Raw genomic sequence first — 113,847 nt, 5'->3', positions numbered from 1 at the left:
AGGATGGATCATTTTTAGAGCAGAAGTAGAATGTTTGACCGCTAAAAATGCCCGAGTTGTAGTTTGACAGATGTGACACATTTCTTTCCTCCAACCTAAACACGCCCATTTAAATCCTGTCTGATCACAGTACAGTAGTTGGACACCCCTCACTAATTGGCTCGTTGCACGATGTGGCTACTCGACTTCCGCTAATTGGAAGATGTGTGAGGACCAGTACTTCCTGTTTGATTGAGAGCCATGGCGTTGTTTTACACCTGCTGCCTTCAGGTCCTCCCAAAAGTTACAGTCAGCTTGATTCGAGCTTTATCATCGGCTCCACGCTCCAAAAAAGAAAAAAAAGGTCTTCAAATTCTGTGTCGAATTACATTGACAGCTATGAAGGTAAGCACATCCTGTCACTGTTTTGCTAACTAGCTTTAGCTCATATCTACTTTACAACTAATGCGGTCTCGCTTTCTGCAGTTATATATAAAGAGGAAAGCAGTTTCTTTATTTCCTCATTTCCTACTAAATTAAACATAAAAACGGATAAAGAATCTATCATTATATAAAATTTAATTTAAGGCTCTAACATCTTACCTTTATGAACGATATTGCAAATACGTCAGCCTGCTGAATCCTACATTTCTACAGTATGTTAACACAGCTTAATTAGTTCACAAAAATGCAAACTTACCTGGTATAGAACCTAGGGATGGACAAAAATTCAATAACAATGTATATCGATAATAGAAAGTGTCAGTAAAAAGTTCAATAGAATACAAGTTTTCCTTCCTTATGCATTTTAGCCATGTAGGTTAATATTACATCCTCCCAACCAATCACAACCCCAGACCCAGGCTGTCACCAAGCTCCGCCCCCTTCAAAGAGTTCAGAGCAGACGTTCTTTTTTCTTTTTAAAAACTTGTAGTTTTGGTAAAAAGTTGGTTGAATAAAGATTTGAGTTTGAATTCAGTGTTTGTGTGTTCTGTATCTAAAAGTAGGTTGCTAAGCAACAGCATAAAATGGCCAGGGCTGCACTTAAAATATGTTTCGAATTTGTTGATAATTATATCGATCATTATGATTTCTTTTTTATCTATATGCTTTTTTCTATATTGACCAGCTCTAATGGAACCGGATTTCATCATCTGAGCCTGCAAAGCGCTCCAGACCAAAACCGGTCCACAGCTGCAGCCTCTCAACTTGGCTCCGCAGCACTTCGATTCTTTAGCGCTTGCCTCGTTTTCAGTGCGTAACAAGTTGGTCATTACCCCAGTTGGTGGTGAAACACAGTAGTCAGGAACAACAAACACCATCTCCGATTCTGAAGGGTCCGCATACGGATCTGCAGCGGCAGATTCCTCTCGAAGCCTAGGTTCCCACACACCGGGTCTTTTTCTTAGGCAACGAAAAGTGTGAACCCATTGAACACTGGAACTAGAATGAATAAAGACAGTTGTAGTGACGTAACCATAAATTGGTATTTTTACAAGGATCATTAAAACATTGAATTCATGTAAAATTAAAAGGAAAGGTAAGAAAAGGGTTTCTTTAAAAAGGGTTTCCTAGTTAAAATGTTTTGATCTGCGATCCACCTACTAAATCTTTCTGAGTGGTGATACTTGTGATTGATTAGTTATGCCTGTTTAGGACTGAAGGGGGAGCTGTTGGCCATGATGCCTCATTCCTGCTGCATTTGCCTGAAAGGAAGCATCGTATCTGAGCTTTGTGTTACCCCTTTTCAGGCCACAACAATAGCACCCTTTGTTAATCCCATCCCCCATTCCTGATCCCCAGGTGAAAAAAATGTCGGCTACATACCCGTGTGTCTCTACTGGGACACAAGTTTTTAGCTAGCCATTGCTGACGCACTACATTATCAGCGGGGACGCTATGAAAGCTTAACATTTGAATCATAGCGTGAAGAACACCAACATCGATCCGCCAACTCGCTGATAGCATAATCTCTTCCTCTGTACACTTGACAATCTCTTGTTCACATAGGACACGCATGCATCTCCGTGCACGGGTACAGCTGCCCCTCAGGGCTTACCCACTCCCTGCCCTTAAAATGCCACTGCCAGGCACAAAATGGTGGAGAATCAAGACGTTCTCTTGCTAACAGCGTTATAAAGTTATGAGTTATTTGTACTTCTTCACTAGAAATCTTCCTCTGAAAGGTGATGCTGTTCTGCTGTGGATTTATCTGTTGCAAATAGGCTCATGCGAGCCGGTGGGGGAAATGAGTTCTGGAGCAAGTTGGAGAGAGGCGTGGCTTGATACACGTCTTGTTTTGGTAAACAGACAATGCTCAAGCTCCACCTAGTGGTGAAATTTCACTTATTGTTCCTTTAAGGGCTTTTTAGCGAAAGGGGAAGTGCGCCAGCGGTCGCCATAAGCGCTGTCCGAATAGTGCCGTCAGTAAGGAAGGAGGTAGGAAACGGAGCCTGTATGCTTCTTCTCACGGCTAGTTTTGCCTAGGAACCTCACAGCATCCCTTACCGGTGCTAAGAAGCCTTACGGTATCCCACAATCCTTCGCGTGACATAACGTCCTTGTGCTTCCTTGTGCTCTGTTCTTTGCTTCCTCTGTCCTTCCTTCCATTCCTTGATTCCTTTCTTTTTTTCCTTCCTGCCTTCCTTATTCCCTTGTGCCCTTACTTTCCTTCAGTTATTATACTTGTGTCTTGTCTCTATTTTTCTCCTAATTTTCCTTTTGTCCTTCCTCCATGCCTATTTTGTATCTTTTTGTTGCTTGTTTCTTTTGCTTCCTTGTGTCCTTCTCTATGCCCTACTTTCTTTCCTTTCTTATTTATGTCCTACCTCCTTGCCATCCTTGTCTTTACATCCCAGTTCCATGTTTAAATCTTGTTTACTGTAGAAATAACAATATTAATAAATTACCCAGAAACTTTAAGTGAAGTTTCTGTTACAACAAAATACATTTTCCAAATTAAGAGCTCTGGAAATCAAATATTGAAAGGTGTCACATGTCTGCATGTAACTTGCAGTTCGTTAAAGTAAAAAAAAAAGAAAAGAAAAAGACACTAGGAATACCATCGAAAGCTATTTGATGCCAAACTTTTGGAGCGTAGGGATTAATTTTTCGCGACATTAAACTTCTTCCGTGGTATGAATCAACATCTGACTTTCATACCAAAAGGAAACAAGCATTCCTCGTGTTTATCTATGCCTTTATCTATTTTGAAATATTCTCTCAAAACATTTCCTTAACAGGAAAACCACTGGTGGTTTTTCTGGAAGCCTGTTTCTGTGATGGAGAAAAAAGTCATTATGAGGAGATAGTATCTCATCATTTTAAGGGACAATGTCATCCAAAGAGACAACGGTGTCAATATTGTTATACCATAATTTTGACTTTGAAATATTATCTCATAATGTTGAGATGATATTTCAGTTATGATTGCTGAGCCATATTTATGAGATGTTATCCTATGATTTTGAAATACTGTATCATCAGTTTTACAAAACCTTCTCAAAAGTATTAGATATGTATATATAATTGCTTAAAAATAAAACCTCTGATTTTATGCCAAATCCGATTAATCCATTTTTTTCTTCCTTTTCTTTTGGCAAAAAGAAATTAAAAACTATTTTTAAAAACTTGCTTTTACGTCAAGTATTTTGTCTGGGAGTTGACCTGAATTCAAACTCCAACTAATTACAAGTTGTGAAACTTATTTTGTAAAACAAGACGGCGGCCCTGCCGTGTTAAACAACGAAAAATACAACAAAGTGTTTGCGGCTAGTGGTTTTACACAATGAGCTAAAAACAGGCTTCCCTTCACTTATGTAACTTCAAGCTAAATAAAAAAAATAAGTAAACGAGTAAATTAAAGTGCCTCGTATTATGGTAAAAAAAAAAAGTTTCCTCTTTACAATATTTTCACAGTGTATTTTTCTAAACATATATTCAGCATTGCATGTACTCTCTTCATAGAAGCCAAATGAGTGCATCTGCAAAATAAAATCCAGATTTTCCAAAAGATTTATCTTGAATTGTAAATTCGAATTAATTGATTAAATCAGTTTACATTTGAGACCCTTTTAAACCTTTTTAATTGGATACTTTTTTTATTTCTATTGCTCGCATTCACAAGATTTCGGGTAAAAACGGGTCTGATTCAAATTCAGAACTGCATTGTCCAATTTAACCTTGTTTTATTTAGTTTTTTGTTCTACCTGGGAATATTAAACTTTTTTTTGTTTTACCTGGGAATATTAAAAAAAATGTGTTGCTTTTGGTGTTTTCTATGACCCACCAACAGGCTTTTTCTGCAACCACATCCCCTCATGCTTCAAATCACGACAAGCATTTGAACGCTGTATTTCGGTCCAGGTACATCTCATCTGACCTCCAACAATAGACGCGCCCTTCCCCACCAGTCATGGCAAAGACATGTGGTCACGAGATCCTCCGGGGCTGTATTAAGTGTGCCATTTGGGTGGATGAGAGGATGATTGAACTCGTGTTTGCCTGGATGTAGAGGAGGAAAAAACGGCACTTGCTGCAAATCCAAAAACGCTTCTTCAGCGGACGCACAGTGTAAGAGGTAAGAGTTGAATGTAACTTTGACCTCAGGGACAATTAAACAGAGATTAACTTAAAAGACAGCTTTTAGTATAGTTTTAAACATGAAAGAAATCTATCCTATCTGATATTTGTATGATGTGCTAAGTAACTTAACATGTGGTAGAAAGCCAGAAATAAGGATGGAGCTGGATCTGGTGCGGCTCTAAAAGGGATTTTCTTCATGCTTTTTGTCACGAGTGCCGCATATGCTCGTGAAGAAGGTGCTAAGCTCGCCCCAGAGACCGTCGTGTTGGTGGCATGCTTTGCGGGCTTTGACTTAATGCTGCTTAATGCTGAAAGCAGCACCAGCAACATTCCTGCCACCGTCAGTCGGTGTGCTGTTCCACCGTTTGAGCCAGACACCAACTGACCGCATCCATTAAACCAAAATGCACGCCCAAAACCCCGGCCGCGGGGCCTTTCAAACATTCCACTAGTTTTCCATACTCAGATTCATTTTTTTTTTTTTTCATACCTCACAGCTTTGGTCACTTTTTTTTTTCTTTAATCCTTTTGATTTCAGATTCTCTAATATGGCCATAACCACCAAAGGACCCTCACAAGTATAGTGTTTGACTTTGAGCAACAGAATGAAGAGAAACATTAATTAAGCCTAAAAAATGAATCCAAATTTGTTCCTACAGTGCATTTGGAGCTAATTCTAGCTTGAACATGGACCATTTGATGGCGTCAAATAGAAAAACTTGTTTCAAAGTCAAGATCATCTCCCCCCTCTGAGCTCTATTGTTGAAAAAAATGGCCCCCATATTGGCAGCTGGCTGTCAAACTAGCAGCGCCATAAATAGCCCGCTGAATGTTGGGCCCGGCCCTCTCTGGTTTACCGGAGCACAGACGAGGTGAGCCATTGTCTGGAGGAGCTGCTCCGCACCTGTTCCAGAGCTCGCCCTATTATTCTTAAAAATAGACCCTCGCTCTCCCCTTCACTCCGCAGCCATTCTGACATTGGCTTTTATGATCGTGTGATTTATAAGGCTGTGGAAAAAAAAAAAAAAAAAAAAAAACACCATAAAGGAAGTGTTGTGGGCAATCAAATTTTGACATCTAATCCAATGACAGTCCGCTCCCGCCGACCTTGATCTCAAGCATTCAGATGGCGCTGCTGTGCTTGGATCAATAGCTGAACCAAAGGAAAATAGGGAGGCCGCGTTTAAAATATGGAGTAGCCGTAGGTAGAGCAAGGTAGAAGTCTTAAAAGCACATTGATTTATAAAGTTCATTTTCTGCCTTTCAGGACTAGGTGACCTCTGATTATTGCTTTACGTTGATAGTGTTTTAAGTTTGTATTTGTAATGTCCATCATAACGTCCCTATGATTTAAAGTCCTTAAAATGAGATGCCAGTATTTTTTTCAGCTGGTACTAACTCCTGTTACCTGTTACTGCGCACTCCCCCGCCAACAAAAAACAGCTAAATACACTTTTCCCTTTCTTACAAGAAAGACAAATGTAGCTGTTTCACAACAGTAAGCTGTTGAGGACTTTAATGCCCCTCTTTTAGGCTGTCGAGCATTGGCCACTGTGACTGTAGAAGGGCTGTAAACTCCCCCGCTGTTTAACCAGTTAATGTGAGCTCGTTATACGTGTTGCTCTATAAAGAGTAGAATGAGAAAACTGGTATGATATCCTGGATTCTAAGCACACAAAAGAGTTAATGGAGGAAATATTTTACCTTTACAGCTAACGTTCAACATTGTAAACAGGAAATTTTTACAGATTTTTTTTCACTTTGAAGACAGAAACGCTATTTTTATATTAGACCTACAAACAGTTTTGCCTATTTGACTTGGAAGCCACGCTGATTTTTCAAATTTCTTTCCAAAAAAAAAACGATGTGCATTCAGCCCTGTTTACTCTGACACCCTTAAAGGAAAACCGGCATGACAAATTGCTTTCTGAAAAGTTACCTTATTTGTACATTTACCATTTGCCACCTTTTCATCTACATATAAAACAAAGTTTGGTGGAAAGTAGTGTTGCGCCGATGCCATTTTTTGGCCCCGATACCCGATACCTGGCTGTGCAGTATTGGCCGATACCGATACCATACTGATACCATCTGTTTGAAACTGATATGTGTGTGTATATATGAAGAACTGCATACTACTTAGGGTAGTAGAACTTTTTATTGCATACCTGGAATGGTTGACAATAATTGAATAAACTTTTGGCTCTCAAAGGCCAAAATAGTGCAACATTGGTGAAATTATAACATGTATAATAGTAGTGCAACAGTAAGACAGTAAAACTACATTAATAATTGAATAATCTCTTTTAAACCCTGAGTTTTGGCTCTCAAATGCCAAAATAATGCAACTTTCATGAACTTATATAACATGTATAATACTGGTCGGGAGAGAGAAGGCTGCGTTCAAGTGACATAAAACATCAAAATGGTATCGGTATCGGTGCAACTTTAGTGGAAAGCCATCTCTCCAAATGACCTTGAACAGATGCTTCCCAATGTGAAATATGGTGGCGGTATCATGCTGTGGGGATACTTCAGCGGGGAAAGGGACAATGGTCAGAGTTGATGGAAAGAGATAAATACAGGGCAATCCTAGAGATGTTTAAAAAACAAAAAAAAAAAAATATATATATACATTAGGCTGGGGTGGAAGTTCACCTTCCAGACAGACAAGGATTTGCGTGTTAAAATGGCCTAGTCAAAGTCCAAATCCAATGGAGAAAATGTGGTAACATGCTAAGTGTCATTCCCAAATGCTCTTCATCTAATCTGATGGAGCCTGAGCTGTTCGGCAAAGGAAAAAAGAGAAAATGTCCATCTCTGGGTCATGTACCTGGCTAAGCCTAATCAAGTATTCACCATGTGCAAAATCTATGTGCATTTTCTGCTTCTTGGTGTTATGAAGCACAAGCTGAAAACAAGTAAACACAAACAATTATCATTTACAATTAGCTGTGAGATGAAAGGGAAATGTGTTTAAGACATATTAGCGGTGAAGTTGAGCCTCTTCTAATCGCAGGTAGCGTCTGAGGTGAGTCAGGCAGTACAGACCGCGTCAAAGCCTTCTCTGGTACCTGACCCATTCCCCAGGTTACACATAAAAAAAAAAAAAAAAAAACAAGCGGCATGTCTTCAGGTCCATCAGCGATCCATTAGAAAAATCCATGCAGTCCCCAGCAATTTTCAGCGCCTCTCAGGCCTCCGTCAGCTGTCTGCAACCTTGATCAGCGCCAAGAGGAAATGACTGCGGATTTGGCGCGGAGCTGCTTGAAGCCCTGGGCCTCTGGCCGCAGAACCCGTGGAGGACTCGTTTGTGCCTCTACCGCCGTTAAAACCCCACAGCGCAGGGCCAGGATATCGCCTCCTTCCCTTTGTTTCTGTTTGTTCGCACAGATGATAAAAGGTTGTGAAAGGCTTGAGAGGAGCCCATCTGGCAAGGGCTTCTTGAAACAGAGCGACTGTGATTAAAAAGAGGGCATCAGGTAAACAATCACAGCGAAAAAACGTCTGAGAAACGCGTCGGGTACGACTGATCAGAGGCACAGGGATCCTAAAACCTTTAGAAAAGAGAGATAAATGTTAGCAATTACTTTGTCTCAAAACAACTGCCTGTTTTTCTTTTATTATTAAAGCAACCAGGTCAGGATGTCTGAGGAAGCTGTGGAGGAAGTTCTAGAGGAAGTTATAGAGGAAGAAGAAGTTGAAGAAGTCGTAGTGGAGGAGGTGGTGTAAGTAAAATAAATTTCTATCGCACCTTACAACAGTAAAAAAAAATAATAATAATAATCAGATTTTCTCTGATCATTCCAATTGTTTACCTAATTTCTTTTCAGGGAGGAAGGTAAGCGAGTGTTTTGTTGTTGTTGTTGCTTTTTTTTTTTTTAAAGAACTCGTCACTCCTAGCTTCCATTCTTAGACGCGGCTGACCTGATTATGTCAGCTCAGGCGGAAGACGAAGCAACGGGAAGGCGAACGCTCGTGCATGGCTTCACGTGTGCAGTCTCTCTGTTGCGGCTGCACGTCTGCCGTCAGCGAGGAGAAGCACGGGTAGCAGGACGTCTCATTTGTGGACGCCAACACGTCACAAATGTATTTCCGTCCTATTACTGCTGCATTTCTAGCAAGTGTCGCGGATAGTTGCATGTTTTCAAGCTACCAGATGTGTAAAAAGCCTTAAAATGCATTCATGTTATGTAGCAGTGGCTATACATTATATATATTTTTCTACAGGTTTGTTTTTTATGGTGCTAGTGTTTTGGTGAACCTTGTTATTTTTGTTGATGTGGCCACAGCTTATTATCCTGCTGACAGGCCCATCGACGACCTTTTACAAATTACATTTGCAATTTTGATTTAAAATTTGCTGCTACTTTATAAACCTTTACTGTACGTTTTATTTTTCTGAACCTTTGTAGTTTAGTGGAGTGCTTTTCGAACTAGTTAGGTGTGGGGATTTTTTTCAGCTACTTAAATCAAAGGTTTGATTTTTATTTTTTTATTTTTTTTTGCGCTTATATTAAGACAATGCTGCTGCTGCAAAAAAAAAAAAATCAATAAAATTTAAGGCTTTTGTTTTCCACATCTCTGCCAACAAATCTGCCTGTACTTTTGAATATAATCAGCCTGTCCTGCTGTTCGGTGACAGTACAAAGCTGCTTACCATCTAAGGCTTCAAGTATCTATCCGGCATGTTACAGACAGCTCAGCTGGTGAGCTAAGATCATCCCCCCTGTTTGTACCTCTGCTCACGATAAATATTCTAACGCTGCTTTTTTTTTTTGTTTCTTTTTTTATGCATCCCAAGAGACAGTGATGTGACAGTGAGCAAAGTGACCAAACCCCTGCTGGGAGCTGTTTGCCGAGTCCCATTGATCCACTAATCCATATTTGGTTCACTCAGTCATAAAGGCTGAAAGGGGGAAAAAAAAGGCTTTTTTTTTTTTTTGTCTTGTCTGTGAACACAGCCTTTTTATTCTGCTCTGTGCTTACCCCCTCGGGCCGTATAATCTTAGCACCGTGTGTTGCATCAAGTACTTTGTCATGTCGGCAATAACAGAGCTTGAATGTTTTTTTTTTTTTTGTCTGTTTTATCCTTGTTATCAGAAGAAGCTCCACCTGGAGTAGAAGGTAATTTTCTTCTTTTAAATACTTTATGTACTATTATGATTTTTTTTTTTTTTTTTACAAGCTGTAATAGTAATGTTTACGATCACAACGGCCTAATTTGACAATGTAATGGCCTCGTGAGCAGCATTACTCCTGCCTTTCTAAATAACACACGCGGAGCTGGTTTATTTTAATCGACGACACGCCGACGGAACAAAATCTGTAAAAAGCGGTCTCCACCTGCAGATTGCTGTAAATGATCTTATCTCTTCATAGCCGCTCATTCGTTTTAGTCCCATTAGCCGTCATCAGTAATCACCGCTTTGTTTGGCTGCTTAGCTGCCGCCTGCTCAGTTAGGATCAGATGAATGTACTTTAAATGAGAGATCCATTTGTAAGTTTAGCTAAATGCACTCCAGGGACATTTGCTGTCCGCACGCTGGAAAAACTTTGAGAACAGGTTCATTTATTTTTACGTTTAACATTCTATATTCTGAGCTGTTTTTTTTAAGAGTACTTACTATATAAAATATAAACTTCTTTTTTTTTGTTTGTTTTTTTTTTGTTCTCAGAGCCTCCGGTCTCCACTGCTGAAGGTAAACACTTTTCACTTAATTTCTACTGTGAACGACATACAAGTTGCTTAGAAACCTCCACACCAACAGGGGGCCCCCAAGAGCACTTGGGTTCTCACTCAGACCTTCAGCACTTCTGATTTGTAGTCAGGCGTATCAAGAAAGAGCAGATTTCTGAATTCACTTTGAGATTTTCTGGATTACAAATTTAAGATATGATTTAATAGATCTGACCAATTGTGATCAAAAAAAGGAAGTTCTTAATGTAGTTACATTTAATGCCCGAAGTAACTATTCTACAAACCTAGACAAGTCTATTCATTCATCAACTACCGCTTATACACAGTCGGAGCTCATTCTGGGGGGTCCCAAGTTGTTCCCATGCCAGAAGCGAGACAGTCTTCCCAGCGGGTTATCGGTCTTCCTCATGTGTTATGACTGATCCCATTCTGTCATACTGGGAATTTAAAGAAAACATTGTTAGCCTACTAGCTAGCTAAGCAATGCTCAACCAAAACAGCGTGTGGTCAACTCCGATGTAAAAGCGATGTTGGTGATGTTAGTGAAGCTGATGGAGCCCCAAAGTGAAATATACTCTGGGCGCCGTAAAACCTGGGGCCCACTTTAACTACAAATAAACAATTTTCTTTCAGAGGAAGTTTCATAATTTTTAACCTGAAACATCATTAAAACGTCTCATCTACCATGTCCTGAAATGTGTGTTAAGGTAAGAAAGAGAAGTCAATAAACCAACTCAAACTCTCACACTCCTCCTATATACGGGGAGAGGGATCAGCGATTGAATATTGTATATCTAGGCAAGAAATACATAAAAGTTTATTTGGATTTTCAGGAGCTATCCAGATCTGATGTTTCAAAAGGTAGAAATCAATTGAAGATCTCACAGTAAAAAGACTTAATTTGTCCTGTTTCTGTGAGAAACTTGAAATGCTAGTGCAATAATGGGACAGTTATTTTAATAGGAATGCTCATTACTGTTTATTACTAAATGACACTGTCTTTGTCCGTTCCCTCCCTCAGCCCCCCCCCCCAAAAAAGGCTTTATAAAAAAAAAAACAGAAATGGGCTACTATCTGAAGTCATCGCATGTCTACTTCAATCTTTAAAAAAATCAGCACCACATTACAATAAGGCTCCACTCATGGATGGCTAATAGATAGTATATAGATATGTTACTTAATCTGTAAACACTTTATAACTCATTCAAATGTGTGTATTATGAATTAATTAAGGGCGAGCAAGCAAATTTTTTGAGCAAGCTAATTTGGTAACTTAGTCAGAATTTTTTTAATATAAGCAACTCTAGATGAAATGTATAGATTAGGCTCACTATTTGGCAAGAAACTGGTCAGTTTGCTCTTGCCTGCCCTTAATTCGTGCATAATAAACACTAATTAATCCCATTCATAAACTCATTCATAACATATCAATAAACTATTTATTAGCCACTTTTGAAGGGAGCCTTTTGTAAAGTGGTACCAAAAAACCCTCTCAATCTCAGAATAACTAAATTATTCTTACTCTACTGGCTTTGAATATTCTGACGTTGACTTCAATACAGCTTTACTATGAAAGTCACTAAAAAGGAAATATTGATCTCACACCTTTTTAAAGTGGAAAAAACCGTGTATTTATTTATTTATTCCATGCTGGTCGGGCCTACAGCCTTTAATCAACTGCACCATCTGGACCGAGGGCGCAGGGTAACAATTCATCAATGCTGGGAAAGGTCAGGAAGATAAACAAGCAAACTTTCAAACATCTGAGAGCACAAAATCCCTACTCCCCAAACATATCCATAGTTTGTTAGAGCTCAATTTGTTATTCAGCTGTAAAATGTGGTGTGTGACTGACATACATATTTATAGTTTTGAAGCATAAAAAGATGCACCCATTTGTTTTGCATAGGGGTGGCAGTGTCATGATCTGGGCCTGTTTTACTGCATCTGAGCCAATCATTATTGGAAAGATTAAAACAGAATTAAAATATATGATCTAAATAATATCTAGATGATGATGAGTGTAAAAGTGACTACCGATGCACACTTTAAGAAAATACCGCTTTTCACATTAGCATATTATCTTAAATATTGCTTAACAAGTTAAACACCCATTTAGGGTGTATCCACTGATCTCTATTATACACTGGATTGCTGATTTGCCCGAAAAACGGTCACTGGACGCCATCTTGCTACTCCCTACTACGTTTCACAGGTAATTCTACAGTCAGTGGATGTACTAACAGTATAAACTACTAGGAAATTAGGTGCTGAATATGTTACATGTTATTAACGTAAAATGTTATTAAATATATATATGTATATGTATACATATATGTAAATATGTTTTTCTATATTGTTATTTATTGTTATTGTTATTTATTTATATATATATATATATATATATATATAATATGCTCATATATTCAGGACTATGACTATATCTCAGTACTATATATATTAGTACTATATATATAAAAAAGTATATGGCATTTGACATTTTAAAGTTTTAAGGCCCCCCTGAACATGAGAAAATCCTTGTTATTCGATGCTGTAGCGCACATATTCCCTAGTTACTGGAGGAAAATAGGGAGTACCAATATGGCGGCTGGTGGCTTAAAAGCGACTCATTCTAACAGCGGGTGATTAGCACTCCAGTGTAGATCAGTGGGTGTACCCTGCTTCTCGCCTATTGACAGCTGGAAATAGGCACCAGCACACCTCACGACCCCAATTGGGATAAGTGTGTTGGAAAATGGATGGATGGATGGAGTTAAACACCATATTAAAGTTTGAAAGACTTGTCCTCATTGAATTTTGCATGGTGCTAGTGGAACAGGATTTGGGCCTGTTCAGCTCCACCTGTACCATATTGGTTTACCATCAGAATTGAACCAATAAATTACAGAGCTTTTTTTTTTTTTTTTAGAAACATAATGTCAAAATTATACCACTTTTCAATTTCCACAAGCCAAAAAAAAAAATCTGTTTTTTGAATAGAATGAGTTCTAGGTTAAAAGACGTACACCACTGCATTAGACTATAAAAGCCCAAAGCCATTTATTTAGTATGGCAGTGGTGGTGTCATGATTTATGTCTGGGCTCTGATGGCTTTCTGTATCCTCATATGAAACTTGAATTTGATATCTTGACACACTCTTGTTACACATGCCTGTTTTGTTGAACGTCAACGTGGTAGAAGTCGCTCTGCGGGCTGACTGACTGAAGATATTGCCTCGTGAGCTGCGTTTATTGATGATGTGTTTTCTATTTCATGCTGTCTCCTCGGATTATCTCACAAAGAGCCTGCAGAAGAAGGTATTCCTAAAATGTTTTTAGCAGACTTGCAATGTTTTCCTGTTATTTGGCTTGGAAAAGAAGACATTAGAGCTTACATGTTTGTTGTTATCACAAATACTTATTTCCAATCTTCTTTATTTTGTGTTATGGGGGGGGGGGGGATTTACTTGTAATGCAAATAGCTTGTTATTTTCCCCTCCTGGCCTTAGATTTATTCTGATAACACACTTTAATAAAAGAGCTGCCTCCTTCATCTGAAAAATACGATTTTGTGCCTTGAAACCCTGGCGTGACATGGCATACAGAATGAGTTCAGGCTTTCTCTTTCACCCTCTGACATGCAAGAAAGGTTTTCACATCAGAATATATAAAGTAAATATCAGACCTCAGTAATGTAGGGGTTGGACGTAATAAAAGGAAATCCATTTGTATTCTGCCTGTTGATGCTCTAACATTTCCCTCTGTCCTTTCTCGCAGAGGCTCCAGCTGCAGATGAAGGTATGGTTATAACATTTAATAAAAGTGTTTAATATTATTGTAGGTCATCTCGTGTTACCCAATTTAAAAAATGATGGCGCGCGCTTAAAAACACCGTCACGTCAATTTGTTTTCAGTAAAAGCTTTTAAACGACGGTTCTGTGGGATTTACTGTTTAACTTCATATATGCTTTATGTGCGATAAGATCATATTTGCTACCATGGATCACTTGATGGTACATTACATACAGTTGGAGCTTTAAACTTTATGCAGTAAGTAGATTTTGATAATTAAGTAGTTTTGATAATTAAAAGAAACCTGGATTGGAGTATAAATTCACTCATACCCATGGTAGTATCACGGTTTCAGCCAATAAAATCATCCATTATCACAGGAGCAGGCTCTAAATCTGTTGTACAACTAAAGATAATGTCATATGCGTGACTTATCCAAGTATAAAAGTGATTTTAACAAGTTTAAATACGAATATATGTAATATGCATCATAAATATGTAAATATGGTAAAACTAAATAGAAAGGCTAACGTTAGTGAAGCACTATTGCATTACTGAATACTTCATACACATTGTTCTGCATGGTGATATAATCATGGTTTTGGTCATGATTGGGTCTCATTGTTTGAGGCTTTTAAAGAAATATAAGAATTATATTTTCTGGTAAAAAGTGCAAAAGTATTTCAAGGAAAGTATCCTTTTAGAAAAATAGCACTACATCATTAGCATAAATGTTAATGTAAAGGGCCTGAGAGCCATTCTATGTATGTTTACTTAATTCTGCCATTATATAAACATGAACAAGCAAAATGTTTGAATATTTTTTAATCTAGCCAATTGTTTTGATAGTTTAAGTAATATTTACTGCACACGAGTATAAAAACTGTATACCCGTTTGTTTCCATAAGCGGTGGTAGTATCATGATTAGGGCCTGAGAGCTACATCTAAGCTATGACGGCTTATCGTTATAAATAGAACTATAAATTCACAAACTGTGAGGAATATTTGAAGAAAATGTTAAAAAATGTATTTCTATGTACGGATGAATACGGATGTATGGATGACGTCTCCAAGGATAAGTGGCACTTTGGTATTTTTTTTGTGTGTAAAAACGTACTAAGACGTAGGTAGTGAAAGGTTTGGAGGTGATAGAAGAAAATCTCTTTGCATTCTGCCTTTTGATACAATAAAATTTTCCTCTGTCCTTTCCTTTAGAGGCTCCAGCTGCAGATGAAGGTAGGGTTATAACATTTAATAAAAATGTTTAATATTATTGTAGGTCATCTCGAATTACCCAATTTAAAAACTGATGGCGCACGCTTAAAAACACCGTCACGTCAATTTGTTTTCAGTAAAAGCTTTTAAACGACGGTTCTGTGGGATTTACTGTTTAACTTCATATATGCTTTATGTGCAAAAAGGATCATATTTGTTACCATGGATCACCGATGGTACAATACATACAGTTTGAGCTTTAAATTTTATGCAGGGAACTGGTATGTGTAGTTTAGAAAAGAAACCTGGATTGGAGTATAAATTCACTCATACCCATGGTAGTATCACGGTTTCAGCCAATAAAATCATCCATCATTAGAGGAGCAAGTTCTAAATCTGTTGTACAACTAAAGATAATGTCATATGGGTGACTTCTCCAAGTATAAAAGTGATTCTAACAAGATAAATACGTATATATGTAATACGTATCATAAATACGTACGTATGGTAAAAACTAAATAGAAAAGCTAACATTAGTGAAGCACTATTGCATTATTGAATACTTCATACAAATTGTTGTGCATGCTGATATAATAATTTTGGTCACAATGTTCATTGTTTGAGGCTTTTAAAGAAATATAAGAATTATGTTTTCTGGTAAAAAGTGCAAAAGTATTTCAAGGATAGTATCCTTTTAGAAAAAATAGCACTGCATTATTAGCATAAAATGTTAATGTAAAGGGCCTGCGAGCCGTTCTATGTGTGTTTACATAATTCTGCCGTTATATAAACATGAACAAGCAAAATGTTTGCGTATTTTTTAATCTAGCCAATTTTTTGATAGTTTAATATTTACTGCACAAGAGTATAAAAACTGTATACCCGTTTGTTTCCATAAGTGATGGTAGTATCATGATTAGGGCCTGAGAGCTACATCTAAGCTATGACGGCTTATCGTTATAAATAGAACTATAAATTCACAAACTGTGAGAAATAATTGAAGAAAATGTTAAAAATGTATTTCTATGTACGGATGAATAAAAACATATGGATGACGTCTCCAAGGATAACGTAGGTAGTAAAAGGTTTGGAGGTGATGGAAGAAAATCTCTTTGCATTCTGCCTTTTGGTAAAATAACATTTTTCTCTGTCCTTTCCTTTAGAGGCACCAGCTGCAGATGAAGGTACGCATTAAAATATCGGGTTTTATGAACGCCTTTAGTTGCCCGTTGCATAACTGCAAGTACACGACGTTAAAATCAGACAAATTAATTTCTTCCCCAATAATAGTTTTTAGGAGATGGGCAATTCCCTCATTGTGATTGGTACATAATAGACCTTTGATGCTGTTAAACATGGTGTTCTGCCCTTTATAAAGTTAATTTATTCAAAATAGTACATTAAGGGCTAGATTGAGTTATTGTAGCAAAAGAGATTTTTCATGAGCACATTTTTTTTTTTTTTACATATGAGCAAATGAGGCAAGAAATTGGAAAGGAAGAGGCAGAAATTATGGTTCAGCCTTTACATAATATAACCATTTATAATATGTATAAAGGATTTTATTTGAGTATAAAACCATGGATCCATTTGTTTTGCATGGTGGTGGTATTGTGATCTGGGCCTGTAGTCCTTGCTATGATTGGATCTCTAAATAAAGAATGAGTTGGGATGGAATGATCTCTCATAGTATAAAGATTAGTACTATGATTATAAATAAAAAAAAAACACCTTCATCCATCAGCATATATATGTAAATACATAGCATTTATTGAGCCGTAAACTGGATTAAAGATAAGACGAGTTAATTTCAAAAAAGAGTAAATTTGCTTCTTTATTATAACAGATGAATCCCGGCCCAAACCAAAGTAAGTTATTGCCGTCGTTCTAATTATATTCGGTTCGCACCGACTATTATTCTAACACAGAGGTGTTATTTCGCAGGGCTTTTGCTCCAACGATAGCCGTGCCAAAGATACCAGAGGGAGAAAAGGTTGACTTCGACGTGAGTGAAGGGTTTTTGTTTTTTCCCCTTAAAAACTTGAAACTTGTTGTTTTTATCCAGAAAATACAGCACTTACATAATGACTCCTATTAATACTAAAAAACAGAACTTTTGCACTAATATTTTATTTTTGCATTAATATTTTATTGACTGTCCATGTACAATTTTAAAACCAACATTTTTAAAACCAAAACATTTAAAATTTAATATTTTATTGACTGTCCATGTACAATTTTAAAACCAACATTTTTAAAACCAAAACTTTTAAAATTTAATATTTTATTGACTGTCCATGTACAATTTTAAAACCAAAATTTTTAAAACCAAAACTTTTAAAATTTTATATTTTATTAACTGTCCATGTACAATTTTAAAACCAAAATTTTTAAAACCAAAACTTTTAAAATTTAATATTTTTTTTTGACTGTCCATGTACAATTTTAAAACCAAAATTTTTAAAACCAAATCTTTTAAAATTTAATATTTTATTAACTGTCCATGTACAATTTTCAAACCAACATTTTTAAAACCAAAACATTTAAAATTTAATATTTTATTGACTGTCCATGTACAATTTTAAAACCAAAATTTTTAAAACCAAAACTTTTAAAATTTAATATTTTATTGACTGTCCATGTACAATTTTAAAACCAAAATTTTTAAAACCAAAACTTTTAAAATTTAATATTTTTTTTTGACTGTCCATGTACAATTTTAAAACCAAAATTTTTAAAACCAAAACTTTTAAAATTTAATATTTTATTAACTGTCCATGTACAATTTTAAAACCAACATTTTTAAAACCAAAACATTTAAAATTTAATATTTTATTGACTGTCCATGTACAATTTTAAAACCAACATTTTTAAAACCAAAACTTTTAAAATTTAATATTTTATTGACTGTCCATGTACAATTTTAAAACCAAAATTTTTAAAACCAAAACTTTTAAAATTTAATATTTTATTGACTGTCCATGTACAATTTTAAAACCAAAATTTTTAAAACCAAAACTTTTAAAATTTAATATTTTATTGACTGTCCATGTACAATTTTAAAACCAAATTTTGCTGCTTTTTATTTATTTCTTCACTGCATGTGCCCTCTTATTTACTTTTATCTGAATGTTATGTTGTCTGTGTACTTAGTCTGGTAAATATGTCTTGTCTTCACCGTGGGACAGTGAGAAACGTAATTTCGATCTCTTTGTATGTCTGGAGCATATTAAGAAATTGACAAAAAAGTTGATTGATTGATTGATTAAGAGTTGAAGAAGCGATAATTTTACCACCCAGCATATGAACGCTACTGACTTTTAGAGCCTAACCTTTAAGGTTTCACATTAAGCAAGCTACCCAGAGTGTTGATGAAGGGGCGCAGGGGCGGCCGTTCTGAGTGGACGCGCTCACACGTGCGTCTGTGACCTCCTTGTAGGACATCCACAGGAAGCGTCAGGAGAAGGACCTGACTGAGCTGCAATCCCTGATCGAGGCCCACTTCATTCAGAGGAAGAAGGACGAGGAGGAGCTCATCGCTCTTGTTAACAGGATTGTAAGTCTTCCATGAAAGCGCGCACTACTGCCAAAGTGATGTACCACCCAGCAAACAATTACGTTGTCTGTCTCTCTGCTCTGCTGCGTGTGTGTTGTGTGTGTGTGTGTGTGTGTGTGTGTGTGTGGGGATGATTAGGAGAAGCGTCGTGCTGAGAGGGCTGAACAGCAGAGGATCCGCACTGAGCAGGAGAAGGAGAGGCAGGCTCGTCTTGTTGTGAGTGCCTTTGAAGCTTCCGCTAAACAAAGTGATTTTGTAAACCGGAGAGGAATTTCAGATTGATCGCAGCTAATAAAATCGCCCCGGCACCAAATAGAGGACTTCTGTACAGACACCAAAGGAAAACTAGTGATTTTAACCAGTTTATACCGTCCTTGGCAGATTTCATCTGTAAGAGAAGAGACTGAGTAATCAGATGGCTTTTAGAAGATCAGTTCTCCCTCTTTCATTTAAAGTCTCCTTAAAAATTATGAAACCACAGGTTTAGTTATACTGTAAAATGGAAACTAGCTGTGGTTGGGAAAAATTAACCTTGATTTCTTTTTAAAGCTTTCACTTTAGGAGGAAGAATTCGGCTTTACCCACGATTCTAGCACTCGATAGCTGTGAGGCCAAAAAAGACCGGATTTACAGCGCCTTCCAAAAGTATTCCTACCCCTTAAACTTTGCCACCAGTGGCACTACAACCACAACTTCTATGCCTTTTTACTGGGATTTAATGTGATAGACCAACACAAAGTAGAAGGAAAATTTCATGGTTCTAATTTTTTTTTTAATTTAGCTTCATTATCAACTTTTCAAATGCAGAACCAGTGTGTAAACATTAGCATTACAAACAAGTTTAAGTTGACATTCAGGGGGAAAAAAATAGAACAAACCTAACAGTAACAAGCAAAATGGATAAAGGAAACTTGAAGACAAATAACAAAGCGCACATTTTTCACAGTTATTTTCATCACCAAATAGTGTTACATGACGTGTGTAATCCTTGAACCTACTCGTATATAAGGTACTCGTGGGAATATACAGGTATTAGCCATTATGATGATCACTTTCCAATCATTTCTAAATAACCGTCCATATCTTCAAGAAGAGATTCTGAACTATTATTAATATTGTTGTTCAAAAGAAACTATGTTGGTTAATTTGTCTCTCCATTCCTTCACAAACGAAGATCTGAAAAGTTTGCTGTTTATTTTCAGCTTCTATAGGTCAAAACTTTGTAGAACCGCCTTTTTGCTGCGATTTAAGCTGCACGTCTTTAAAAGTTTTTCTATCTCTAGACCTCTTTCTAGCTCTGACTGCAGGTTTCCAGTAAATTACTGGGTACGATTGTAAGTGAGAAAGGGGCTTCGGCCTCTTGGTGCCTCTAAGAGGTTTTCTTCCAGGATGTGCCTGTATTTAACTCTGTCCATCCATCCCATTAACTCTGTCCAGCTTCCTTGTCCCCACAGCAGGACATTGCCACCACCATGGTGAGCTCAGGGTGATGTGCAGTGTTTGCTCTGTGCCCCACATACAGTATGTACACCCCGAAAGTTAAAATATGGTCTGATCTGAGCAGAACATCTTCTTTTACGTGTTTGGTGTGTCCACCAAGCAAACTGAAAACGATACTTGTTATGATTTCTTGACTATCTGTGGAGTCCATGGATAATATTTGTCCTGTTGAAAGGACAAATTTCACACCTGAGCTGAGCCTAAACTTACTAGGGGCCACTAGGATGTTCTGATTAATTCTTCTCTTACCAAACCTTTCAGTTCAGGTAGATGGTTTTGGTATATTTACAGTTGTGTCATACTCAATACTTTTATTTTCAGACTGAATGGCCCTGAGTAAGAGGTTCAAATATTGCAATATTGTGCTTTCTCTTAACTAAAAACCCTCCTTCAAACATCAGCACAACTGCTTTTTTGTGTGTTATTTCACAAATTTCTCTAGCAAACCTCTGAATGCAATTTGGGGACCCTGAATTTTGGGTTAGGTGTCAGATTAAAGACAACTGTTTGTTTCAGGCTTAAAAAAAAAAAGAAAGATAATGGCATTTCCTTCCATTTATCCATTTAATCAAATCCCAATGAAATGCTTTGAAGTCTGTACTTTGAACATGACAAAAGTTGGAACAGTTCAAGAAGTATAAATGAGTATTAGCCTGGATTTCAATGTGTCATTAATAGGTAAAATAAATAGGACTTTCCAAAGAAACAACACTGAGCTTGTGGACATTCTTTATTTATTTAAAATTCTTTCATGTTTAGGGGGATTTTTCTCTCTCTGTGAACAAAGTTCACCTCTTGTTGTTTCTTGTCTGAAATGCTCCCTTCTGGCTACTGTCTCTTTAAGGCCAGGCTTGTCCTCTGATTGGTCAGCTGTGCAGGAACGCAGGTGATTCCTATTCCCACAGCTGCTGCTTTTTCACGTTGAGAGAAAAGGAAAAACTGTGAAAAGGCACACTTGTAGGATTTATGAAAAAAAGAAAAGAAAAGCAGTTTTTGTTACAGTCACCCCTAAAGGGTTGAAAAGATTATCAATTGATTTAATTTATTTAAAAGATAGGAGGTGGAAAGATGCTGGAAAGACTGTGTTTTTGCTTCACAGGAAGAAAAAGAGAGGAAAGAACAGGAGGAAGCTCGTAAGAAGCATGATGAGGACACCAAGAAGAAAAAGGCCCTGACTAATATGACCCAACAATACGGCGGTCAGCAAAGGGTCAGTTATCAGTGATTTGGGTTTTTTTCTGTTTTTGTTTCTGTAATTGCTTAGTAAAACCCACCAACAATACCTTGCATGTTTTTGATTTTGCAGCAAGACGGAAAGAAGGGAGCGAAGAAGCAGACGGAGAGAGAAAAGAAGAGAAAGATCCTGGCAGAGAGGAAGAAGCCGCTCACCATTGACCATCTCAATGAGGAAAAGCTGAAGTAAGCCTGAAAAAAGAAAGAATGCCTGAGGCAGGAGACTAGACCCTGGATCAAAATCCATCTGTTGTAGTGAGTTTATAGCAGGTTTTGAATTTTCAGCCTCTGATCGTCTGCTTTATTTTTTTTTTTTCAAAGGGAGAAGGCCAGTGAACTGTGGCAGTGGCTGATGATGCTGGAGGCTGAAAAGTTTGACTACACTGAGACGCTAAAGAGACAGAAGTATGATGTGAGTATTTGGCCTCATTCAACTATGTAATAAGTTGTTAAAGGAACTTCTACACATTTATCTGACCTGAAAAACAAAACTATTGAACAAAATAACATCACGTCTTTTAAAATATATGGAACATGTTCTAAATATACCAGCGCACTTCTTTGGTAAAGATTATTGAATAAACAGAATTAGAAGCAATGCAGCAGAAAGATGTTCCTTTATTATGGGGCAGCCCTGTTAAAGGAAATGGTGAAAATACATTAAACGTTTTTTTATATTTTGGGGAGAAATTGTAACGTTTTCTGTAGAAAAAGTGTTATGGGAGCCGCTGGAGCTGAGCAATACTATTTTTTTTATTTATTTTTTTTACTTTATATCAATAAAAGCAAAATGGGGACAAAGTCAACGTCACACCACAGATTTCAGCAGATAGGCCATCATGCCAATACTTGTCCTTTCAGTTCAGTCGAGAATGATTGTATATTTTTTAACAAATTTGCTTGGAGCTACAGTTTTGAGTAAAATATCCTTCATACAAACTAGACTTTCTGGTTTGTATAAAGCATAAAGTTAGCATTAATAGTCATTGCTAGCATCAGTTGTGCCATAATTAGCACTATTAATGTTAGCATGAAGGTTTTTTAGCAAAGTATTTATATTGTTGAGTAACATAAAAGCATTGATGTTTATATTTTAATGTTGTTCAACGTTACCTTTTGATTGAATCTAGAAATAAAAAAACATGCTAACTCCGTTGTGTTGTTAACCAGAGTTAGCATTTGTGCTAATAACAATAATGCTAACAATAATGCTAACAAAAATGTTAGAAATTTGTTAGCATTAATTAACAATGCCAATGTTGCCAGTTTTAATATTGCTAATGTAATTAATATTAGCATTATTGCTAGTGATATTGGCAAAGCTATCATTATTATAGTTAAACGTAATTTTTTTGCTTTTCAGTCATTTGTTTTTCCCCAGGAAATTATTTAGGCAAATTTAAGAAACCTTTACTGATAAAAGCATCCCCGCACAAATAACTTGTTTTTTTTTTAATAAATTTCCGGATTTTCGCTCTTTGTTTCATTGTAAAGGAAGTGGTTTTGATATGAGTGGATGTCACTAGCATTAAATGACAGGTTGATACTGATATAATCTCCAAGTGGCTACTGTATGGTGATGTTGGAACTATAAGGCCTTTACTTATCACTTTTAACAGTGAAGCTGTTGCCTTTGGCTTCTTATACCCTGTAAAAGCAGTAGCACAATAACAACTTGAGTAAAGAATGGAGGCTGCTCTAAATGGATTATGTTCTTAAAAATATTTCTACAAGTATTTGATGGATTTTTAGTATATCTTGAAATCATCACATCATTCTTTCTTGCATATTTTGACAAATCCGATTGGAGCTGAAGCCACATTTTATTGTCAGAGCAGCGCCTGATTCCTCAGCTGTAGCGGCGTTTTGACAGCTCCTGATGATAAACATTTCATTTCTGAGATCGTGTTGCGTTTATTCTGTGATTTAGCCTGAAGATGAGCTCAGTGGAGAATTATTCAGACGTCCATCAGTGCAACAAACAGCATCTTTGTAGTTCCTCTTCAGGACCACCAGACTCCCTCTGTCGCTCTGGTTCTCTAACCCGTCCATATGTCCTCTCCCACAGATCAATCTGCTCCAGAATCGAGTTCAGGCCTCCCAGAGGTAAGTCGTTTTTTACATGTAAACTCACCTCTGCTGACTGTAGCAGGATAAAAGCAATTTATAGCACTTGGATGTTTGTTAGTAAACCAGTCATTTTTAAGCCCAAGCTGATAGATTTTGCATCTCCATCAGTTTTATTGGCTTTAAAAAAAAGAAACAAAAGCAGAGTCCTCTGTCTGGGCCACAGTCATGGTCTGCTAGCTTTATTAATTGCATGAAGCTTCGATATTTGCTCTTTCCTTCTGTGATCTGAAATCAAAGCTCTAAATGTAAGGTTTATATTTGAAAACATGAATCCAATCTGCATACCAAAGAACCTGTCTAAATCCATTATTCAGTTATAAAATGCTATATTTGAATCATTTAGGGAAAAAGTCTAAACCTACCTGGCACTAGGTTGAATGTCACCAGCAACACCCAGGGCTGATTGCTATTAAATTAGAACATTACATTTAATTAAGCAGGATTAAGCTGTAGTTGTTAGGAATTGGATCTGGTGTATAATTAGTGAGTTCTGGTTAATTGTACTGAACTAAATAGAAATGTGTGTAGAGTTCAAGTTGTTCCCCTTAGCCTGATGTGATGGCTAAATTAACCATTTTCTGGCAACAGTCTTCAGATAAACTCTGCCCCTTTCCCCCAAAAAAGACGAAGCCTCCCTTAGAACAGGTTGCCAGTAAAGCTTAAGAGTCTGAATGTTTTATCCTTTAAATAGTTGACTGTTTTTTTTTAACAAGTTACCCTATAATGAAATCAACTGAGTTAATTCCTGTATGTCAACGCTAGCAGCATCAGTGTCCTCTTTAGTTTGTATCTAGTTTACTGTTATGTTCATGATGACTGTATGAATGGAGGCGCTAATCATGTGTCTAACTTTGCAGCGCCAAAGGAAGAGGCAAGGCCAAAGGCAGGGTGAGATAGATGGGCTCAACCCCCCCAGATCTCAGAAGAGACGCCTGAACACGAGCAAGCAGCGTCCTTCAAGAGACCGAACTAAAGAGACTTTTATGCCGTGTGTGGTTGTGATGCATTTTCATTCAAATCAAGCAAATGGCAATAAAATACCTCTTTATTCTTTTAGGAGCCATACACACATTGCACATCTAGTAGCCAATGTAAACCTGAATAACAATAAATAAAGCTGATGGCAACAGTGACCTGCTGTACAACATGACCGTGGCTACAGTGCTTCCTGACAAGTGCTACTTCTAAAGGAAAAACCTCTGCAAATCATTATTTTCCAGCCTTCAGACAGATGTCCAATTGCATTCTGGGCAACCTCAGATTTAACTGTTCCTTTACAAGTCTAACCGACTCAGTGCAAGCTTAAATAAATTAATTTACACGTTTTTAAGTGCTTGTTCGCTAACATGATACATACTGTACATTTGATCAAGGGTCTGACTGGTAGCAGATCCAAATGTTCAAGTTTCAAACATGGAGAGGAACGGCTGTCCTCTAGCCAAAACACTTTGTTTTGTTCACCAAAGATGCGTTTCCCTGATCTCGGCAATCACCTGACTGGCCCGCTGTAACGCCTGTTGGGGGGGAAAAAAATTAAGTCAGCACTAAAAACAAACGGGACACACTGCAAACACAGAACTAAAAATAAGTAAAATTCCTAAAATTTGTGTATCTGTCCTTGATTTGAGCAGGTAAATAAGATGATCTGCCAATAGAATAAGATTTTTGCACTTAAAATAGGAACATTGCATCTCCATCTTATTTCAAGTGCAGGATGTCTAATTATCTTAATTTAGGGGTCAAAATACTCATTCCATTGGCAGATGATCTTTATTTACCTGCTCAAATCAAGGATAAAAACACTGTTTAAGAACATTTTGCTTATTTTTAGATCCGTTTTTGCAGCGCAGAACGACGTTCCTACCACTGAGGGGAGGAGGTTACCTGCAGCATGTCGGCGGCCTCCTTGCGCCGCTGGGCCATGTCCTCAGACTCTGTCAGCAGTTCATTGAGCAGGCCCGATTTGTACAGCTGTCCGACGAGCTCGCTCTGGAGGCTGTCCTTCACGTGGTTCACCAGGAAGTGCATCACCGCCTTCGGGACGCTGGAGAGACGGAGGAGACGGAGCGAGAAGAGGGAACCAACATGTTACAGAGAGGCTCTTAAAAGATTGAAACTACGATCCACATCTATAAATCAGATTATTTAGAAATGTTCAGTCTGGCACTATGACACATGAGGCTGGTCTGAGTCAATATCAAGAGAAGTTAAGGCCCTGCAGCAAGAAGTGGCATCTCTGTTGGGGGGATTAACTAGAACTGCATTCTGGTCGGGTAGGAGATCTGATGCTGTGGGAACCATTTTTTATTTGCATGACACCATTAAGATGCATTCGATAATCAGGTCATCTCAGCCAGAAAACATCCAAATCAATGTAAAGGTAGACTTCTTTCATATTAAAACTGGGAGTTTTTTTTTTTTAATTAAAGTAGGATTATGTTGCTCCGGTAAAAGATTTATTAATTTCCAGGCTTTTTCTCCCATCATCAGACAGCAAAAGTCTAAGGTTAAAAGAAAAGGCCCAACAATTTGATGAACCAGACGGGTAAGTGAGTTTTTGAGCAGATCTTCCTCAAAGCAAATACACAACCGGTTGGGTAATGTTTTTCAGGTGCTGGTCCATTTCTTTTGGTGAGAACAAGCTTTCAGAGATCTTTTCTGTTTTAAAGTCCCCTGTCAGCTAAATGTGTGGATGACTGATGAACAAACCTACACCAGGTCCTTTGACATAAACGTATTGTCTTCTTGAACCCGTGGGCCTACCTGTCCTGGATGTTCTTCCGGACGATGAGGAAGTACGACTTGATGAGGCGCTCGATGACCTCGCAGTCCCTCTGCTCCCGTGACGACAGCTTCCTGGCAACCGGGACAGGCTGGGTGAAAATAAAAGAAAAAACATTTAAAGCGGTTCATTTAAAAAAAAAAAACAATTTAATCTCTGACATTTGGTGCTGGAAGGGTGAGGTTTGGTTACCACGTCAAGCAAGTTGACAACTCCTCTGAGGGGACTTCCTGGTCCTGAGCCTGCCGCTTCCTCTCCCTTCTTCAGCATCCCCCTCCAGTTGCCGGTGCCGTCCTGATCCCCCTGAGGCCCCGCAGCCGGCGCCTAAAACAGAGAGCACACCTATCACAACAGCTTCCCTTTGTTTGATACAAGGGTTAAAAGCAGGGTTAGGACAGCAGCGGTGGTTGGTTGTACTTGAACAAGCAGATACAAAAATATCAATCAAGATGTCCAGGTTTGCATCTTGTGACGTCCTTCACAGCTTTGTTAGTATGATCAACCATTTATTCCTCTGTGGTGTAACCGCAAACCTCGTTATGAAGCGATCTGAGACACCTGCTTGGCGTCCTGCTATTACTTTATCGTTGTGTAGTTATTTTATCATGTCATTGTTAGATTGGGCCTCCTCACAAAGTCGTAATGCACAGCGGCAAAACATCATCCAGGAAGATTTAGCGCCCATGAAAATGAACCCAGGCAGATTAAATGGTGGGAAGCAAGGCAGTAGCAGGATCATGATGTGGGAGATTTATTTGACATGTGCCAGAGATTAAAATGTCCTTTAAAACGAGAATGAAACTAGACAGACTTCTAAGCCAAAAGAATTAAACAAGTTCAGCCTTAGATCATGACTTAGGGGCACCTTACTTTAGGTTGCTGGGAGTTCCACATCCTGTTTGGCTATCTGACATGTTTTGTCTTAAAGCCTTTTTTTTTTAAGTTGAAAAGTTAATCATTTATTCATGCAGGGCCCCTTCTGAGACAAGAAACATACGTTTAAAAAAATCTGAGACACAGAAGGTAGCATGAATGCCACAATTTGGTTTCCATGGTGCATTTGAACAACCTGTTCTGATTGAGCTGATCAACAATCTTTGGCTCCCACTGCCATGAAAAACTATTTGCCGCCTTACAGATGCCATTTGCTTTGTGTGACAGATTAACACAAATGTTTTTATCCCATAATCTGTGTAAGTATAAAAAGCCATCCAAACCAGCCTTGGGTTATGGGAATATAACTGCCCCCTTGATAAAGCATCACATCACTGAGATTCCCCTGTGATTTCTTTTTTTTTTGCTCTGTTTCACCCAGGCCTGTAAAATCAGGCGAATAAAGAAAGCTACTGTCCTAACGGATTAAAAAAAAACAAGCACCACACAAAACTCTGGCTGTGGGACTCTAAAAACCCAGATTCAGAACTTATCCACATAATTAAAAACACTGATGAACCTTCCCAGGAGTGGCCAATCAACCTCACCTCTTCTAAGAACTCATCCAAGAGATCCCAAAACAACCCAGAGCAACCTCTGGCCAGCAGCCTGGTCCATTTTCTCAATTCAGGTCAGTGTTAAACAAGAAAAGACGGAGCAAAACCCACCGCTGACCAAAAAGGCTCTCTGGTGTCGGCCAAATAACGACGAGACATAATGGGAACTTTCTGTAACGTGTGCGTACTGTTACCTATAACCCAAAACGCAACATTTTAGACAACATAGAAACAGTCAAACATGGTGGTGGTAGCAGGATGGTCGGGGCCTGTTGGACCTCAGCGCCTTGCAGTAAACGATAGAACCATGAATTCAGCTCACTAGCAGAAAAACCAGGAGAGCATCCAGTCCTCAGGTACTGGATGCACACCAGCAACAACAAAACATAAACTAAGGTTTTGGAGTGGCCTAATCAAAGTCGGATTCTAAACCAGATAAAATGCTAGAACAAAAACACACAGAATTCCTCCTCAGTAAGGAAAAAGAGTGTCGGTGAGCTCGCTGGCTGTTGCTGTAAAGCGTTTAGGGAGTAATTACCTCTGCACCGAGGGGCCAGCTCCATTTGGATGACTTTTTCTCCCCTAATAAATAAAATCAGGATTCTGTTATGTTGTTTTAACTCTTCTGAATATTAAAGTGTGATGAAAAAGAGACGAAATCTTTAAAAGGGGCCAACCCCTTTTCACTAGATTAGGTATCAGAACACGATTGTTGAAAATAGTCCGACACATATCTTTGCAGCGTTGATGTCGGGGGCCATTAAACAGCTAAACGTTAGCCTGGGCTTTGATGTGCTTGGGTTCCTCCTCCATCTTGAACTTTATTAATTTGAAATAAAGCGCAGTCTTTGCGACACGAGTAACGGTGGTAGCTAAACACACCCTCAGCATGATTCTGCCACGGCAAAAAAAAAAAAAAAAAAAAAAAAGTCCTCAAACTAGTTGAGATTTGCTTGTTCAATACTCATTAAATGACGTCAAAGGGCCCAAACGTCATCTAACAATCTGTGTCCATGGTGGTGTCAGGTATATAACCTCACAAGATCGTCCAAACGGCATGGCAGAAATAAAGAAGCTGCGTTAAAACGTGTTGGGGTTGTTGGAAAAAAGGGAAGAGAGGCAGATGAAGGCTTTTCCTCTGGGACAAGCGTGGGCCAGGGGGATAAAAAAAAAAAAAACAAAAAAACACACAGCTGTTAGAGCGAGTTCGGTCAGGCTGACGGACAGCAAAACATCAGCAGACAAAGATCACAGTGCATGCCAGCAGCTCATGCACATCCAACCATCTCAGCATCCGTCCATCCATCCATCCAGCCGTGCGCCGCCGTCAGACCGCAGCCGGCCCGGGAGCCGGGCCAGCGGGCTGCGGGTCTGTGCCCACCTTGGCACCGTCCGGGTCTGCTCCAGACGCAGAGGGCTCGCCAGAAACCGCAGCTGGGCCCGCCGGGCCTTTGCCAACAGACTAGCAGGAATATGAGAGCATAAATGTTGGAAGAGGGGAGGAGGGGAGAAAGAAAAAAAAAGAAAAAAAAAAAGGAGGAAAAAAAAAAACGGCACCGAGAAGACAGAATAAAAGAGGCTGCTGGCGGTGGAAAGTTAAGACTGAGAGAACGAGTCTGGAGATTTAAGATTAAATTCCTGGACGGAAACTATCCGAAGCGTTTTGTGTCGCAGGTCGCCGTGCTGCGGCGCTGTGAGAAGACGCTGCAGACTGGGACCCCGTATTAGAACAAATGAGCTGCCTTTCTAATATTTTATAAAGCTCTTACCTTGTCCCTCGGCACGGCAGCAGGCAGCTCCCTCATCCGGTTTCTCCTCTGCTCCTAGGAAATAAAAACAGAGCCGCCTATAATTTGGAGTTTCTGATGAACAAACAAACCCAACAACCTTACTCGCTGAAGTATTCACACAGCTTCAACTTGTCCACACTTTGTGGCGCAACGATGAAAAACTCCAAAAGAGGGTTTTTCATCGCCCAGTGTTATTCAAAATAACCTAAAGTCAGTCACCCTGGACGGGAAGCATCTTTGCAGCCAAACATTCTCAACTGGAATTAAATCCGGGCTTTGACTAGACCAGTTTATCACACAAATAAACCTTCAGAGATGTGTCCCTCTCCAACCCCAGCTGAATCAGCCACATCAGCAGGCGAGTCAGGCGTGTTAAACCAGGTATAGATCTAAAACGTGTAGAGTAGCTCCTCAACACTGGAGCTGGTCCCCTCTGATCGGGCCCATTCCATTTATTTCTCTCAGGATTGCCCTGAAATTAACTCCACGCAGCCTGAACCCACAGCATGATGCTGCCGCCACCGTGTTCCACTGTGAGCAGCATGCTTCACATGCACTATTGTGTCCTAATTAGTGATGGTCTGTCACATAATATGGACTTTAAATTTTAGTCATGATATATTGTGATGATAATGATAAAAGACTATTTACAGCTTCTTGCAGCCTTTTTTAGATAACTGTGTGGCTGGGACTTCATGTCAATTATAGCCTTCCTTAAAAAGCATATTTAATAATGTGACATATATTGAAACAAAGTGCATAGTTGCAGAAGTGTGATTTCTATCACTAAATGGCACAAAGTACCTGTGTGTCATTATATTTTTGAATTAATTGATACTTAGAGGCTCTAAAGAGTCAAACGGTGGAGAAAACAGCAAAAATAACAATCCTGAACATACTGGCACCTTTGAAAGTGTCAGATGCCACTAAGGGGAGTTTATCGTCATCAAGATAAACTCAAATTCCTGTCACGATAACCATAAAGACCCTAAGCCCACCTGAACCCACAGAACTTTGTGGCAATGTTCAAGATGTTAAATACTTCTGCAGGAACTCTTAAGCGCGGCTGAGAATGGGATTCTACAGCGAGCACACACCTCTATGTTGTTATTCAGGACTCCGCAGGCGTCTGCAAAGTCTGGATGCTTGGTGTTGATGTAGGCGAGCTCGATCGCAACCAGGTTGTGAACCTGCAACAAGAAGAAGACCTCACCCTGCGCTCTGCAGCCTAAAAGACGAGAGCATGCATGCGAGCAAAGGTCTGTACCATCTCGTTGGTGATGGGCAGCCTCTTCCTCAGGAGCGAGGTGACCACCTCCACAATGGCCTCGTGCAGCTTGGGGAACCTCTGCAGCTCCTGTCAGACAGAGCAGCGTGAATCTGAGCGCGCGCGCCTGGAGGAGACGAGGACACCCGAGCTGGGCCGCCGTCTACCTGCGTGCTGTAGTTGCTGCAGTGCTGGATGATCCTCTGCATCTCCTCGTGGACGAGCTCCACGCAGCGCAGGCTGGGCTCCTCCAAGCGCTTCACCTGCTTCTTCACCAGCAGCTCGAAGGAGATCTCGGGCACGAACAGGGACGGGCGCGGGCCCTGGAGGAGGAAGGCAGCGGGGGCTTTAACCTCGTCGTTTATCGACTTAACAGCGGCAAAGCTGTGGCGACGGCGCGGGGGCTCACCGTTGCGTTCCGGATGGCTGTTAGGATGTCGATGGTGCTGAGGCCTCCCAGAGGATCCACTGACTCCAGCGTTCGGCCGAACGTCTCGTGGAATATGTAGCAGATTCTGGCTCCGCCGCACCTGAAACGCAGCGGCCGGACATAAGAGACGGATGAGGTCTGCGGGCTCCGCCGAGCGTGCTTCAACTCACAACTTCTGTCACATTAAATGATGAAAGCCATGCAGCTGAGCAGCTGCTCTCTCTCTGTATGCTGGCCCAACAGCGCCACCGTGTGGCGGAGCCGCTACTTACAGCTCTGCCGTCTCGATGTATTTGGCCGTGCCCTCGATGGTGTTGCAGTACTCTGTGGCGAACTTGGTGATGAGCTGCAGCAAGGTGGCGCTCTGGTCCTCCACAGGCTCGCCGTAGCTGCTGAGCAGGGACTGGTACTGGGCTGCCAGGACGTTGATCCGTGTCTTCAGCTCTGGGAGGCAGTCTCGGATGTGATGCATCAGTAGCCTGACATTAGGGGGGGGGAAAGGGCAGAGCGCTTTGCTTTAGATGCCAAACATTAGCAGCTTTCAGATGGCTCAGGTTAGCTTCTTTAGGCCTGGTGTTACGTCAGGTTCTCTGATAGCAGGAAAGGGAAATGTGGGAGTTTAAAACTTTAAATGTCACTCACTGCCAGCGTTTCGCTTGTTATAAAAAAAAAAAAATCAAGTATTACTTGAGCAACAAAGTAAAAAACAAGCTCCTTAACGTCAGCAAAAATATACACAGCGGCTTAAAACACAATAATATCCTTCTAACCTTTCCATGACACATCCACAAACTTCTATGTACTTCACTGGCATTCTGTGACAGACCAACACAAAGCGTTGCATAATTCTAATGTAAAGGGAGACCCATGCAAAACCCTTTGTGGAGTGTGCCTGATGCAGTGTGACCAGCTGCGTTCACAGGTCCCCTGATAGGATCAGTCTATGAGTAACTTCATCTCCTCATGACATGTAGGGGATGTATGAGGCCTACGCACACTTGAAGACATTAAAATAACTGATTTCATATAATATTTATCTTAAGAAATAAGGAAGGTTTCCTCCTCAGGAGACACGATGGAAGTTTCCCTCGTAGGAAAACTAACCATGCACACAGAAACATATTGACTGGGTTAGAGTGGCCTAGTCAAAGTCACAGAGAATCCTAATAAAACAACAATGGGATCAAATGTGGGAAACTTTAGTGGCTCTGAAGACTTTTGCAACGTGCTGCAACCCACCACTACACAGGGACACATTAGCTGAAAAAGCAGCAGAAGAATCACCTGTAGCTGGAGTTAAAGATCTTCATTCGACTCCTTTGGTTGAATGAAATGTGTATTTATCTATTCAATCATGTTTTAAAAACAGAGGTGGAGGCACAGTGGCTAAAAGATTCAAAAGTTTGCTTTGTTCACCTTTTAAACTGTCAGAAAATGCTACAATGTCTGTCTAAACCTCTGCACCCAAACATTTGAGCTTATTTATTTGTAATATAGACATCTTGATCCTACTACTACGATACGGAAGCCGATTGTTTTCTTTTCTGAACGGTTCACCTGCTCCAGTCCTCCAGAGGAGGCTTTACCTGTTCAGGGTCCGGGCCAGGTACTTGGTGCCGTTTCTGTTGGCCATGGACGGGTACTTCTTCTGCAGGAAGGCGTGCTCGTCGCGGATGGCGTCGGCCACCAACTTCTTGTTGTTGATGTCCAGCTGACTCCTGCGGGTTCAGAGAAGAAACGGCGGCGGTTAGAGAAGGACGTCTCCACCTCACCACGATGCTTTGCTCTTAGGTTCAGAGCAGCGAGGCGTAACTGAGAATAGGGGCGGGTGCTGTGACTATATCTGACTAGAATCAGTCCCAGAACAGACTCAGGCTCGTCTTTAGGGCACTTCTATACGGTCGCTGAGACAAATGCGTTACGTGTCGTTCCTTCAGCTTCATGAATTCTTAACCTTTATGTTGCAGGAATTAAATGGTTTCTGGATTTAATGATAACCTTGATCAAATTTAGCTGGTATTAAAGTTTTATGGTGATTAAAATTAGCATTCATGCTGAAGTTCAACTAACTAAGAAATTTGATTATAATAATCATGATATGAAGCAAAAATCCACTTCAGCTAGCTGGTGATGGGCTTTATTTTTTTTTATTTAAAAACAGATTCCTTTGACTTATATAAATCTGTCTAGAAAGAGTACACTTAACTCCTGGCCTAATAGCTCAGTTGAGGTTTTTTTAACAGATTTTATATGACGAAATTACAATAAAACTATGACTTTACCCTAAAAGAAACCCTAAAATTTTCACATGAAATCTCTGCCACACTAACTGTGAGTAACTACTCTGACTGCTTTATTTCTATCTTTACTGATTCTGAACCGCCCTCAGGTTTGTGTCGGGTGCTAAATGCGGGTGAGACCTGTTCACGACTCCTATTATGCCCAGTTTGACGGGGATGACTCTGCCCATCAGGACGTCCATAGCGTCGGTGCCGGCGTCCATCAGGTCCAACTTGGTCACCACAGCTAGCGTTCTCCTGCCTGATGATTCACAATTGTGACAGTTCAGCGCGGTTGTAGGACTTTTGATTTAATGCCAGACTTTTATTTTGAAAGATGTTTTGCCACCAGGCTTTCATACCGTCTGGATCCACCTCCCGGGCCACCTTAAGGGCTTCCGAGGTGGCCATGTCTGTGTTGGCCGCCGTGACTGCCAGGATGATACAGTTAGGGTTGGAGATGTGCTTAAGGATCAGATCTCTTATCTGGACCTCGATGTCTTTGGGCTGGTCGCCCACAGGCACCTGGCGAGGAACAGGAGCATTAAAAAGAAGTTAGTGTCACGTTGCTTCACAGGTCGATCAAAGGCCCCGCCCTGCGGAGCTGGAAACAGGACGGGTTACCTTGGTGATTCCGGGCAGATCCACCAGCGTGAGGTTGACAACATGAGGGGAGAAGATCTTCAGGTGAATGGGATCGTCGCTGATTCCCTGCAGAGGAACACAAATCGGCTCAGCGTGGCTCGACAGAATAGAAAGAACAACCAGTTCCTAACGTCTAGTAACACCAAGCATGCCAGGTTCTTTTCCCAGCTGGTGTTGGATTCACAAGTCCAACAATATTCTTATGGCGATGTCATTCATGCGTGAATCAGCAGGCTTTAACGCTGAAAAAAAAAACAACAAATCAGATGATTTAGATGAGAATTAAAGACAAAGTTGCCTTTCTTCTCCTTCGGGAACCTTTCCAGGAAGCCGGATCTGTGTTGTTGGGCTGTTTGAAACTTTTAAATGAAAAGTCTAAAGCTGAATCTGCCAGGGGTGTGAATAATTTCCGCTTTGCTGGTACAAACTAATTAAAAACACGTTTAATCAGCAGTTTTGATAATACATTGAACTATTGGGGTAGGTTTGGTTGAATTTTCTCACCATTATATGAAAAAACTATTTTTTCAGATTAAAACAGCATTAGGGATTTAAACTGTTAATATTAATGTGAACTCCATCTTATATTTTGAGGCATAAATTAAAACAGCTCAATCGTGAACAGATTTTAAGTTTAAAACATTAAGAACATGCTGTTGTGCGTGTATGTAATAATTTCCTGGCACAAATGGCTTATATTAGGGCAGCTCGATAATTGGCAAAAATTAGAATTATAACAATTTTACTATATGAGTTTGGCAGAAAAAAAAAAGACATTTGTTGCAGACAGAGAACAATAAATTACTCTAAAGATGAACTTGCCCCTAAATTACCTTGCCGTCTTGTGGAGCTTTTTATTAAACCATTTCTTTAAATAAAGAAAATAATTACTGTAGGGTGCTTTCAAAACACACTAGAAAATAAACTGAAAATATTAAAAGAAAGATTTCTTTAAATAAAATAAGAAAATGTGTTTCACAACTAATGCTACATATAACCACGTATTCTGGCCAAAGTGATGACATTTTAGCACGCCAACCTACTGAAAGAACCAGATGGGTATTTTAATTTAAAGTAAAATAAAAGTCCAGTCACTTTATCCATTAATGGCCCCTCGCTCAATCTCTGTACAAAGTCTTGGACACTATGTGTGTTTTTTTCGCCTTTAAATCTCAGGTTTTTCCACATTAATTAACTTATTCACCGTTTTGTTTGGTAAAATATGCCGCTGCTGCCGTCACCTCCAGGTTCCCGTCATTTGACTCCTTCGCCTTTTTATATCTTTGCAGTTTTGGTCTTTACGTTCCCGGCTTTTTCTGAGTACGCTGGAGTTTACTGCAGAACCTTTGTGAACCGACAGTGCCTAAATTCATAAGCGCCTAGTTGGCGCGGCTCTTCCTCCTCTTCTCTCTCCGCCATCTTTACTCACGCTCACCTGGGCACGTGGATTTAGCCGAGGCGGAGCTAAAACAGTAACAACTTGCAGGGAAATCGAAAAAAAAAAGATTCGGCATTGCAAAAATTAGACATTAAAGGGTCAAACATTGTTAGAAATTAAAAACTTATGATATTCTCATTTTATGTTGCAGTTTTTTTTTCAGCTACGACTTCACAAGCTGGCACAGGTTTGCCGTCGGGGGCGGGGCTAAATGGAAGCCCCCTTCATGGGCCCTCCGTTTTTCCAATACTCATCATCTACCTGCATTACACTTATGGAAAGCTCCGGTCAAGTACCCCTGCTCTACCACATGAAAGGGTATTATTTCCATTAGTATTATCTGCATTAGCTTATACAGCTAGTAGTGATTGTAGTGTCACGGAGATAAACCAGTGACAGCAGATAGATGATACCTGGAGTACCAGAAAAACGGAAGGCCCATGAAGGGGCCTTCAATTTAGCTCCGCCCCCGACCGGGGCACGGCCAATGTCTAATTTTTTAATGCCAAATCTCTTTTTCGATGTCATTGCAAGTGATTTTTCAATATTAAATTTTTCAATGTTTGATTTTACAATGTCAAATCTCTTTTCAATGTCGCTGCAAGCTGTAACTGCATCAGCTCCATAGAAGTGCTTATTGGACAGGAGACCTTACAAAAAAAAGAGCAGCCTTGAAAAGTGGTATAGAGCATAATAATTCCAGAAAAACTATATTTTTAGACATTTGTATTATTTTTGTGATCGCTTGGACCCGGAGTTGAACGACATTTGATTATTTCCAGAGCCTTATCCTAATCGGTCAATATCTGTTGATGCTGCAGGTTTCTTCAGAGTACAGAGAGACTTCAACTCCCGTTGGGCACTAATAATCCGAATTTAATGTTTGTGGCTGCAGCCAACTGACTTTAAATCCCGATCACAGGTGCTCTACAACAGATTCAGTAAAAAAAAAAAAAAGAAATAGTCTGTGTCCACAAAGTATAAAGCTAATCACGGTTAAACCATTCCAAAGAGTATGGAGTGAATTTACAGCAGTTTTCAAGTGTAGCTGCTAAAATCCATCAGCTTTAACTGTCTCAGGAGCATCTTTGTGAGGGTAGCCTAATTTTTCTAGTGACAACAAAAAGACAGGAGAGAACTGCGCAACGATGGAAAATTCAGTCATTTATTTAAAAACAAATAAAACATTTTACAAAGCCTTTGCTACAGGAAAATAGCAGATAAAAGTACTTTGACCGGCTCGACCGGACTTAAAAATCCGCATTATTATAATAGTTAATAGAGTTGCATAATTCTATTGATTTTTCTGTCCCAAACAGAAACATTCACGCAGACTGCATTGAGAAAGAACGACCCCTCAGGATCAGTCAATAAATTTAGAGACGCAACAAACAACCCAGAAGATTTTTAAAAATCCAAACATCAAGTTATTTACTGATTATTGTTGCTGGGAATTTGTTATTACTCCTCGCAAGATTATCAAACTCAATGTTTACAATTTTCTGATCACAGCAACTATTTAAGCCTTAATTTGTAATCAGAAAAACACACACGTGCTGCCCTACCTCCCCATCTCACCTTATTAGTCCCAGATACTCGCTCCGTTTCGCTCTCAATTTCCTGCCGGATTTCATCAAAATCTGCGTAGATCTGGAAAAAAAAAAAGAAAAGAGGAAAAAGCTTTACAACAAGCCGTGACCCAAGACAACCACATTGGTCATTATTACGTAGAAGAATACCTTATTTTTAGTGTGCAGAAACTTCCCCCACTCCTCTACATCTCTACCTGTGAGACCCAACGAGAAATGGAGTTACAGATAATAAAAAAAGAAGAAAGTTTGTTAAAACTAGAAAGGAACCACTATGTAAAAGAGGCAAATCAAGCACAGCTAGGATCGACTTCTGACAACACGTGATAATGTGGTTTCTCTACCGACAGGGGTTGAGAAGAAAGAGTTGGCTGAACTACAAGGAGCTAAACTCTGCTGGTAAATCTACAGACACCTGTAACGCAGCAGCTCTGACGTCCTGTGCGTTTTCACACCGCAGCGCCTGCATGCGGTCAGGAAGAGAGTGACAGAGACAGACCTTTTAAAACCGATCACTATACGCTGATCAAGTGGGAAACTATTAACAGGCATCGGTAAAAAAAAAAACTAAAAAGTTTACCCTAATGAATTCTAGGGTTTTACATATTACGATTCCACCCTATTATTCATTAAATATCTTTGGAAAAAAAGTGGCAGTAAAGTGCTGGCAATCAAAGGCACTTGACTATTAATTATTCACAATCACAAAGGGGACCACGCTATATGTTTAAAAAAAAAAAAAGATTACCAACTTTTGAGAAAAAGTTTTTTTTTTTTGTTTTTTTTTTACACACTTTAATTCATCACGTTATTCAAGTCCCTTTCATGCCCATTTACCTCCTAAAGATTTATTCTCCCTTTTACTGCTCTTTGGATGAAGATATCCTACCAAAGCATTCAGTAACCTTAAAAATAAAGTTAAATGAGAACATGCGACTCTCCTGTTCCAGCCATGAAAATATCATCTACTTATGTGGAAAGTTGTAAAGGTAAAGAAATGCCATTCATTTTTACTTCGTGTAACCTTTTTCTAATTCGACATAAAGGTTGACGCTAACATTGCACGACCTTGTCCGATACCGCGTCTCTTTACATTAAAAGGAGCACTTAAGCCACCGTTAAACCTTCCAAACACTTATTGCCCAGATTAAAACCCTCTATTGTGACATTAAGTCCAGAAGAGAAACCAATAGCCTTCAAATGTTCAAAAGACCTTGGTGCTCCACCCGATCTATGCAGTTTCTTAGAGGAACATCAGACCAAAGTTTTTGTTTAATAAATTAGAGGCATCCAAATAGTTTGGAATTAATTAGATGTTTTTTTCCTATTGATCTGCCAGGGATAGTCCCGAAAATTTCTCAATCTGCATGCCAGAACCTTTGAGAAGATCAGCAGACAATAGCCTGACTGGTCTGCAATACTTTATTTCGATTGAATACAATGAATGGAGATTTTGCCCATTTTCTTCTCAAAGCTGAAGAAGAATTTAGAGTGAGCGTCTATTCCAGAGATATTTGTGAAAAAATTTACAGACCAGAGCTCTGAGCCCTAGCAGATCAGCCAAGACAGCTTCCACACCACCTTTTTTTCTCTCCAGTGGACAAAAACGTCATCGATCTCCTGTAGGGCTGAACGATTTTGGGAAATAACCTAATTGCGATTTTTTCATCCTATTATTGCGATTGCAATTTAATGCGATTATTTTTTTCAGTTTAATTTATCACGTCTTTTTAAACATATACAAACAAAAAAATCAATCTGTTTCATCGCTGTGCAGATCAGGTGCTAAAAGAGCCGCTGTGTCTCAGCTCGGAGCAGAAATGATTGCGTTCTGCCTACGATATATTTCAACCAAAACTGCAATTTGATTTAGACTTTTCTCAGCATTAACCACAAACAACAAAAATGGCCTCTAGATAAAGATGTTTGTGAACAAGGACTATTTAAAAACAAGAACTTTTCGTGTTTTTATTAATCAGAATATTATTCAAGAGAACGGCTTTTAATTGATTTGGACATCGATCCTTGTTGAACATAAAGTGCAACCAACAAGCAAGTCTATGTATTAAACTGATTGACCAGAACTTAATGCTATGGTGAGATTCCTGAAAGTTTCTGGTAAAAACAGTATGATTATATAAACTCTAAAACAAGTAATAAAATTAGACTATTTAAATGCTGCAACTGTCTTCTCTTCCATGTGGAGGCAAATCCACTTTAAACATATTACTGACACCTAAAGGACGCGTCTGATTAACTAATTGTTACACAGCCAAAAAATCGCAGACCTCTGCGATTTGGAAATTGCAGTTTTTTTTAAATCGCGATTATATTGCAAATGCGATTAATTGTTCAGCCCCAATCTCCTGTAGACTGACTGAAATTCTGCAGATCCACAATATCAGTCTCTTCAACAGATTTTACCATCTCTCGTGACATTTTGTCCCACAACTCCCACCAATACTGTACAGATGTAAACTGGCATTTAGTATCTTACCACTTCCAAATGAAGGAAATACCTTCTGTTAAATAAACCATCATTTAACAAAAACAGTAAAAAAATTGCCAGTAGGCATGCTTAGGCCATTTACAAACATTTCCTAAAAATCACGCTATGATCCGGTAAAGCCAGCAGACCCAGATTGCACACCCTGAAAATGTGTAAATGACGACTAAGATGGTCATATTAATCTAATCATGCTAAAGAAATGTAATTATCTTTACAGTGTGGTTGTGAATACTGCCAGCTTTTTCCGTCGTTTAGATCGCCATACACAAACCACATCATAGGTTCCAATACTACGTTTCAATATCCTCCTGTATGTATACGCGCCGTCAAGAGAAACTAGAGGAAAGATTTTTTTTAAGTTTTTTTTTTATTTAAGAAAAGCATTGCTACTCCTCGGCACCCAGTGAGCTCTTATGGCTCAGAAAAAACATTCCTATCCCGTCCACTCTTCCACTCGACTTCATCATCAATACTGCGATGAGTTTCTTGAGCAAAAGCCACGTCGACGCGTTTCGATTTTCGAAGTTCACAATGCAAAGTCCCCCTTTTCTTCCGCATCTCCCTCGCTCCATTGAAGTGTACAGATGAGATTTTAAAGCTGCTCACAGCCGCACAAAATAAAAAATGATCCATCTTGTCTGCTGCTTTTGAAACTCCCTGATGCATCATTTAAAAAAAATCGAGTCTATACACTTCAGTGTCCCTTAAGCCATCAGCAGTCCTTCGCCTCTTTTACCCACTCGGCTGAATCAACAGTTTTCTATCGTGAGAAAATCTTTTGGTTCTTTCCAAAAAAAAAAAAAAATGTAATCTGTTCAAGGCGGTAGCCATTAGTCTTCTGACCATCAGGAATAGAGGAGTCAGAAGTCTCTCTATCACAATCAGAATCTGAGTCACTCTCCTTTCTCATCTTTTGCTTTTCCTCCATCTTTTTAGCTTTTACACCTTTTGAGGCTTTGGGTTTTCTTTTCGTTTTTTAGCCCTTTAAAAAAAACACTTTCATCATCTCTGATCCTTAGTTCATCAGCATCCATTTCGTCCTGGTGTAGTCGATTGGCTCACTTCAGCAGTCACGCGTGACAACTCCCTCAGCTCGACGTCATCGCTGCTGAAAGGCGGCAAATCAGACAGGATGATCCTTTTTGCTGCGTTCACTAGAGGGAATACAGTAGCGTGCGCATTTCTCACAGCGGTTTCCCTCTCAGCTACTCTATTCGCCTTGTCAGTGGCATCCAGAAAAATAACAACCGTATTATTCAGCCTGGAAGCTGCCGTCGCATCCAACAAGTTCCCCTAAACCACGCTCCTCAACCGAGGAATCATCACAGGAAGGACTCGAGGAAGAAAAGAATCAAGAGTAAAAGGAAGAAATGACAAAAGAAAGGGGGAACAGTGGGACACGCAGACTAAAGGAAGGCAGGAAGGAGATAAGACAGGAAGATTGGATAAAAGGAAGGACAGACAGAAGGAAGGGAAGGACACAAAAGAAGACTAGAAGAAAGGAGAATAAAAGGTGGGTTATAAATCCTAGCAATACTGTCATTTTCTATTATGTAATTGCCTTTCTCCATACTGATCCAGGGTGTGAAGAAACCCTTTCTATAAAAGCAGGAGTTTCGATATAGGTTCACACAGGTGTGTATTAACACAACCCCAATTAGGAAAGACAGAAGCCACTATCCCTCCCCATTAATATTAAAGATCTTAATCTTTAAGATGAGCTGTGGCTGCGCGTTTCTACTGCGCGGGAACGAGATAGTCGCCTCGCATTAAGCTGTATACACTGTTATCATACATTTAAATTACACAGCCACGTCAGGCAGTTGCAGAGAAGAAATTTATGAAGTGAAATCTGGTTTTTATTCATTTTAGACCGATTCAATCGGAGGGGTCATTCTTATTCTTAGGTTGAAAAAGTGTCTTAGAAATGCCTGTTTTCGCACATTATGGAGTCAAACCTGACACCAGTTGTGGACTTGTGAAGATGCCTACATATTTGACGCGAATGTGTCAGGCCGAGCGACAGATTTCCATGATGTCCCTTTGAACAGGTGCCATGCAGTCTCCCAGATCCTTCCGGCTCCTTCTGGATGAAGTCAATAACGGGGCCAACGTTGGCATACTATTTACATCTCAATCCGTATGCCTTCAGCACCCGAATTAAGTTTCTCTTAATTATTACCACATGGTGTTTAATTGCAAGAGATCGTAGGATGTCATTATAGTTCATTCCAAGGTTGAAATAAAACGAAATCAAGCCTATGTTCTCCTTGTTTCTTCAATGTATGCTACACCACTATAAAGGAGCTCCCTCACAAATAACTTGTGACTATGACTTATCTATCTCGTTCCCGGTCATTCTTATTCAACCTAAGAATAAGAACGACCCCTCCAATTGAATCGGTCCAAAACAAATAAAAACTACAGATTTCACTTCATAAATTTCTTCTCTGCAACTGCCTGACGTGGCTGTGTAATTTGAATGGATGATAAGAGTGTATACAGCTTAATGCGAGGTGACTATCTCATTCCCACGCATTAGAAACGCGTGACCACGGCTCAACATCTTGTAAACTTTTTTTTTGTGTCCAAGTCACCAGACGGGCTCCGTACAAAGCAGCTCAAAGACACATATCAAGATGAAATGTCTGAAGGGGTGTGTAGTATTGTACATTATCATATGTTTGTTGATTTATTTTTGCATGGCCTCACAATGGGTAACTCTATACTGCGTTGGTTTATGAGCGCTACACCTGCTGTTTGTTTCTGGAGCTCTATTCCTCTAGTGGCGTTATCAGCTGCCGCTGGAGGCCTTTGCAGTGCACGGGTTCTGCTGCTTTCTGCCCAGCCTTCTTGTTCTAACCTGGTTTTTTGGAAAGCAGCTCTGTTATATAGTATGTTTCTGTATCAGCGCATGCATGAGGACTACAGCGCCCATATTACTCACAATGATTCCTAAGTCTAAAAGAAGCTCTTCAGGAAAAATCGTAGAATTTCCCAAATTCTAAGATTTTTCTTAGAATTTTACTTCAGTAAAATAAAAGTTATCCACAAAGCATGTTAGGCCTTCAGAGAGCTCCTAAAGTGACAAAATGTTATGAGTGAAGAGAACTTTTAACGTGTCTGAAGCAGAGAAGATGGTGGAAACGGAGAGAGCTGATTGGCTCTCTCACATAAACATCTTTAACAATCATACAATTAGAATATTTAGATAAACTTCTTCATCCCCATTGGGGGAAATGAAGTAGTTCCAGCGGCCCGTTGGGTTAAATGCACGGCTCCAACTAACGTCATTTATTGGAGGATAAATAGATAATACAGTAGAAAAATGTTGGATATTCATGAACAAAAAGGAGTGAAATTTACAAAGAGCATATATAAAAAGGAGGTGAGAAAGTATTTTCTGTATTGCATGATCATTTTTGCTTGTGTGATGCCATGGCCTCGCTTCGTGCGGGTCATTTTGCCAACTCTGACCGCTTCATGCAAGCAGGCAATCCCCACAAAATGCTGACGGGCGAGTGCGTATTAACATCAAACAGGTGAGGTAGTAAAATGACTGGCGGGTTAAAATAAATCAAAAATGATGACTAGGATCTAAATAAGGTGCTTTATAAAACATTTTGATGCTGTGTGACAATCGATACGTTTTGCTAGTTTTCATCATCACGACACATTTCTCAATCAGTCCCTCTCAGCGGCGATCTGAATCGCCTCTAAACTAAGACTCCTAGGTAAGAATTTTAAGGCTAAGGTAGGAGCTCCCTGAGAGGACTCTGTGGCTCTATATGAATACGGGCACAGGCGGCTTGTACTTGTAGAGCGCTTTATCAAGTCCGACCATCCCAAAGCGCTTTACCCTACAATCAGTCATTGACACCCTGACAGAGGTGAGCTACGTTAGTAGCCACAGCTGCCCTGGGGCAGACTGCCAGAAGAGAGGCTGCACACAGCACCACATCCTTGGGCTAAATCTCGCTGCAGAAAATTTAAATAATTTAATGGCAATGAAATTGGAACTCTTGAAAGATGTGCATGTCTCTCAGTTCTTCCTTAGCAGGACCCCCACTCTGAAATAAAGCATTCTATACAGCTCTTCAAAAAAAATAGTTCTAGTTTTTTGTCTTTTTCCATGTAATCGAGCTAAAATCAGTCGTATCTACACCAAGTAATCTAAAAGAAATCATTGCTGTAATTTGATTTTTTAAGTAAACCATGTAATTTGTTATAATCTCAGGTTTTGGACAATGTAGCCTCAGAGTGAACATGAGATGTTCACAGGGGTCAAGTGAATGCTCAGGGAGTTTGTGTGTATCAGACACATGGAAAATTAAGAGGGGTGGACACTGCCCTTGATCGTCTCCTCAACGCTTAGATTACCAACATGGGTACTTAGAGGAGGATATATTGAGGTAAAAATGTAACCTAGCGCTGATTTAAGATGCCCTTCAACTCTTTTCTACACTCTCAATAATCTGAGAAGAGGACCAGACCATTTCTATGCCAATTCTGATAAATAAAAACACGTGAATTCATTTAGATAGATAGATAGATAGATAGATAGATAGATAGATAGATAGATTCCTGGGGGAACCCACCTCCATCCTCGTTTTTCCGTCCGTCTGCAGGATCCACGTTGACCAGCTGAAGGATGAGGGGTCGCCTGGTTACGATGCCGGTCCCACGGGGCAGCAGGTCCCTGCCCACCAGGCTCTCCAGCACAGAGCTCTTCCCACTGCTCTGGAGGCACAACGACATTTACAGACACCAGCACACCCACATGTGGAAATCTGTCCGGCCAGCTCAGGAGTTTCCACTCAGGAACTGGCCCGCTTTCAATCTAATAGGGGCTAATTTAAGAATGTGGGCTAATGATGCCTTCAACGCCAGCCTGCGCAGACTTTATGATTCCCCCCCAAATAGAAACAGCCGTGTCATCCAAACCACCGTAGCATACGCACGATGGTGTTTAATCAAACTCTCTCGAATACCAACGCTTCCGCTTCGTTCACGCACATTTAAATCAAGGTTATATGGGGCTACGACTAGCATGACAACCGCTATCGCCAAACGCTCGGTCTCTTTACCTGAGTCCCCACCACAGCGATCTGCGGCAGCTGGATGATATCTGCGCCCACCGTGTTGAACACGTCCTGCAGCTTGTTTATCACCGGGATGAGAGCCTCCATGCTCGCTGTCTAATTGGTTCTAAAGAGACTCTTTATCGGTGTGGAGCCAAAGTCATTCAATGTCCCCCCGGAACCACCATTGCAACAGCAGAGACCGCGTCGAGCTGGGAGTTGTAGTTCTCCGAGTGGGAACGGCGTTCGAACGTTGAAAGGGGGAAAGGCTACAGGTCAGCTGCTTTAGAACGTTCGTTTTTCACGCGCATGCGCACAGTCCAGTTGATAGACGGCTAGCCTCCTTTGCTAGCTGGTTCGGATCACTTAACATTGAAATAACTACCTGCTTTGAACTGTTACGTTTATTTAAACGGGACGTTGCTTTATTAAGGGTATCTGCTTCATTATGTTGCAGTTTTTGGTGAGTTATCTTTTAATTTTTATGCCAGGCATCCACAGTTTTTGAAGTTGCTATCCGTAGTAGCTTGAGTGGTAACTTAGCGCTACATGCTAATGAAATGGCACTGGTAAAGTTGAAAAAATGCAATCATACACTGGCTTAATGGCCCACAGGGAAATGTTTGGGTCCTTTGAAGAAGTTTTATTGTGATCATGATTATGTCACTAGCCATATTTAATTTATTAATTTCTGAAAGAGCAGTAAAACACCTTTCAGTTGTCATGGTTTTAGGACAGTTGGTGCAACATCCCAAGCATAAAAACATGAATTTAAATAATCATAGCTGTCAAAAAGCTTGTGATACAGTTAATCCTAATGTACTATTACACTGGATAGATGTGAGAATAAATGGGTAGCATTGCACAATGAAGGCTTGAGAAACAACTGTTGTTTTTTTATACAGAAATTATATTTATAAGGTGTGAGCTATACTTTAACGGATTGGTAACTTTAATTTATTAGGTGCACACTTGAAATCAAACCGTCAATCATTGCTGGGGAAAAGTGATCCCTCATTTAAAGAAGAAAAGTAATTCTGAGAGTGCTTGCAGACTAACCTTAACAGGAATGACAGGAACCAACATGAGAGCTGATTGCTGAAACAACAAAAATGCTTTATTTATTTGTTTTTTTTCAGGCTGGCTTCACTTTGGGGAATGTTGTGGGGATGTACCTCGCTCAAAATTATGAAGTAAGTCATATTTCTTCTTTCATCAAAAATACTTTTTATTGCATCCTCCCTCCCTTTATCCATGTGTCCTTCTTTCCTTGTTGCCTTCTTTCATTTTCCTTGATTCCTACCTCCCTCTCCCTTTTTGTTTCTTCGTTCATTAATTCTTAACATCCTTTGTCATCCTTCATTCGCTGTTGTTTCCTACGCGTGTTCCACTTTCTCTGTCATTGCTTCCTCCGTATCTTTTCTCCTGTGTCCTTCCTTTCTGTTCATTTTCCAGGTTCTGTACAACTATCTACCAAGAATTCATAATAAACTTTAGCACCTTGGGTTTTAAAATTAGTTTTTGCTTGTTTTTTTTTCCTTTAATTGTCTTTATGAATTTGCCTTCATTTTACTACACTACGTTCAATAAACCAAACCAGACATAAATCCCAGAATCAGAAAGCTGAACCTTGAAAATCTGACATCTTTAAACTGAAACAAACCACACACCCAAGTGTCGCCTGTTCCTTGTTTGCAAAATGTTAAAGTGATTTCTATTTAAAAGACACTGTTATCGCCGATATTAACTTTAGATTCTGACCTGCTTAGGTTCCCAACATAGCCAAGAAAATTGAAGCTTTCAAGAAGGATGTTGAGGCCAAGAAGAAGCCTCCGGAGTGAACGGAGCTGCAGCAAGGAAGAGACATCCTCTACAGAGATTATTTATTCCACAGGGTTTTATCGGCTAAGTGGGGGTGCATTTGCTAAAGGATTATTTGAGAATTAGAAGCATATCCAGGACCAGTATTTGTTTCCCTCCTCGGTTATAAATGCTTGTCCCTATCGTAGCCTTCCTCATTGGCTGAAGTGTGCAGAAACTAGATTCAAAGACTAATGCAGCTAAGCGTTTGGCGGCACTGGATGCCTGGGTTTTCTATAACGCAGTGTGATGATATTGTTTAAAGTGCATTGAAATGTGCAACACTTTGAAAACATAATTGTACTACCTTCTGAATTTTCAGTAACAACTGCCAAACATTTTGATGTGTTGTCATAAATGTTTCTAAATCCTTTAACCTAAAATAAAGTTACAGAAAATGTCATTGGAATGCTGTCTCTTTTTGTTTCACAGTATTACAGCATCAACTCCCACTACAAATATGTACAGCAGGTGGCGCTATAACACTTTGACAGATCTTATTGCCTTCACCTTGTAAAACCACATTTTATTAAAAAAAATGTCAACTGGACCAGATTGTCTGGTAAACAAAGTGCAACGAGACAACAATATAAATCTGGCAAAAAATAATAACATCCATAAAGAATTAAAAGTACAAAAGCATCAAATATAATTAAAAAAACTATTACTATCCAAACAAAAGCATTTTTTTCCACACCGAGCGAACTTTCGGTAAACTTTGTGTGAATGTCATTCCTGAAAAGTCGACTTTCAGACCTTCACCTTTTTTTTCCCTGATGTTTTGAGCAAAGGAATTTAAATTAATTGAGCATTAAAGGCTACATCTAGGCTAGCACATTTAATGACAACAATAACCTCAAACAACATCTTGAATATAACCGCATGTGTATGGTTGGATGAAAGCAAATCCACAATTTTCTAATTTCCTGTAAATCGAGGTAGAAATTGCTGGGCATCTTCATAATCCAAATTTAGGTATATATATATATATATATATATATATATATATATATATATATATATATATATATATATATATATATATATAATGTGTGTAGTATATATTTATACTACACCAAGTCGGACGCACCATGAAGCTGAAACTGGCCCGATCCAAAAAAATCTCACACGACTGAAGAATTGGTCCAAGGGCAAAAAAAAAAAAATAGTACGGTGTATGCCCAGCTTTAGTTGTAACATTTTCTGTTGGTAACTTTGAGTTATAAAACACAAAGAATACACTTGAACCAGTTTTCACCAGGTTTTATTTGCAGGGCACTGTGAGGTGGTGTTTATCACCTGCTAAGACAACAGCTTTCTTTGGCAACCTCCACCGTGTCCTCCTGACTCTGAAGCCCTTGCGTTCGTTCACATTGATAAACTATAGTTTTGACATCATGTTGGCAGAAAAATACATTCAGCAATTTGAAAACATCTGACCACCACGCAACAGCTTTTGGATCTCTCAATCATGCATTACAAATAAATACACATCTGCATGCAGTCACTTAAGAATTAAAAAAAAATCCAATATGGACCCCAAAGAAATGCGTAAGTTGTGACACACACACACAACCCAAAATAAAACGACAGCTTACAAAGTTTTTTTTTGACATCAAGTGAATGTTTGTTAGTGCTTGTGCAGTAATAGTTTGGAATCAAAACACAAAATCTTGTGATATCAAAAATAAGACTTCATCATCTGCATAGAGATGTTTTTTGTTGTTGTTGTTTGAAGGCAAATTTTTCATTTTCGCAGCTCCTCTATGCAGGACCAGAACAAATTCATACATTTGTTAAAGACCCTTGTGGCACCAGGCTGCAAATGTCCAGCTAATCTGTTCCTAAAATTAATTTAAACCTTTTTCAGTCTCCTTACTAATTAGGAAAGTAAGATGTCAGAATTCTCACTTTGCGACGACACAGGTTTATTTACAGTCCATGCCACAGATCCACAGTTAAGCCCTTGATGGTAAACAAATCATGAGTCATTCAGCCGGGGAGTTACTGGGTGGTTATCAGGTGGACGATCATGCGGATGATGCGAGAGCCCCGGGGGCAGCTGCACAGGTCCATGCTGGGGTTCTTGATTTTGTCTTCCAGAAGCAGGTCCAGCTCCCAGCGCAGCTCCTTCACCAGCTCAGCCACCTGGGCAACACACAAACACTGGTTTGTTGGTAATTTACAGCAGAGTGAAAAGACCTTTTAGCTTTGTGAGGGGATCCGATCAGGATTCTGTTGTGGAGAATGTGACTATGCTAGTGGGAACTAGAGACAACTTACCATCCCCAAGTAAAACGTTTTTCCTACATTTTAGCGTTTTGTTAGGCTGTGATCATAGAGAATCATCATTATAGAAAGACCATCGCTGTGGGCTTTTATCTCTTACAGAACGTGAAAAGGTTTAAGGACAATGAAGACTGTTGGGGAGCACTGTAAGGCCTGTCTGACGGCAAATCAGAAAAGTCGGTAACACTTTATTTGAAGGGGTGTACATAAGACTGACATGACAGAAAAAAGGAAAGAAAAAAAAAGACTGACATTACACTGTCATAAACATGACATAACACCTGTTATGAACATAAAATACTCTTTATGCATGTTTAGGACTGTTGTCATTAATTGTCATTCAGTAAATTATGACACCCCAAATCAAGCCCTTAATTTAACCAAATCCCAAATCAAATCCTAAATTTAACCTAATCCCAAATCAAACCCTAAATTTAACCTAATCCCAAATCAAGACCTAAATTTAACCTAATCCCAAATCAAGCCCTACATTTAACCTAATCCCAAATCAAGACCTAAATTTAACCTAATCCCAAATCAAGCCCTACATTTAACCTAATCCCAAATCAAGACCTAAATTTAACATAATCCCAAATCAAGCCCTAAATTTAACCTAATCCCAAATCAAGCCCTAAATTTACCCTAATCCCAAGTCAAGCCCTAAATTTACCCTAATCCCAAGTCAAGCCCCAAATTTAACCTAATCCCAAATCACACCCTAAATTTAACCTAATCCCAGATCAAGACCTAAATTTAAAATAATCCCAAATCAAGCCCCAAATTTAACCTAATCCCAAATCAAGCCCTAAATTTAACCTAATCCCAAATCAAGCCCTAAATTTAACCTAATCCCAAATCAAGACCTAAATTTAACCTAATCCCAAATCAAGCCCTAAATTTACCCTAATCCCAAATCAAGCCCTAAATTTAATCTAATCCCAAATCAAGCCCTAAATTTAACCTAATCCCAAATCAAGCCCTAAATTTAACCTAATCCCGAATCAAGCCCCAAATTTAACCTAATCCCAGATCAAGACCTAAATTTAAGATAATCCCAAATCAAGCCCTAAATTTAACCTAATCCCAAATCAAGACCAAAATTTAACCTAATCCCAAATCAAGCCCTAAATTTAACCTAATCCCAAGTCAAGCCCTAAATTTAACCTAATCCCAAATCAAGCCCCAAATTTAACCTAATCCCAAATCAAGCCCTAAATTTAACCTTGTCTCTGTTAATGTCAAATTGGCATAACAAAGACATTTTAAACAATGTCAACTTTGTTTTAATAGTGTCATAATTTACCGAATGACAATTAATGACAACAGTTCCAAACATTCATAAAGAGTCATTAATGTTCATAACAGGTGTTATGTCATGTTTATGACACTGTAATGTCAGTATTTTTTTTTCCTTTTTCAGTAATGTCAGTCTTATGTACACCCCTTCAATAAAGTGTAACCGAAAAGTCTAAGCAACGTGTCCGAACCAACAATTCCGCTGCTTATTCAGCCGTAAAAAAACCGTTTGCGCGTTTGATCTGTGTGTGGCGGCGTTCTTGGACCTGATGCGAAGCTGCGGCGAACCGGATCCAGCCGTCGTCCAGGGAGATGACGAACTGTCCTTTGTGCAGCTCCACGTTGACCTGGCCGCCCCCGAACAGCACCAGCGGGTAGACGGACACCATGCTGCAGTCCCGGATGAAGACGCGGCTCGTCTTCACCTTCTCGTGGTAGACCAGGTAGGGGCTGTCGTAGTGGCGCACCTGAGGAGAACAAGCAGCCCTGGCTCAGTAAGCCGTTCTGAGATGGGGCTCCGCTCCTGCGTGGCGCCCCCCGCTGGCTCACCGTGTAGTTGACAGACGAGGGGTGCACGTGCACGCAGCCGTCGCTCTTGGTCATGAAGCGCAGCTCGTTGGCCTTCGGCTGCATCTTCATCGCTCCCTTGCTGGTCATCTTGTAATTCTCCTGCGGAGCTCGTACCTGGAACCGAACGGGACGTCAAGCTTCGGTTCCTTTCTTTGTCACCACGGCGGGCTGAAAGGGTCCGAGGACACTCACCTGGACCACGTTCGGATAGAGAGCCGCGCACAGCATCGCAGACATCAGCCGGATGTTTTCTGAGTTAAGGTTCGCCTGCGAAGCAAGACGTGACAAAGGTTAACGCGGCGTTGACTATGTTGTTGTTTATTTTGGAACATGATATGATTTAACAATGTTTACATTTAATACTTCGTAAACATACATCATGTTTCAAAAAGGAGTAGGATGAAGCATAAGCTTATTAAGCCCTACCCCTCAGTTACATGTGTCATGGAGGTAAAGGACAAATATTTACAGTAAAACAAACAGACAGTATACCAACTTTTTATATATATTACTCTTTTTTGTATTCATCAAAAATACTTTTCTTATATTCTTTTTTGAATTGCTGGATGCTTTTACATTGTTTAATGTTTTCAGGCAAGCTGTTCCAGAGCTTCACTCCGCTAATTGATAAACTAAAACTTCTTTTTGTTGTTCGAACATACTTAGTTTTAAAATTTATTTTTCCTCTTAAATTATACCTTCCATCTCTATCAGAAAACACTTGTTGTATGTGCGCAGGAAGTAGGTTATTTCTTGCTTTATAAAGGATTTGAGCAGTTCTAAAATTGATCAGATCTACAAATTTGAGAACTCTTAAATCAAGGAAGAAACAGTGGGTGTGATCTCTAAAATGTTTGTTATTCGTTACTCGTATTGCTTTCTTTTGCATAATAATCAATGGTTGAATGTTTGTTCTGTAAGTGTGACCCCACACTTCAACGCAATAGGTTAGATAAGGCTGAAATAATGAGCAGTATAATGTGTGTAAAGCTTGTTTGGTTAGAATGTGCCGGACTTTATTTATAACAGCCAAACATCTGGCCAGCTTTAACCGGACGTGCTGTATATGTGCCTTCCAACTAATTTTATTATCTAAAATGACACCTAAAAATGTTATTTCATCAACTAATTCTAATTCTACATCATCAATACTTAACCTTATCTCATTACTTTTTTTAATGTTTCCAAATACCATGAACTTTGTTTTTTTTTTTCAAATTTAACGATAGTTTATTTATATCACACCATCTCTTTATTCGAATCAATTCTTGTGTGACTAGCGCAAGTTCTCCGCGTCCTGGACAGAATGATGGGTCCGGTGTGTAAACGGGGCTCACCTCCGCTCCAGTAGCCTCCAAAACCCCATCTGTGCCCTTTGAGGATAAGCGCTCAATAACCCTGGCCCTCAAGCCCTCCTTAATAAAGCCGATGTCAGACAGCAGCTCGGCGAACTGCCTCTTCAGGCTGGCGATCTCCTGGATAGAGGAGAGAAAAGACGCTTAAGGCTTTCGGAAATATTCCACTTCAAGATCCAAACTTAAACCATTTAAAGGTCTGACCTGTAAACTGCGCCCAGACAGGAAGTTCTCCCTACAGTAGCGGTAGCCGGCCTGGTTACCGTTCTTCGCAGCACAGCACCAGCCCTGCCAAGGAGAGAGATGATCCGTTAATAGAGCTTCCTAAATACTCCTAAAAACTAACAATCTCAGATTTTTATATGTTAACTTTTAGCCAATTTGGAACATGCACATGAAAAGGTACATCATATTCCTATGGTGGATCATAAGACAGTCGAAAGGCTTTTGATTAGGTTGCTGCAGAACCCACAGATGGGAAAGAAGGAAAGATGGACTGAATATGTAAAAACACACAAAAAGAAGCGGTTCAAGTTACTGATTTTTATATATTCCGAAATTTATTACAAAGACAGTGGGAAAGGCAATAAGCTCTTTAATGCCATTCATACCATGTAGAGAGAAAAAAAACACAGTCGTTACCTTGTAAGCCTGTAACAAAGCCAGATGGTCACTGTTGGCCACTGCGAAGGCAAGTTTCTTCTCACCGGCTTCCTCTCTCTTATCCCATGGAGACACCTGGAGACAGTCCGAATGTACCAAAGCTCAGGATGCGGCATCCTTTTTAAAATCACAGCTGAAGCACAGATCCACAGATCGGAGGGCAGATAAAACGACGCGTATGGCCCCTCGGCAGGGGCGAGCTTACAAAAGGCGATTTGAAGGCCAGGCTGGCGGCGATGGTGAGCGCCGGGTCGAGGCAGCGGAAGATGGCGCCGAACAGCATGAGTTTCCCGATGCGCACGTCGACGGGCAGACAGGCCAGGTGGTAGCCCAGCGGGGTCAGCTTCTCGTCCGCGGTCAGAGCGCCCAGGTCCTGCAGGCGCTGCCTGGCAGCGTCCAGGCTGTCCTCAGCCGGGGGCTCGATGAGCCGCACGAAAACCGACTCCAGCGGCTGGTCGGCGAACAAGTCCAAGATCTTTATTCTGCCAGAGAAACGCGGTTTTAAACCTGGATTTTTACGTAAGCAAAGAGCAAAGCTGCAAGGTGTGCATAAAGGAAGCAGATCTATGTACCGCAGGCAGAGCTGCTCCAGAGGCACTCTCTGGATCTCAGGCAGCTGCTGCTCAGAGAGCTGGTGCTGGAAACAGTGGCTGGTGAAGAGGTGGAAGCAAACCCCCGAGGCCACGCGACCCGCTCGACCTTTCCTCTGCAGCGCGTTGGCCCGAGACACCCACGAGTCCTCCAGGCTCTCCATGCTTTTGGACGCGTCGTACCTGAGAACACGCAGCATTGTGGGCTCGTCTCAAACCACTCTGACAGGACCCGCGTGCTTAAATCTGAGGGCGAAGGCGCCGCTACCTCTTCTCCTTCATCTTGCCGGAGTCGACGACGTACACCACGTCGTCGATGGTCACCGAGGTCTCGGCGATGTTGGTGGAGACGATGATCTTGGTGACGCCCTCGGGGGGCCGGCTGAAAACGGCCTGCTGCTCCTCGTTGGACAGGGTGGAGTGGAGGGGGTACACCACGCATCTGTGGTGGGCATCAGACACAGTGAGGGTCGCGTCTGCCAACCACTGCACACCGCTTTGTTTTTTGTCAAAGGGCATTATAAAATATTAAACATTGTTGATATGAAGGGGGTGTGTTTGTATTCTAAGAGGAATTTTAGACCTTTTAGTCACTAATTTCACGTGCATAGGGTGAAGCTTAGGTGAGTAGCTATTTTATTGTACTTATTTCCTGCCTTACTTGAAAAGACATGTTTTCTTGTCTTTCTTTTTTTGAAGAGTGACTAACAGGAATAGGCCCATGTGCCACACTATAATATGCAACAGCAAAGGAGGACGGCAATTACTGCTAATTAAAAGCTCTTAAACATTCTCACCGAGCTAAAATAGAAAATGAGTTCAAGTTAAGGTAAATAAACACCTTGGTTTTTGCCAAATACATTTAAAGTGTTCTGGCCGTTTTTTGACAATTGTTCTCTGAAAAGGAAAAATAGATTAGCTCAAGTTAAAGGTGAGTTTTTTGCAAGCAGTTCAGGTAAGATCATGATCCTGCACAAAGAAGGGGAATTTATATAAATTTTTTGGTTACACATTTTTAACAGATGTGCTGTTAAATATCCTGGTCGTGTACACCTCACATTTTCCTTTAATCTCACTAAAACTCACAAACCTTGAGCCGCGTCTGTTGTTAAAGATTCTGTTGGACTGCAGCTGCTCATAGAGCATTTTAATCTCAGCGAGGCCTGGCATAAACACCAACACGGCACCTGCGATCAAACGAAGTTATTTAAAATATAAAGAACATCACCTTTAGACAAAGAGAAGCACAAAGTCTGTCGGACTTAACCTGTCTGAGGAAGTCTCACCTGGTGGGTAGTTGTGTTTGCCGTCTACTATCCACTCCAGCAGGCTCTCCACCAAGTCCATGTTGATCTTGTCCAGGTCCATCGCAGCGATGGTTTTAAGGACAGACTTCTTCGTGTCTACATGAGCAAAGCGGATTATTTAACGCCGACAGAACAGATAAAAATTTGAGGAATGATTTAAAGGGGACTTATTGTGCAAAATCCACTTTTTATTTTAGCCCTTAAATCCATTTAGTCGAGTCCTTGGAGTCTCTAGTAGTGCAGAGGTTTTGAGTGTAGTCTCTCCAGGTGCTCTGTAGATATCTTTTTATCCTTTTGAGGTCATTTTTCAAGCCATTCAATCTCCTCTATTCTAAATTACGTTTTTCAAACAATTACGTCACAGCATTTGCTGCAGAGCTGCAAAACAAGGTCATGAACTTCCGGCTTCATTTTGAAGTCTAAGTTATAGGATGCTGAAGCTCCAAGTGGATAAACTTACTGCAATTTACAAGCTGTATGCAACGAAATTTCGTTCTGTACGCACTGTATGCATACAAAATGACAAATAAAGTTGTCTAAGTCATAAGTGCAAATGTTTGTTTGCTGGGTGTATTAAGCCTCGCAATTCATTACATTGTCCCCAAGTGTACTACAAAAATGGGGTGGAGTCGAAGGGCAGGGACGCGGGGTGTGAAGTGCCTCCTTTAGATTTAAAGAGACGGCACCAAAAGGAGTTTTTCTCGGCCACATCTCAGAACAGGGACTAAAGATGATGGCAACGATGACGAGGACAGCAGACCAAAGCATTGCAGTTCCGCTTTATATAGACCACAACCACATGATTTAGATATGAAAGGATTAAAAAGCATGATATATCCCCTTTAACGGTTTCCTCCAAACTCACCTTTGTATCGAACCGTGAGCTCCTGGAGGCCGAGCTGCTGGTCCGGGATCGAGTCTTTCACGAAGTCCTTCTTACAGAAAGACATGAAGTTCCACACGTCGTCGCCCAGGTCGTCCACCACGTCCCTCGGCTCGCTTCTGCCGCCGCGCCCGCTTGTGGAAGACGGATTTTGTTTCCCCGAGCGCATAAAAGGGCTGCCGTCCTCGATGACATAGCTGGACACACAGATCCATAGAGAAGCGTTTTTCTACAAGCTTTTCGTATTCAAAACTCCATGCTTTTACAAACTTTAAGTAAGGGCGGGAGGGTGGTCGGGTGGAACAGTAGATCGACGGACAGACAAACGGTCAAATGGATCTGAATTAAACGTAATAATATGTTTAATTAGAGGGTAAGTGAACATCATTACCCGGTTTTAGCAATGGCATCTTCCAGGAAAAACTGGTCGACAGGGAAGGTACGTCCTGGAGAAGAAGAACATTTAGATTAGACGGAAAGCCTTTGGAGCCGCGTTCCAGATTGCTTCCATTTACAGCCGATCAGAGTAAGTACCGGGGATATGGATGGTGGGACAGCCGTAGAAATACTCTGAAAACAGGTTGGCATTGAGCGTGGCACTCATTAGAATAATCTTCAGGTCTTGCCTCTTTGTGATCAGGTCCTTAAGCACCAAAAGTAGGAAGTCGCTGTATGTGGGGAAAAAGGAAAGCGTTAAAAAGGAGGAGGGTCCAGACGGGTCCTCGCACTGCAAAAACAGAACTAAAAATAAGTAAACATTTCTTGAAATTAGTACGTTTGTCCTTGATTTGAGCAGGTAAATAAGATTATCTGCCAATAGAATGAGCATTTTGACCCCTAAAACAAGATAACTAGACATCCTGGACTTAAAATAAGATGAGGGAGATGAATTATTCCTATTTTAAGTGCAAAATTCTTATTCCATTGGCAGATAATCTTATTTACAAACTTCCGATATTCGCTATCGGAAAACTCTGCAGGTAATCACATCAGCATTTTTATTTGCTTGGAAGGTCAAACAGTGCTGAACCTTATGCTTTTCCGGAAATTAATCAGGGTGTCTGTACGTTTTAGAAAAGTATGAACTTTAATGTAAGTCTGTTCTCCATCTACGTATGAAAAAAACAAAATCTAGTCAGGAATACTATTTATATTTACAGACTTTATTCCTATTATCAAAATTTGAAATTGTGTCCTTCCTTCCTTCCTTCCTTTAAAAATGACAACCTTAACACTTGCGGCTCTGAACAAGTTTTATTTAGCTGGACAGAGGCCATTACCCGCTCAAATTAAGGATAAATGCACTTGTTTCAAGAAAATTTTAGTTATTTTTAGTCTGTATGCAACCTCTTTGCGTTTAACGGCGCTCAGAAAGCCCACCTCTCTTCTGTCCGCTCGTGCACCTCATCCACGATAACGTGCGTGACGCCACTGAGGTCAGCGTCGCCCTCCAGTCTTCTGAGCAGCACGCCCGTGGTGCAGTACAGCAGCCTGGTGGCCGACGTCTGGGGAAAACGCCGGAGAGCCGAGGATTAAAATGAGTCTGCGTTCAATAGGCAATATGGCAAAACACTTTTGCAAGGTACTGTAACAATGGCCTTTACTACTGCATGTCATGCATGTGTGCGTACCCTGACGCTCTCCAGGCGGATCTGGTAGCCGACAGAGTTCCCCAGACACTCGGCCCGCTCCTGTGCGACTCTCTGGGCCACAGAGATGGCGGAAATACGACGCGGCTGGGTGCAGATGATGTTGGCCACCTGGCCGGCGGAGCCGCACAAAGAGGCGTCCAGGATGAACTGAGGGATCTGCGTGGTCTTACCACACCTGGAGGGACGGAGAACTGTCTGAGAATGCGCAGCGACTAGAAACAAGACAGACGCCGACGTGTCGCCATCGCCTACCCCGTCATGCCACTGACCACCAGAACCTGACAGCTGCTCAACCTATCCAGGATGTTCTCCTTTTCTTGCCAAGCCGGGAGGTTCCTCCTCTGCTCCAGCATGGACTTAAAACGCCTGGAAGACTGGATGGGGGGGGGAAACAAAGAAAAATACTTCAGCATAAAAACACATATGATGTCAGGGAGGGAAAAAAAATCTAGTTTCTCTGAGTGGGATCTGCCTGTTTTCGCTGGAATTCTCGACACAGCTTGCCGTTCTCCTGCAGGAGGTTCTCCACTTTCTGACTGTGCCTGCTCTCCATCTTCTTCCTCAGGTTGACGTAGCTCTCGGTCTCAACCGGGACAGCTTGGACCTCCACCTCCTCTTCAGGCTCCTCTGCCTCTGCGGGCTCCTTCACTGAAAAGATAAACAGGGAGTGCCACGAAATAACGAAAACACACGACGAGAAGTCCAACAACAACCGTCAGATATTCGTAGACAGACTCACGGTCTGCGGGTCTCTGGTTTGTGGGGGGAGCTGCCCTCCTGCTGTTTGCGCTGCTACTCCTGTTCTCCTCCGAGGGGCTGCTCCTCATGCTCTTACTCTTTGTAAGGGAGAGAGAAGTGGGCTGGGGTACCACTACAGGAGGAGGCGTGCTGTATTTGTGGTGCCCGGCGGCCAGAAGCTCCTTCATGCTGAGCTCGTCCTCGCATAAGGTGATCAGGGTGTAAATGACAGGCTCGCCACTCTTTGCTGCGGCCAGAGCCTCTCCGAACAACCTCTCGGTGACGCAGAGTCTCCCCGCGGCCCCCATGCTCTCATCGTTGGTGCTGAAGGCCACTATCGGCGCCTGATGGGGATAGCGGTTTCCTTTAGGGAAGCGAACCTCCAGCTCGTACTCCGGAGGGGAATAGCTGCTGAAGCCAGGCCGGCTCGGCCCCTTCAGCTCCGAGGAACCGGCCCCGGACTTCTCTCCTTCTGGAAGCTCGTGTCTGAACCGGCATCTGTCGCCGAAGCGGCAGCCGCGGTCCTTGAGGTAGAATTTGCAGACCTGGTGGCTCTTTTTGCCTGCAGCCTCTCCTCGGTCTTTGGCAGGTTTGTCGGAGAGGAAGGGCAGATCCAGGGACACCGTCCACACGGCGTTGGCGATGCGCTCGCTGAAGCGCTCTCCATAAATGGCAGCGAGCGCCAGGGCTTCCTCCTGCCTCTGGCTCAGGCATTCGTCCATCGGGATCCCCTGGAGGTCATCGGGGGAAACTGCTTTCTGTCCGTAGCGTTCGCTGAAGACTTGAAGGAGGAGCTGTTCCAAGGTCGCCCCGAAATCTCCTCCACCAGACTCCAGAGCCTGCTTGCTTCGCTCCCTGTCAAAGCCGTATCTTTACAAAAGGAAACAAAAAAAAAACTGTTATTGTTTAAACTACAATGGCCTCTGTCCAGCTAAATAAAACTTGTTCAGAGCCGCAAGTGTTAAGGTTGTCATTTTTAAGGAAGGAAGGAAGGAAACCATTTCAGATTTTGATAATAGGAATAAAGTCTGTAAATATAAATAGTATTCCTGACTAGATTTTGTTTGTTTATACGTAGCTGGAGAACAGACTTACATTAAAGTTCACACTTTTCTAAAACGTATAGACACCCTGATTCATTTCAGGAGCAGCATAAGGTTCAGCACCGTTTGACCTTCCAAGCGAATAAACGCGCTGATGTGATTACCTGCAGAGTTTTCCGATGGCGAATAAGGAGATGACGGGTTCAGGCGCGGGACGCTCGTCCTCGTCTGGGTCATAAGCAGGACTCTCCGCTCGCTCGACAGGCTCATCGTTAGTCACCCAGAACTGACCTTCCTCCCGGTGATCCAGTTCGTCATATTCCTCCTTCTCCTCCTCTTCGGAATAATCTGAACCAGATTCTCTGAAGCAAACAGGGGCGTACGTTTTTTTTTCTTATAAATCTTTCCAACAAATAAAAGCATGCACGTTTAGAAGAGAATACTCACTCATAAGGCTCATCGAAATCCTGTCTCTGTAGCTCCAGCAGTAACTCCTTGAGCTGCTCTTGGTTCTCATTGGTCATAAAGATCCTCTGCATGGGCATGTTGCTGGCCTCTGGCCTGGGTCCATCGGCTGGCTTTGGAGGGATCCTGGTAGTCACCAGGGATCTTGGGAAAGGCTTTCTGTCGCTTTTTGGTTCTCTTCTGTCGTATCTGCTTTGATCAATAAAGCCCCTCCCTCGTCCTGCATCTCTCCCCCTGGCACGGCCGCCACCGCCTCGTGCTTTTACAGGTCTGCAGAGACAGAAGTTAAGGAGAGACAAACGCAACGAAGTGATGAAAGCAAAAGATTTCTCAGTTAGCCTTTACCTGCTGGAACGAGAGGGTGCAAAATCAAGGCTGAAATCGTCCTCCTCATCCCAATGACCAGCTCCTCCTCCTTTCCGACTTCCACCTCCGCCTCCTCCACCTCCACCTCCTCTTGGCTTGTTAAACCTCCCTCCTCCTCTGTTTGGCTTCCCGCCTCTTCTCCTCGCACTCATCTCTCTGGTTCAACACACCCAAGCAGTGCCGTGAACACCCTATTCCCAAGCTTTACCCACCAGCAAACATGCAGGATTGATAAAAATAAACCGCCTTTAAGAACAAACGAACCTTCAGTCAGTGTTCCTTCATGGCTGCCAACCGTCTGTGAACAGAGACAAGAAAAAGAGAAGATCGGATGTGCACGTTTTCAGCTTCAAAAGCGAGAAATGGGCTGTAATCCTAGAAACAGCAGCAGAGACGACTGAGGGTCGCAGAGCGAGGCAGCTACTGTACAGGCACGCTGGAGCGGAGAGTCGCTTATAGCTGAGGGGGGGGGGAGACTTCAATTCAAGTGTAAAGCAAAGAGATGGTGGCTGACACACAAAGCTGCGGGCTAAAATTATGCAGCCAAACTGCAGAGTAACGACCCAGCAGGGCCGTTCGGTCCGGAGGCAATGCGGCTACTCAGGCGTGTTAATAGCAAAAGAGCTAAAAGAGCACATCATGTTAGAAATGTTAGAGAGTAGGAAAGTCAGATGTGGGACGCTTGTCATTACGTCACACCATTTGTACTTTTGCACTCCAGGTCTTTTCTCACCAGACGTTTCCAATCCATGTTCCCCCCTAGATGGGATTCTACTCATATAAATGTTTTTTTTTTTTCTTTTTATTCCTTGCATTGCAAGTATTACCTTTTAAGTAATAGTTAAATGTGATTTTAAATTGGGTTACCGCAATCCCAAAGGAGGCATCTACAGCTTCTGGAGCCATGTGCCCATCAGCAGGGGTCTAATTTACTGTAACTGACCTCAGGGGGCTGCTGTCCATGGTGCTGGACGATTAATTTAACTTCATTGTTAATTGAAAAGAATACGCATTCAATGTTTGGATTATCTTATAGTATATTCATATTTTTTAATGCAGTTAATTACTCTCTCTCTCAGTTAGAGCATATGTACTTTATAAGCTCTTTATGCAGACTGTGTTGACGTTTTCTGATCATTTGGTTTTTTGTAGCTCTCTTTAACCGGTATAGTTACGCCTAGAGGTTTGATCAGCTTCGGTCTGTGCAACTTACTGTTTCAAACGTGAAAAACTTACTGAAAGCTGGAAACCTGCTTCAACAATACTCAAACTTCAACAACAATGAAAAAAATGAGTGCTAGAAATTTTAACTTTACTTTCTGTTTTACTTATTTTCTCCCAGTGGACTGACTCGTCCTGTTGAAAGCAGACAAATATTGCCCATTTGTCAATATTGATTTCCATCACAATAACTGTAAATGTGACGGCAGTCTTACAAATGTGATGGGAAAATAGTGAAGCTCAAGTGTTGATAAAATGTAATGGAAAAAAAACTATATTAAAATAAGAGTTAAATAGACTGAGATGGGATTTGTTGAGTGTTTAAAGAAATGTTCTATGATCGGCTAATAATTCACTATAAGAAAATCTCCCTATATGACTCAAATAAATAACATCTGCGAGCAATAGGTTGCTTAAAGTTATTTAAGTTTGATCTGAGGACATAATGTTTTATGTCTCATAACAGGGCAGACTGATCCGGACACGGATCTTTCCAGTCATCAATGGAAAAATTGTGCTTTCAGAAAAATATTACAACAAATAAAATCAGAAGTGACAACCGACCCTTTTACACCATTATGAAGGCGACAGGTCATCCAAATACGTAACTACAAAGACGAATAAAGTGATACGCAACAGTCCACGGGTAGGAAAAGGGTTGTTAACTTACGAAACTGATTCAACACCGGGACACCGACCACACTTGTTAGCTAACAAGCTAACAGCTAGCAAGCTCAGTTCCAACTTCCATCGCACCGAGCCAGGCTTCCTGTTAAAATATTTCCTCTTTAGCTAAATTCTCCTGTTTCTCAGCTTAGGATTGACCTAAACGTCTGAGGTGTAACATACCCGACAATGCTGGAGATATAGTGCGTTCAAAAAAATAACTTTTAATATATGACAAACCTGAAGCTGCAGCTCCGAAATAACTCGTCCCGCCCCCCCGGCACGATACATCGTCTCTGATTGGCCAAAGTTCTTTTCCGGTTCTTGTGTCGCATAAATTTCGCTTTTTTAAATACCCTTAAGTAATTTATAATATTCATATTTTTAAAAAAAGCATGGTAGTATTATATATTTTAATGAAACAATCCCTTAAAAATCATATGCTTTAAACTATGGAAGGGTCCTCGAGACAGACAGTGCAGTGGGCGTGGTTTAATGTAGGGCGGAGCTTAGGACCGCCTTCCAACTCTTATGATTGGTTCGTTGTCCCCCTCTCTTGGGTGACTCGCACTTGTAATGTTACAGCACATTTAACAAAAAATGTAAGTTACAATAACTACCAATAAAATTTGTTTTCACTTATCTGGTACTACACATTTGTCTTAACTAAATCTTTGGATACCGCTCTTAGGAGGGCTATAAAACTGACATTGAGTAGCTAATAGTAATTCCATACCGATCTGCATAGATAAATCTGTAGGTAATAAGTAAAATTTTCGGTTTTATATCTCTGAAAACTGAAATGTCCATTCTTGTATCCAGGACATAAATGCAATACCACCATCAGTTGTTTTTCAATGTGTTGAACGTCTTCAGGTAGTGCTAAATACATACATTTTTCCTGAAAAAAAACGTTATTTATTTATTTATTTTATTATTGTTTTGGAGAGCTGGCAATAATCTTTTTGTCACAAAGTGACAGCAAATAATACACGGGAAAAGTGGCATGAAATAATAGTTTTTTCTCTCAAATATTTTTGGTAAATAAAAAAAAAAAACAAGCCCTCTGACCTGGTTGTAGCTCCTGCCGCTCTCCAGAGGTAGCCAGAGGTTAGGGTTAACCCTACCCCTACCCCACTGATCTCTATTTATTCAATAAATAAATAGAGATTAGTGGAACAACCTTCTCGCGTGTTCTAGTCTTGACCACGCCCCCTTGACCACGCCCCGCCCACATTAGAACCACAACGCTCTCAGGTTACGGGGCTGTGTTAGGGCCCCGCTGTTACCATGGTAACGTCTGCATGCGTTTAGTTGCGTGACCTCGAACAGGTGCCAACGTGTGATTAAAAAAAAAAGAAAAAAAACTAAATCCATGTAAAAAATTGCTCTTTAAACTTTTACGCCTCTGGGTTAATCTTTTTGTTTATTCCGGGGGTGAAACAGCGTCTGCTGTGGACTCTGACAGCCATCTGCGCACTGAGGGAAGCTGTCACAGCATGGCTGGTGAGGTGTAAATCTGAGCATCTTATCACTAGGATAAGGGAACACAAACAAACAAACAAGGGATTCTTTCCCTCTGCCTGACTTTCTTTTTCAGACAACAAAGAGGGATGTGGCCTGAACACCGATGGTAAATATCCACCTTCAGCGTGACTCGCCTGAGGTGACTGCAGAGGTTTTAAACACGCGTGGGTGCGTTTTTGTCTGCAGGAATCGAAGTCACGGTGTCCTGTATTTTTCCGAATGGGGACAAATATGGTGAGTATGGACTTGCGCCCAGCCCACTTATGCGGTACCACAGGTAGGAAATGTGTTGATTAACAGGTGGGATTGTCCACAGGCAACATCGTTGCCTCTGTGCGTTTGATGGACAGCCCTGTGGGGGTCCTTGATGTAAAGTAGGATTTGAAGAAATTTTCTTACGACTCATTTACACTTAATAAACGGCAAAAACCCATAAAGGGTCCCCAGCTGATTTCAATATGGACCGCATAGTCTACCCAAGTGGGTCTCATAGCTTGTCCATTTGTGAGCCTTGGCCTCATTAGTATGGAAGCGAATTTGTCCCAATATTCTAATGAAAATGCATAAATAGAAGTGCTTTTATTGGGTTAGGGTAAGGGTTAGTACCCATCCAGCCTTAGCTAAATCTATTTGAAACCTTTATTTAGAGCTGGAAAATTGTTTGCCCCCTTATAGATTTCTTGTATTCTTGCTTTTAATTGTCACACGTTTTATATTCTTTTTTAAAAACCTGAGCAAAGACAATTCAAATTATGATGGAAAAATTGCAAAAGAAAGCGCCCGTAAAGCAATCAGGAACAGTGACGTGATTGCGTAACCTGTTTGCTCACCTCCCAGAGGGCCAGTGCAGCAGGTCTGCATCTGGAGAGCTTGTGAGGAGTGGCATCGGAAAACACACTTCAGCCAGCGGCATCGTATACACGGGAGACTGGCATGAGGACAAAGTATGTGCTATCCATCTCTGTGTCCTCTATTTAACGCCCCGTGCCTAAAGGCTGCCTGTCGCTTCTCTCTCTCTCTAGATGCTGGGCAGAGGGACCCTGCAGTTTCCCTCCGGGGCTCGGTATGAAGGAGAGTTCAAAGACAACATGTACCACGGCTCGGGAACATACATCTTCCCAGATGGTTCTGTGTATCGGGGCCAGTTTCGCCACGACAGGTAGTTACTGGAGTAACCTCAAGCAGTCCGTCAGAAACTGAATTGTTGACTATCAGATCTGGTGTTTTGTAGGTTGGAGGGAGAGGGCACCTTCACAGATGCACAGGGACTGAGCTGGACCGGAGATTTCCACGGTGAAGCAGCGCTTGGTCTCAAACTGCTGCACAACCTCACAAAGGATTGACTGAAGCATAATTTCTCTAAAAGTGAACTGCATAAGAAAATGGTTTCAATGTAAAGACTCTTATCCCACACAGATGGTCTCTGAGTCTTCGCTACATGGATGTTTTCATGACCTCAAAGGTATGCTCAGAGAAGAGTCTGAATGCCGGTTAATACGTGCTAGCTTACGTGATCTTATTTGTTTATTTCCCCCCCCAGACTATCCATTCTCTTAAATTTGAATGTTGATGAAACACTGAAACGTGAGCCTCTTTATTTATTTAGCAAAAAGAGTTACACTTTGGAAATGTCGATGAAACAGCATCGTCGTGTGTATCTTTTCATCTAAAATATACTTTTAAGTCCTCGAAACAGTGTAGTATAACACGTCTGTCCCTGATTGGCTGATTCAGGCCTGTTGATGACTCCTGCCCCTGGAAGCTGCCAGTACCCAAGGCAGCTGAATTTGGATACTTAAGCCCTTTTTACAAAACAGTTCCAGGCAGGATTAAGGAACCCATTTGTTGTATCCATGTTTTTTGTGGATAAAAGAAAAACTGTGTGATGAGAAGTGCTGGAATCTGCCTGTTTCTTTCACACCCCTGACTACCATCACCTAACTTGGCAAGCTAGCTTTACAGATTGAGAGAGGGTGATGTAGTGACGGATTTGAGGTGTAAGCAAGACTTGGATCTAAATTCAGACGAGAAGAGTAAGAAGGGGCGATATATGATTTTAATGTAAAATTAATTTTACATTTTCCAGATTGCATAATATTTTGACTGATTTATTATTTAAGGACGCAGATATAACTGGAAAATAGCGGCATATTTATAAAGAACTTTTCAGAAAAGGCAAACATAAAGATTGTTTTGGAAATTACTCTGATGACTCTACAGTCGTTGGGCGCATCAGAGATGGACAGGAAGCAGAGTACAGGGAGCTGGTGGAGCGTTTTGTGGCATGGCGTGGAAGCGTACTTCAGTGTTCACCTGGTTAACAGACTGAACTGTAGACGCAACTGTGAAGCCGTCTACAAGGGACAGAGCAGACTGTACTTCCTGGGGAAGCTTAGGTCCTTCAAGATTTGTAGCAGGAAGCAGCAGATCTTCTCTAAGTCTGCCATCATCTATGGGGGTAGCGGCATCAGGAAGCTCAACAAGCTTATGAAGAAGACCGGCTCGGTTCTGGGGACTCCTCAAAAAACTCCGGAGATGACTATGCAAAGAAGAATTCTTCATAAAATTAACATCATAACGGACAACCCTGATCATCCTCTTCATCAGACGGTCGTACAACAGCAGTGTCTTCAGTCAGAGGCTTCTCCAGCTCCACTGTAAGCCAGACCTCTACAGGAGATGCTTCCTGCCTGCAGCCATCAGCATCTACAACTCGTAGAAGAATTCCCCACGAGGTTACACCAGCATTTAATTTCCCTTTGGTATTGATAAAGTATTTTTGAACTGAGTTTTGAATATTCGTGTGGAGGGAGCTTAAAATCCTTGGCAGTAGAGGTGCACCTTAAGGCTGGTTGACACGGCAGAATAATTAGCCCGATTTTTGCCCTGACCATCGGCGTGGCTCGTAAGTTAATCTTAAGAAATATTTCTGCCGTGTGTGGTGAGTTAAGAGTGATCCGGTTCACTCAGTAGAACACCGGGACCACTCCAACCTCAAATCAGGAATATTCAAAATGTTGGATTGTCTTGCTTTATTATTACGTGTGGCGTCTCTCAGGCTTTGAAAATCGTCCGACTGTTTTAAAATCCCGCCGTGTGAACCAGCCTTTATTATGAATATATTCCATGTGTAAAAGAAACTTGTGTGGTTAGGGCACCGACTGACTCTAGCCCGGAAGCCCATCATTTTTCTAAATCCGGCCCTGCTCATGACACACACTGCATTAACTTTTTGAATTGATGCCATGAGGCAAACATTGCCTCAACAACAGCAGCAACAATGCAGCCATCTGATGCATTGGTCTTCTGCTGCAAGCTGCTAAATCGCTTAAGTACATTCATGCTTTTTTTTTTTTTTTTTGGCTACTTTGGATATTTTTATCTACCTAATAAATTGTTCACTCTAATCAGTTGGAGACCCCGATTTTGTTGGGTGCTATAATTACATAATGAAATGACAATTAATTTGATTAAGCTGTAGAGCAAGCAGCCATGAGCAGAATATCTGCGGTTCAGTCAGCAAATATCTCAAATTAGCGTGTCACGTCTGTAGCTTGGAGTCACTTTTATGCCTCGGCACAGCAAGTGTCTGTCTGTGTAAGCGTCATTTAACACATTATCCCACGGGTTCCACTTTGGGCCCGTCGGCACGCTAGCTGTGGCGATACTTCCAACATTTACTCCCTCCAGGAATATCAGCGGAAACTGTGATGAAGTCAGTTCTGCATTCCTTCACTTCTTCCTGGCTTTGAACGAGTGACAGGACGACTTTCATCTGACCTCCAGCATGTTGCTTTATGGAAAAAGTTCCCTGAATGATTAAAAAAAAAAATCAGCTCACAAAGCAAATCAAGTTTTTAGACATGGTTTAATAGGTAACTCTGATCATGTTATTTGTCACTCTGTTGTATAATGCCTCTGTGGATCGGTAATTGCACATAACCCCTGAATAAATTCAGTAAAGAGAAGTAACTTCATCCAGATTATACAGATATGGAAGAGTAAGTAATAAAAACACACAGACATATACAAACTGTACTAACATCCATAGAATCCTAAACACCTCCTGTAAAATACTGTACCAGATACAAGAAACATCCATTTTTCTTTTAAATCACCTGTACAATTTAAAAGGTAGAAAATAAAACTATTGTGCTGCAAACCTGCAAAAAGTGATCTTTAATGCAACAGTGTAAACATAATTTAAATATGAAATGGCACTTACATTTGGCACAAGATACAAGAACTGAAAAACAAAGAAATTTTTAAATGCAGATGACAAAAACAACTTCACAAACAAGTGCAACCTCTGTTGTTAAAATTTAGTGCTTTAGGTACTTTTACTATAAGAGTGCATGTGTATACTTCTCTCCATGTAGTGAGCTAGACAACGGCAAGGAAGATTTTAAAGGTTTTGCAATATATTATCTCCATAAACCTGAGATTATAAATATATATAGAAGTTATTTCTTTTCTTTGTGAAGAACACCATGACTTTAACAAGAAAAATAGCAACTAAATGATAACAGTGCTTGAAACACTTGCAGATTTATTTTTTTCCCCCCAGAACTTTAGAAGCAAGTTTCTCTGTTAAGGTGATAAGCCTTTAACATCTTATCTGCAGCGGCTAACGCTCATGACATCTTCATTTAGGATCAATCCGAAAATAGTTCGACACGGATGTTAGAGCTAATGACCAGCCAGAGAGGGGCCCAAGACTACAGCAGACGTCAACCTTAAAAACATCATAGTGGCACCATTTGTTGAGCCTTTCACTCTTCATCACATTTGCACAGGGGCGGTTATGTACAGAGAAGTCGATATGAAATACTAGGAGTGAATTTAGTAGGTGGTGATATTCCTATGTGAAAAGTTGTGAGAACAGCACATTCAATTAAATTCACTTTATATAAAGTAATAAATAAATAAAAATTATTCAGTTAAATCATAGAAACAGATTCCAGTTCAAGTGCATACATTCCAATTGATCTTATATAAATTGGAATTATCAGAAGAATACAGCTAGGTTGACTTTATTATTTAGTTTGGTTAAAAGGTTTTCTATCCACCTGACCTTTCAATATGGCTCCTAATGAATAACAAGTGCAGGTTTCAGTTTTTTTCTGCGCTTTTATGGAATCATTTAATTAAATTTTCATAACAGATTGACACAAAAAAAATGTTGTCATAGTGTCAATGACTTTGCAGCAATCCCTCACACCGCGCATGCATTTGGCAACAGTGGAGAGGAAAACTCCCCTTTAACAGGAAGAAGCCAGGATGGAAGAAAGCACACAGTGAAAGTAAAAGCTCAACCTGTGGATGTTTTGAGCAAAGCTAATTGTAAAAATTAAAAGCATTTCTGGTCAGAATAACAACCTTGTAGAAAAATAAAGCAGAAAATATGTCAGAAAAATGTATAAAGCAACTTTATACATTTTTAGTTTTGCCAAAATCAATTCCCATTTAATTAATCATTGACTTCTCTGTTTAAAAAACTGCCTGTTACAAACAGAACCAACAAGTTACAGTTTTGTAAAATGGTGCTCACAAAATCAACTATGACGTTTTTAAACTAGCTGCTATCTTAGGCCCCCAGAACCACCTAATTTGGATTTACTGCATACTAAATGAAGACGCAGAGGGTATTTTCTACTGCAAGTAAGATATTGATCGCTGACTGCCTTTCAAGTCAACTCCACTTCGGAAACCCTGAACTATCCCTTTTAAGGTCTGAACAAATGGTGCAGAACAGAACAGTGGTCATGCACAAGTTTTACAGAGAGGCAGACAGGCGAGCATCTGTATCGGCATTCTCATGTATGCAAAGACACAGAGGCTGTTGTCCCACAAAGCGAGTATATTTCAAACGAAAAGGACATCGAAACGACCCACTGTGCTTGGCTTTGTGCTTAACAACGGAGTTCTGGATCCTGTGCCCTGCTTGGGTCGTCCAAAGTGAAGGAAGAATAGCAAAAATAAGTAAATAAATAAAAAAAAAAAAAACAGCACCAATTTTCTAACTATTAAATCCTACCATTAGTGTGCTGAGCAGTTATATACTGTGCTGTGGTTGGACAGATGAAGATGGTCTCAGTGGCAGTCACTACAAATATGCTGCTGTTCTGTAAACGTGCTAATTGTTGAGACTGACAAACCAACACGGTTCAGCAGAAGGTCTCCGGGAAGCAACAGGGTACTGTACTCCGGAGGTTTTGATATGCAGCCAATATCTTAAAGAGTTTTATGGAGAAAACAAAAAAAAAAAAAAAAAAAAAAAGAGAGTCTGCAGATTTACTGTCCAGCGTCACAAGCATTTTCTAACAGCAGAAAGCCCAGATTTAACGCCATGCAAAATAATAGTAAGTAGCTGGCTTTATTACTACCCTCACTAATGCATGTGAGATGTATTTGTTTCTACAATAAAGCATAAAAAAGTATGTAACTAGCTAGCTAGCTAACTACTACCTAGCAACCTACTAAGAAAAAGAACTAAGCAACAAGATTGCTTCTTATTTTGGTGTTTTTTTGGGAACTGAGAACCATTTAGCTGCAGGCTTCATTCATAGGCTCAAATTTCTACATTCTCAAAAAAAAAGCCAGAAAACAATTAACCCTAAACCTAACCTGGACCTCTTCCCTAAACCCCCAACAGAAAACACACTGATGAGTAATTCAATTGTGTATTGCTTATTAACCTTTATGCAGTCGGAAAAAAAACAAAAAACCTGAAGGGCAATCTGGAAAAGGTTTCCAGTAAAAAGAACCAAACTAGGTGGTCTGGAGAAGTTTGTGGACCTATAGTGGCGTTTGGATCCTGCAGATAAATACATTTCACCACATTTGCTACTTATTCTAGTGCTTTGGCAAACCAGTTTTGTGCCTTCAACAGCATTTACGTAAAACAAAAGTTTCCTGGCAACACACACACACACAAGCTGCCATAGGTCATTATATGCCAAAGCCAAACCGGGCCCTTCAGGTGCGACCAAGCTGAATGTAAGGGCCTTCTCTGTCCCGAATGAGCTCAACAGACCACGGCTCTAAGGAGAGAGCTCTTAAAGGGACACAATCCAAGTAACGTGTTTCAGTCAGAGGGTAATCAATAGATTTTTACAGAAATTTTCATTATGAGGAAAATGAAACGGTTTTCTCAGTATTAAAGCACGTAGGCATATTCTAGCACACCTCTTAAATATCATTCTGAACAAACACATCGGCGTAAGGGTGCTTTAATGTGATTTAGTGCATTCAAATTTTTAATTTGAACTTTTAATTCAATCTCCATGACATAAGCTCTGAGGCGAGCTGGTAAATGTTGCGGTTGGAGCTCTGAACTGACTCTGACGTCACATTCGAGGCACTGCTTGGTTTGGTGCTCTACAAATTGGTGACAATTTCTTCCAATGTTTTGTTTTCTAACACTAAGTAGGCTCTTAACAAATAAGAGGTTGGACGGTAGAAACGTGGGATTTAGGGTTGTTATAACATGAATTCAAAAAGTAGCGATAAATAGTTTAAATGGGCAACTATCGCTCTAATCTCCATGGACGGACGGCAGCCATGCTGGATGCAAAACTCAGAGCACCTAGGGAACTCCTGCTTCCCACCTTCGGGGAAGTCGTGTTGTTTTTACATTCCTTTACCTCCGTTGGTTTGGTTTCCTTTTTGTCCTGCACACCCAGACCTTCATAAACGAACAAATATGCCTACAGCTGGGTTCGCTTCTCTTTATTTCGTAGCTCATAGGTCTGGTAACTGTTTTTGGTAGAAAATGCATAAGAAAGTAACAATCTAAAACCCAATACCTCACGTGATTTTGTTTCAAAAATTCTAATAATAAAAAAAGATAAGTTTGTTTTCAACTTAAGAAAAAAAAAAAAAAAAACGAAGAAAAAACAACACCATATGATATTTTCCCATGCTTGTGTTACGAATAAATAACAAAACGTCACAAGAGAATCAGAAGAGCACCGACGTACTGAAGAGGAGGGGCTGGCATTTTTTTTGGGGGGGGGCAGTACAACTGGCCGAAACTTTGACAAGTGCTACAATCCCAAATGTTATTGAATTGCTACTTTCTTTATGTGCTTACATTTTCATAGTAGTCTTAGGCACGTGTCAGTGTAGAATTTACGTGTGCGGCATCAAATCGACCCAATCTTACCTTCTTTTTTTATTTATTTTTTTCCACCCCTCTTTTTGCTTCATGGCCTGAGATGTGACTTAAGAACCATTTCTTCTTCCGCATGCCGTCTGCAAAAAGTTAGCAAATTTCGGTGACAAAACTCAACACCCTGAAACGACTTCTCCTGGCTGGTGAGAGACCCCTCTGGTGCCTCCTCTCCCACCAGCCCTCTGCCTCCTCCCGTCTCGGACGTTAGGGGTCCTGCAGCAGACCCTCCCACTGGATGGGCTGCGAGAACACTTCTCTTTCCAGCCACATCTCGTAGCTGTAGTGGAAGTCCTCGGGCAGCTCCACGCGCTGGCCCAGCACGCTCTGCAGGCAGTTGTCCACGGGGGCGAAGTCTCCGTTCTTGTTCTTGTCGTAGCGCCGGCCGTTGAACTTCTCGATGCTCTCCCGCAGGGCGCACTCCTCCGCCTGGAAGTCCCAGGGCCGGGCATCGATATCTGGGACGGAGAGCGGATGAAGGACACTGGAATAAGTATGGGTCCCCGCATCTACTTTTCCCTCTTCCCATCATTCTTTGCTCCTCTAGTCACAAATCATTTAATCCTCCATGAGGAATCGTGACCCTCAAGTCTTTCTTCCACGTTGCTATGCCAACACCATCCAGCCCGTTTGCCAGAGGCTGCTGCAGGGTTATGTTTAAGAGCACACAGGACCAAAGACATCAACACAAGCTACATTTATTACACAATAATTTCAGTGGGCCCAGAATTTGGTTCTTTGGTGTTTGCCCTTGGAACTCTCCACCATTTTTGCCCAGTTTCACTTTCTTATTGCCCAACAACGAAAGCTGACCCGAACAGAGACCAGTGAGGTCTGCAGCGCTTTAGATGTCGCTCTGGATTCTCTTGTGGCCTCTTTGATAAGTCGTTGCTGCACTTAAGTCGTTATTTTGGTAGGCCACTCCTGGAAAGGTTCATATAAGGTTCCATATTTTCTCCATTTGTGTGTAATGGGTCTCACCGTGGTTCACAGGAGCCCCAAAGCCTTAGAAATGGCCTAGTAATTACCCCTTTCCTCACTAATTGATTCTAATAACTTTGTTTCCGATGTGTTCTTTGACTTCCTTAGATTGGGGCATGACGGGTTACTTGAGATCTTTTAGCCTACTTCACGTTGTCAGAAATGTTCTAGTAAAGTATCTTTTTTTTTATTCTACAGCTAGTAGAAAATGTGGTTAATCGACGTTAATTTATGATTTGACAAGGGTAGAGGTTCTCAGATGTTTTCTGTTGCGTCGTCAACCCCCCTTTGAAGAAAGAAAAAAAATCTGGCTCCCTCATCCCAACAAATTGGGTCAAAAATTTAACTTTTATCATTTTCTGTTTTAATGCATTAAAGCTGTCGCTCTGAAGATTACCCAGAATCCGTTTTAAAATGTATAACATATATATATATATATATATAGAGATAGAGAGAGAGAGAGAGAGAGAGAGAGAGAGAGAGAGAGAGAGAGACACAGACATATAGAGAGAGAGAGAGATAGAGAGAGATAGAGACAGAGACCGAGAGAGAAGACAGCGGACAGAGAGAGAGACAGAGAGAGAGAAGAGAGAAGATCAGAGAGAGAGAGAAGACAGATATTATTATATATATATATTAACATATATATCATAATATATAATATATATACAATATATATACATATAATATACATAGATATACATATATAATACATATATTATATATATATATATATATATTATATTCTTATATATCTATAATATCTATATATATATATAGTATATATATATATAATATACACACATATATATATACAAACATTATTTATACATATTTACACCTAGACATATATATACTATATATATATACATATATATATCAATATATATACATCTGTATATATATATATATACATATATATATATACATATATTATACATATATATTATATAGATATATATAACATTTATATATAGGTTCATTTATAAACACAAAACAATGGTTTCTAACAACTGGGATGTTTCAACATTGCCAAACCTTTTTAACTATAAATTAACAAGAATATAAATAGCTTTTAGCCTGACTAGTACCTGCAGTCAAATTTCAACTAGCCACAACCTCATATGGAAAAAAATAATGGCAAGCCATTAATATTAAAGATAAACTCCAGTTACATTAAGGAGTTTATCTCAATCATTATCTTCATAATGTGCGGCATGTTTCATGACTACCGTCACCTCCGGCCTGATGTCATTTCAGAACCCAGGTTGTATTTATGATGCAATGGTGATGCAGAAATAGTTTTTCATAATTCCACCGATTTAAGAATATTGTGGTGAATTTGTGCAAGCACATCTGCCTAAATGATTCAGTCTGGAAGCTCCAGTGCTTGCAGAGGTATAAAGATCCTCTTTGGACAGACTGTCCAAATGAACCAAACCACTCTGTTAAACCTTTGGATCAAACAAACCAGAGAAATGTCGTAAACAAGGAACCAAATGACTTCCTTTCAAGGAAAAAGTAGCTGACGGTTACCGTTTCCGTAGGCCCAGTCATCGTTGAGCCTGTGACGCACTTTCTGATAGATGGCCGACATGGTCTTCATGTTGCTCTTCCTCCACTGGCGGCCCAGGTACTTGGTCTGAATCTTCAGCAGTTTAAGAACATAGAGCTGCATCATGGCCTGCTTGACCTTCAGAGCTCTCTTCAAGATGGGGGCCGACTTGAAAACAACCAACATCTGAAAAGGAGGAAGACATTTGGAAAAAAAAAACTGAAGGATGGTGTTTTTTGTGTTTTGAATTAAAATGTAAAGAATTCTCATTGACTTCAGCATCGTAACACACTGGTTGGCACCTCTGGCAAAGATATGTAAAAAGTCTTATAATAAATCAATCTTTTACTGAAATAGCTTGATCTTAAGGTTTTCTACAGGGTTTAGATCCAATGATTGGGGCAGCTATGGACCATGGAGTTGATTTAGTCTAGTGAATCATTTCTGTGCTGATTTGGCTGCATGTTTTGGACAATTCTCCTCCTGAAAAAAAGTCAGGTGTTTTCTAGGACTGGTGTGGAAATATGTCTAAAATGTGTGTTTTTAACCTTTGTTGTAAAATCTAAACCAGGAGTGTCCAAACTTTTCAGCACGTGGGCCCAAATTGTCATGTCAAAAGTACTTTAGGGCCAAAAAATAGTATAAAACAAGAAAGATATTATGTTGTGAATTTTTAAAGACAAACCAAAACTATACTCATTATTAATTATTGTAAGAAGGTGAAAGTTTTGTGTGATATGCATGTTTTACGTTTAGATTTTTTTTTTTATTGAAGTAGTGTAGTATGTAAATTCTGTTTTTATATAAAGCGCCCACCACGGACAGGAGTTGAAAATTAGAATTAGCTATAAACTTTATATGCAGCGCTTCAGTGACAAATAAAGAGGAAATAAAATAAATAACTGCTCTATAAAATGTGATTATTTTAATAAAACTAATTAGTCTAATTTTGTTTAAGCGAAGGGATTTGTAAATCAGTTTAGATCCAGAAGTTAAAAATGATTTCGCTCATCAGCTGGGTTAAAAGATGGTCACCCAGTTTGCGAATTACTTTGGATTTGATTGATAGAAAAACGTAATTATTTCTGCTCTATAAGCTGTATGAGAACATGATTTGGGTCGGCATTTCTTTTGAAAACATTTGCTCTATTTAGCCAGTTTTAATAAATGAATTCAAAGCAGACTTTAAAGCATGTGAGTAAAAGTCCTTGGATGGCTGTGATCTTATTTACTATGAAATTAGAGAGGATTTAAAAAGTGTGGTTATTAAAAGACAACTTGTGTTGTACCTAACATTTTCAATTGTAAGAGTTTATCTTCTCTGTAATAGTTTTGCCCTAACTAATGATAAATTATAAACCATCCACCTTTACTGGTGGGCCAAATCTTTCTTGAAATGCAGGGCCGCACAAAATCATTACAGGGGCCGCAAATGGCCCCCGGGCCGCACTTTGGACACGCCTGATCTAAACACTGACATTTGTAGTGTAGCTGCTTTAAAGCACCAGGGAAAAAGGAGGTAGTAAAAAGCTCCCACATTTGGGCTATTTCGTAAAAAAACTATAATAATTTTCTTAATACAGATGAAAGGTTTTGAGTTATTTTTCAAAACGAGACTAATATGAATCACAAGACCACACACACCATGGTCCTGGAGTGCTTCCACTTGGTCAGCTTGTTGAGGATCCTCAGCAGGTTGATGCAGGAGAAAAGGTTCCTCCAGCAGAACTGGTTGCTGTCTCCGGCTTCCTGAAAGCACAAGCGCACCCCGGCCGGGTCAGCGCGGCAACACGGATGCTGACCGACCTTCACCTAGCCCCCCATCTGACCGTGCTGTGACTCACCAGGCTCTCAGCCGTGAGCTCGGGCATCTCGTGGACCGCGCAGTGGGGGAAGTCCAACACGCATATACTGCAACACACATCGAAGTGTTTCAGCGCTGTGATCTCTGCACGAACGTTGACTGTATTCTTCTCGAACTAACGGCAGCAAAACTGTCCGTACCTGTTTTTGGCGCTGATGTAGGACATGATGTTCTGGTTGAAGAACTTGAGGATGAGTGGGATGCAGTTGGCAAACACCAGATGCTGGGAGACTATTTCGAACTGCGGTAAGAGAAAACGCAGCAGTCAGAAGTTAGCTAAAGTTGGGCAATCTGCAAGATAAATGTCATTTTTAGGCTTTAATTCTGCAGAAAATCCTGTACAAGTTTTTTTTTTTTTTTATGTGGAAAAGGTCAAGAGTCAGACGATTTTATTCTCATGCAGCAGAGATACAAATCCTTCCCATTATCGGTCCTATTTTACCCAAACTGTTATGATTATTTGGTTGTCAAATAATGCGCATGTCATGTATAGTGGCTTCCAAACGTCTTCATAATCACGTTGTTACAACCACAAACCTCTATTTATCTCTATGTGGGGTTTACCTGATGGACCAACACAAAGTAGTGCCTAATTGTTAAGTGAAAAGCATGAAGCTATTTTTTTTTTTCAATTAAAGTCTAAAAACAATTGGTGATCGTTTAATTTTTTTTTAGGAGTTTTGGGGGTATGTTTCTGCTTCTTTGCATATCTAATCATGTCAAGAAAGACATGTTGAACATTGTCTTTCTTCCTACCAACAGCCCCTTCAGAATGACCATAAACTGTCTTTGAGATACAGACCTGCTGTTTTTCTTGTTCTCCACGATGCTGTTTGCTCACTAATGTTTTCTGATAATCCTCTGAGATCTTCAGCTGGATTTGTACGGAGATTAAATCACACAGAGCTGCACTATATTTAATAATCAGGTCGATTGTGGAAGTAATTAGTTAGACAGGAGTTTGGGGGGTATTAGACTGAAGGGGGATCTGCAGTAGTCTTCTTAATATTTGGGTATCCTCGCTTATCGGTTAATTACATGCAATTCCTCTTTGTGGCAGCAGAGGGAGCCAGCATCTTAAGTCTCCACTGCAGCAAGCTGAGCAAGCGTGCAGAAATGTTCCCTCATAGCAACAGAAAGTATCTGCATCAGTGCCTTCTTGTCTGAGGGGAAAGCCGTGAAGATGGAGGAACTAGTCTGTGGGGCTGTGAGTTTTGGGCCCAAAGGGAAGGGAGGGGGGGGGGGGGGGGGATTTCACAGCGCGCGGTACCTGATAGATGTGGTTCAGTTTGAAGTGCTTGAGGAGCAGCAGCAGCAGTGCGGAGATGGCCTTGACGATGATTTCCTTGTGACGGTTCACGTCAATCCCCAGCTTCATGCTCTGAAGGACCGTGATGCTGCAGGACAGAAACCCACCCGCACCCACCAGACACAAGCTGTAAATCCACCAGATTTTGATGATGATGATGACGCGACCAGGCTGCTGCTCCAGAGGCAAGCAGGTGTGCTGACAAACGTCTGATATTAGCCGTTAGAACATCAGCCTGGGGTCATTTCTTTTCTTGGATTCTTCGCTAAACAAGGGAAATGTTGCTGCTTTTCTCTGGCTGTGCGTCAGAGACGTACACAATAAAAATAACACAAAGCGGGTTATTTTCAACATCGCCTCCATCAGGCAAAAAACACAAGCAGAAAACCCAGAGCCTCGATGACAACTGTAACTTTATGCCTGCATCATTAAACAAAAAGTGAAGAAAATAAACACGTTCTGTGGAGAAATAGCCACCTACCTAATGGCAGATTGGAGAAAATAAGTTTGGGAAAATATTTGTATTTCTAGATTTTATCCCTATCCTATTGCCTAAATGTCTGGCATCCCTGCCTTCTATTCCTCCTTCCTGTTACCTTCTGGCGTTCCTTTCTTTCTTCTTCGCTCCTTCCTCACTTCCTAATTTCCTGCATCACTTCCCTATTATCTTCCTTCCATCCTGAGAGACATAGTTGCAGCCTTTCTTCCTTCCTTCCTCCCTTTCAGCCTTGATCCTTCATTCTTTCTTTGGTTTGTTCTATACTTCTGTCCTTCCTTTCAAGACTTTGTTCTTCCTTTCCTTATGCTGGTCCCTCCCTCCATTGCTTTGTGGAGTCCTTACTCCCCTTATTTTCCCACCAGCCCTACACTCCTTTGTGTCATTTGTTCATTCCTTTCTCATCTCCTTTATTCCTTAGCTCCTTGTGTCCTTTGCTCCTGGCTCCTGTCTTTCCCTCCTTATGTCAATCCTTCCTTCCTTTCCCTTCCTTCCTCATAAATTGGTCTTGCAGTCTCTGGTTTGTGTGGGCTGCATATTTAAAAGCCCACCCAATGTGGAACAATTCATAGAGAACTTTGGTATTTATGATTTAAAAATAAACATAAATGACAAAGAAGTCTGGAAAGTTGAGCTAAGGATGAGCTAAGCATGTTGAAAAGTGCTGAATTGTGATCTTTAGACGAAGAGCGTGGAGGAGGCCTGGACTTACGGCATCTCCTCGGGGAGCACGTCAGCCAGGATGTTGATTGAGTCGGTTTTGGCTTTAGAGGTCGGAGCCGCCGCCAGCAGGAGCTTCAGGAGGGCGATCTGCCACAAAAACATGGAAACAGCCACATCGTGTTTTCCGCTAACAGCTGACTTAGTAAATCTTGTTTTGGTGAAAACTTGACAGTCGTTTACGAGGGATAAGAGGGCCAATGAACGCTCAGACTGGGGGGTGTTTCATATAGAGAAAAACCCTAAACACACCAGTAAGTGTGAAACATTTTGGTCTAGGATTGATACCATGGGGCGGACAGCTGATATACCATCAGCTGTTGCCATGGACCTTAATCCAAGGACCTGCAATGGCATGAACAGGCTAATCCTGAGGCAAAGCTGAGAAATCACAGAGGAACTGAGGAACATGGTTCACTCGTCCTGCGCTGGAAGACCTCTCACAGGCACCAGAAGGTTGGTCGGCTCCATGAAACACTGACATGAAGCGGCTCTCAGAAACTCTGGCGATAGAACCAGAGTCCAGGGATTCATAGAAAAATTACATCGACAATAAAAATGTTTGATTTTCTGAAGCCATTTTATTTCCTTCCCTCACTATCTGCCCAATTTTCTTCATACTTTGATTCGGAATAGGAGGTACACTCTTCCCAAATGCATTTAAGTGACTATAAATAAAAGCTTTTATTCAAATTTTGAGATTTACTCACTTTAAAAAAAAAAAAAAGCAACAGTGTTATATTTTAAATAAAACGGTACATATTCACAGACACACAGACACACTTCTCAAACAATTCCCAACAAAAGGCTCCAAGGGCGACTTAACTAGATGATGTCCCAGAAAACGGGGGGAACTAAAAGATGACAACAAAATCATTTCTTCCAAATAGTCATGGGCTGCTTTGGTTGTGAAAGTCCAACTCCCTGAGTTTTAAACACAGCAGGGATGTAAAATGCTTTGGGCTGGTTACAGAAGATGGCACGGCGCACATTTCAGATTGGTTAAAGACAAAATAGAGCAAAATGACAACTCAATGGGTTGAGTAGTGGTCTTGCAACTGGAAGATTGTGGGTTAGATTCCAGCTTCCCCCCTCTCACATGTCGACGTGCCCCTGGGCAAGGCACTTAACCCCAAATTGCCTACTGATCTGCCTATCTGTGTATGAATGTGTGCGTGTTGGTGAGTGTGATGGGGTGAATGTGGCTCCAGTGTGAAGCGCTTTGAGTGGTCAGTATGACTGAAAAAGCGCTACATAAATTCAGTCTATTTACCAGTTTAAATATCCCCAATCCAGCAAAAATAATCTACAACGGAGCAGTGAACACATATCTCCAGGATTTTTTTAATTAAAGGAAAGCTAGAATTTGATTCAACATATTTAACCTTTATTTAAATGTCCAGAATCTACTCCAATCTACAGATCTTCTTGAATGAAACACGTTTTCCAGCGGTTCCAGTTAGACAGAGCTCATCAATGACAGACAATAGTAGATTAAGAATTAAACTAAAAAAAAAAATTAGCGCTTGCTCACACAGCAAAGCTTTAACACCATCTACCCGGTGTGACTGATTTCTTCCCCTGCCGTGCGTCACATGTATCATTGCCACCTATTGGTGGTATGATACTGTAATGTTTTCACAGGCTGCGTCAGCTTAGGTGAATCATGACGATATAATGGTTCAGCTACCTTTTGAAAAAGCTGCTTGGATTTGCTTTAATAGCACAGCAAGGGTACGAGGAATGAAATGCCAATAAAGATCCACTCACCACATACTGCGACAGATTAGGAAGCATTCCCACGTATAAAATCTCGGCTGGCGTCTCCTCCACCTCCTCCTCACCCTGTCAACACAACACACACACACACACACACATCAAACAAGCACCCACTACACTGAGGCCCGAATGAAGCTGCGCTTGAATTGGAGGCAGAGAGACTGGAAACGCGGCGGCTCCATCTCACCAGGCTGAGCGGACACTGCAGGAGCTCCTCTTCTCTCTTGATCTGGATCTCAGATACGGACACATACTTGTGCTGGAGAAGAAAAAGGCAGACACACACAAACTTTTATACTTTTATCGTAATTGTTATTTAGTGCTGCTAAACTGATCCTGCTCTTTGGGAGGAGCGACTTGTGAGAAGGACGCCAACGGCAGAGGATTCAGCAGCTTGCAAGTATTGATCGGCAGAGCTATTTATCTGTTTTTGCTTTTGCTGTCACACTAAAAATGTTTCAGGACAGCCAACTAGTTATGATATCAGACAAAGGTGACCTCAAGAAACACAAAAAAAGCTGATTTTAAATGCCGATTTCACTTATAAAAGAAAAATATCTTTCAAGACCAACCTGGAGTCCTCCTATTCAAGCATGAGTTAACCATGATTAATCACATCTCTGGGGTTCAATTTTATCCCCAATTACTGCCTGGCCTGAATGAATCAATCACTTAAACAGAACCAGCCTGACAGCATGAAGTAGGGCAAAAGATTTCATCATCCAAACAAATTCCACCGATGATAAAGTCACTAGCATCCACCAGTCTGGAAAGGGTAATCAGGCCATTTCTAAGGCTTTGAGACGCCAGTGAACCACAGCGAGAGCCATTATCCACCATTTCAGAACATATTGAACAGTGCATCTGGAATAAAGCAGCATTTTAGGAAACAATCATCCAACTGACAGCAAAACATGATGGCAGTAATGTGAAAGCCTGTTGTTGCCTTCCAGGTTTAGGACCTGGATGGGTTGTGGAGCAATACAACGATCTAAAGCACACATGCAATCCCACCACTGAATGACTCAAAAACGGCCTAGTCAAAGACCGGACTTAAAGCTGCTACCGGATATTAAACAGGTAATTCATGATTCAACAACCCACCAGTTTTGAAGCAAACTCAGCAAACAGGGCCACCAATCTTCTCTCAGTGACGTCGAAAACTCATTCCAACCCAGTTAAGCTTAATGTTCTGAGTCATTTAAGTTTTTTCTTGTCCATTAATAAACAAAATCATCATCTAAAAAAAAATGCATTTAAAGGCAGCGGGCAAATGCCATCTCACAGAGCGGTAAAAGGTTCGTGTTTTAAACAAAACAGACAATTAAAGGTTTGCCAGCTACCTGTTTGAGGGTCTTGACACTCTCGTGGATGGGTCTGGGTAACCCCACCAGGGTCTCTGTGTCACTACAGGAGAACCAAAGGTCAAACCAGACTGAGAGACGACCAGACTCACCTTCCTGCGTGGCTCGCTTACCTTCCCAAGGTAAAACCAATGAACTTGTTCCTACTTGTCTCCAGGAAGTGCTCAATGTCCTTCTCCCTGTAAATACAAAGAATCAGACGGTAGGGTCATCCCATAAAACGCTCCACCACGGTCCTGTTTCTGGGGACGAAGCCTTAAAAAGCCTCTAAGAGACACTCAGATTCAAGGTGTTCTGATAACATTTCTAAGATGCGGCGCTATTATAGCACACATTAGCCAAGAGCATTAAAGCAGCAGCAGCACCCTGCAGAGACACCCAGGCTACTCTCTGGAATACACAGATGGAGACCATATTGCTGCTTCAGCGCAAAGAGAGAAAACTGTAAGATTTTTTTTTTAGATCATATTTTAACCTCTCAAATGCTGGCACACATTGAATAAGGAATATCTAGTCCTGTAAGCTGGTTTTTAAGGCTTTCATGATGGGAAATATATCAAACATCTTTCTATACCACAAATTGTTTGCTTTTTTGAAGGCAAGGCAAGGCAAGGCAAATTTATTTATATAGCACAATACAATACAAGACAATACAAAGTGCTTTATATGATTAAGATATAGCAAAATAATAAAATGTAGATAGAAAATAGAATAAAAGCAAGTAGGGATAGAATGTAGTAACAAAAAAGAACTTGATTTAAAAGAACTCAGGCTTTCAGCACTTTTACAGTTTTCTGGAAGTTTGTTCCAGATAAGTGGAGCATAGGAACTAAATGCTGCTTTGAAGAGCTGATACTGTTTTTGGGGCCGATCTTTATCCCCGAAGTACTTCAAAAGTCAAATCTCCTTTCAGATCAAACTGAAGCTAGAAGCTTCCAAAAAAAAAAAAAAACCTAAAAAAAAAATTCCACCGTGATCAGCCAGGGGTTGTTTTCTTTCAAATGTGTCAGCAAATGATGCACTAACCTAACTTTCGGGGCCCAGGGCAGTCCTTTGGGGAAGTTGACCTTCTCCGTCGGGGGTCTCAGAGGAGGCGGCGGAGGCGGAGGCTGGATGATGACGTCCCGATCCAGCGGGTCCACCTCCCCCTCGATGCCGCTGTCCGTGTCCTCGGGGTCCTCATCCTCGTCCCGGGCGTCGTCGTTCTTGAAGGGGTCCCGCTCGTTGTAGGTGTCCAGACTGTCCTGCTTGACCAGAGGCTGGGGAGGGGGGGGAGGGGAGATGGAGGATGTGGGGTCAACACTCACAAAACCAGTAACGGGAGCATCCGATAGGAGCGACGCTGGAATTTCCAGAGGTAAAAGGAAAACCACTAAAACACGGTAAATTTGTGGGAAAGCTCAATTTAATGGGGTTGAATCATGTAATCCTCGTAGATCTGTGTTATGTTTATTATCTGTCGATCTCCATTAGAGCGATATCTGTTGTTTGACCGCTTTCCTTAAAGTGTGTGGTCCCACACTGCTGTTCCCTAACAAAACGGCTGATTTAAATAAAAAAATTAAAAAAGGGGCGATTTGGAGTCGGATCCAGTAATTACCAAAGGCGAACGAGGACATTTTGAATCATTTTTTTTAACAGGTGCAGCGAAACAAACAGGAGGGCGAGGGACACATCAGTCAAGCACAACTTGTACACACCCACGCACAAGCGAGAGGAAACAACGAAAACAACACCTGTTTGCCTGCAGCACGTGTAATGACTAGCGAGTTTGAGCTAGATTTGCATATATGGCAGGAAAGCAAATATTCAGCTCACACTCAGTTGGAGACAAGCGTCAACCTTGGTGTTTTTAATGTTTAGAGTTTAGACGTTTGGTGTCATTCCTCATATTCTCATTAAACAGCTGAAGCCATACTGTTTTCTTTTATTGCAGCTTGAAAAAGATAGAATGAAATAGGTCAAAGAATGGCTAGCTGTTCTCAATTCAAGTCCTTTTCATGAAAACTAAAACATCCCCGCATCCTGATGCTGCCACCACCGTGCTTAACCAGAATCCACAACAGCTGTTGGTGTGTCGGAAAAGGATTTAGTCCAAGGTGAACTAAGCACGGGTCGGTCTTACCAACCAAATGTAGTTAAAGGAACTATACCTGAATTTGTTTTTGTCTGGTCAAGATAAATGCATTTTACGTAATTTGTATTATGAGTTAAAAGACATAATTTGATAAGAATTGACTTACTGATTGGGCGATCGAACGAGCCCAGTTTTCTTTTAAGGAATAAGCAGTGAAATGGGGGCGGGGCTTACAGTTCAAACTAAACTGTTCTCCTCACTCATGGATCGAATTTGAGCGGGCTCAGGGATAGTTCCTTTATTGTCGTTTAAGAACTGGACAAGAGGTCACACTCCCTACATGAGTGGAATGTTACTGAACTAAAGAAAAACAAAATTTGTCTCTCTTATTGATATATCTTCCAGCAGGATAGCATACGCACATAATGACGCCGCCGTTACCATGCCTGCCTGAAATCAGCAACAACTGATGACCTACTGGCTTTTGGACGAACATTTTTAACCAGTGTCCCTTGGGAAGACTCAGAAAATGGGATTAACTTTAGTCTAAACTAAAGATTTCAAGGCCTTAGCTCCCAAGAAGTTTTTTTTTTTTTCACAAAACAATTGATCCCTCTTTTCTGACTAGGCTCAAGCAGAAAAACATCCCCACATCATGATACCCCCACCACTGTGCTTAAATATAATCAGCAACAATTAATGGCCTATTGGCTTCATAAGGAAGCGTTCTGTTTGTGGGGCAATATTTTGGAGAATATATAATCCTACCGCCACTGCGCTTGGCTGACCTCACCATCAACTCACAGCTCGTTAGAGAGGTGTCCTGTTTTGCAGTGAGATACTCAAAATCTGGGTGTAAAAGGGATACAGCCAAGGGTAATCTATCAATTGCTAGCCCTTAGCCACAAAGTGGAGATAATAGTAGTTTTAGTGGAGGTCATGATCTCCATGTAGATAAAGTATTTTGAAAGATGTTTGTTGTATTCCTACATCTGTCCCTCGTTCTTGGTAAAAAAAAAATAAAAAAAAAAATTCCCACATAATGATGCTGACACCTCCGTGCTCAACTATAGGGAAGGATGCTAAAGTTCCTCACTGCGCTGACAGTCCATCATAACCCTTGACTTCTCAGGTATGTCCCTTGGAAACACTCATCTTGCTTGCCATTTGTAGAAAGTCTGTTGTTGGTTTCTAGCCTATATAGCTTCAGAGTAATGGAGGCTGCAACTACGTAATTCAAACGGTTTACTATACTTATTTTTGACAAATCTGGTCAAATTACTCTGCGTGAATCATCGCTTCTCACATCCATCATATTTTCCCATCGTTAGAGTGCCGAGGCTGACGTCTCGGTTTAATTTGACAGCCCAAGCGGGGGATGAAACGAAAGGTCTCCACAGCAACCCGACGCACGACGTTGTTTTGAACTTACCACACAGGTGCACATCAGAGGGAACGGGCACACAGCTCAAGCAACACTCACTTTTCATCCACAAACCAAACCATTCCAAGTGCGAACCCCACAAACGCACACGGTGTCTGAATGGTGCAAGCGTCAGGCATGAGTAAGCTTTCTGGCTACGAGCTGAGCGACTGCAGCTGATGTATGGTGCATCAGTCGGGGGAACTGAGGGATGTGTGTGTGGTGGTGGTGGGGGGGGGGGGGGGGGGGGATGAGAAGAGAGGAGCAGGTGGAACTGTGTTGGGAGCCATTCTCTATGGAAAAGCCATTCTCTGCTAAGTGAAAAGCTAAAGCTAGAGTTTATTTTTTCTACCGGGGTTAGGAGGGCCACCGCTTTCAATTACATCCAGTTGAGAGCTGAGTCAGCATCTGGAGAAGTTAAAACAACTAATGGGAGTCAGATTGTCTTCTCAGTGAATGCATTTTGAAGAAAGTGGCCCCTCGCCTAAGCTCTACAGAGCATGGTGGCTTGTTTCGAAGCTAAAAACTAGTTGCAATGGGATGAAATCTACCAGAGAGGCTCTTAAAGTGGATGCCTGAAGTGAACTGTCTGTATGGGAGAGTGGAAAGTGACCACCCCGGAGCCGATGGTTGCAGCCAGCAAGTCAGCCCTGTCCCGCCGACCCTGCTGCCCACAGAGGAGGAGGAGAGCGGGAGGGAAGAGGAAAGCGTAGGGCAAAAAGAGAGAAGAGCAATTAGAAAAACCAAAAGAAAGTCCAAGAGAGAGCGGGATACTGAGAGGGGGAAGAGAATATAGGAGGAGAAAGTAAAGAAACCGTAACAGATAGGTGGAATAGGGCTGTGGGACTGCAGGGAAGTGGGAGAGCGGTGCAAAAAAAGGCCAGCTTGGTGCAGAGAGGAAATGCAGGAGGAAAGAAAAGGGAACTTGTTGGGTAAAGACCTGCTTCTTGGGAAAGGGACTGTCTCCTTCCAAGCTATCAACAAAGGCACTCTGTGGGGACAGAAGGAAGAGGGGCAATGAGAAACCAGAGGGCAGTTAGAGCTCTAATAAAAGAAAACAAAAAAAATAAGCAGAGGCAGGGAATCCCGCAGCGGCACGCGCACCAAGATCATCTGTGGTCACTGACTCACAGCAGGGAACTGATGATGTTGGCACCGAAGCGGTTATAGAAAAGCCGACACAGCAAAGAGTTCAAGCCGCAGAGGAGCTACGCTTCCATGCTAGTGAGGGGTTAACTATAAAAATAAATAAAATTTTTAAAAAAAGCAGCCGAGATTGGTGTCGGTGCGCGTGTTTTATGAGAGTACCCTGCGGCTGCGGCGGCCCCTCTTCTGCTGCTGCTGCTGCTCGATGAGCTCCATGGCCGAGGCCGGCGGAGACGCCGCCCTCATGGCTCTCACCACCTTGATGCTGTCCTCCGGGAGCGGGGGCAAGCTGAGGCGCTCCCGGGCCCGCACCTTCATCTGCTGGAGCTCCTCGAAGCCCCCCAACGTAAGCTGGGGAAGCAAGAGCACAATGACGAGGTGATCATGAGGCTGGAACTCGCGGACGGAGAAGAATGCGGCTGCATCCCCCCTCCCCCCCACCGCAGCACCGCACTGCCACCGCCATGCTGCGAAGTAGGGCCGGGGAGCTCAGGGACAGCTTTCAACCACATACTGGAGGAAAATTGCTTGGATTTTATTTAGGAGGGTCAAAGTACAGGGGGTTCACTGCCAAAACGGATCTAAAAATAAGTAAAATATTCTTAAAGTTAGCGTATTTATGCTTGATTTGAGCAGGTAAATAAGATCATTTGCCAATGGAATGAGTGTTTTGACCCCTAAAATAAGATATTAAGACATACTGCACTTGAAATAAGATGATGGAGATGAATTGTTCCTGTTTTAAGTCCAAAAATCTTATTCCATTGGCAAATCATCTTATTTACCTGCTCAAATCAAGGACAAATACACTCATTTTAAGAACATTTTACTTATTTCTTGTTCTGTTTTTGCAGTGTTGAACACCAGCAGATGCTATACTTAAAACTATAAACTAGCATTTTTCCTTCCATGTCAATGTTGTATCGATACGTCACAAAATCCCAGTAAAAACACATTTGGGTCTTTTGCTGCGAGGCCACAAAACGGAGATTTACGGCACCAACCAGGACGGTTTTCCACAGCAGCAGCAGCACTTTCTTCATGGGGAAGTGGGGCGCGTTCATGCTGCAGAACTTGGTCACCATGGTGAAGAGGAGCAGGGCGAGGGGCTCTCCGTTGTACAGAGGCGAACCTGAGGGTCACATGAGCGGGTGAGAAGCGGCGGTGTTTTTTGGAAGGAGCCCTGCGAGCGCCGCTGCGTGCACACACCCAGCTCGTTCTTGAAAGCCTCTCTGGCCGCTCTCCACTCCGGTCGGTCGTCCTCCGTTTGGACACGGACGGTCTCCACCATCAGGTACATGATGCTCAGAAGCACTCTGAGGAGATTTGGGACACACATGATACCTTTAGGCAAATCGTTCAATGGTTGATTTTGAGAAGAAAAAAATACTTAGACTCATGTCCCATTTTTCTCTGGTCAGTTTCACTGAGCTAAATGTAAGGCTTTTTGACTATTACTATGTAAATTTAAAACCAAATGAAATATTGAAGAAATAAAAATGTAATCATTATGTAACTTACTCTATGGCTCAAGTTATAAACATGTCTACTTCAAATCAGTATTTTTTTATGCTCTGGCATCCATGTTTCCACTCCTAGGCTTCCTAGTTTCTGTGTGTACATCTCATGTCATGACAATTATGGGTTATCCAGTTATTAAAATAACTGTTCTTAAGCAATTCTTAGGCAGTGTTCATAATTAAATATACTCACTCCCATGATGAAGGAGCTAATAGTAGATAAGGCAACGAGATTGTTTGAATTTCAATTGTCCCAACAAGCAGAATGTTTGAAAAGCAGATTTTCACAGGCTTACAGTTTCCCTGCATTATGGGTTTTGTAGTTTTGTCACAAAGCATGAAGAACAAATGATTACTGCTGCGTCATTTCTCAAAAACAATTAAAAAAAGTAAACAAACAAAGCAAAAACTGAATGATTGGGAAAAAATAATGATTGCTAGTTTAGGAAAGAGCCAGTTTGGAAAGTCTGAGTTTATTTAGGACCTTATAAAATTAAAAGCTTTTAACTACTTTTTAAATGGCTTACAGAAACCTGACGATGGAACTAAATAATAATAATAAAAAAACTCTTAGAATCTGCAAAAGTCTTGCAACCAGAGCAGAGTTTCGCCTTCAAGCAGGACAGCAACCCTAAACATACAGGCTGAGCTACAATAAGACGTTCAGAGTAAAGCATACTCATGAGTTAGAATGGCCCAGTCAAAGTCCTGACAGAGATCCAACTGGGAATCAGCAGAAAGACTTGAAAATGTATGTTCACAGGTGCTTTGTCCGATCGGACTGATCTTGAAAATCTGCAAACAGTTCAGTCTGTAGATGTGCAAAGCTGGTAGGGAAGGACACTCTCTGTCAAGGAGTTGCTTCATTTTATTCTGTGTACTACTACTACTACTACTACTACTACTACGACGACTACTACTACTACTAGCATACCCCCTTTAAGCTAAATTCAAATCCATGCCAGCCCTTCTAGATTTATTTTGATTTAAAAAAATAAGCGTAATAGCAATTGCAATAAACTACACTTAGGTTTGTAATTTATAGGACCGGGACACAGGCCTACTTTTGCAGGGTGCTGTACAACACACCACTCTAACACAATTATCAGACACAGACTATTCTTTAGACATGTGAAACGATATAAACAGCCACTTAGAACTACTTGGGTGTAAATCTGTTCCTTCAGCCTGTGATCATCTGTGCACAACGACCCAGAACAGGCACAGAAGGAGCTCCGTGTCTGTCATCTGAGCAGAGTGTGGGACTGGGGTGTTCAGACGGATTTCTCCCAAACAGAATTTTAGCTCCAAAGCAGCAGAAGCTTAAATATGAACGCGAACAAGCAGTACAAGGACTAAAGTGCCATCTGGCCACTTCTTACTTATCTCTGAGTATTTTCATCGTTGTTGTGACTTGTGCATTTATTCGACTTACCTCAGCTCTGTGCTATCGGCGAGAGAGATGGCGGGCTTCCTCACTGCGCTGCTGCACGCCTGGTTGTTACTGCAAACGCAGTTATTTTTCAACATTTTGTGGTTCATTAAAAAAAAGAAAAAAGGCAGTATGAAAATCCATGAAAAGGAATGCAATATAAAAATGTATTAGGCAAGTAATAATCGCATTTTGAGTGCTGTTTTTAATTTCACCACCGTGATCCGTCAGCATTCTGCGTGTATTTGCCTCATTTTTGCTGCTTTGTTGATATGCCAGCCTGGGCCTGAGAGACGCTCTGAGATGCATAACTACATCCCCAGTGAGGCTGACTCCAGCACAGGCGAAGCCGACATGCTCAGCATCCTCAGTGGATTGTGCGAAGACTGGGCCGCATACGTTGCAGCATCCATGCATTTCAAAAATGCTGGCATTTATTTTTTTTTACCCCCTCTTGGTGTCTATTATTGAGTGAATGGAGTTGCTCCCTGCTTACTCTATCTCCATGCTGAGCAGCTCCAGCAGCGCCGTGAAGATGCCCATGTCATAAAGCAGGAAGATGTTGTGCCTGGACCAGTGGAGCACGTCCACCTCTGTGTCACACTCATCAAACACTCCTGGGGAGAGGTGCAGAAAACGGGACGGGGAACGTGAGTTTCTTACTAATACGCATCAATGCTTTCACATTGCACCACTTTGTTTCCCCCGCTTTGGAACTAGCGAGGAGCCCTGAAAGGCGAGTGATCAAAAAAGGGCAGAAATTCAAAAAATGATGGACAAACACCGTCGCAGGTGAAGATGTGTGCTGTGGCTGTTGGTAATGGATCTGAACTCTACGAACCCTGAGCCAAGTAGAGGATGGCCCTGGCCACCTTCAGCCTCTTGTCCCTGTCCGTCACCTCCAGCGCGTCCAGCAGTCTCATGATGTACGCTCTCTGCTCGTCCACCGTCAGCCCAGTCCACCTTCTGCCTCGAGCTGCAACACACAGCGCAGTCAGTGTGTCGTTTCTGTCTTTGCCTTTCTGTCACGCTTCAATGCATCAGACCATTAAACACATTTTGGTATCAGACAATGCAAAATGCAGCTTTCAATGGATTGGATCTTTCCCTTACTATAAATAAGTAATCTAACCTGGCAGTTAAACCATGATCTTTTTCAGATTAATCCATTTCACTAGCCACACCCAGACCGGATTGCTGCTCGACCAATAAGAAACATTTGAAGTGGTCTAGTCAAAGTCTAAACTTAAATCCAATTGAGATGCTACGGTTGGGTGTACATGCTCTAAAAACCCTCCAACGCGGCTAGATTAAGAAATTCCGGAGAGAAAATTGGGCCTAAATTCCTCCACAGTGATGTAGGTACAGCTCATTTCCCTCAACAAAATGAATCATCATTTGAAAACTTTGCTTTTTGTATTTATTTAGATTGCCTTTGTCTGGTATTACATCTTTTTTGACGATATGAAAGATTTTAGTCTGTGTTTAGGATAGATGCAACAGATTTTCATTTTGCGTGTACTTATTATTTACAAGGGAGGTCTTGCTTATTTTGGCAACACAAAGTTGGTTCTGCAGTCCAGACAAGCCTTTGGTTGAAAACGTTTCGGTTTTGGGACAAAACACACGGCCAAACCTCTATAGAGGTGCCACATCTTCTATAATATCATTCTAAACAGTTTAAGACACAATCAGATTAAAAAGGCAACAAACTGAACAGGTGCAACATTGCCCACGTAACGATCTGACTTTTTCCAACACAACATTTCTGCTTCAAGTTTCCGGGGACATTCGCCAGGATGCTGTTTGTAGACTTCAGCTCAGTCTTTAACATGATAAACCCAGACATCCACCACCAGAAGCTCACAGCGCTGACCTCCACCTGTCACTGCATAACTGTACACTAATGACTGCACCTCTACGGACCCGTCTGGGAAAGTCTTGAAGTTTGCCGGTGACGCCACTCTTCATTGGGCTGATCCAGGATGGATTGACTGGTCCTCACGTGTGCCCAGAACCACCTGGAGCTAAACCCACTCAAGACTGTGGACTTCAGGAGAACTCCCCTCACTATCCTCAACAACACCATCTACTGTGGGTCACTTCTGGTTCCTAGGAACCACCCACTCTCAGGACCATTGACACCATCTGTAAGAAGACCCAGCAGAGACTGTGCTTCCTGCAGAGACTCAAAAAGTACAACCTTCCTCAGGAGCTGCTGAGCATCTTCTACACTGCCATCATTCAGTCCGTCTTGCGCTCATCCATTGTGTCGTTCAGTTTATCTGCTAATCTTGACAGATCAACGAACAACTAGAGCTGCAGAGAGGATCATTCAGGACTGCTTTTCCATCCGTTCATGACCTGTACAGAGCCAGGGCCGGTAAAAGGGCAGCTAAAAATAGCTGTCGACCCAACTCATCCTGGTCACAGGTTATTCAGACTTTTACCTTCAGGTTGGCGACAATGGCTAAAACAAGCCGACACAGAGCCAGTTTCTATCCCCAGGCAGCGACTCTGATGAACTCCTTACAGCCAGTTACTGTGCTGTGAAAAAAAATGCTTTCCCTGTTCTAACCTTTTTTCATTGAATAATGTTTGTCATTTATAGATTGTAGTTGCTGTTCCTTGTCTGCTTGTTCTTTTATACACGGTGCAAGCGTTGGAATCCAAACTCAAATTCTTTGTTTCTACCCACAAACTTGGCGAATAAAGTTGATTCTGACTCCTCATTGATGTTTAATATTACGTAGTAACTTTATTTAGTGAGTACAGATGTGAATTGGAAGGCCAGCTCCTGCTTTAGTCTGGATGTTATTGGTTGGATGTGGCTGAAAGCACAGAAAACAACAATTATCAGGAAGGGATATTGTGATGGGAATTTGAAAAATAATGGAAAAAAAACTGATTATTAAAACCAGAAGGAAATGAGGTTTACACAATAAGTAAACTTCCGCAGAAGGAAAACAAAGCAAAAAGCTTTCCATTTTTTTCCCACTGTGACCTATTATTAGGTTGTTTACTTGATCAATGGAAATAGAAACTAAGCATCACCATCAGTGAAGCACTGATGGCCTATAAAAGATGCTTTTACTTACTCTGTGCACTCAGATCGGGCAAACAGGAAAACAAGCTTTTCAATTTCAGCACTGACTCCAAAAAAAAAAAAAAAAAAAAAAGCTCCAAAAAGCCTTAATAAGACATGCCTCCTCAATTACTGTAATTTATGTTCGTGACTTCTCGAGAAATTATGGGAAGCAACATAAAAGATTGATGAGCAGCCTGTCATCTTCCCCTCACATCCACTGCAGAGCACAAGTCTAGCAGGAACAGCCTCTCCTCTGTCGACTGGCTGCAAACACAAAGCACTCGCCCTAATGAAAAGAACATGATGCAAACAGGCAGCTCTGAGCTGTATCTTTGTGAAACAGCACCCAGAGAGGCCATCATCTAATCCTGCTATTTATTATCCCTCAATTTGGAGACGAGGTGAGAGAGGAGGGCCTCTCCTCAAAAAGAAAAAAAGACAAATGCGTTGAGCACAGTGTAACTTATTATAGTAAAAAAAAAAAAAAAAAAAAGAAGTCTGTGAGAGAAAAAAAAAAACGGCGGCGTTCTAGAAATAAAAAATACGACTTGGGTGGCCTTTCTTCGACCGGCTTCATTCAGCAGAGCTTTGATGTGCCCGCTCCCCCCTGCCTCTCCTTTTAGGAACCACAGCAGCCCACCGAGGAGAAAAGTGGCTGATATTGTCCTAAAGATGCCCCTTCACATGAATAATGATATTATGCTGACCACAAAGGTTGCCTTCAGTTAATTAGAGGTGAACCATCGCTCATTTCACGCGCTCTCCCCCTCTTTTTAGTTTATGCAGCCATGCAGGCTGCTGAAATTTAACCTGTAGCCGTATGTCCCCTTAAGGACAGAACAAAAATAAATACAGAAAATATTGTTTTCAGCAGCACCATGACTCTTATTGTATGTTTGTATTGGGCTTTTTGTATCGAAAGGATCACAAAGGAAATAAGCTCTTGGTTTTCTTTTGCTCATCTCCTTTGCGATTATACCTGGCTGTAGTGACGAAGTGCCAATGTAACTCTGCTCAGTCCTATCGCCACAATAAATCCAATCCAGTTTAATTCAGACACACGTTGTAGACAGTGACACACACACTACCATGGCTCCTGAAGTCCTCCTCAAAGTAGTCTCTGTTCAGGGCAAACTCCGGCTCTTCTGTGTAACTGTATAGCTCTGCAGAAAACAGGAAACAAATTGATAAAAGGTTTTCCGGTCTAACTGATTAGCTTTATATATGTGCAAAAAAAAAAGAAAGTAATGTGAAGGTTTTAAAGTCTAGCTCAAAAGGGAGTCAAAGGAAGCACAAATGCTGTAAGATGCTAATAAGAAGAATGAATGTCTTCTGATGAGGAATGTTGGATGTTTAATGCTGATACAACAGAGGAAGTGCTGGTTGTGTCGCTCCGTCGTCGCTTTGGACTTTTGAAGCTTTTGCTTGTTTTGCACCAGACTTTAGAAGAAAAAAAAAAGAGGCAGCTACCAAAAGGATGTAAATTGATAAAGGCATTTGGGACATTTCGTTAGTGAAATGTTAGAGAAGGGAAGGGGTGAATATAACTTGCTTCCATTGGCCGCTGGACAGAAAGTCTAGCATCAAGGTCCCCCGTTTTTTTGTGTGTTTCCCCCCCATTAGGCCATTTTGGCTGTCTTTGACAGAACATGGGGGATTTGGTAAATTTGGCAGTCTTTGGAAATCTCTGATAAAGGGTCTGCAGATGCTCTAGGTCAGGGGTGTCCAAACTTTTCAGACAGAGGAACTCGAGGGCCAAAGAACTAACATAATTTTCTTTTTAAAACAAAAAAGTTATGTTAATTTTTTACCTGCTCTACAAAATGTAATCATTTTAATTAAATAAATTAGTCAGATTTTTGTAGGAAGTGAATGTGTAAATTATTGTAGATCCAAAATTTTAAAAAGGTTTTGCTCATTTGTTGTATTCATCCAGCTAAATATTTTTTAATAATTTAATGTGACTAGCAATAATAAACAGAACTCTTTTTGGTCTAGCAATATAAGAACAGGATTTGGGTCAGTCGTTCTTTGAAACACTTGCTGTAATCAGCCAATTTTAATAATTCAATTCAAAGCAGATTTTAATGCACCAAAGTCTGCATTTGAGTAATTAAATGTCATTAAATAGATGTTACTATGAAATTAAACAGAATGTCAAAAGTATGTTTATTAAAAGATGAATACTTTGTGTTGTACCCAATATATTTAATTGTAGGATTTTCCAATTATAATTTTGGCCTAATTAAAAACTAAAATCTTCCATCTGCATCAGGCACCTGTACTGGTGGACCAAATCTTTATTGAAATGCAGTTTTTTTTTGGGGGGGGGGGGGGGGGAGGGGGGGGGGAGGGGGGGGGCTCCCAGAGTCAGTACAGGCCACAAATGGCTCCTAGGCCACACTTTGGACATGACTGCTTTAGGGAGAACACAGAACCTGTTATTGCCAGCTATTAATGCTAACCTTGCTAATCATGTTAATGAATCTGACAACGAGATTCACTGAATTTTGAGTCCACACCTTATCTAACATTCAAAGTAAGATGGTTTATTTTAATTAAAGATTCATCTTGTAAAAACATTTAAAAATTCTTTAAAGGACAAAGAAAATACACCCAGAAAGATGGACAAAGAAATACATCAGATTACAAGAAATATTCATTACAATAACATTAAGCATTGGGTTATACAGTTTATATAAAAACACAAAGAGACCTTTTGATGGGGGCTATCAAATGATTATTACATTAGTTATAAGTTATCGCATGTATAAACAAAGAAAACAAGGTTAGCATATGCACAGAATGCACACAGTTAGCATAGCGACATAGTCAATGGAAATTAAAAGGACCATAGACATGTATTTTGAACATAAGAAGAAAACATAAACCACATTTAAAACAATGTACACCAAGATAGTGTTCACATAGTCCATTTTGAGCCTGAAAAGAACTTTGCACCAAGTGCGATAAGCAGATATGAACTTGGTTGTGGAGCTACAAACCAGATCTACTGGCATCATCTTTCACGTGTAAGATTGAATGTATACTTAGGATATTTATTCATTATAATTTAATTATAACATCGTATATACGAGCCCATATGTCTGTGGGCTCTGTTGCTGCCCCTTGTTTACTCGTGGCGTGCATGCACAATATCCTACTTCTGGTTACGTGCTTTTGTTATAGTAAATATTCACAAAACAATTATGGCAAAGACAAAATGCAAAACACAAAAATAAAATATAATGAATCAACAGGGTGCAATAATTTAATCGGAAAACCTTTATTTGCAACCAGAGAGAGCTACTGGTGTAGAAATGCGTAAAGTCTAGGCCCCTTTAAATAACTTTCTGACAGCAAAAAATGACAGGCCTCTATGAAGTGCCCCTTTGACTGGCCCAAAATATTTGCAGCTTGAATTGGTGTTAAATGGTGGAAATTGGCTTTTCAGCTGATCCATGTGGATTTTTCTAAATCCTCTAAACTAAGATCATGCTTACCAGCGTCTGCTATAAAGGAGGTAGAAACTGCTCATAGGGACTCCATAAAACCCCATGATCAGCAGTGTTAATCGCATTTAACTCCTGTCAAAACCTAACTCTGTTCAGTTTAAACCAGATTAATTACATAGTGTCAATCAAGAACAAAGGATGTTGGGGCAGAAAAGAAAAGAAATTACTTTTTTATTATTAGACCTATCTTGCTGACTCGATAATGTCTGCACTAAAAAACCCTGAACCCCCCTAAAGTGAAATAAGCCATTGTTGTCTTAAGTTGAGGAGTAATGGTTCAAACGAAAGCTTTAGTTGTCCCTCTGACAGATAAAACTTAATTTCTAACATCCCTAATAAGAAATGTTTCCCCATCTTTAGCTCGACCACATCCATCTCCGCTGTTGGTCTTTGATAGTCTCCAAAAAAACCAAAGCAGGATTCATCCTTCACGGTAAACTGAAGAAACTAGGTTCAACTCGGTGGTACAACTGACCTAAAACTTACATGGGTACGAGACAAAGCTTCTCAAGTCTTTGAGACAGGCTAATTAGACCAGGCTTTGAATCAAAAGGGAACAACTGGTCCTGGCTGGATTGGTGTTTAAGAGGAAGACTCCCAACAGCAACAAACGTAAAAGGCCTCAGCCTCTGTCTATCACATCTTTTTTGTGGACATCCATCCATTAGACACACTCTTGCACATCTCCTTCTGGTCTCAGAGCACTCTTCACTCTCTGACCCTGAGGATATGAGCTGCTGTGACTGACTGCATGCTCACAAGGGTGACTAAGACTCTAGCCAGCTGTCCGCCGTCTGCCATTCATCACGGGGATAATCATCATGACTCAAAATCAAACACATACAAACCACAAGTTGGTGCTGATAGCAACCTAAATTAGGCACTCAAAATTAACTCTCACATACTGGCTCGGTTAGAAATACTTTGGATATTGTTTGACTCCTATATTCTTCATGTTGTTTGTTTGTACACAGCCCTCATTGGCATCCCTGATACACATGTAGAAAATGGCTCCAAAAACTACTACTGGCATAAACTTGTCCTTATCTACTGGCAGAGCAAAGATGAAAAGTCCAAAACAGCTGAACTGCGATAAAGAAATGCTGGACGCGAGGACATAAGGCTATCTTAATCACAATTCAGTGAGGAAGAGGATGGCAAAGACGGTCAAAATAAATCTGATCTGCTGAATATATTGTAGTTCGCAAAGTGTAGCTTACCTGGTTAAAACACTCTGCTTGTATTTCAGAGGTCCCAAGTTTTCTTCTAGCTCATGCAATAGTGGGAGAGTTGCAGCAAAGAGTGGCATGTTGGGTTCATTAAGTATCCATAGACTTTAGGTTCACGCACATTGTTACCAAGGGACCCAATAATTCAGAAGGGTGCAGAGTTCAGATTACAGTGGCCATAAAAAAAAACTGGTCAGTGTGCAGAAGATGTAGAGGTTTAATAGTTAAGGGAAAGTTCAGCAAACTTTTAGTCCTACCTGAAAGCTCAGCTGTGAGTGTGTCCGAGTCTCCATACTCAAACTCCAGGTTTGGAGACTCCATGGAGCTCTGACGAGAAGAACAAAAGACATAATATTAGCACATTTTTAATCATTCTGAACTGTAATCTATCACTCTAAGCCTTAAACGCACGTACGCAACATAGACAGATATTGGTCAGATAGCGGTATCATTGTATAACAAAGGTGTTTTTTTTTTAACTACTGATTAAAAACCACTTAAATATTCCATCATACAGTCCCTGAGTGTTGGAAGTTTTATCCGGTTGTTTGAACAACATAAAAGGCTGCCCCTCTCCCACCTGTTTTAGCACAACGCTGGAAAGAAAAGCAGGAAGAGTCAGGTCACAGCTAACACAGTTTCCAAGCTACAGTTAGTACGCTTCGAGTCGTCCGTCTGTGAAACAACCAAACTCAAGCTAGCTAACCGAGCAGATTTTCTGACTAATCAACCAGCTAGTGCTAATTTGTTAAGACTCCAAGTGTTACTCTACAAAGAGCACAAATGTGAGATTGTTCAATGCTCTGTGCAATGAGCATTCCTCGTCTCTCTCTTCTCCCTTTATGTCCAATTACTGCAAATAATTCATTAGAAAAAATGCATTTAAGTGCACCCTTTACAGTTACTGGTACACTGCTAACACTGATGCATATTCTAGCTTGCTAGGAAGTGGTTTTGCGTCTAAAGTTCATCTTCCAGCTGTACAGAAGAATTCCCTGTGCACTGGCACTCTTGAGGCCTACAGTTTCCAGTAGTATATAGTTGCAGACTCTCAACACCATCCCAACATTATGAGAGTGCTAGAAGTAGGTGTCACAATTATGAGTGGTTTAGGAATTAATAATCATCTTTTTATTTATGATTGTAAAGTCCATTCCAATTACATTTAATCTGCGTTTTTAACCCATTTCTTAGGGAGCAGTAGGCTGCCACTGTGTAGTGTCCAAGGAGCATTCTGGGACTAGGGGTCTTCCTCAGGGACTCAGAGTGACGGTTTCTGGGATTCAAACCAGGGAACTTACAGCTTTCCCATAATGCAAATGCTCTGCCATAAGCACCAGGCCACCGTAACCCTTATTACTAAAGGACAGAAGATAAAGAATATACAAACAGGAAAAATAGCCAGAAAACAAGACATTAAAAAAAATTAACAAATTAACCCTAAACGGTTACTTACATTAAAATCTAACTTTAATGGGGCATAGCGTAAGTTTCAAAATTTTGCAGATGTCTGCCCCCTCTGGCAACAAGTTGAAATTACATCAGTTGTGCACGTACATGGGAGAAGAGGAAAAGCATCAGCCGCTGTGACTACACAGGTCTGAGGTAAGAAAGCTATAAATGTCTCGCTAATACATCAATTAAAAGGCGGAGACTCAACAAAGTAGCCAGGTAAACGAGAGCGTGAGGCGCGTCAAACCAGCACGGGCGCCCAGAGAGCTCAGCCCCAATCATTCTCATCAAACTGCCTAATAGAGCCTATAGAAAGAAAATAATTAATATTTAACTTCAAGGTGCACTATGCACCATGGGTAAGGTGGCATTTATGAGTTTATTCTGTTGTGTAAGTCATATGTTAATAGCAGGAGACGTCAGCCAGATGAGTGTGTATGTACGTTCTTAAACTTTTGTCTTCCATGTGACTTCATCTGGGTCTTTAATTGGTAAAAGAACTGAACTTATATAGCGCTTTTCCAGTCATACTGACCACCCAAAGCACTGTACACCAGAGCCACATTCACCCAATCGCACTCACTATGGTGCACACATTCATACACCGATATGCAGCTCGGTAGGCAACTTGGGGTTAAGTGCCTTGCCCAAGGGTACATCGACATGATAGGGGGAAGGTGGAATTGATCCCACAACCTTCCGATTGCAAGACTCAACCCATCAAGCCACATTCGTCTATGGCCGATCGTTGGTTTTTGTGTCATTCTTCATCCAATCAGATGAATTCCTGATACCTATCGATCAAAGTCACACCCCTGGAAGCCAAGATGTCCAGTGACGAATGTCAGACAACGCCAACGACAACACCAGGACAAAAATGCTGGCAGCAAGAGAACATTCGGTCAGTTATTTAAAAGGCTTTGGCTGGAGGAAAAAAGGTGTTAAAGGAACTATCCCTGGTCCTGCACAAATTCAAACCATGAGTGAGGAGAACAGTTAAGTATGAACGTTAAGCCCCACACCCAACTGTTTTTTAGCCAATGAGAAACCCTTGACATGCACGGGTCTAAACATGTGGCCCAAGCTCGTGCACAATCCTCCGGAGGAAACGAGTCTTAATGAGGGACTTTTCTTAGTTTTCCCTGACACAAATAGCTACGTCTTGGGTAAAGGGTATTTTCCTATGGGAATGGTCAACACTTACATGCACGCCATGCTGTTCTGTTTACATACCCGGTCATTCATGCCGTGGAAGAGTTGCTGCTTAGCGATAGCTCCGCACCTCTTTGTGCCATTAGCAGAAGAGAAGAGTCGCCAGAGGTCGTCCCCAGTTAGCAGCTTATTCCTACTAAATAGGCCTGGACTCGATCGATTGCGCAATCAGTCAGTCAATTGTTGAATTATTAAATTCTTAACTCGGCAATATATCAAGATTTTAAAATAGAGATTTGTTAAAATAGGACTATATTATGCATCAGAATTGTACTTTTATATATTGCAGTGGGTTATTTTTCAGCTGTTTCTCATATTTATCTACAGCTGTTAAAAGAAGTGTACCTGTGAGACATTTGGGATAAAGGTTTGATTCTGAGATGCCTTTTTATAATTACTTTATGAAAAGAAGAACACTTTGAGATAAATACTGTATATCAGCAATCAGCCTAAAAGTATCAAGATATTATTTTTGGTCCATATCACCCAACCCTACCGGACCAACCAGAGTTAAAAATCCAGCGGCAGGCCAGTGACCCTGAACAGATTTATGGTCAAGGAGAGTTCAGTGGCGTACTGTAATCTCCTACTTCTAGTGCGCTCCCCCCATTTTTTTATTTTTTTTAAATCACCAGCCTCCACTGCATTCCCACTGTATAATTTAGTTAAAATATTCTTTTCCTCACAACTTTATAAGTGACACATTCATATGTAGCCAATATTGTCAATAGTAGGATAATTTCCTTCATATTACAAAAGGTAGCTGACTTCCATTGTCCCAAGATTATGCACACTTTTATTTTGCATATTTGTGTCCACATAAACATTACATACACACACATTATCTTCTTCTGGCTCATTTTGTTTCCTCATTCTGATGTTCAGGTTATTATTATTGGCCGTTCCAGCTCCAGGCAGCTCTGATTAGTGCATTTTGCATATATTGCCTTAGATCCTCTCCCGGCAGTTTACAGGTGCTGTCTACGGGGGACACGCAGCTCCTGAATTAATCAGCCTATAATTGAACGGTTACAGGAGCCTCAAAGTGGTCTGGTGTTGCAGCAAAGAGCAGCGGCACTGCAGCAGTGAGAGAAGAGGAGAGAGGATAGAAGGCGCATACGGGCAAATATAGCCCCCTCTGTTTTAGAGAGGATTAGCTCCTCTGGTAAGGCAGGGGGTCCCTCTTGACGTCAGCCGTAGCCTTACTGTTTGACTAACATTTGAGACTGAAAAAAAAAAGATCAGCATCTCCATGGAACTGCAATAAATCCCTTTCCATTTAAAATGGGTATAAATTTTACCTTAAGGACAAGAAAGAAAAGGTTTCAAGAAGTTTGAATTGAAAGGTGGTTTCTAACGAGTAGGCAGGTGTGCAATGAGGAAATGCATCCTTCTCTAATTAGCAGGGAAACAGGTTGTGCAAGACATATCAAGACATGACAAAGGAAGTCAACACTGGAAAGTAAACAACATGTAACCATAATAATCAGAATTAGCTGCACTGAAGCTTTTACATTATTCGCCGAGCCATAAAACAACAACAAAAAAAAGAGGGGAGACACCATTGTGACTGCTAGATTAATAAAGAAAGTCTAATTTTATGCCAATGAGGATTAAAGACAATCCTGGCGTCACCTGAAGACCAAGCTCTGAGTGTGAGCTGTATTTAACCCAATGAAAACAATCCCTGACGGGCCCAGCCCAGATCCGCAAATAAGGATGTGCTGTCTGACTCAGCCGTCCTGGTTGAATAACCGTCTGTTAGCATTTATTAACAGGAAATACACACTGACACTCGGTGAGCATCACCAGCATAGCGCATGACATCGGCGGGCTAGGGAAGCAATTCAATTCACATTCAATACAATAAAACTTTATTTGTCCCTGAGGGGCACAGTGAAGCAAATACGCTCACCAAAGAAAACGCAAAAATGAACATGCATTATTCAAAAAACAAACACTAAGGACAGATAGCAGACAAGGATCACCCCATAAGCAAGCTATAGTTGTCTTAAAGTAGTTCTTCTAACAGACGAGGAGTCTTTACGCAAACGCTGTGGAGGGATTCTGGTCCAAACCCTGTAGAGTCGCTTTAATTCAGCCATATTGGAGGGTTTGCAGGCATGAACAGCCTGTTCAAGGTCACGCCACAGCATCTTAGTCTGTTTTAAGTCCAAACTTTGATTAGGCCACTCCAAAACCCTCACTTTAATTTTTAGTTTTTAGCCAGTCAGAGGTGGACCTGATGGCGTGCTTTGGATCATTATCCCGCTCAATAACCCATGTGTGCTTGAGCTTAAGGTCACAAACTAGTGGCTGCAAACTCTCTTTCGGGCTTTTCCGCTCGAGACCAGAACTCATGGTTCAATCAGTTATGTCAAATCCTCCAGAACCTGAAACAGCATACAGCCCCAGACCATCACATGACTACCACCATGTTTGGACAGTAGCTGTGCCACACAAACGGGGTTTGGTTAAATATTGAATAAGATTAAATTACACATATCTGGAGCCTAATTGATAATTAGGTGGCTTCCGAAGGCAATGTGTTCTGCTGGAATTTAATTAAGACAAAAACGGGCTTGGACACCACATGCTTCAACGCTAAACTGTTTCTCAGAGTACAGACAGTAATAGACTTATCTGCAGCAGGTAAGATGACTAGTTAAAACCTTTCAACAGAACCCCCACGATGAAAAATCTGAACTATCCCTTTAAATATCTGAACAAGACAGAGAACTTTCCTCTATTTGCCTAAACTCCATTTCCCTGTTGTTCTTCATCCTGTCTTCTTATCTGCCACACAGATAACAGACCAGCAGAAACAATAAATAATTTCCACACAGCCACCAATCAGGTCTACATTACATACACAGCGCCCAGTAGCATCTAAACAACTTTTTTGCCACCAGTGGCCTTTATTGAACAGTAAGTTGGTAGGAAAGAGGGTGGAAAGCACATGGTGCGCCTGCTCGACCAACGTGGCGCCCCCATTTAAACACAGCTTTGACAATAAATGCTTTCAACGCCAGAACCATGGAGCCGGCACCGCCATCAGCCAACCCCCTCATCTGCCCTGGCTGTCCCAGAATCCTGCTCTCCAAGCATTGACTGAATGACAACCACAATCTCTAATGTACATGCATCCGGACGCAGCAGCAAATCTCCGTCCTCTTGTTATTTTGTCATGTGGAGGATCACTCATGGGCATAGACTGAACTGTGCTGGCTTGATGAGGACACGGAAGGTAAAGGTCACAGTCAAAATTTCAAGGTTTAGCCCTTACTGCTTTTCAAATTTCCAAAATGCAACTAAAGTGGGTTTCCGGGCATAAACACAACCAAGCAAAGCTGATGCTGGCAAGTCTTTTATTTAATTAAAGTTACCTGTACTCGTCAGACACTTCTTTGAAATCAATTAATCTATCTTTAGAGTTTCTCACCAAGAAAAAAACACCTTATTGACAGTTCTTCCATTAGTTTTGCTTTTTTGTAAATCATTGGTTAATCAAGACATTATCTGCCCTGTAAACGAGCTTCTATATGCACGTCTTTAATGACATCACAAAAGGTATATGGCGTATGACCAGAGACCTCAAACTCATCTAGTTGCGTTTTCTCATGTTTTCACGCATTTTTAGTCATATTCCTCCTTCAAATGGGGTTGCCTGTATTTTGTATTGTGGCAGGTAAAAGTGGAAAATATTTACTTTTATACAAACACGTCTCTAATTGCGAAGTATTGACATTTCTTCCATTTAAATCACGTTTTTCTGACATTTAATTTTTTTTATGTGTTTTATGACCCTTTGCCTCCCTAAAAGTATTTACTTTAAAACAATCTATATTGGAAAATGTGTTTCTAAAATGCTGCATTTTCGCAAATATTTTTGACTTGTTCTTTTTGGCAAATTTTTAAATGTGGCTATTATAAAACAATAAAAAAGAAAACTAAATTAAATCAACCAATAAAGGTTTTTTTTTTTTTTAAATGTTTGAATTTAAATAAAAATAATGTACATAGGCTACATTCACAATGCAGGTCCTGATGCTCAATTCCAATTCTTTGCTGAAATTGGATTTTTTTTTTATTGAGGTGGCCGTTCATACTACTATTAAATGCGACCGTCAAAGCGACACAGATAACAGAAGGAGACGTTACACAGCAGCACGGTTTACTGAAGTAATGGTGAATGTAATTGTTTCTAGAACTGTTCAATTAAGGTTTTGTTTAAACAAATCGTAGGGGGAAAAAAAAAAAAACGCGGATACCGGCCAGCATCTCTCCTTATTATTAGAAAGCGAATGGAAGACGACAATATTAAGACCACATCATAGCAAGACGAAGTAAGATAAGAAGAAAGCAGCAGAGCGATTAACAACGGTCTTTTATGGAGCGCTAACTGCTACTACTGTGTGTCGATGTGTAGTGAGATGCAGGACAGTGACGTAAAAGACGAATGAAATGCGACATGACCGTTCAGAGTGAGGAAGCTTTGAAAAAAAAAATCTGATACGTATCCGAATTAGTAGCATATATGGAAGAGGCAATAATCGGAATTTTTGGGGGGGGGGGGGCGGGGTGAAATGATCGGAAATGGGCTGTTCACACTGCGGTAAAAAAGTCAAATATAGGCAAAATGATCGGATTTGGGTTGCATTCCCTTGCAGTGTGATCGTTACCACAGAAGCAGTTTGTGAAGCGGACCAGGCCAGACTGGAATGCTCATACTGCTTTGTCAAAAAGTTATGATTTCTAAGTTTAAACATTCAGGTGGCGGCCATGGAAGTGCTGCATCATGCACCGCCTCCACAGAGAAATGCTCTCCAAGCACACAGACTTATAGCGAGCCCCCCGAAACCCAAATCTTTGGGAATCTTTGCCGAAATCTCGGAAAAGTTATTTGTCCGCCAAGGTTGGGTACAAAGATCACCTGGATCTCTGTGCCTGTTGTGATGTCATCGACCCAAATGCAAGCAAATCAGCATTAGCAATTTATTTTTTCTTTAATTGTGCTTTTTTACAAACTTTCAAATTGTGGTAAAATCATGTCTTTATGCTGCTGAGGTTTATTTCATTTGTTGGTGGAAAAAAAAATACTTCAGTGAATAGTAGCTTTAAAGCACAATTTTTCATTATGATTCATTAAAATATAACAAAACCTACCCATTATCAGATTTCTTATTTTATTTATTCATTTGTGTAGGCTCCAAATGCCAACCTAAACACGGGGACAGCGATGTCTGGGGCTTATATTTTGTTAGAAACGTGTGTCTGGGGGGGTTGCTGAGTGGTCCTGGCAGCAGCAGCCACATTTCACCACCTGCATGCAGCACCACTGTAGGATTACCGGGTTATTTTTAGGACTCAGCTGCCAAAATAACACATCCCCGTCTGCCCGCATGCCTGCACGCTTTCGAGCCAAGACACTGCATGGATAAAGGACATTCAGCTGATCTAAAACCCCGAAAGCTCCCCAGCAACAACACACACACACCCCTACTACAAGCTGTGACAGCCCCCCCCCCCCCCACACACACACCACCGGTGTACACAAACGCCTCTCGCGTTTACCTCCGACTCTTTCTGCTGATCCTTGAACACATCCCTCCCTTTCGGCCCCGGTCTGTCGCCGCTATCGTTAAGGTTATTAATGATAGGTACCTCCATGTCCTCCGCCTGCATCTTCGTCGCTGCGGCGCGGTTCACTTCCTCCTCGGAGGGTCGTGCATGTCCCGGGGTCCGGGCGGAGAGCCGCGACTGCACCGCGCCTGGAGGAGCAGCTCCACTACACGGCACCAAGTTGAGGCTCTCTCCTCCTCTTTCTGTCTGTTTCTCCTGCTGCGGAGCCCGTTTCCCAAACGAATGTTGTTTGATTCGCCGTCCCCGCGTGTCCCGAGAGGGCGGGGTTACAGTCAGGCGGCGGAGAGATGACCCCCGTTAATGTCAGTGTGCCGGGGAGAAGGTAAATGGCTCACGGCGGCTATTTTCAGAGCCCCGCAAAAGTCTTCAAATTGTTTGAACTTTTTCACGCTGTGTCGCCTTACAAGCCCAAGCAGAACACAACTCTATTGTAGCGCTGGCTGTATACCTTAATATTCTTACAGTTTATCTCTAACACCTTCCAGGGGGGCGGAGTCTTTCTGTTTGACCTCGTCTCTCTCACTCATCTCATCTGTTTACCCGTGTTTCTCTCCGAGATGAAGCCGCCGCCGTTAAATCTTCACCTTTCCTTTTAACATGTGTGGTCCTAGACCAGTGCTGCTGTGTCTGCTCCATCTTCCCAAAACCCCCAGGACTTTGCTTTTGTTGTAAACCAGGGGTTCCCAGAAGTTCTAGCCTTGAACCGACCCGTTTTAACGAGGGCGAGGCTATAAAATCTGTCACAATCTGTTCTTGGAGATGTATTTTACAAACACGCATATCTGAAAGCAAAGCATAAGAGAGAAAAAAAATTAAAACATGGGTTTATGTCATCATAAAGAAAAATAAAACAATTTTCATCACCTGATGATGCTCCTGGATATTGCCTAAAGGAAACAAGCATATTTTGAAATAAACAGGTCAGATCAGACAATAATTTAAAAAAGTTCCACAAATCCGTGCTTCTAAGCATAATACATTTTTTTAAAGATTGTATTTGTCGTTTTGTTTTCATTATTTTTGAAATACAAGATTTTGCTTGTGAGATCTGTAATGGAAACTGGTGTCTGGGAGCTACGTTGTTTTCTTAAAATGCAATCTTTGAATGTTTGGTTCTTAAGAATTTCTCTATATGTAGTGAAATGTTATGAGTTAAAAAAAAATTGATTTGTCTTCTAAATTCATAAAATATATCACTATCTATATGAAATGTGGAGATGTCAGTGTTTTGTTTCTCATACTTTAATTATCTAACTTTTTGCAAATTTATGATTGTGACTTTTTTTTTTTTTTTGTATTTTTTAAGTTGTTTTTGGTAAGTCCTTTTTGTCCAAAATAATTTATTTTTTGAGACCATTGATTGACATTTTAATTTTTTTCAAAGCTGCTTTCATAAATGCCTGTTGGGTACGACGGACTATTAGGGCCAGGCGAAAGGAATTTTTTTTGGGACATTATGAGAATAAAGTCGTAATGTTGCAAGAATAAAAATGTAAAATTACGAAAATAAAGTCGTAAAATTACGAGAATTAAGTCTTCTCTAGCCTGGTCCTAATACTCCGTCACATAAACATTATACACGTAGACGCGTCGTTGGGCGCAAGTTCGCACGTTAACGTCACCGCCATATTGTATGTGGCAGAAAAAAGTTACGTTCAAGACCATTCTTTTTAGCTTGCACACAGTGCAAGCTAAAAAGATACAGACTATTGTAATACGGACTATTGTAATACAGACTATTGTATTTAGACATAGATGTGCATATATAGATTTTCAAGTATTATAAATAAGCCAAATAAATAGCTCTGTGATTATATATAACTATAGGTCAAGATTAGATTATAGCTGTCTATACATATCTATATCTTTCTAAATAATTTATATCTATATCTTTCTAAATAATTTATATATATATATATATATATATATATATATATATATATATATGTGTGTGTGTGTGTGTGTCTATGTGTTATGAATATAAGGATCAATTTGTTAAATCTAAACATTGTGGTCTTCATTATTTCATAAAACCGTGTCACATGTGAACCTTTAGGAACAGACTTTTTGGGGGAGTATTAAAGAGGTAAAATTACTAATATGAGTGTAACGAAGACCCGGTTCGTTACTGTGAAGTTTTGTTCATTGCTACCAACCCTGTTTGTTCCACCGCTCGTGCCAACCTGTCCGCACTGATCCATACGGCGGGATAGTGTCGACAATGAGGAAAAAAAGACATAGGACAATAAAGTAAAAAAAAATGTTGTGAGAATAACATGATATTAAGAGGGAACATTTCCAGAATGGTCACAGTTTGCAGAATTATGTCACTCCTGGAGTAATAGGGCCAGGTTAGATTATTTTAATTTTTTTTTTTTTTCTTTACGAGAATAAATTCAGGAGAATGAAGCTAAAGGGATATGAAAAATAAACTTGTAATATTACAAAAATAAAAACATTACGAATACAAAGTATATTCTGAGATTAAAGTCCCTCTGATACTGTTAAGTGACTGAGTAACTGCAGATTTGCCATATTTAAGATTGGGGTGTGGGGCTATTTTTTCTATATATTTTATTGAATTTCACAGGTTTGTTGTGCCTAAATCTAGCACTTAGTGAGTAGCTTTGTCTTTTCTGTCCAGCATTTGCCAGAATGTTTAAACCTCAATGACTCAGAGGAGTTCACGTGTCTGCCAGACAGTGAGATGGTGGCGGTAGACCTCTCTGCGACCTCTCCACCCCCCACCAACCTCCCCTGAGCAGAGAAAATCAATTATTGATAATAGGAGGTGGGGTCTGTCGGGTTGGCTGAGAAAAGCTCCCACATGGTGAAAATCCTTTAAGGTGAGGTGGCTGTAGCATTAACCGTATGTAGAGATGGCGGAGCATGGAGACATGGCGCTCACATGGGGAGGGCTCACAGATTTCATCAGTGTTGGAAAGAAAACCAAGTTGATGTGTCTCAGAGATGCCTGCTGTGAGAATTTTCTGTATTGTCATTATTATTCATAGAGTTAAAATCTACTTTCTTAAATCAATCTGGGTTTTTTTGTCCAATAAATAAAGTTGTGTTCATCAAGACAGCAAAATTCACCATTCAACTGAAGTGAATATGTTTTAGAGCTGGGTACGTGCACGCTGCCTTGCAAATGCATTGCTTGAACATTTTCACTTGTATTTTCAAGTTAACACCACAAACTTTAATGTATTTTATGAGGATTTCAGTAATGGGTTAGTGTTGAGTAACACTTCAAAAGAGTAACTGGTCACACTTATAAGATACTTAAATTCAAATGCAATATTGGTATAACTATTTCAGTTGCTTTGTAGAAGTAGGCCTAATTTAACAAACTACATTTAGTCACTTTTAAATGCATCAGGTTCTGTTTGCTGCTCCAAAGGCTGGCAGTGGATCTATAACTATGCTTATTTTATTTTAAAGAGACAATCTTGAGGTCATTAATTTTAACTGGGAAATAATGAAAATAATTAATGTTATTTGTTGACCTGGACATGAATGATGAATTTTTCGGTAAAATATTGCACTTTTCTTCACTGTTGATGTCAGTGACGCCATATGAGGGTTGGGGGAGGGAGGGTCAGGGACCCCCAAAAAGAACATTTTACATATTTATATAAGTTTTTTTCCTGGCGGCACCGCTTGGTTTTTGTCATCAGAAAAGTGCTTCCAGAAACTGGAGCATTTTCTTTGGCTCAAACTGTTCACTTTGGCTTTTTGACTGCAAATAAATCAGCAGCTTTACGCCTCAGACTGCTCCATATTTTATATATTCATCTGGTTTAATTACTTTTGCTGACCTTTGAAGGGAGCCAGTTCTAATGGACCGGATCCTTTTAAACAGAAAACTCTGTATGAAAAAAAAAAAAAAAAAAAAAAAGAGTTGCCATGGTAACGCTGTCAGGACATGACCGCGTGTGGAGACGTTCATGGTGCTCTCGCTATATCGGGACGTCTCATGTCGCCAAAGGTATGTTCTGAATAGCCCTCTGTTAGCTCTGTAATATTTACAGTCAGCAACTTTACTCGCGGAAACGCGGTTTTAAGTCCGGCTTACGTGTTTCTCCTGCGCTGTTTAACGTTGTAACGCCATTAACCACCGTCGTTCACCGGCCACAGACTCACGAGACACGATAACGTGCGAATAATTCAATGACGCGTTCACTTGCACTAGGAAATCTTAGACTTACTCAGTAAGCACCGGTTCAGAAGGCAAATTGGATGGAGAGCATAAACGACCAACATCTTTTTTTAAAAGTTTTGCCAATATTCTCTGTTAGGAATGGACTTTGACTGGACCGTTTTAACAATCGTAATTCATTGTATGTCTGGCTGTATGTTTCGGGCCGTTGACCTGCTGAAAGGGGAACCTCCACCTCTTTAGTCTTTTGCAACAGGTTTGATTTCAGTGCCATCAATTTTGCCATCGACTCTGACCCCGCCACACAGTATGATGCTGCCACCATGTTTTGTGTCTGGGGATGTATATATAAAAAAGATCTAGTTTGGTCTCGTTTGACCAGATCACCCTCTACCATGTAGTCTGTCTCTTACCTGTTAATTTCTTAAAATGCTTCATCTTTCAACTATCACCATCTTGCTGCCGCAACCAGATTTAAAGAAGGCACAACTTCTTTGAGAGAGGCATGGAGAGATTCCCCCCCTCTCCTTTAGGTATAGTTCTCAGTGGCTCCTCCAGTTTATCTTATTGCTCTATACCCTAAACCTGCATTAAACTGGCCCCCATCTGAGGCCTTAACAGAACCGCTGTATTCATAGCAAGAATAAAGTACAAACTATAGGACTATTTCCTGTTTTGGTAACTTGAGAAGGCAGTTAGTGGTACTGGGTTTTATTGGGGGTATCAGAGTAAAGGGATCAAGTATGCATGAGACTTCATTTGTAAAAAAGTTGCCAAATTGTGTTGTTCCATCACATAAAATAATAAAGTACATTCAATTTTGTGGCTGTAAGTTGAGAAAATAAGACTACTCAGATGACTCACAGCTCTACATCACCATGTCACCAAGTGACTATGAACTAATTCAAGCACTGAGTAAATGCCTAGAAGAAATCAATGCATGATGTGCCAAAATTTTCTTTAATTGAATAAAACCAAAACTGAAGTAATAATCTTTTGACCAATAGAGGAGAGATCAAAAGTTAGCACAAAGCTTCAGTCGCTTCAGCAAGAAACCACTGATCAGGCCGGAAACCTGGGTGTAGTGATGGACTCAGACCTGAACCTCCAAAAGCATTTAAAGACAATTACAAGGTCGGCTTTCTATCACCTGAGGAACATTTCCAGGATTAAAGGACTGATGTCTCAGCAGGATCTAGAAAAACTAATCCATGCGTTTATTTTTAGTAGAATAGATTACTGCAACAGTGTTTTCACAGGTCTGCCTATTAAGTGGATCAGACAGCTGCAGCTGATCCAGAACGCTGCTGCCCGCGTCCTCACTAAGACTAAGAAAGTAGAGCACATAACCCCAGTTCTAAAGTCCTTACACTGGCTCCCTGTATCTCAGAGAATAGAGTTTAAAATATGTCTGTTAGTTTATAAATCTCTGAATGGCTTAGCAGCTAAATACATCACAGACTTGTTATCAGTGTATCAACCCTCCAGACCACTCAGGTCTTCTGGCTCCAGCCTGCTCTGCAGAACCAGAACTAAACAAGGAGAAGCAGCATTCAGTTCCTATGCTCCACTTATCTGGAACAAGCTTCCAGAAAACTGTAAAAGTGCAGAAAGCCTGAGTTCCTTTAAATCAAGATTAAAAACACATTTGTTTAGGATTGCCTTCGACAGTTCTAGTTAAACTATTTTAATAAATAAAAGCCTATAGAAATAATGAATTATATTCAATCCTTAAATCAAACCTAAAAGCATGACATGACTGAAACATAATTAGTTCAACTTTGTAGTCCAACTGTTTTTAAAATGTGCTTTTAGTTTCTATTTTACCATGTTTTATTTTTTTTTTTTTTACATTTTATTCCAACTTGCTTTTATTCATGTAAAGCACATTGCATTGTCTTTGTACTGAAATGTGCTATATAAATAAACTGGCCTTGCCTTGCCTAGAGGAGGAAAAGTTGCCCCTTTTTTGTTTAACAGGTTGACACTTTGGGAATACAAAGAAACGGAAAAAGGGCTTTTTGCATTTTGATATCCATGCAGAATCGATTTCCAGAAACTGTCTTTGTCACAACAAGCCAGACAGTTTAACACCGGCGATTCCGACTGGAGTCGTGCGTCAGCTTTGGAGATGTCAGAGACGGCGCCGTCTGACCACTGCTGGCTCAGATGAGCTCACCGAGGCAGCGGCACGTGGTCTCGCCCTTCTCCGACGAACACAAACACAACCCATTCCTCCATGTATGATAAAAGACGAGGTCAAATCAAACACACAGAAAAAAGTTACACTTTTTACATTTTTATTCATCAATATTACAGATTATTGCTCATCTTCTAACATGATCACTTCCGATTTTTTGTTTTTTTTTTGTTTTCGACAACTGAAAGCATGACTGAGAATTTTGCCAGTTCGGACTTCATGAGGATTTACATCAATAAATACAGGAGACGTCTCTTAACCTTCCTATACACCTACAGGTTTGTCAGATCTGTTTGTATGTACATAAAACGATGCTGGTGTCTTCCCTCATCCAGGTTACCACTGACTGAACAGTTCTCGTCCTGAACCCACAAGTTAGGATCCTGAGGCGGCTGTTGACAAAAAAGGAACTACGGCCTGCAAGATGGGGGGAAAAAAAACCTAAAGAAATGGACAATCGCACACATTCATTAACACACGTTCACAGAATAAACGAAGGAAAAAAAAAATAGGCCTCAGGATGATGGGTCACACGATCCTGTGAGATTTTCCACGGCACAAGGAGACAAGGACGCACAGACACGGACTGCAACACAGAATGTTTTTTGTTTTGTTTTTAAAAGGTGGCACCAGGACGCATAGTTTGGTTATAATACACTTATTCTTTTGTACCACTATTCAGCTCTTTTCATTGTAACATTTAGTTTTATATGAAAGTTGGGAGATAAACCTCAAAAGGGGAGCGGAAGTCTTACAGGGAAAACCTTTCATACATAGGAGAAAAAAAAAGTGTTAGATGTGCATCACAGTACAAGACGTTTCCAGATGTAGATAATGCGCTGCTGTACATGGCATCCTCCACAAGTATTGACACCCCTGGTAAAGATGCAAAGAAATGCAAACGGACCCTAAAATAACAACTTGGTGGCCTCAAACCGTTTGGAAACGATTTTAACGACTTCTCGTGGTGACAGTCTGGTTGGAAACGCAAATCTTTTACACCAAACAACGCGAGAATGTGGTAACGACAACACTCTTCAGTGTGGAAGTGAGGGGAAGAAAGCTCAAAGTTGGGCCTTTTCAGGAGCAGCAGGCTGTTAGAAGCTACTTGAAAAGAAACTGTATTCTCCACATGTTGAGACGTGTCTGTGAGCAAGACTCAGGAGAATCAAGTTTGGCAAGGTTTCCCTTTCATCCTTCTAACCATTCGATCTCTGCCACGAAACAGGCTGGAGCCTTTAGGAAATATTTAAAATTTAAACTACATTCTTTAGCTTGTACACGTGGAGACAGAATCACTCCATTTAACTTGCTAACTTCATACGGAAAAAGCAGTTTCAAAATGTTAACTCCAATGTCAGTCTTTAAATTTGTAAAACCGTAATAACACTGTACTTTTTACAGTGATTTCACTTTCTCGCACACAGTGTGACATCACCTGTACACCTAATACAAATAAACAGCCATTTCTCACCAATTCCACTGATGATTGGTGGGAATCTGACCAATTTTCAGCTCCATCTGACTTGGCTGATTGGAAACTCAAAAGTGAGATAATTTTACCAGCCACCGAACGCACCATACTAGTACAGACACTGACAACACTCTCAGCTGATGAAGTTGTTACCAATATTGATTTCAGTATAAGCGTTTAAAATAAAGTCAGACAATGGACAAAAAAAAATAAATAAAAATAAAACGTTAGTTACATTTTCTTTCCATGTAAGAAGTTACTTAGAAAGAATCATGTCTGCCATTCATTCAGACTAAAAGCAAGAGCCATTACTGTAGATAACATTAAGATGTATTTACAGCTTTCAACCTGCATTTAGTAATGCTAGCTGCGCTAATCACTACTATAAAATGCTAAAGCCAGTTTAAAATGTCGCCCCAGGATATTTTATGTCTTCTAAAAAGATGATACAGACATCTCCTCTACTGATTTTTATAAAAAAACACTCATGGTTGGAAGGCTAGAAAACATTTTGAATGTTGTTCCTCCATCTCCTGATATTATATTACCTA

At 40.8% G+C, this 113,847-nt stretch overlaps 6 protein-coding genes across 21 annotated transcripts; 3 read left to right on the top strand and 3 right to left on the bottom strand.

Moving 5' to 3' along the window:
- Window positions 1-4,369: 4,369 nt before the first annotated feature.
- tnnt2e (troponin T2e, cardiac) lies at window positions 4,370-24,841 on the top strand. Of its 11 annotated transcripts, none has more exons than XM_036148819.1 (18): window positions 4,370-4,558; window positions 8,196-8,291; window positions 8,397-8,404; window positions 9,670-9,690; window positions 10,242-10,265; window positions 13,568-13,582; window positions 14,042-14,062; window positions 15,273-15,293; window positions 16,436-16,456; window positions 17,119-17,140; window positions 17,217-17,277; window positions 18,712-18,828; window positions 18,967-19,044; window positions 21,428-21,538; window positions 21,635-21,747; window positions 21,883-21,973; window positions 23,630-23,667; window positions 24,549-24,637. In XM_036148819.1, the coding sequence occupies exons 2-18, from the start codon at window positions 8,209-8,211 to the stop codon at window positions 24,586-24,588; spliced, it is 885 nt and encodes a 294-aa protein (XP_036004712.1). In that variant the 5' UTR covers window positions 4,370-4,558; window positions 8,196-8,208; the 3' UTR covers window positions 24,589-24,637. The 11 variants fall into 11 exon arrangements, with proteins under 11 accessions (XP_036004712.1, XP_036004714.1, XP_036004713.1 ...); XM_036148816.1 differs by having other exon boundaries at window positions 4,371-4,558; window positions 8,203-8,291; window positions 9,667-9,690; XM_036148817.1 differs by having other exon boundaries at window positions 4,373-4,558; window positions 9,667-9,690; window positions 24,549-24,841.
- Window positions 24,842-25,147: 306 nt separating this feature from the next.
- On the bottom strand, window positions 25,148-45,220 carry LOC105933834 (dynamin-1-like protein). Of its 2 annotated transcripts, XM_021322051.2 has the most exons (19): window positions 44,998-45,220; window positions 44,509-44,650; window positions 37,552-37,598; window positions 37,391-37,462; window positions 34,354-34,440; window positions 34,092-34,254; window positions 33,871-33,991; window positions 33,037-33,168; window positions 31,723-31,929; window positions 31,430-31,550; window positions 31,188-31,343; window positions 31,021-31,110; window positions 30,851-30,943; window positions 29,733-29,786; window positions 29,345-29,425; window positions 26,666-26,797; window positions 26,455-26,564; window positions 25,576-25,735; window positions 25,148-25,205 (listed from the first exon to the last, which is right to left on the bottom strand). In XM_021322051.2, the coding sequence occupies exons 1-19, from the start codon at window positions 45,097-45,099 to the stop codon at window positions 25,149-25,151; spliced, it is 2,127 nt and encodes a 708-aa protein (XP_021177726.1). In that variant the 5' UTR covers window positions 45,100-45,220; the 3' UTR covers window position 25,148. The 2 variants fall into 2 exon arrangements, with proteins under 2 accessions (XP_021177726.1, XP_012729003.1); XM_012873549.3 differs by lacking the exon at window positions 29,345-29,425 and having other exon boundaries at window positions 44,998-45,219.
- Window positions 45,221-45,288: 68 nt separating this feature from the next.
- stmp1 (short transmembrane mitochondrial protein 1) lies at window positions 45,289-47,254 on the top strand. The gene is made up of 3 exons (XM_012873550.3): window positions 45,289-45,454; window positions 46,131-46,184; window positions 46,761-47,254. Exons 1-3 carry the CDS (start codon window positions 45,440-45,442, stop codon window positions 46,830-46,832), a joined length of 141 nt encoding a protein of 46 aa, XP_012729004.1. The 5' UTR covers window positions 45,289-45,439; the 3' UTR covers window positions 46,833-47,254.
- Window positions 47,255-48,098: 844 nt separating this feature from the next.
- On the bottom strand, window positions 48,099-62,267 carry dhx57 (DEAH (Asp-Glu-Ala-Asp/His) box polypeptide 57). Of its 3 annotated transcripts, none has more exons than XM_012873552.3 (25): window positions 62,196-62,267; window positions 60,333-60,366; window positions 60,048-60,224; window positions 59,685-59,972; window positions 59,402-59,599; window positions 58,196-59,064; window positions 57,929-58,104; window positions 57,709-57,830; window positions 57,436-57,631; window positions 57,185-57,309; window positions 56,339-56,472; window positions 56,196-56,250; window positions 55,787-56,001; window positions 54,901-55,017; window positions 54,705-54,801; window positions 53,883-54,056; window positions 53,597-53,797; window positions 53,230-53,506; window positions 53,004-53,099; window positions 52,566-52,649; window positions 52,344-52,481; window positions 51,199-51,273; window positions 50,986-51,120; window positions 50,703-50,903; window positions 48,856-48,999 (listed from the first exon to the last, which is right to left on the bottom strand). In XM_012873552.3, exons 3-25 carry the CDS (start codon window positions 60,218-60,220, stop codon window positions 48,856-48,858), a joined length of 4,290 nt encoding a protein of 1,429 aa, XP_012729006.2. In that variant the 5' UTR covers window positions 60,221-60,224; window positions 60,333-60,366; window positions 62,196-62,267. The 3 variants fall into 3 exon arrangements, with proteins under 3 accessions (XP_036004787.1, XP_012729006.2, XP_012729005.2); XM_012873551.3 differs by lacking the exon at window positions 62,196-62,267 and adding an exon at window positions 61,960-62,182; XM_036148894.1 differs by lacking the exons at window positions 60,333-60,366; window positions 62,196-62,267 and having other exon boundaries at window positions 48,099-48,999; window positions 60,048-60,160.
- Window positions 62,268-63,320: 1,053 nt separating this feature from the next.
- On the top strand, window positions 63,321-66,452 carry morn2 (MORN repeat containing 2). The gene is made up of 6 exons (XM_012873526.3): window positions 63,321-63,461; window positions 63,556-63,588; window positions 63,669-63,716; window positions 64,320-64,426; window positions 64,505-64,641; window positions 64,714-66,452. Exons 1-6 carry the CDS (start codon window positions 63,455-63,457, stop codon window positions 64,823-64,825), a joined length of 444 nt encoding a protein of 147 aa, XP_012728980.2. The 5' UTR covers window positions 63,321-63,454; the 3' UTR covers window positions 64,826-66,452.
- A 3,553-nt stretch (window positions 66,453-70,005) lies between these two features.
- strip2 (striatin interacting protein 2) lies at window positions 70,006-105,759 on the bottom strand. 3 transcript variants are annotated; one of them, XM_036148923.1, is made up of 22 exons: window positions 105,392-105,759; window positions 97,411-97,480; window positions 93,498-93,572; window positions 90,163-90,297; window positions 89,818-89,938; window positions 89,325-89,393; window positions 87,579-87,685; window positions 87,374-87,501; window positions 86,532-86,720; window positions 86,164-86,214; window positions 82,750-82,982; window positions 81,837-81,902; window positions 81,703-81,766; window positions 80,547-80,618; window positions 80,351-80,425; window positions 78,573-78,670; window positions 77,326-77,452; window positions 76,196-76,296; window positions 76,036-76,102; window positions 75,836-75,940; window positions 74,173-74,377; window positions 70,006-72,113 (listed from the first exon to the last, which is right to left on the bottom strand). In XM_036148923.1, the coding sequence occupies exons 1-22, from the start codon at window positions 105,500-105,502 to the stop codon at window positions 71,863-71,865; spliced, it is 2,520 nt and encodes an 839-aa protein (XP_036004816.1). In that variant the 5' UTR covers window positions 105,503-105,759; the 3' UTR covers window positions 70,006-71,862. The 3 variants fall into 3 exon arrangements, with proteins under 3 accessions (XP_036004816.1, XP_012729009.2, XP_012729010.2); XM_012873555.3 differs by having other exon boundaries at window positions 105,482-105,757; XM_012873556.3 differs by lacking the exon at window positions 86,164-86,214 and having other exon boundaries at window positions 105,482-105,756.
- Window positions 105,760-113,847: the final 8,088 nt, after the last annotated feature.

Source organism: Fundulus heteroclitus, chromosome 17, assembly GCF_011125445.2.
Source record: "Fundulus heteroclitus isolate FHET01 chromosome 17, MU-UCD_Fhet_4.1, whole genome shotgun sequence".
Lineage (NCBI taxonomy): Eukaryota > Metazoa > Chordata > Actinopteri > Cyprinodontiformes > Fundulidae > Fundulus > Fundulus heteroclitus.
The sequence above is the reverse complement of the archived record's forward strand: the minus strand, read 5'-3'. Positions and strand labels throughout refer to the sequence as shown.

Excerpts from the sequence above, each read along its gene's own strand:
- tnnt2e (XM_036148817.1), top strand. The coding sequence starts at position 8,209 with ATGTCTGAGGAAGCTGTGGAGGAAGTTCTAGAGGAAGTTATAGAGGAA. Across the intron at positions 18,829-18,966 it reads TCGCTCTTGTTAACAGGATT|GAGAAGCGTCGTGCTGAGAG; the intron begins GTAAGTCTTCCA and ends GGGGATGATTAG. Across the intron at positions 19,045-21,427 it reads AGAGGCAGGCTCGTCTTGTT|GAAGAAAAAGAGAGGAAAGA; the intron begins GTGAGTGCCTTT and ends TTTGCTTCACAG.
- LOC105933834 (XM_021322051.2), bottom strand. The coding sequence starts at position 45,099 with ATGGAGGCTCTCATCCCGGTGATAAACAAGCTGCAGGACGTGTTCAAC. Across the intron at positions 37,599-44,508 it reads ACGGAAAAACGAGGATGGAG|GTAGAGATGTAGAGGAGTGG; the intron begins GTGGGTTCCCCC and ends TGGGTCTCACAG. Across the intron at positions 25,736-26,454 it reads CGGAAGAACATCCAGGACAG|CGTCCCGAAGGCGGTGATGC; the intron begins GTAGGCCCACGG and ends CCGTCTCTCCAG.
- stmp1 (XM_012873550.3), top strand. Across the intron at positions 46,185-46,760 it reads ACCTCGCTCAAAATTATGAA|GTTCCCAACATAGCCAAGAA; the intron begins GTAAGTCATATT and ends TGACCTGCTTAG.
- dhx57 (XM_012873552.3), bottom strand. The coding sequence starts at position 60,220 with ATGAGTGCGAGGAGAAGAGGCGGGAAGCCAAACAGAGGAGGAGGGAGG. Across the intron at positions 57,632-57,708 it reads GTGGTCAGTGGCATGACGGG|GTGTGGTAAGACCACGCAGA; the intron begins GTAGGCGATGGC and ends CCGTCCCTCCAG. Across the intron at positions 51,121-51,198 it reads TCTATCCGAACGTGGTCCAG|GTACGAGCTCCGCAGGAGAA; the intron begins GTGAGTGTCCTC and ends GTTCGGTTCCAG.
- morn2 (XM_012873526.3), top strand. Across the intron at positions 63,589-63,668 it reads ATGTGGCCTGAACACCGATG|GAATCGAAGTCACGGTGTCC; the intron begins GTAAATATCCAC and ends TTTTGTCTGCAG. Across the intron at positions 63,717-64,319 it reads TCCGAATGGGGACAAATATG|AGGGCCAGTGCAGCAGGTCT; the intron begins GTGAGTATGGAC and ends CTCACCTCCCAG.
- strip2 (XM_036148923.1), bottom strand. The coding sequence starts at position 105,502 with ATGCAGGCGGAGGACATGGAGGTACCTATCATTAATAACCTTAACGAT. Across the intron at positions 86,721-87,373 it reads TGCTGTGGAAAACCGTCCTG|CTTACGTTGGGGGGCTTCGA; the intron begins GTTGGTGCCGTA and ends TTGCTTCCCCAG. Across the intron at positions 75,941-76,035 it reads AGCTCACGGCTGAGAGCCTG|GAAGCCGGAGACAGCAACCA; the intron begins GTGAGTCACAGC and ends TTGTGCTTTCAG.